This window comes from Macaca fascicularis, chromosome 13 (assembly GCF_037993035.2).
Source record: "Macaca fascicularis isolate 582-1 chromosome 13, T2T-MFA8v1.1".
Classification (NCBI taxonomy): domain Eukaryota; kingdom Metazoa; phylum Chordata; class Mammalia; order Primates; family Cercopithecidae; genus Macaca; species Macaca fascicularis.
The window spans coordinates 34,820-178,998 of record NC_088387.1 but is presented as its reverse complement, the minus strand read 5'-3'; the positions used below and the strand labels follow the sequence as shown (position 1 = coordinate 178,998).

At 48.6% G+C, this 144,179-nt stretch overlaps 1 protein-coding gene and 3 long non-coding RNA genes across 4 annotated transcripts; all 4 read right to left on the bottom strand.

Annotated features, from left to right (window-relative positions):
* Positions 1-29,642: 29,642 nt before the first annotated feature.
* LOC123571594 (uncharacterized) lies at positions 29,643-38,541 on the bottom strand. The gene is made up of 5 exons (XR_010580261.2): positions 36,370-38,541; positions 36,226-36,281; positions 35,903-36,050; positions 33,803-33,857; positions 29,643-33,591 (listed from the first exon to the last, which is right to left on the bottom strand). It is a non-coding gene; the product is annotated as an uncharacterized lncRNA (long non-coding RNA).
* A 969-nt stretch (positions 38,542-39,510) lies between these two features.
* On the bottom strand, positions 39,511-73,930 carry LOC141408287 (uncharacterized). The gene is made up of 2 exons (XR_012421830.1): positions 73,687-73,930; positions 39,511-39,905 (listed from the first exon to the last, which is right to left on the bottom strand). It is a non-coding gene; the product is annotated as an uncharacterized lncRNA (long non-coding RNA).
* A 10,879-nt stretch (positions 73,931-84,809) lies between these two features.
* Positions 84,810-127,745, bottom strand: LOC135966929 (uncharacterized). The gene is made up of 5 exons (XM_074012523.1): positions 127,669-127,745; positions 127,224-127,387; positions 126,814-126,896; positions 126,442-126,730; positions 84,810-85,219 (listed from the first exon to the last, which is right to left on the bottom strand). The coding sequence occupies exons 1-5, from the start codon at positions 127,743-127,745 to the stop codon at positions 84,867-84,869; spliced, it is 966 nt and encodes a 321-aa protein (XP_073868624.1). The 3' UTR covers positions 84,810-84,866.
* Positions 127,746-128,996: 1,251 nt separating this feature from the next.
* Positions 128,997-133,094, bottom strand: LOC141408289 (uncharacterized). Its single transcript, XR_012421832.1, has 2 exons — positions 132,961-133,094; positions 128,997-130,443 (listed from the first exon to the last, which is right to left on the bottom strand). It is a non-coding gene; the product is annotated as an uncharacterized lncRNA (long non-coding RNA).
* Between the last annotated feature and the right edge of the window lie 11,085 nt (positions 133,095-144,179).

The window sequence follows — 144,179 nt, the reverse complement described above, 5'->3', positions numbered from 1 at the left end:
CTTAAAAGTAGGGCCTGATCCAGTATGACTGGTGTTCTTTTAAGATAATTTAGACACAGTCCTTAGTGCTCCATGCACATAAGAGAAACCTGTGAAGACACAGAGAAGACGCCATCTACACAGCATGGGGTGAGGCCCCAGAGAATCCAACCTTGCCCGCACCTTGATCCCAGGCTTCCAGTCTCCAGGAAAAAGGAAATAAGATGCTATTGTCTAAGTCGCACGGTCTGTGGTGTCCGTTATGGTACCCAGCAGACTGACAGAATGGGTCTCAGTCAGCTCCTTACGTTGGATTCATGTTGAGCTTTGCTTGTACGGTGAGGAAGGGTCCAGTCCATCCTTTTCCATGTGGATACCCAAGTTGTCCCGGCACCACTGAGTTGTGAAAGGCAAAAAGTAAAGCATCCCTTACCGTCCTTTCTCCATCAACAGATTAGAAGATACACTGAAGAATCGTGGACAATTTTGTCGGTTTAAGCCAGTGGTTTTCAAACTTTTGGGTCTCAGGAACCCTTTGCACTTTATTAAAGAGCACAAAAAAGCTTTCTCATCAAGCCGGGGGTGGTGGCTGCTCATGCCTGTAATCCCAGCACTTTGGGAGGCAGAGGCAGGTGGATCACTTGAGGTCAGGAGTTCGAGACCGGCCTGGCCAACATGGTGAAACACCGTCTCTACTAAAAATACAAAAATTAGCCTGGCATGGTGCCGAACACCTGTAGTACCAGCTACTATGGAGGCTGAGGCAGGAGAATCGTTTGAACTCAGGAGGCAGAGGTTGAAGTGAGCTGAGGTCACACCACCGCACTCCGGCCTGCGTGGCAGAGCAAGACTCCGTCTCAAAAAAAAAAAAAAAAAAAGTAACAATTTAGTTTATTTTACAAGGATAAAGTCATTACATCTTAACACAGTCTTAAAGAAGAAACCATTTTCCAAAATAAGCAGCAGCGTGGCAACAGTTTGTGGTGCTGTGAAAACACCTAACATCTCTGCACCTCAGACAGCAGGATTCTCATGCCTGCATCTGCGTTCACTGGGCTGCAGAACCGTGACTGAAGTTTATGAAGAAAGTCCAACCCCATACTGATATACAATTAGGAAGCGGTATTTTCACTGTGTTTTCAGATCACTTTAGTTATTCTCTGCTGCCAAATGTAACAAGTGGCACTTCCGTACAGGCTGTCTGCAACACGGTCTGTGCTCTGCTCGTTGGACCTTTCTGCCCCAATTCCTTCTAAGTCGACTGGTCCGTCTTGCACTTGAATGGCTTTTACCAACACACGATTTTGTAATCACACATTGGTTAGATAACAGTGATTCAGAGTTATGAGCAGCTTCCACATTTCGTTATATGTAAAAAACAAAACAAAACCAAACCAAACGAAAGCAAACCGCATCAATATCATTAATCACATGAGAAAGTGGTAGACACAAGATTTTTATATTTTAATATTCGCTGGAAAGCTCAAATGTCTATCATTGGGAATAACGTAAGGTACTTTCCTTGAGATGAAAGTCATTCTGTTCATTTTTCAGGCCACACCTGCAAATACCTCCATCTGAAGTGGCATCTTTTGTAAGTCATTCTTTATATAAAGGCGGCCGTTAGTGGAAGAAGTGGTTCTGCAGGTTCATAGTTCAGAGGCACCAGTGCTCTCCCAAGAGATAACCATAAAATCCGCAGAAGACGCACCTGTGCACACTTCCTGTTTCTCACTCAGAACATTCCAGAAGGAACCCTGAATCCCAATGCCACAGCGGGACTGAAGTTTGCTCTCACCCACACAATACACCCAGGGAGATCCCCCAGCCCCCACCCCGAGGCCCCAGCCTTGGTCCTCTGTCTGGTCTAGGAGGGCTCCTGCAGCTCCAGCCTAACAGGGAACAGAAGGCACCCACATGTGAGAAAGCCCTCCCAAGGCCTGGCGAGCACTTCTGTTTATGTGCCAGTCAAGTGCGTTTGACAATTCTACAGCCAGCTGTATGGCAGGCAGCGAGGTATCCAGCAAATCCTCAGGGCTCACGTTACTGAGGAAGGAAGGTGGACAGCGAGGTACCCAGCAAGTACTCAAGGCTCACGTTATGGAGGAGAAAGCCAGGCAGATAGTGAGGTACCCAGCAGGGTTCACGTTACCGAATAGGAAAGGAGGGTGGAGACAAGCGGGCTGGAACAGTCTGTCATAACCTTTAGCATTTACAAGGCTCGCTGAAGATTATCTGATTTGATCTTAACAGCTCACAAGATAGGCAGAGGCATGACTGTCTTCACTTCATAAGAAGAGATCCCGAGAACTGATGATGACCACGTGCTCTTCCCATAGGCTCCCAGAAATCATCCTCAGATCATCTCTCAGTTGTATACATGTGGTAATAGCTCAGTCACGTCCCCTCTCTGCAGGGGAATTTTACTGCCGCCCTGCTGTTCCTTCGCACCCCTGCCCTCTCCTGCATTTCAGCCATGCCCACCATCCATGGGGAGTCTGCACCACCCCACCCCCGCTGCTGCTGATGGCTTGGGTCACGCTTACCTTTCATTTCCACCTACAGGGACCTGTTCTTCCTTCAAATGCAGCTCAAACTCACTCATTGTGTGAAGCCTTTCTGTCATGTGTAAAATCAGTGTGTGGAATGCTTCATTTAGGAGGTGCTTATGTTGCCTCATTGGCTGTGAGCAGGGCCCAATTCTGAGCAAACCAGGTGGTCCCCTCTCCCCATCTCTGCTCCAGTGCACTTAAAACAAGGATTCCTAGAAGCACCTTTTTTGTCCAATTCACGCATGAGTCTGCCCCACACCCTGCAGAAAAGCCCTGGTGGTCGGCGGTCAGGGCTCGGGACCTCGAGGTGGGTAAGGAGAGCTTAGTGCCCTCTCTGGACTTGTCGCTCAGAGACCCGCGGATGGAAGGGAAGAAACTTGCATCCTGTGAAACATCCAGGCCCTGAGACCCACTCAGGAGTGGAAAACGGGGAAGGAGCCTTGAACAGACCCACAGGAGGGTAGACAGCAGGAGTCACAGAGGCTACCAGGGAGAGAGGGAGGCAGGCAGTGAGGCCAGAGGTGATGTGGCCGGGAGGGAGTTGATGTGACCAGAGGTGACGTGGTGGGGGGATGACACGGCGTGGTGGGGGGATGACACGGCGTGGTGGGGGGAGGAAATGTGGCCAGGGGCAACGTGGCCAGAGAAGGAGACACGGCTGGAAGGAAGTGACAAGAGGGGTCTCCAGGCCTCAGACTGTGCCTCAATTATGGATGACATTTCAATTAAGATGTTGTATCTAACTTTAACGAAAAGTAGCAATTTAGAACCATTGTGTACATTTAAAGCACGGTACAAATAGAGCCCGTTTTCCAAACCAAAGAACAGTGCATTGAAGGAAAAAGTAATAGCTCACCGAAAACAAAACAAAACAAAACAAACAAAAAAACTAATTAAAGAAAAAATTCATTGAAGATCAGAAATAAAGAGATCCTACAGCTCTTCTAGTCCAATCTCCACCCTAACGTGAATGGGGGGAAAAAGGAAGTAGATTCTAGTCAGTCAGAATTAAAGGCAAAACCGATCCACTTTACTTTCTACTTGACAGAAAACAAGAAGCTCATCAAGGAATCCCTACAAACAATAGCTTTAGTAGTTCCCAAAATGCAAAATTCACCTACAAATTAAACCAACTGCTAAGTGTGTATAGAGTAATTTCTTTCATTATTGCCTTCCTCATCCCCAGGGGCTTTTTTAGACCTTGTTTCCCCCTAATTGCCTCCAACACCCAGGAAATTTAAACCCCACAAGTAAACCGTGTCTCGATTCATTCACAGCGTCCTTTGGAGCAGGCAGTCCCTTGCTCTAAGACGTTCTTGTCACCTAAGCACCAAGCACAGCCTGAGAACGCACAACACGCACTCACACAAACTCAGACAGACAACAGGTGAGATATGGCACGTGAGGAGGAAGACAAGATAAATGAGCTTCACCGTCACCCCAGATCCGACAAGAAGTGACACACGCAGCCTGTTCGGGTACAGGTGATTCCTAGAAAACAGCCAAGGGCAGAATTTGGAGAAGCAGCACCGCAGGCCAGGAAGGTCTGGGGGCTTTAGAAGGGAGGGGCTCGCCGACCATGTGCTGGGGGATTCAGAAGGGAGGGGTGCCCCGACCAGGTACTGGGGCTTCAGAGAGGGTTGGTGCCCCGATCACTTCCGGGGGGGTTCAGAGGGGAGGGGTACCCTGACCACGTGCTGGGACTTCAGACGAGAAGGCGCCCCGACCGGTTCCTGGGGATGGCAGGACAAGCCCAGGGTTCCGTCGTCACTTTTCACTCCCTACTCCCGAATCTCGCCCTGAAGTTGCAGCCAGTCCAGGTATTCATTTACCCATAAAATTAAGTATCTGTGAGTAACACAAGTCACTAATCCACACAGATCTGAGTCCACAAATACCTCCCAGAGACGCCACCATCCCTTCTGGTAGAAGAGCAGCCCAGCGGCCCACGCTGCTAGGAAGGGAGACTGTCTCCAGCCTGACGCTGCAGAGTCCTCAACACAAAGTCTACCTTCTGGAACCATGCCGTCTCCTATAGAAGCAACTAGGGGCATGTAGGGTTTTTTAAAATCTTTTTTTTTTCTTAAGACAGAGTCTCCCTCTGTCACCCAGGCTGGAGTGCAGTGGCTCGATCTCGGCTTGCTGTAACCTCTGCCTCTCGAGTTCAAGTGATTCTTCTGCCTCGGCCTCCCGAGTAGCTGGGATTACAGGCGCCTGTCACCACGCCCAACTAATTTTTTATATATTTAAGTACAGATGGGATTTCACCTTGTTGGTCAGGCTGGTCTTGAACACCTGACTTCACATGATCCACCCTCCTCGACCTCCCAAACTGCTGGGAACACACGCATGAGCCACGGTGCCCGGCCCGTATAGCTATTTAAATTTGACTAAAATTAAATAAAATTAGAAGTTCTCATTTGCACTTCAAGCATTCAGTTACCCCCAGGCAGCCACTGACCAGTGGCTGGTAGAGATGTCACACTCCACACTGCAGAAGGATCTAGGGACGAAATGGCTCTAAGATCATCTCGACATCTTTATGTTGAAGCTACTGAAGTTTTAGTCTGATTATTATAGACATCAGCATTTTCCCACTTTAAAATGTCAGAGCTATTGCAATGATCAGCTCTGTGGCTTCCCAGCAGCTCTTCTCTTCCTGGACAGAGAACTGTAGAGCATCTGCACTCTGCCTCCACACTAAGGGATAGTAGAAGCCTCCGTATAAAATCAGGGGGAGAAAAAAAAATGAATCCCTAGTCCGCCTCTCCCCCTATGATTTTGTGAAACTCCTCTTAATATGCAGAATAACTGCCAGAGTTGCAATAAAGAAGCATCCCTTCACCAGGAAGCAGCAGGGAAGCAAGAGGAGGGAGATGCGAAGACCCTCCGTTCCCTCTGGGACCCCAGGCCCAGCCAGGACTGAGAAGGGCCGCACAGCCCGGCAGACCCGCACACCTGATGCGAACCATACACACGGCTTCCCTGGGCCTCGGTCCCCTGCTCTGCCCTCACTGGCCACTGTGGCTCTGGGTAGAGGCAGCTTCCTGAGCCCCAACACCCACAGCCAGTCCCCTCCTTGCAAGTCTCAGCTGTGCTTTGACTGCCTCCCTGATGCTTCTCATCATCATCTGCGTACCGTGTCCCCTCTACCCCACAGTCCTTGCTACCGCCCACCCCACCAGGGAGCCTAGCACACAGCAGGTGCCCGAGACGCCCCAACGGGCGGGCATGCCAGGGTAGGGCTTGGAGTTCCAAGGGCCATGTCCCGCATACCACAAGTGCCGCGGAGGCTGTGGAAGGGGTCCAGGTTTCAGCCCTGCACTCAGCTTCTCCTGGCCCCCGAGGCCAAGAACCTAGCAAGGGAGCGCAGCGGGAAGCTGGGTCCCAAACCCACTTCCTGCTCCTCAAGAAGAAGGGGGCCTCGGGGCACAACCCCACGAGCACCTTTCCTCCTGCCAGGCTGCCTGTCACAGCACCAACACCTTCACCGCAGGGAAACCCACCTCTGTGAGGAGAAAACCAAGTACCACAGGAGCCACGTCCCCCGCAGCGTCTGCTGAGCCCAATAGCGACAGCAGCAGCCGGGTCCCCACTCAGCACACACCGACTCGGAACCCGCCACGCACACCACAACACCGACCATCTTGAAGCTCAGCTTCGACTCATCAGGTCTCTCTTCCATGAAAGCTAGGCATGTCTATCTTCCCTGGGCTCACAGAAAGAAGAGTGACTCAGCCCCGAGTGTGAACAGAGTCAAGCTCCCACTAGCTGTACAGACAACCTCCCTTGCCCTGTCCTGGGGAGGAGCCAAGCGCAAATAGCCATCTTTTGCCCACATAGGTACGGAATTCAGTCAGTTCTCTCAATGGAGTTGTGACAGGTCAACTCCAGGCTCCTCAGTGCTCTGGAGTTCACCTCGGGCCACTGCACCTTTGAAACGTGGCTGTGGACTCCTCTAGGGTGCACAGTGTCACGGCCATTTCATTCAGATACTGCAGACCCCTGCCGTGGAGTCAGTACGCAGGACACCCCTGCCGGCATCCTCCGAGATGCTGCTGCAGCTGCTGTGATCTGAGAACAGCCATGCACAGGCATCAAAGGGAGGGCTTCTCAAATCTTTTCCAGGAGCAGTGGCTACAGCTTTGGAAGACGTTGCACTGAATCCTGGGTGATCGTGGCTTGGTCTGCAATCTAAACCTAGTTGCTGGGGAGACACACTCTGTTGTAATTGACAGAGGCTGTTGGTGGCAGCTCTACCAAGACCAAGAATGGCAACTAATCTGAGATTTACTATCCATACTTTCTATTTGATGTTTAAAAGGAAAGCATCGTGAAGTTCCAGTAGCAAGGAATTTTCTATAATCTATCACACATCAAGATATAGCAGAAATGTAGCTAAAATGTTCATAGGGTCTATGCAGAGGAAGAGACGGGTCTATTTCAGGAAAAGTGCTTGCTGGCTTTTAAGAAACATAGTGAAATCCCTGCCAAGTAAAAGATTGTTTATACTTTTGCTTTGGAAACGGAGGGAAAGTTCTTTCTTATTATTTGAATACATTAACTGTATTTAAGTGTTCTGGTAGATTAAGTATTAAACATTCAAAAGGAAGTAATTCTGTTCAGTCTATTTCATTCTTTAAATGAAGCTTTCAAAAACCGACAAATACCTGGCCGGGTGTGGTGGCTCATGCCTGTAATCCCAGCACTTTGGCAGGCCGAGGCGGGTGGATCACAAGGTCAGGAGATTGAGACCATCCTGGCTAAAACGGTGAAGCCTCGTCTCTACTAAAAACGCAAAAACCTAGCCTGGTGTGGTGGCAGACACCTGTGGTCCCAGCTACTCGAGAGGGTGAGGCAGGAGAATGGCGTGACCTGGGAGGCGGAGCTTGCACTGAGCCGAGATCACACCACTGTACTCCAGCCTGGGCAACAGAGCAAGACTCCGTCTCGAAAAAGAAAACAAAAAGTGGCAAACACCCCATTGTCTGCCCTGGCTGCGGCCATCTCCACGGAGTGGACAGAGCTTGGGAAAAGCTCACTGTGGAGGCCCAGAAGGCCGGGCCTGGCCTTTGCTCAGCAGATGAGCAAGAGGGTCAGCCACCCTAGGGAAGAAGCCCATATTTGCTATGTTACTGATGATATCCACATAAATTTCTATTTTGCCTCTCACACAGAACTGGGATCTATGTTTGAGCAAGCAGCTCATGCCAACAGTCCCTCCATGCCATCATTTCCCTGACCTCCCACAGAAGAGCCAGGCCAGGCAGCGTCCCCACACGGGGACTGGGTCCCAGGAAGATCCTGGTCCTACCCCTCTTCTCTCTCGTCCCTGCAGCACCCTGGCTTGCTGTGGAAGCCCAGCAGTGCTGGCTAAACCCACGTTCACCTGGGGCATTCAGGAGAAGCCTCTGTGCAGAAATCAATTGGGAAGTAGGATTGTGTGTGCTGGCAGGTCACTCGAATGGATTTGCAGAACTCAGTTTTCAACACAGGTGCGCCACCAAGTCCCTGAAGACCTTTGTGGGCCTAGAGCCACAGAGCCATTTGAGGCACTCTCACAATCTCTAACAACCCTGCACAGAGGCCCTGTTTATCCAAAGGACCATAAAATTTTCCATGTAAACAAAGTTTGACATAATGAATTAAAAGTGAAGTCACCACTTCTATTTTCCATTAATCCATTCATTCAAACAAGTATCTCTTGAGCGTGTTCATCAAATACTGTGGAATTAGGATTTAGTCCATGCCTTCAAGAAATATACAGCACAGAAGAAAAGGTATAGCTTGTAACTAACAGTGGTGAATAAGCAAGAAATACACATCGCAGAAGGAAAAGTATAGCTTATAACTGCAACAGTGGTGAACAGGCAAGAAATAAACATCATAGAAGGAAAGGTAGAGCTTGTAACTAACGTCATAGAAGGAAAGGTGTAGCTTATAACTAACAGTGGCGAACAGGACAGAATCTCATAGGCTCGTCAGGAGCCACCGAGGAGGAAGCCATGATTCGCATCCACCTGCAGTAGATAAATGTTTCCCGGATAAAGTAACTTTTCTACAGTGATATCTGCTCCTTATTGTTTAATCCTCCTCGATAGGGTATTAAATTACCACTTTATGTGCTGCTTATATAAAATACATCATTGTCAGGGGAGGTTATAAAATAATACTTCACACAAGCTTGGGCTGTGAATGGTGCGAGGCAATGGGACGATGTGTTCCTGTGTTCTCGAGACGCAGAAGGGGCAAGACCGTGCTTCCCTTCTCCTCCCCACCGCCCTGTTCCCAGATGAGGGGCGGAGGCAAGGCCGCCGGGCAGTCCTTGAGCTGGCTCCAGGGCCACGACACCACGCCCAGACTCTCTGCGCCCCATGCAGAAAACACAGACTGTGGGGCAATCACCAATTTACCTAGCAGTGGGGAGAGTCCTTCATCAAAAGCCTGTGCTTCCAGGAGCCAGGACAAAGCATGAGCCCCTAGGAAAACAGTTCCGGGTGCTCCTGAAACCTGGGCAGAGTCACAGTCTGGCAGGAAGCACCAGTGATGCAGGTGTGCCCAAGACTGGGAGGATGGCCAGATGCCTGGAGACCAGACCGGCCTGCAGGAGATGACCACCTCTCTCTGGTTCATTAGAGACAGACAGTCTGGGCTTCACTTTTGTATGTGGAGTCTCACAGTACAGAAATGTCACAAAGGGATTAGACTTCGTATACCCCATTTTTTTAAATTTAAAAAACACAATTATTTCAACTAATTCTAAATCCAGCAAAGAAAAATAAGTATATAAATGCATGCCTCCAAAATGTAAACCACAATCTCTTTACCCATAGGAGACCCAAAATTTAGTGTACTTTTTCTTCAGTATGATCTCATTTTTTTTTAAGCCATTACTGAGGTGTCTCCTCACTGCCCCATGAGGAGGTTCATGGGCTCTTCAGGGCTCTTTGCTGTTTCATCATTTTTTAGATTTAAGGGCAGGATCATTTTCCCACACTTGCTTGCTTCCCTGATCACCAATTTTTCACAAGGACATCATTGTGCCTCAGAAAACCTAGTAACTGAACTTCATTAAAAGTGAAAACGATAGTGACATGTTGGCTGCTATGACAGCATCCTCAGTCACCGAATCTCCCTGTGGGACCCGACACACCCCCAATCTCCTTGGAACCCCAGCATGCAGGTATCGCTGCGGCTGACAGGACTGACCCACCCTGGGGGAGGCATCAAAGCAAAGGGAAGAGAAGGCAGGTGACTCATTTAGGAAACTCAGGTGATCCTCTCGAGTCACGTTTCTCAGGGTGTCAGGGTACCAGCTACATGTAGGGAACCTCCTTGGCCTGGCAGGTGGCAGACTCCTGGGACCCTCCTCAGACATGTTAATCAGAGAATCTAAAGACGGGCAAACTCTGAAAAGTATCTGTAAAGGAAGGACTTAGCTCTGCTGTGAGCCCACTACACGTGGGGTCACGCAGGATGCTGCTTCCGGCGTCCAGTCTCCATTTCACCCTCCTGGGAGGAACACCCGTCAAGTCACAGAGCACGGTCTTCAGCGAACACCTTCCTGCGCGACCTCCACTGTCGTCCAGCCCTGCAGGAGTAGTCGCCGAGTAGGGGAGACAAGTCTTTGCTCCTGACCCGGCCACCTTGACGCTGGGCATAAGACCAGCACTGCTACGTCTCTGGGGAAAGGAGCGGCCCTGGGCAGGAATGCACTTGGCAGCCCCAGGGAGGGACCAGGTGTGGAGGACCAGGCCTCTGCCCGCAGACACGTCAGCACAGCATCCTGGAGCAGAACCTCCAGCCCAGCTGAGCCTACAGATGGCTGCAGCCCTGGACAGCATCTTCACAGTGACCCGGGGGACTGGGCCAGAGCCGCTCAGCAAGGCTGCCCTGAATTTGCAACCTGAAGAAGCTGTACAGTCATACGTGTACTTTGCCTTAAGCCCCTAGTTTTGTGGTCACTTGTCACACAGCAACAGACAGTGGATGTGCACGGACTCCCAGGCCACGATGGCCTCTGCCGGCCTCACCCGGGCTGTCTCATCTGTTCCCGTGACATCACGTTTCTCAGAGCCAAAGGCTGCCAGGATCCCCTCTTTTCTTCACGACGTCGTTACAAGCTCACGATACAAACTGAAAAAAAACAATCTGTAAAACACAACGTATGACGCAATACAAGGGGAATGCCCAGGCACACACACACGCGAAACAGGCACAAGTGTGAAACAGGCACATGCACATACAGGTGTACATGCGTGAAACAGGTGCACGCGTGAAGGTGTACACTCGTCAAACAGGTGTACATACACACGTGAAAGCACCCGACATGAAGGGCTGTCTTTGGGAGCCTAGTTTTTAGACATCTCCCTCACCCTTTTACATCTGCACGATCACAAACACAGCACACCACACTACTGAGGGGAAGCCCCAGCTTCTCATGGGGGCACATGAGGCTTTTTATTTATGCCACAGGTTGCATCACTACATTCTAGAACTGCAAGACCCCCCACTGCCAGGACTGAGTCAGGTCCACCCTGTGCTCCAAGGACCAGGCCGCCTGCCAGCCCACACGGACCTGCCCCTCGGATGGTGCGGCTGCTTCTAAAACAGAGGCTCAGGCCCACCCAGAGACTTGCAGTACCTGTTATTAAATCAAGACTTGGCTGTGGGTAAACGTGAAGATTTTTATTAAACATGACTCTGCAACATTCAAAGGACCATAACTGAATGCTCCTTTCGCAGCCACGGCGTGTCCAGACGCTCATAGAGAAGGCCAGGGCGTGGGAACCCACGGAACCCTGACAAGGCAGACTTGGAGCTGTGTGGCGCAGTTAGCACCCTTTTTATGCTGATACTTGCCTTTCATATTCAGATTAAAATAAAAAATACGCAAAAGTAGTTCACATTCTATTTCAATTCTCTATTTTTGTAGTAACTGGGCCCCTTTCCCTCTGCTTTCCCAGCCCAGTGATAAATAGGCCCAGCTGGGATTTGTCAAAGTCTGGACCTCTGTTGTAGAGTAAGTGAGGGGGGTAGGGAGGGGAGCAGGAGTGGAAAGGAGGAGTGGGGGATAGGGAGGGACAGAGGGAAGGAGAGAGAGAAACCGCCGAAGGCTGGAGGTAGGAGGGTTGCTCCCTGGCAGCCTCAGGCTCCCCGTTCCAAGGTAACTGAGCTGGCATCACGCATGCCATCATATGACTTGGCTGACACACGCCAGAATTACAACAAAATGCTTCAGAAGACTAAGCACCAGCACCTTCAGATTAGGGTAGAGTCCCGGTTTCACGCTTGCCTTGTGTGACATTCTATAAATTGTAAAGATAACGCATTTTCTTACCAGCCATGCTGTTCCCCAAATACTAACTATAATAAAGACCAGACAGCATCTGAGTACTGAGCGTGTGTCAAGCCCCGTGAGGAAGGCATCATTTACTTTGCTAGAGAAAGAAACAGGCTCTGAGAGAAACTTCCTGAGGCCAGGCAGCTGTCTCCAAACCCACCCCGCGCCTCCTGACCCTGAACGTGGAGGACCCAAGTCATTTACGTGAATAATTTACCTACATGCATGTCAGATTGAGATTCAGCCCCCAGATCTAATCATCTCTATGCAGGAATGTGTCAGGAAGCTATACAATTCTATGAGTTCGAGCTGGGGGAACAAAGGCAGGCACCCTCGACACACATGTGGTGCGGAGGTACGCGCCCAGCACAGGGGCGGACAGGAGCAGGTCCAGCCCTGCCCAGTCACACGCCCACCCTGCCATGCCAGTGCAGGGGCCGCCACCGCGTCTCGGGGAAAAGCAGCTTCTCCTGCACAGGAATCTACCCTTCAAAGTGTGTTGCTGAGAAGGTTTGGACCAACATCTCAGAAATCAGACACCGTGTAACACGCTTATCTATACAGGCTGCCTATGTCAGGGAATCACCAATAATTCCCATCTCGCCATCAATTATTTCTGGTAAATACTGGTTATTCTAAGTTAACTGAGGCAACACAAGAACAATATAATAGAAATGTCAGAGTCAATCAGCTCCACCTGCTGAAGAGCTGGGACTAATGATGAAACCTAAGGAATCCTGGAGAACGCAGCAGGACCCCAGACGCTGCGGACCACCCCAGCCTCCTTCCACAGGAGAGTTAGTCGTGGGGCAAAGGAACAGCTTTCAAGGAATCTCAGAGGTTCTCAAGGTCTTGAAAGTTGAACGGGAATTAAATATTTGCATCTGAGTCACACGAGCACATTAAAAGTAAAATTTCCTCTTTCCACTAGAATTATGAGCTTGCGGCGGCGACACTGGCTGTATCTCATGCTCGTGAGATATTTGGGGGCAGCCGTGCGTCTCTGGTGAATCATTTATAATCATGAAAGAAGTGCTTGGGCCCTCGATCCAGGACCACAGACCCCACCAACAAGGGTCTAAACAGGACAAGCCTCGGCCTGGAAAGGCTGGTGTCCGTGGGGGCTGGGAGGAGCACCAGGAAAACTCAGGGGCAAGCCCCACGCAAGCTCGGCATGTCCTAACCCACGCAGTCGGCATCAGCCACAGGGATCTTTTGTTCTTTTTTGTTCAGGAAGGAACATATTAAAAAGCCCGGGGCCCAGGGCCTGGACTCCTCAAAGCTCTCCACAGAGCCGGGTTAATTGGCACCTTCCCTCATGTTCAAGTCAACTATATATGGCTGCTGAGGGCATCTCAGAGCAGGTGCAACACTGAGCTTTCTTGCTGTCTGGGGAAGGCAGGAATTCCAGGCCTCTGCCTTAATACCTCCCCAGAGGCTCTGGCCCAGGTGAGCTCAACTTCTCCCAGGTAAGGAGCACAGACCAGCTTCCCCCATGCCCCTCAGGTCACACAGGAGCGGTGCAGGCCCTTGCAACTTGGCACGAGCCCTCACAACCCACCCTAGAGGCAGCAGCCCAGCCCTGTGGCCCCGGCCTGGCAGGAGGCAGCTGCTGGGGCCCCTGCTCAGGGTTCAGCACAGCGAGGTCCAGCCACAGCAGGGGAGACATCCACGACGCGGCCATTCATCTTTAACCTAAAACAGACACAGGAATGCGGCAAAGGGTTCCTTCCCCTGACAAACCCATCCTTCCTATTCTCATCTCTCCCTCCTGCCCCAGTACTGCACCCAAGGCCATCCAGCACTGTGCCCAAGGCCTGACTCCCAGTTCACAGGGAATCCAAGACAATTATGATTTTGAGAAACTGGGAGCTACATAGAAAATGAGTCGGTAAAGCCATTGTCCACTGATCCTCCACTCCACACAGCGGAGAACCGTCCTCAGGATAAAACCCACGGGGCGGGGAAGACGCGATCAAGGCGGGCAGGACCGCGGAGCCACAAAGCAGGTGGTTCGGAGAACAAGGCCACGTGAACACAAAGCTAAAGTGCTCCACAGCTGGAAGACAAAACACAGGAGACAGAAACGCTGACCGTTTAAAAGAAAAAGAAAAAAGCCTCACTCTTAAGAGTCCATCAAGATTTAAGTTCTCAAGTCACAATGTATCAGCACAGACTTCTCATAATGCCTGAAACTTGGCGCAGTAAACACGTGAATCAGTTCTCCCAAGTCCATCGTTTTCTTTGATGAGCCTCTTGAGTCTCAGGCTGGTTTCAAAGTAAGCCCTTTTCTGTTTGTTGATGATTTAATAATTAACATACGTGAAAACACATTGACTTCCAACTTAATCTGCTAACAAAATATTAATTACCACACTGGCTGTCATCCACAGAAAAAAACACAGTCACCTTCCGGTTGTAAAAACATTAGAATTCGAAGCCACTTTGGCCATCTGAACAGCCCCTGATTTTGACAAGGGCATTCCAAAGCTAATCTGAAAAACTAGTCCAGGCCATGATCGCTGGGGGGTCGGACTTGCCTCATCACCCTACCTCCCTTCTGGAATTAGACAGAACTTAGACGTTTAGTCTGATGGGAAACATTTACAATCTATTCTCTCCGAAGCTACCTGGAGGATTTCCTCCACATGACAAAGACTTGGTCTCCACAACCCCTTATCTGACAACTCTCTTAACCAACTGTCAATCAGGAAATTTTCAAATCTACCTATGACCTGGACACCCCTGCTTCCAGTTGTCCCACCTTTCCAGACCAAACCCATGTACATCTTACATTTATTTGATCGATTGTCTCATGTCTCCCTAAAAGCTATAAAACCAGGCTGGGCTCTGACCACCTCGGGAATACGTTCGTAGGATCTCCTGAGGGCAGTATCAAGGGCCATGGTAACTCATTTGGCTCAGAATAAATCTCCAAATGCTTCACAGAGTTTGACTCTTTACTGACATGGTACCTTTCATGGGTATTCATCTGGGGGACTCACAATCAACCAGAGGCAGCAGTTGCCCACTGTGCAAAAGTCTCTGCAGGACTGAGCCTCTGGCACGGGGACTCCAACCCCTGAAGCAGCAGCTCTCCCACGTCCCACGGCCTGATAGACCTGCACCTCCCGGGCTTCTCATTTCAGAGTCTCAGCAACAAATCTACCAAACGTCATCAACATCACAGAATATTCCTCGGGGCTTTTGGCTGTTGTTTCTCCCCAAGTTTACTCTAGAACCAGAATGGCAACACTCGGAACAGGATGGTTCTCAGTCACCGACCCTCCTGGTAAATACACTGTCTCCAAGGCCCTTTCCCGCCAGTCACAGCTTCCTTCATGTCAGGCTCGAAGGCCACCTCCCCAAGAAGGAAACCTCTTCAATCCAGCAACCACAGCTCCTGTTCCCATCTAGAGCTTGTCTCCCAGGAAGGGAAGACTCCTCATTCCAGAGACAGCAGGTGCCACAAACTCAGGGTTGTAGCCACTGTGAAGGCAAACACTCATGAAATTAATAGACTTTTTCCTCCTTGGATACTGACGTTTCCTCTTCTGGAGGTCAGCCAAGGCCATCTGCACGAGTCACGAGCGTGATGGCTCCAGCCCCTCCTTCGGTGTCAGCAGTGTGGCTCCGCTCTGAGACCCCCTGCACCAGCCGGTCCATGCACCTGTTCCCACGACTGCTGTCAGCAGACTACAGTGATTCTAAAATAATCAGCAAACTGAGGTTCCGAAGGATGCATTTTAAAGAAAAATGTGTAAGTTTTACTGCATGAAATCAGCTACATCTTTTGCTACTCCAGAGGCTTTTTGTTTTGCTTTCCTCAAGGTTCTCTACAATGATCCTGACAGTCAAGGTTCCCAGTTACAGGCAGAGGGTTGGGCAGGCCGCGTCTGCTGTGTAACACATACAGAGGATCCACATCATAGGATTTTCCCTGTTCACCAACATCATCAGGACAAACTTTAAGCAATAATAATCTCCCTGTCTGGAAAACTGAGCTCACTTGAGAACTAATGCAACAAATGTGTTTGACAAAGTTGCAGGTGGACATTTTAGTGAATAAATCACTATTTCAAGGAGGATAAAGGCTCACTATTCAAAGGCATGTTTTTGTCAAGTTTTGTAATTTCAGCTTCATGCATTTACATCATGAAGTGAGGCTTGTACCTGATACATTACAGAATCTCGACAAAATAGACAAAATTCCAATTCTGTACATTCTCTCTCATTCTTTTCCATATGCATACAGATGGTGGTAATTTAAGTTGGCATTCCAACAGGATTTCTAAATTAAACTGTCTTCTACTTTAAACACTACGTGTTAAACATTACACATTCCATTGTTCAACATTTATAGCAGGGTCTGTATGGCCCGTTTTAAAGATTTCTTCCTCACTAAAAGCAAGCGTTTAAACAATAAATGATCTACTCTAAAATATTCTAGAGACAGAGATACATTTGGAGAGTGGACACACTTAACACAGAAATCCGCAACATCAAACAGGCACAACCGGCAGTGAGGGTGGAAGGGGCGCTATGTGAGTGCCCCTAAAAACACACACAAGCCTGGCTGCTTAAAAGGAATGAATATAGCTCAACACTCCCATGTGAACATTGATGTGTCTACTGCCTTACAGAATCCTCCTAGCTGAGCTGCAGGAATCTTCTTTGGAACCTTTTCTCACCTACACTGCCTACAGGTGCCCACTGGGCTCCCTGGGCAGTATCGTGTCTTTGTTTAGAATATCACAGTATTAGGAGATCTGTTAAATCCCAAGTCAGAGCCTTATCATAACTCAGACACCATCCCTCAGGGCTTGTGGGCCAACTTCGGCTAATGCAGGCTGCTCCACAGTGCCCTGCAGATGGGCTTGGTGCATCCACACGATTTTAAGATTTGGGGCTGCCGTTTTCTGCAGTCACAGATGCGGACTTACATATTCATGACTGAAGGCAGCACGCATTTTTATGTTCCTTCTGTAATGGTAATAATCATGGCAACATTTCCTCGATCCTTAGAAAAGCCTCCTAACAGCAGTTGCATTCCACCCCCTTCCTTAAAATTAATAGAATTTACCAAACTAGGTGAAATCAGTGTTCATGAGAAAGTGAGAAATCAGTGTTCACACAATGGCATAGTAGCTGGGCATAGAGTGTACGTCAACATCCCAAACTAAGCACCCATCACAGTTATTCCCAACTCGCAGGAAAGCTAGAAAATTTAGAAGGCTTAAAACATAATTATAAATGAAAATAACAAGAAACCAAAGTTTCTGAGGAGCATTTGTTAGCCAAACAAGGAAAGCCATTAACCAGTGCTGATTACATTGCATTTGATTACAGCAGCCAAAGACGTATCAAGAGGAAGAGACTTTTAAACATTAGTCTTTCAGTAAGAATGGTTGCTTAACAAGTTCAGACTACTGGGCTACACCAATCATCAATTAAAAAGCAAGGCAAACGAGTGAGAGTCATTTTCCTTAATCCTTAACGTGTCGAAAATTACCACATTGGTCAAGCTGGTCTCCAACTCCTGACCTCAGGTGATCCACCCACCCCGGCCTCCCAAAGGGCTGGGATTACAGGCATGAGCCACCATGCCTGGCTGAGAACTGTTTGACAGTGGCTGAGGGGAGGCTCCTGTCCCTTCCTGGGACATCCACATCCCACCTAGTTTCCCATACCGACTGTGACACTCGAAGCATCACAGCCAGGGCAGCTGCATCCCCACAGTTCTCTGCACTAACACCACAGCTGCGCGCGCAGCCATAGCCCTGGAGCTGCCACTCAGCCTTATCGTGCTGGCACAAGCACAGCAGAAACTAACACGACCCCAAGAGGGAGGAGTGGGGACCCAGGGGAGTGAACCAGGAGGGAGGAAAGTGGCCCAGGGGAGTAGGGAGGAGTGGGGGCCCTGGGGAGTGAACTATGAGGGAGGAGTGGGGGCTCAGGGGAGTGAAGAAGGAGGGAGGCATGGGGGCCCAGGACAGTGAACCAACAGGGAGGCGTGGGGGCCCAGGGCAGTGAACCAGGAGAGAGGCGTGGGGACACAGGAGAGTGAACCAGGAGGGAGGAGGGTGGAGTTCGGCCCAGCGAGTGAAACAGAAGGCAGGAGTTCGGCCCAGGGAGTGAACCAGGAGGGAGGAGTGTGATCCAGGGATTGAACCAGGAGGGAGGAGTGTGGTCCAGGGAGTGAACCAGGAGGGAGGAGTGTGGTCCAAGGAGTGAACCAGGAGGGACGTGTGTGGTCCAGGGGAGTGAGCCAGGGAGGAGGAGGGAGGAATGTGGTCCGGGGAATGAACCAGGAGGGAGGAGTGCAGTCCATGGGAGTAGGGAAGAGTCTGGTCCAGGGGAGTCAACAAGGAGCCTTTGGGGGTAGCAAGTTCACACACCACAAATACCTCCCAATCCATCCGCGTGCAGGGAGGGGCCGGAAACCACGCAGGAGCTACAGCGTTTTCTCCTCACAGAAGAGGAGTAAGGATATCGAATCATGCATGAAATCAGAGCTAAAGTTCTACCACGGTGGGGAGACGCTTCACAGACCCAAATGGGTGCAAAACAAAACCAATCATACAAGATCAGTGGATGGAACGGGATCAGAAATTTAAGCCTGTAACAAGCTTTCAGAAAAAACTTCACTTGATCTGCAAGATGACTGCAGCTCTGCTTGATCATTTCTGCAAATGTCTAACTCGCGATGAGCCATCTCAGAGCCCTTCAAGAGGAGTAACAAAATCAAAACGCCAAGGCATCCTCCGTATTTTAGATAGCCTGCAACAGTATGGAAATGAGCAGCGGTGCCAGAGCTTTCAAGTTTGTTTGAAGTAAATTCCAGCATGAGGGCAGCATCTTTCTGGCTGAAGCAATGAGGTAGGCTCCTGCTCACCGCATGGGAGACCAGCTTTCAGCTAAGCTGCTGGCAAGGGTCTGCAAACCACGATCCCCGACCGAGCCTTGGCCAGCGAACCAGAAGTGATTTTTACACTTTGACGTTTTCACAAAAGAAATATATGCAGAGACTTCTGTGGCCCTCAAAGCATAACACGTTGCCTACTCTGCCCTTTACAGGAGCTTCTAGCTTTGCTGTCAGTTACAAAGTGTTTCCATAAAATAATGTCACTGATTCTCAAGCATGCCAGCAAAAGTCACACTTCTCAACAACCCTCAATGGAGATGCACCATCCTGTGTTTCACACAGATTTTAGATTTTTAAAAGCCAAAATAAGGGAGGTAATTCAGCTAAGTATTATAGTAACACAATTTGAGATACTTAAGGATGTGTGACAACAGAATACTTGGCATTCCTGTGAGGCAATAAACTAGCTCAAACACAAAATAACAAATCAAAGCATGTTTTGGCCTCTCAAAGTGATCAGTGAAATTGGAAATAACATTCAGTTAAATGACACTTAAAAAAAAAAAAAAGCACAAACAAAACAAATACTACTACACCATCACTCCTTAAATTTATTTAACTACTGCTGCCAAATAAAATGGAGAGACTTCTTACTGCAGGGTAATAATTGGCCATTGTCATCATGAAATAGACCGCTGTGCAGGCTCAGGCCCTCCAGCCCACAAAGGCAGGGGGAGGGAGGAGAAACGATGGCCAGAAACAAAGGGACAGGGCAAGCATGACCTAGTCAGCAATTGTACCCTCCCACCTTTCTTCTGGACTTACAATTTTGGAGCCATCTGGGTTTACCTTCCTATGTCCATAAGTCAGCAAGTTCTCGAAGCCAGAAATCTACAATGCTTCTGGCAGCCAAGTCCTCTCGGCCTTCCCCCCATGTTTTAGGGCCTCATCAGCTCACCCCTGGATAGTATCAATGGCCTCGGAGCTCCAGTCAACCTTGCACTCCACAGACTCAAGTATGCCAAGAGCCACTCCAGGCTGCCACTGCCATGACCAAAGGCTTTCAGAGACAGTCGCCAGCACTGCACAAATCCATGTGGCTTCACCAGGCGCAAAGCGGCTCCAGCATTCCATCCAGCCTGTCGCTGCTACCATAGCTGTGAGTCTAGGATGTGTCAGGAAGGGAAGGAAGACACCATGTACATCATCTCATTTAAGCTTCAGTGTCACAAGGTGGATTTTGTCGTGCCCGTTTTATGGATCAGGAAAGTTTTAAGGAGGGCAAGCACAGGGCCCTGCTGACACAAGAGCAAGACCCGCAGAGGCCTGGGCATGACCCCCGTCCCACGCTCCCTGGGTCCTGATATCCACTCCTCCCCCGTGGGAGCCTGATCCTGGGTCTGCCTGAATTGCTACCATTCCTAAGACACGACTCACGTCTGTCCACCTCCTCCTTTATCTGTTTCCCGCAGCCCAGAGGCGTGTGTGCTCTTCCATCCAGACAGACATCACACTTCAGCACCTGCATCTGACATCACTTCAGCCAAAAGCTTCTCTCAAACCTCCCCCACACCTGCCGGTCACACAGGTCTGCACCCATCACCTTTCTCACACGAATTCTCACATATTCCTGTGTAGCACCATCCAACTGATGATAGTCTGGGAGGAGGAAGCTTTGTAGATAAGTCCACGTTCTACTTTGCTCCCGGCCCTCCGTCTTGCGTCTTGCATGAGGCAACCGATTAACAGCAATTTCATTTCAGCACAACATTTCCATTTGAAGAAACGCAGAGCATAGGGCTCTGGTCATAATTAAAAGCTTGTTTCATTTGTCATTTGAAATTCCATGTACTGCTGCAACAGCAGCACCCCCTCCTCGCCAGGCTCTGCCCTAAGGACATCTTTCCTGGCAGTGAGAGCCCCGCAGGTTTCCCAGCGCCTCGGGCTGCGGCTTCCACGCTGGGCCGGCACTGACAGGACCGGAATGGTGCCCCCAACAACTACAGGATTGGAAGCTGGTCGACTGCTCTGTAGAATGGAGACATGTTAGTAATCCCCGACATTTCCACTGACAGGCTGCTCAGGTAAACTGGGAAAAATCCACAAACTAGAAAGAATCCATGGGGAGGAGCACTTCTGTCTCCAACCTGGCAGCAAACGGTGGCTGTGCAGACGATCTCTTCAGGAAAACTATCGACTGTATCTCAGGTCAACAACAGCCCCGCTGAGGGCCAAAAAATCAGCTCCCCCTGGCCCTCACTTCCTAAGGGTCAACCCTCCCAGGCCACCTCTCCTGGAAGATCAGCTCTGACGCACCCACGACGGTCAGGAACCGGCTCTGGGACACATTTCCCAGGCTCCTGCCCACCGCCCTCTCTCTTCTTCCTCCTCCATCTCCCTCTTCACTCCCATCCGCCCTCCCCCTTTCGCTTCCCTTCTCTCCTTTCCTCTCCCTCCCTCATTTCCTTTCAGCCCTCACCTTCCTCACTGCACTTCCCTATGCAACTCAGCGGACGCATTCTCAGGTCAGTAGAGTTTTCTTTCACTCTGTTTCTATTGCAATGATCATTCTTAATGAACAGAAACCTGTTTCGGACCATGTGGATGCCACCTCCTGACCAGCTGCTGCCCCGCGGCTCCGTGTCCACTCAGTGACCTCACGGCGCAGGTGCCCAGCAGTATGGCTGTGACCAGGGGTAGCAACATGGGACATGACAGAGGTATCCCAGCCAAGAGGCCCTGCAAAGCCTCCCCAGCAAACCGGAGCAAGGCCCAGGGCGGTAGGGAGAGCGCCGTGCTCACGATGTAGGCAGTTCAGCTTCCGCAAACTGTCCATCGACTGCAACTTACTTTGTTTCCATGGTTACAGAAGAACCATAAGCATTCTGAAATATGTTCTTGGTTTCATGTTTGCGAAATCTAAGCAACATTTTAAGAAAAATCACTGAATTCTGCCCGAGGCTCTAGGGGTGTTTTCCTCTCTGAAAGGAGCCCCCTTCCAGGACTTGGGATTGAGTGACAGCCTTCAAAATCACGGTTATCCTGGTGGTAACAGGGAACTTCTCAGCCCGCCGGGAGCTGGGGCCCTCGACAGCCCCCACGGTTCCAGACGCCAGTGTTCTAAGAATCACACATGTGCAGATAGCAAAGCTTGCTGCACACACGCCAGGTGCTAACAAGCCCCAAACGTCTCACTCATACTTGCTAACCACATCGCTTCTCTCAGCCTCCACGGCGTTTCACACTCTGCCTTTATATAGAGATGAACCATGCGTCCTGAGCGCTACAAAGATTCAACTCCTTCCGGGCAGAGGGGTGCATCTTTCCATCACGGGGTCCTCACTCCAGCTGGCACAGGATTTGCAGAGTGGGCGAGTCTAATGTTGATGACACTTTCTCAATATTCCCTTCACACCCCTCCAAAAACAAGAGTGCTGCCAGCTTCTTACCGACGTTGTAATGAGCAAAATATTTTTCTCTTATTTCTCACTTTTTAACGTTATACTAGTGAAGAATGTGACTCTGCATGTACACTGTAAGCACCCACACCGTGAACATTCTGCCCTCCTGTGACTGTATTCACAGGTCACAAGGACAAAACTTCTCCATAGTAGCCAGAATATATATATATATTTTAACATGACTTCCACTCATCTGAAAGTCACAGATGTGGCTTTTCCTTCATAAAAAGATCCAAATGATACACAAGCCAGGTTTAATAAACACATTGGTCCAGGTGGGAAAATGACCCCTCAGTCTCCCTCCCCTCAAAGACCAGGGCAGCCAGGAAACTGCGCTCTACAGTAAATGACAACCGGCAGGATTCCCTAAATAAGCAGCCGGAAGATTCCCATCTCACAGAGAGCGCCTTTCAAGACTCAAGATGTCCCCGCTCCCTGAATGTCTTACAAAGAACAGACTACCCAGCTGAGGACTGAGGCAGTAAAGAAACATGTTTTCGGCCGGGTGCGGCGGCTCACGCTTGCAATCCCAGCACTTTGGGAGGACAAGGCAGGTGGATCACAAGGTCAGGAGATCGAGACCATTCTGGCTAACACGGTGAAACCCCCTTCTCTACCAAAAATAAAAAAATTCGCCAGGCATGGTAGCGGGCACCTGTAGTCCTACGTTCTCAGGAGGCTGAGGCAGGAGAATGGCGTGAAGCTGGGAGGTGGAGTTTGCTGTGAGCCGAGATCGTGCCACTGCACTCCAGCCTGGGCGACAGAGCAAGACTCTGTCTCAAAAAATTAAAATAAATAAAATTTAAAATGTTTTCAGCAAATAGCATCATCGACCCACAAATGAGGTACCGTTTTCATTCTAGGAGGGAAACACTACAAAGTACGTACATTTTAGCCCCGTAAGTGAATTCTTTGGGCGTTCCTGTGTCCGCTATCAAATGCAACACATCACCCCAAAAGGCAAAGTTCTATAAGTCACATCCAAAGAGGGGAAAAATCATTCTAAGTTTTAGCAATCCAGTCAGAACCTGATCCAGACAAGCCTACTTGTTCCAGACTCTAAGCAGCAATATATTGCTACAATGTAATGAAAACAAAGGGATGATTAAGAAAATTTCAATGCTAATAAAAGACAAAAACGTAATTGGATTTATTCTACTCTAGACAGAGCAGCCGGGCAGTTCACCCATACGTTATGAACGTTGCTGTTTATCAGCCAGGGTCCAAACTCTGTCAACAAGGCTTGACAGTAAGGGCGTGATCTCCACTCACTGCAAGGTCCACCTCCCAGGCTCAAGCGATTCTCTTCAGCCTCTGGAGTAGCCAGGACTACAGGTGTGCAGTCATCACGCCCAACTAATTTGTGTGTTTTCAGTAGACACGGGATTTCACCAGGTTGCCCAGGCCGGTTCCCTGGGTCTCAAGCTCCCAGGCTCAAGCAATCCACCCGCCTCGGCCTCCCAAAGGGCTGGGATTACAGACGTGAGCCATCACGCCCGGCCCTTTTTTGTTTTTTCTTTTCTTTTTAAGTGACTAATGTGCTTCACAGTCTTGTAGGCATTTAAAAAAAAAAAAAAAAAAAAGAACAAGCAAATTCTGTAAGGGAAAGAAACCATTAACACTTTTTACACACTTCTCAAAACTCAAAACTGAAATGCTAAGAATAAATGTATTTTATTCACAGAAGCAGCATTCTTAAAGTTCTATAAAAGTGATACCATGGACACCACCACATCACAGATGAGCGTGGCAGGACTGCTCAGGTTCAGAACACATTCTCAACAGTCCTCTTGCCCCTTTCCTCAATGGGAACACTTTATTCTGTCTTTTATTCAAATTAAGTATCTTGCGAGGGAGTTGAAGAAAACTGCATAGCAGATTTTAAAACTTCAATGCTTTTCTCAATGTTCGCCACATTCTAATGCATTTTACTGACTACACGGCCAATAAGCCTAAAGCTTTTTGCATCGGTAAAGACAATGCTCCTTGTAGCAATAGGCTTTTTCTTTTCTATACAAAGATCTATAACTTAAGCTAGTAAAATGGGCATTTCACAAAGATTTTGCACAATTCCTAGCACAGATTTTAGCAAAATAAAACCATTATCTTTCCGAAATTAAATAAGCAAGCATAGGAAACTGCACAGTTAAAATAACCATTCCATTATTTTATATAAACACAAATGAGAGAGTAGAGTATGCTTTGAAAAACAGTATTTCCATATGCCAACGATGAAGCAGAAGACAGTTCCTCAGCCTCATATGACATTTGACAACCGAAGTACTCTGGCCCAAGCCCAGCCCGGTTAAATGAAAATGAAGTAAACGTGTGAGTGACCATGGTGGGGCACTCTGATAGCCACAGTCCAGGAAAGAACAGCTAACATCTTTCTTCTTCATGGGAAAACCGAAACATACTCGAGAGACCTTGATTCTTTAAAACACAGTCTGCCCCAGTACTAACCTTAAGCTCCCAACGATCAAGATTGCTATAACCACAGAGGTGTTTTTCCAGGCCCTCGAAAATCACGGACATGGTACATACACAACGTTTTCAAACACTCAATGCAGCCAATTTGTTAAATGTGCTGTGATACCGGAGGTCTTGTGCAGGACCAGAAGCGTCGTAGCCTGGTTACCTGTCCTGGTGTTCAATGCTTTGCATGTGCAAAACCTGCTGTTACAATTTACTGGGCTAAATGTGATTCCGTTCATCACAGAAGAGAGCTATGACATTTACTTAATTCCACGCACAAATTCTCAGGTTCACGTTCCACGAGTGACTGCTCTGTCCACGAGACAGCTGAGGGAAGACCCAGGAAAGGCCTGGGAGATGCCAGGTGCTCACAAACTGGTATCCGTCTGCTGGTTCTGGCTTAAAGGAAAACAGACATAGAAGAAACTAAAAGGGCTTACTACACCTAATATCACAATGTTCTCAACTTTACCTTAGCCAAAAATAAAAGCGGAAAAGTAAAACTACTCCAGGGCATGATTCCAGGGCTAATCTGAAACATGAAATATTTAGAAGACAAAGCTCATTGTGAGTGCAAGTAATATACACATAAAACCCTGGTTTCACAAAACCCAGTCTTTGCGATTGCTTTAATAAAAAGTAAAATTCTCAAGAGGATAGCATACATTAACTGATTTTCAAATGAAGGGACTGGTAAACTTCAGGGCATATGATTTCTGCCACACACGAGGGGAGCAGTGAGAGAGAAGAGCTAGGATCAAGTGTGCTGAAGCTGTCCTAGGACTGAAATTCAGTTTCTGCCAAAACAAAAACACAGGAGGCTGTCAACTTCGATAGCAAGCTCTGCTTGAGAGCGTCAAGATGCTAAAGTTGCAAAGGAGCTTCTCCCTGTATGGGCACGTGTGATCCTTGCGAAAACATAGCTCAGCATTATCAAAAATCAGGAAAGAACACAAGCCTTCCAGACATGAAATTCAAGAGCAGAAGGGAGCACAGTGCAAGCTTGCTCGGCAGAACTGTTCCCGGACAACAGCACAGACGACGTCACAGGGAGGGCAGGGCAAGCAACAGCAGCTTCCGTCTCGCCGCAAGCAGGGCCTGAGCCAGGGGAGCAGTCTCCTCCAACCTGACAAGGAGGCGCGAGGAGCCACAGAGAAGTCAATTCAGGGCCCTTTTCAGAAAGGGGCAACAATGAGAAAATCTGGTCTCACCCACCCCCCACCTGCCACGGTAACAGCTAAACTCGCACGTGCGTCTGTCACGTTCCCCAACCCCTCTTGCAGGTGCTCTTCCTGCACCCGGGTGCCTGTCTCCGTGCTGCTCCTGAGGCCACACCTGTTGTCATCCACTAGTGACCGGGAATTCACCTTTGTCCGGGAGAAGCAAAGGCAGAGTTCACACACTCCTGTACAGGTTTGCTGGCCGAGAATCTAACTGCACTGTCCGATTCCAGATGTGCTGGTACCAAGGAGAACGTTCGATGCCCGGCATTTATAAACGGTTATCAGTGGGTTCTCCTGGGACTCCCAGACGGCCGCATAAGGGACGGAGCTGTTGCCCTGCTACCCCGAGCCAAAGCAAGGCTGAGAGGCACACACCACAGGCCACATCACACTCGAGCACCGACTCTTGACCGTTGCTCGTTCGTGTGTTAAGAGTTCAGGGAGCCGGGCGCGGTGGCTCAAGCCTGTAATCCCAGCACTTTGGGAGGCCGAGACGGGTGGATCACGAGGTCAGGAGATCGAGACCATCCTGGCTAACACAGGTGAAACCCCGTCTCTACTAAAAAATACAAAAAACTAGCCGGGTGAGTTGGCGGGCGCCTGTAGTCCCAGCTACTCGGGAGACTGAGGCAGGAGAATCGCGTAAACCCGGGAGGCGGAGCTTGCAGTGAGCTGAGATCCGGCCACTGCACTCCAGCCTGGGCGACACAGCGAGACTCCGTCTCAAAAAAAAAAAAAAAAAAAAAAAAGACTTCAGGGTACAGGCGACAGGCCTGATCTCAGCCATGGGAAAACAGTGACTGCCCACAAGTCCCGTATCTAAGCCCCGACTTGCCCATCCATCCTTCCTTCAGGAAAAATGCCCACCTCACAGTGCTGCCATGAACGCTAAGTCAGCACGTACATACACAACCAAATTCATTGCAATTGTGCTTTCTACAACAAGTTAATACAACCAGGCGCTATCATTGAGACTGAATAACCAATATTAGAACAGAAGATCAGGCCAGGGATGGTGGCTCAGACCTGTAATCCTATCACTTTGGGAAGCTGAGGTGGGTGGATCACTTGAGGTCAGGAGTTGCAGACCAGCTTGGTCAACATGACAAAACCCCATCTCTACTAAAAATAAATTATCCAGACATGGTGGCACACACCCTGTAACCCCAGCTACTAGGGAGGCTGAGGCATAAGAATCACTTGAACCTGGGAAGTAGAGATTGCAGTGAACGGACATCGTACTACTGTGCTCCACACTTCCAGCCTGGGCGACAGACCAAGATTCTAGTAAAAAAATAAAAGGTCAAGATGAAAACTGATTGCCAAGGTCCATGTTCCATATACTTCAAACATAAAGTTCATTAGCTGGTACTTGATCAAGTTGTTGATTTCTTCATTACAATCTTGTATATCCTTCTAACACGGCTCAAAATGTTTACATTTGAGCACACCTCGAGTATAACAAAAAATAAAGTGCCTATATTTCATAAATGAGCAAGTTCCAGTAAGACTGCATCCTGCTCTAGTTAATCCTTTGACAATGTAAAACTGAACCATCCTGACACAGCACTGACACATGGTGCAAGAAAAATGACCTCCAATTAAATCGCTAGATTTAGAGAACACATAAATATAGTTTATCACTAATTCACCAGCGATTAACAAGATTTTAAAGGAAGAAAAAGTATCGGGACTGTAACTAGGAATAAAGGCAAAAATAAACTAGAGAAATTAGTCACGTTTAAATCAATACCCTTTCTGTGGGGCCGTAATAAAGTATACACAACAGGTGTGCAAGCTGTCATGCTAAACTGTCACCAAGCTCTCTATGAAGGTAGTAAGAGCGTCCCAAGTCACAGAGCCTCATATTCCTATTTAAATGCTACACAGCCAACACCACACTCGGCACGCAGTGAGAACTCTGAAAGCTCTGAGGAACGCATGATGGGATGAAGGGCCCCAGTCCTGCCATCACCCTGCTGCTTATTAAAAATATAAAACAAAGCCCTGCCTTCAAGGTGCTCAGATCTAACTAGTACAAAGTTTTGCTTTTGACAAGTTAACTACGAATGATGAAGACACTCAACAGCTGTGCGAAATGTAAGGCAACCTAATAAGAGGAACTTGGCTGAGACTAAACCCAGAGATGGTTTTTTAACCACAGAAGAGGAAAGAACTGAAGAACCTTACAGAAAGTTGACAGCAATTTCTGTTTCTCTATGGTACAACCTGGAATTTACCTTTGAGACAGACTGTCCTTCTGTTCTGAAAAATCAGATTATTCTTGCAATCCTCCATCAGGACTGAAATTCCCAAAGGCATGGAAAACCAAGTACTAATTTTAAAACCCCCCCAAAAAACTACCCATGATCTTAGATGTGAGATTTAATATTCTCAAATTCCAAATTTGGAAATATTTTGTACAAAGTCCTTATTTTCCCTGTTTACTTGAAAGCTCTCTATTCTTTTGTCCTAAACATCTTCTTTCTCATCCTTCCAAACAGTATCTGAAGATGAACTTACATATCGTTTTCAATGTTAACAAAGAAGATACTACATTTGTCATGAACTGTTTATATTCACAACTCTAGGAGAGATTTTGCTACATCGTGAGGAATAACACGAGGCAGTAAATACGCCACGAATAAAGAACAGTAGAAAGTGGACACATTTCCTGATGAGTGCCGATTTCTCATTGAGCTGCTGACAAAGTTATAATACAGAAAGCTAGACAGCTGCTATGTTAGTTCTACCTCACTTAAGTGACCGAGTCATTGTTGTTTCGGTTCCCTTTCTCGTCTGGGGATGAGACACACCTCACAGAGCTGTTTATGATTTCAGGAACACACACATCAATGAAGTGACTGTTCATAAATCGTTGCAAAGGATATAGCAACCTGCCAAATTTCAACTAGGTTGCAACAAACAACTGTTTTCATCCTACACTCTCCGGTGCCAGCGAGATGGTGTGTTCTTGGATCCCTGCGGGAGCCCTATTCCTGGTGCCATAGAGCACACACACATTTACATCCACATAGTGTACGTATATGGTACACTGTAACACGTGTACCTGCATAGAGCGTACACACATCCGAATACGTAGAGTGTACATAAGTGCACTACATGCGTACAGAGTGCACACACATCCAGATCCATGTGGTGTACATGCATAGAGTGTACACACATCCAAATATAGTGTACAAACAAGTTCACTACGTGTGTAAAAGCATAGAGCATACACACATCCATATAGCAAATGTACATAAGCTAACACATATGCGCATGCATAGCACGTACACCCATCTATATGCAGTGTACACAGGTATACTATACCTGTATGTACATGCATATGGCATACACATGCACATCCGTACGTACATAGGTATGCTATTTGCTATATGTATACACGTGCGTATAGCATACACTCTTAACCAAATGTACGTAGGTGCACTACAGCATGCATACACATGTGCAGTGTACACATATGCACATGTATACAATGTACATCAGTACACTAACGTATAAAGCGTATACACATATGCAATAGTGTACATACATATGCAGCATATGTATTAGTGTGTACATATCCAGAAGTTTATTCAGTGTGCATAGTGTACATGCATGCTTGTGTGCACATATGTATATATACTCTGCAGAAATAATGTGCACATACCCACATGATGTACGTACACAGGCATGTATATGGCATTAAATACATGCATGTATGTACACATGCAGAACAGATAGGTGTCCAAGTGCGCATATAACCATAGTGACCATAGATACACATACACGTGTACATGCATGCCTACAGCATGCACGTATGTAGGACACAAATGTAGTGTACATACCTATACATTGTAAATACATGCACAGTGGAAATACACGTAGTATGCGTACACCACATACACACATGTACATTTATAGAGTACACATATACCGAGACCCAGAACGGGTCATGAGTATTAATACTGCGGAAACGCTTCCAGTTCTACCTAAGTGAATTTTTTTTCAAACTATAATAGAACTCATACAAAAAGGGTTTTAAGGAAATGAATAAAGCTAGTGACAAAAATCAGTGGGAAGGGCACAACCACTTTCCCTCAGAGTTCTGGGCCTGACTGTGGAAGTTCAGAGGTTTCCTAATGCAGTACAAGTCAGAACTGACTCACGATAAAGCGCTCCTTAAAAATTAAAAATGTGTCCTCATGTTTTGGCCTTTGAGACAAAGCCTCTTAGTTAATTGAGTTCTGACTGAATTTTACTCACAGTACTCTGGCAGATTCTTCATTTTCTGGTGAGACAGACGAATGTCCCAGGGTGAGGGCAATGCCAGCCCTTTCAGGGTCAGCTTTTCGAGGAGCGATGTCTGGCAGAACACAATCCAATACCATAGTAGGATCCCCCACCCAGCCACTTAGACACTTTCGGGGACTTACTCTGCTTGTTTCCCTTTCTTGAATTCAGCTGGGGGGGGGGAAACCCAAAAAAATCAAAACCAAAAACAAACAGCCCATGTGTTTGTGTGTCTGAAAAGTGAATACATCCACATCCAACTTTCTAAATGAGACACGGCAGGTATGATGGTCACTGAACACTGGCCACTGTTGACAAAATACAAAGTCTTCTGCAAACATGAACGAGTTTCTAGGAATACAAAAGTCAAGGGAATTTACTTCACATATTAAAGCTGTCAAGGGTGCTCACCAAAAATGTACTTAGAGGTTTTCCTTTTAAGTTATTTTTTAAGATTTTTAAGTTGCAATACTTAAAAAGCCTCTGGGAAAAGAAAGGATACAGGTATCTGGAAGATTTATACTAAATGATTTTCATGTCTTTTTGATAAAGTTAAATAAGGTCAGCCTTGAAGTAATGGTTTCCACTACTCTGAGGCTGTGGATGGAATCCACAACACCAGACAATTGAATAAACAGCAAGGCTGCACACACAGGACACAGGCAGTGAGCCAGCCTGACTAGTTGTCAGCTTCTGGGTCAGTTCTACCCAGTTCTGGCCAGGCCCCACTGGAGATGAAAACCTGCCCTTTAGAAGCCCTTCAAAGCCCACCTTTCAAAATCTAACCCTCTTCAACTGAGGCCCAAGTCCAAAAATCTACTGACATCTTAGCACCTGTTAGGCCAGCTGTCGCCTAGCCTTTTTGGCACCAGGGATGGGTTTCATGGAAGACAATTTTTCTGGGGGGTGGTTTTGAATTGCAACTGTTCCACCACAGGTCAGGCATCGGATCCTCATAAGGAGCACCTCCGAGATCCCTCACATGCAGTTTACGATAGGGTCCCAGCGCCTAGGAGAACACACAGGTTATGAGAGTGTCCCAGCGCCTAGGAGAACACACAGCTTAAGATAGGGTCCCAGAACCCAGGAGAACATGCGGCTTACGAGAGGGTCCCCGCGCCTAGGAGAACAGGTATTAAATGAGTTGGCAAAGCCAAAATCCACCGGATCTACTCCTCCAAAACAAACATACACCACTGCCCAATATTGATGTGAGCCAAAAACATGGAAGTCCTGAGGGCCCACACTGACCACAGCCAGATGCCACTTCTGAAAGAACCAAGCACGTGCCTAAAGATCACCCGTGATGACCCAGGAGAGCAGCTTTGAGCAGAGACAAAGGTGAAGGAGAGGCACATGGGCCAGGGTGCTGGGTGTGCCCGTCTTTGTGACCTCACTGAGATTGCTGACCTCTGGCCCTTGGTGTCCGTCCTATGGAGGAGGTAGGCCCCCAAATCCCTGCCTCCCTTCAGCACTGACTGAGGCGGTCCTGAAGTCTCCCCAGGGCTGAGACTGCTTCTAATTCCTGTTAGCTGCACACCCACATAAAAAACAAAAAACAAAATATCAAGTATGCAGACAGGAAAAGAAAAATATGTGAATCTTCCCTTATTCAACAGGCATTTAAAGAGTAACTGGAAAATTGTGATAGTCTTTAAACAACCACCAGCTATCACGTCGTGTTGAAATGTTTTAGCTAATCAGGAACCTGTGTGTTCAGGAAATCAGTTGACAGGTCCCAAATAACCTCGGAGCTTATGACCTGACCCCCACTCACGCGCATCACCTCTCCAGAGGAACGTGTCCTGGACACCTTTCAAATGGTGAGGAAGAGGAAGAAAGGTAGCTTTCCCTCAACCCCACAAAACAAGCTCGACCCCGAGGAGCCCGGAGAACAGCAACGTTTGTTTAGATGCTTTCCCACTGACCTTGTCAGAGCAAACGTTCCCATCCCACACCGCCCGGTGTTTAACTCTCCCTGGGATACCAGCAGCCGCCAACCCTCAACAAGCTGGAAACAGAGGCCAAGCTGACAGGAGGCCTCTCTCCATTCCCTACTGAATTCGCTCAGGACACGGATGTTCCCAAACACATACGGCCCCGAGTATTCCACACTTGGAGAACATTCAAACAACAGACGCTGCGAAGACGTTCCCCTCAAGAGAAACTCAGTTTCTAACTTCCCTTAGGGAAAAATATGAGACCCAGAACTTTCCAGAAAATCAAGTGTGGGAGGAAGCCACTCACCTCTGGCACTTCTTAAACCTGCCTTCCCGCGGGTGCTCAGGGATGTCCCCGCGCCAGCCCCGTCCACCCAGGACGGCAGCAGGTCTCAGGCAGCCAGCACCTGGGCAGCTGGCAAAGCAACCCCAGGGTGAAAACGCCATCCCAGGCACCACTTCCCGGAGCCCCTCAGCAAGAAAAACAGAGGTGGGACAGAACCGAGGGCTGATTCGAGGCTGGGGAGCCACAGACCCGCACAGCTCAATCATCGGACATTCTCTTCTGTGGACAGAGCCCAGGGAGAGGCCAGCACAGAGACCCTCGTGCCGGCTCCACGGGCCAGCGTCCTCCAGGGCTGCAAGTTTGTGATCACAGCTTCAGAATTTGGTTCCAGAATCTTCCGGAATCAAACAGGCACCAAACTGTAAAGCTGCCAGGACAGCAGGGCCCAGGAGCAGGCTCAGGGGAGGACCACGTAGAAACCCCACACACAGCATACACGTGTGCATGTTTACTCCACACATGCCACCCCTTCACCCAATACTATGCACGCAAACGCATGTATGCACTCCATACACACCCTCAAATACACTCACTAAATATGATGCGCGTACACACTCCACACACACTGACAAATACATGCAACACACATGAACATGCTCACTGCAGCCACACCTGCTAAATACACTCACCACACACGCACAAACGTGACACACCTGCACACTCATTCCAGACATCACACCCCTCACCAAGTACACAGGTACACACACCCCCAAGTCGAGAACTTGCAGACTCCACAAGCTTTGGTTTCCCCCACTGTTTCTCTCATCACATGAGATCCACACACAGGTGTCATTTACTGACATCTAACACCCGGGGAGGCCCTTAGACAGAACTGCAGTCACAATTCGGCTTCATTCAGGCATTCTTCACCAGATTCCTGAAGCCACCTTCTGTCCCCCCACGGGGAGGGAGGCCGAGACCGGAGACGTCACTGGGCTTACAGATCCCCAGGCTGGCAACCCAACGAAATGAGGAGGGCTTGGCCACGGCCCTGGAGGGAGATGGGTACTGGGCTCAGGTATGCGGAACATGAGTCCTCATTTCCATACCGTGTCACCTACGACTGCGTCAGGTGAAAGCCAGTGGTTTGGCATTCCTGGGATAGACAGTCCTGGAATTACAAGCAAAACTTTTTATTCCTCCCCTCTGAACACATGAGGTCCATGGTCCCCCCACATCTAACACTGGGAATCCGAATCGGTGACTCCTTGTCCACCTGAGGACCACCCAAGAGGATCCACACACCTGCTACAACAGCAGCACCGCACCTGGTCTGCAGGGGAGCAAAACAAATCCCCCCTTTATGAATAAAACTGGATTACCCCGACACTGGCAGCCTGCAGTGTGTATATCGTCCAGCCCCCACATCTGCGCCACCTGCAAGAGGAAAACAAGCCCTTAGTCCAGGGCTCTCAGGACAGCCTGTGAGGAGGATGCTGGCACCCTTCTCATCTCCCAGTGGAGAGGAGAGAAGGCCAGGGTCAGGACTGGTGTATCAGGAGGGTTGGGGTTCAAACCCCATCTGCCTCACAAAGCAGCCCTTCCCGTTCAAGTGACTTCTATCATCAGCCTTAAAATGTACCACAGTTACCAGCAATTCTGAGTGCTGTTCCTTGGGACGTCATAAGCAAACATTTTGTTAGAAAGATTTTGCCAAATCTGCTTTCAAAATCCTATGCTATGAAATGACTAATGAAAATTTGAGCTATGAAATAAAGCACATAGTTAAATGAATCCCAAAATGACTATCACGAAGGAAGCTTTAACTTGAAGTGAAAAATATCCTCTAAATGACATCAGCCAGAATTATGTTCAATCATTACTGATCCCATAACGCTTCAGGAATTACACAGCATCATCTCAGATATGAGCTTAAAACCATTAGCTGAATGCACATTTCAGCACAACCAAAGTTCTGCTATAATAAGCAGCACAGGTGTCTCTGGAGAGGATTTTAATTGGGACTACAAACGATGTGCACGATCGTGGTAAGAGGTTTCATGCTGGCTGTTCTCCAAGGTGCGACACAGAGAAACACCACTAACCTCAAAGACACCTGCTGCTTTGTAATGAGATGAGAGATGATGTGGACAGACTACTGTAAATATTTGAAAAGGAAAAACAATGCAAGGAAAGAATCGTATCAGTTTCCCTTTACATTCTTAGAAAAAAACGATTTTTCTTTTGGGATAATTTAAAAACAAAATGACATTTCTGGATTTTTTTTTTTTTTTTTTTTTACTTTTCTTTCTGAGACTGGGTCTCGGCTCTGTTGCCAAGATTGGAGTAGAGTGGAGCAATAGCAGCTCACTGTAGCCTTAAGTGATCTTCCCACCTCAGCCTCCAGAGTAGCAGGCACCACAGGCACGCACCACCACACTCAGCTAACTTTTCTGTTATACAGAGGGGGTCTTGCTATGTTGTCCAGGCTGGTCTTGAACCCCTTGGCCTCAAGTGATCCTCCTGCCTTGACCTCCCAAAGATGTAGCCTAAGCGACCATGTCTTATCGGAAAATAGACATTAGAGCAAATGCATTTGTGTAAGATTTTCTACCTCTTTTCACTGGGGAAAAAGGTAACTTGCCTCCAAGGGTCGGAGACAAAGCTGTTACTGCAGACAAGAGCACTGTGCATCCCGGGAACCGCTACACCACGAGGCATGGCCGTGCACCCTGCATGCAGGAGTAACACACGAGGCTAGCACAGGCCGATGCTGGCCCTCTCCAGAAGTAGGCCTATCCTTCCTCCTCTCCTCAGCCCCCTCTCCCTTCAGGCCTCAGTGGCTGCTGACAGGGGAGAGGCCACAACTAGAGGAGGCTCTCAACTCCACCAGGGACAGGAGCCCCGGACGCTGGGGACTCTACTGCTGCCCTCTGCGCCCACCTCCTTCTGGTCCAGCCTTCTCAGGAGCCAGGCGTGGCCACTTTGACCCTCTTTCCCTTCTGTGGCTCCTACAAAAACCAGTTCAGCGAGCCCAGGCTGCCTCACACTCCAGGGACACCCGGCACAGGCCCCCTCCATGACCTTATCCAAGCTCCTGGGGCCAGAAGGGTCTTGCAATATTTCACTTTCCAGTTGAGCATCCCCAGCCTGAAATCCAAAGTGCTCCGAAGAGCATTTCCTTCGAGTGTCATGAGGAAGCTCGGAATGTTTCAGGTTTCGGAGCATTTTGGAGTAGGGACTCTCAGCCTTAATTTGAACCTCTTCAAGGAAGCCACATACTGAAGCCCCCGATGTCCACCCTACACAATCCCAGCACACCATCTGAAGTCCTCAGCAACAGATTTTCTTTCTTCAAAAATAACCGGAAGTCACAAACTCACACGCAATCACAGAAGGGGGTTGTGGACACCCACACAGATGATTAAATTTAACTGTCACATTTTCACCTGAGTAATTTAAAGTCATTCCTCAAAACACACCTGTTTTACTGATTGCATTTTAAGGTGAACACACACAAATCATTTCAGGGAAACAAACGTCACTTTGGGCTGCGTGTGGTTTCTTGACTCCCGTGAATAACTCAGCGTTCACCCTCACTTCTGGATAAGGGAGACGATGCAAAGAAAACTGTTAAAACAAAGACATGAAAACAAGTTTAAGAAGGGTTTGAAAGGTTCCTCCTGTCCCCCTGGAGGGGAGACGAGGACACTTGGAAAGTTCACGGGGGACAGGAGCACAGCCTCCTCGGTGTGCCATGGACGCCGCCTCGCCAAGGGGAGAGGATGATGCCTGGAAGACTCACAGGGGTGGGAGCACAGCCTCCTCAGTGCTTTCTACACTCAGCAGCTTCAGAAATTCCTGCAGAAGCAGAACACATCATGAGAACTGAGACTGGAACACCCCAAAGAAAGGGGACGAGGGGTCAAAAAAAGCATTCGATCATTACCAAGGAGGGCGGGCATGAAGCCGCTTCAAAGACCGTGTGAGAAGTCACTCATAGGCGTTTCAGAAAATAAGGGTAGCGCGAGATTGCTGGATCAGCTCAAACAGGCTGCCGTCCCTCAGGCCATGAAGTCCCTGAGATGAGCCTCTCACTGAGCAGAAGTCCACTCGCATCTCTGCCAGAGAAAGTACTACAAGCTGACACAAAGCCTCATGAAACCTGGGCTTCAGCCGGTCGACAATAGTGAGTCTGACATGGTACATCCCTCCACATGGTTAAAGACCCCAGGGGTTCATCGGACAACCTCAAAGGGCTGTGTCTGTCCGGCCCCTTTTCCAAGTTCTGGATGATTTTTCCTAATGTACTATAAGCAGCATGTTCCAGTAGAGACGTCATTAACTGACTCTGGGTCCTCTTAATTTTGAAATTACAAACACACTTGGCCAGGCACGGTGGCTCATGCCTGTGATCTCAGTACTTTGGGAGGCTGAGGCAGCTGGACTGCTTAAGTCCAGGAGTTCGAGTCTAGCCTGGGCAACATTGCAAAACTCCATCTCTACAAAAATTACAAAAATAAGTCAGGCATGGGGACACGTGGAATATGTGCCTGTGGGTCCTGGCTACTCAGGAGACTGAGGCAGGAGGATCGCTTGAGCCTGGGAGGTTGAGGCTGTAGTAAGCTGTGCTCACACTACTGCCTGGGCAACAAAAAGGTTTTTTTTTTTTTTTTTTTTTTTTTTTTTTTGCCTGTCTCAAAAAAACCAGAGAATAAGAATTATATACCTGACTAGCCCAAAATAAAAGAGGCCTTGTGGAATGACCTGAAACACAGCTGCAAATTCTGGCAGGGCCTCCCCTGGCTTGATTTGTGGTGAGTGCAGGACCGCTCTGAAGGATAGGACCCCAGGCACCTTCCGAGACTAGACCTTACAGTACAACTTCCCTTCGCTGGACGGAACACTGGCCTTGGAGCCTGGGACACCCTGGGGCAGTGCCACCATCCCGAGGCCGCCATGGCACAAGCAGGCCCTACTATCATGAAGCCTGGGACACCCTGGGGCAGTGCCACCAACCCGAGGCCACTGTGACACAAGGGGGCCCTGGTGCCACTGAGAGGCTGCACAGCAGGTCCAAGCCCAGGCCAGGAGTGAAGAGGCTCCACATCCTTTCGATCCCTCCAGCTGAGTCCACAGATGTCTTCGAGCAGAAATGCATCACCCTCAATGTCCACGGGTAAGCTTTTGGACACAGAATCTGGAATAAAAGATGGTTCTGGGCTGGTTGGTTGCCGGCTCGGATCTCTCCTCTTTCCACACAAAACCTGGCTCACACCAAACAGCATCTAAGTCCTGGAAGATCTGCTAAACACAAGTGCAGTTACAAAGCGGAGAAACTGGAGGGGGCTGGGCTGTGCTCCAGTGGCACCAGCGTTTCTCAGGAAGACCCCGGGCATTACAGGGTCCAGGGCAAGGGCTTCCTGGGATCCAGGACATGGAACAAGAACCCATTTCCCGGTCCTGTTGAATATGAATCGTCTAAGGGCCGATTCCCTCGGAGGACTGAGCACCGCCCCACAACACCTTGGTATGGGTATGTTATTACATACGTTGGTATGGGTATGTTATTACATACGTTGGTATGGGTATGTTATTACCCATACCAAGGTAATAACAAGCCCGTTACCAGCAGGAGGCTGGTGATGAAGACCTGAGGACCAGATGAGCACGAGGGATCCTGACAGATCATCCCTGGCACCGAGCAAGGGGCGGACAGTACCCACTGTTCCTGATGCATCAGCCCTGGCACTGAGCGAGGGATGGCAGCACGGCCTGTGTCCCTGCAGATGCAGAGGGATGTGAGGGCGGCGCAGGCTGGGCTTGGAGGCTAACTCAACCACCTGCGCTTGCACTTCCGTTCCTCATGGCAGGGAGGTGAGGCACAGGCAGCATTAGGGCTCACCTTGGCCCCGGGCTGCACTTTTTTCTGCTTATGAGTCGTGCTCGCTTTACATGGACAGACATAGCTATAATAATGGTTCCCTGATTATTTCGCTGCCTACATAAAGGGCTTTCAGAATTCACTTCCATCCTTAGGAAAGGCGGCCAACACCAGGCTGTCTCCCTTAAGATGCCACGTCTCATATGGGGAAAAAAAAATCAAGAGAAATCAAATAAAGGCCATAAAATACATCAGTTTTAATACTAAAATTTAATAGTACGCTTTAAATTGAAGATGAGTTAAGTCACATTTCCAAACCTCTGAAAGCACGGTTACTGGGAGGGAATGGTTTGCAACACACAAACGCAGCTTTGTAGAAGTGCCCAGGCTGGATGAAGGCTCAAACGTCAGTGCGAGGAGAAAGTCTGAACAAACTCTCTCCTGCCCTGCTGCTGTCCTCTTCCAAAACACACTGTTTATCTGTCAGTTTAGAACAAGGCCTAGGGAGGTGGGAGGCAGGCCTGGGAGGGTCACCTAGCATCCAAGTTCCTCACTCACACAACCGCACCAGGCTGAGCTGAGCAGTACACACAAACACAACTAATTCTCCCCAAAAAGACGGAAGGCAGCACACTGCCACGCCAGGCACCCTGCAGACGAGAAGATTGAGGGGAGCCAGAGGTACCATTAATCTTGCTTGCATGGTGGAGGGAGAGGAATAATGCCACTCACTTGAGTGTTGCACAATTCTTTCTAGCACTGAGTGACAGAAAACAAAAATTATAGATGCTTCCTCAGATAAATGTTTCTGAAGAACTGAACATAAATTACGTTCAGGAAATAGCATTATGAATGCCTCAAGTGCTTCTGTTTTCAATAATCCCAGAGTAATTCTATAAACCCGGGAATCAGTCTCACCCAACTCCAGGATCACGGCCCAGGTGACGTGGGCACACATATCCTGAAGCTCTAATGCTCAACTAAAGTGGCGCGAGTGAAAATGATCCTGGGTATAATTTACACGGACACAGGAAGGTGGCTGAGCCCCAAACCCCTAAACCAGGAAGACCAGTGTCCTTCAGGGGCCTCACCTCTGTCCTTTCGCAGCCTCTGGGAACCACCACTCTGCTCTCTACTGACACAAACGCCCCTCCCAAGGTACAACACCAGGAAGATCATCATTCAAAACTGAGGAACGTGGCAGAACAAAGCTGTCAGGAGATTTTAATCACCAACACCACTTGTTACATGACCCAAAGATGATTAAAATCCCAGGCCCTTCAAGACTGAATGCTATCTATACTTAAATGCATTTCATCACCATATTGGGGGGTTATTCCTTTGTTTTGCTGCAAATATATCCAACTGTTGTAAAAGGAAAAGGCAATTTGTTAAGGAAGCTTCTTGGAGTGTCTCAACAGGCCTCGAGGTAGCATAAAAGGCAGGACTTCCTGGCAGAAACGCTCAGCTCTGAGGTCAGGTGGAGTTCTTGAGCACCAACCAAGGCAAAATAAGGTCGAAGACCACACCACACTTTCCTCAATCACATCTTCATTCCACCTTTCCTTCTATTTCTCACGACTTCACTGGGAGAAATTGTGCTGAAAGAAAATGGAAACACAGACATACATAGGAGACCCTACAGATGCTGAGAATGGGTGCAGCCATCACAGTCCGAATGTCCTTTCAGGGCCATCTGACCTGGCTGGGATCCAAGTATCCAAGTGCAGGATTGTATGTCAGACCCGTGAAGCCAGGATTACAGCCACTGAATGGCAGTTTTGCATCCCACGGAAACCGGCCTTGCTAGGGGCTTCCTCGGGGACCACCGACCTCACGCCACCACCCGTCAACTACTTCACCTAACCTACATCATGGCAGAGGCCTCTCCAGGCAGACCAGCCCTGCCCAAGTCCTGCTTCATGGCAAACCCTCCAGACAAACGTCCTTGGCCTCCTCCAGGAGGCTGTGCTCGGATGGTGCCCTCATTTACTTCTGTGGCTCTGAGACATTTAACTAGAGCCCAACACATTTCTTCCTGTTCACATAGTATTGAGTTAACAGATTTTTATGGTAAACTTTCACTGGGAAAAATACCATTTCAGGAGCCCCAGTGACCACAATGAAAATGTTTTTACCTTCCCTTACGTGACATCGGCAACGCCAGGTCCAGGAAACGATCTGGATCTCAGATAATGGCATATCCACTCATAGTAAGTCTTGATCTTGTTTCACAAGCTATCAAATGCTGCCCTGAAGCAAAAAATCCCCACAACGTGGCAGGGAGGGGCGACCAGCGTGAGTTCTAAGGCCAGACCACCCGGGTCTGCTGACAGCGTGGTGAGGGGCAAACAGTGCAGGGTCTAAGGCCAGACCGCCCGGGTCCCGCTGACAGTGTGGCTTCAGGAGTTTCCTAAACCCTCTGCTCTCCAAGTTTCATGTCAGAAAAATGCAGTGATAACCGTGTCCACCTTGGTTAAATATATATATATACACACACACACACACATATATACACACATACACACACACACACACGCACATATATATACTCCAAAACTACAGCCCTATAAAGGTCATTAATCCTAGTTATCCTCAAGGCATTGAGCGATCAATAATGAGCCATCCCCCTGCTGCTGACCTGCCTCAGCCCCACCCTCTGGAAACCCCGCATCCACACCAGCCACACAGGATGAGGCCGAGGAAGGAGCAGGACTGTGTCTTGGGAACTTAAACTCTGGAAGCTGAGTTAAATCAGTGCCGCTCAAATCTTGTCACCAACTGTCTTGTTAAATTGGGAGATTCCATCTCTGGGGATCTTGAAGGAACCTGAGGCTCTACATTGAGTGAGGTGAGCACTCGTGCTGCAATGAGCCGGCAGGGAAAGCAACCGAATCTGGGGTCGTAGCTGCCTGAGGCTTGGGTCCCACCGGGAAAGTGGCACCAGGGCCCTCAGGACAATGGCGGAGGTCCCAGGAGGGAAGTCCTGGCACAGAGACTCATGGACCCAAAGATTGCTCCAGGGCCAAGAGGAGCTGCTGCGCTGACAGCCATGAGGCAGGCAGCCTTCGAGCTCCTCCAGCTGCCATCCTGCAGGCAGGGAGGACAGTGCCCAGACCACCCCGGGGCTCCCCCAGCCTGCCAGGCTGGTACTCTTACTCTGACAAGAGTCCCCATGTTCCAAGCTAGGTTGAAACAGTGCCTCAGGCCTCGGGGCACATGCACCCCCGTGCAGGGCGACTCCTACCCAACACCTGGGGATGGCTATTCCCACACATCCCCAACTCACAGCAAAACTTAAAAATGAAAGTCGGAAGACACAGCCAGGAAACCAATGCTCAAGAAGCAACTCCAGGGTGACTCTTCCTAGAGCTATTGCTACTGAACATCTTTAAAAACATTTCCAGGGTGACTTCCTAGAGCAATTGCTGTTGAAAATCTTTAAAATTCTTCATTTCAAAATTAGCTTTTATTACACTGTCTTCCCTATTCTACCAAGACTCTAGAAAACAAAGCCATTACAATTTCCAATTCTATCTTATAGCAAGTTAGAAATACACATGCTTCCTCAAAGGATTCCACGTGTTTCCTTGGCAATATCCTTTCCATGCCCCATGCTACTGCCCCCAACAGGGAAGGCTTTTCCAACCCAACCCAACCGCTCTGAGACAGGCCCCTAAAGAATCGTCTACAAACTCTTGAGACAGGCTTGCCCTGACAAATCATCTGCAAACTCCATCTTCCATTAAAAACAGTACCGAAAATGAGCATATTACCACTTTTTAAAAATTACTGTAAAGTGGACAGTGTTCAGTTCTGTGAATTTCGGCACAAATATTCCCATAATCGTCATCACACAAGCAGAACAGTCCAACAGCCCCAAACCCACTCACGGGGCCTCATAAGCATACCCTCCCATTCTCAGCAACCACCCTCTCCGTGTCCTCCCATCCCCCGGGTCTGTCTTTTGCGAGTGTTGTCGCAAAACACTGGCAAAATCACGATTTCCTGGGCATCGTGCTTGGAGGTGCACCTGGGGTGTCCTGTGATCAAGAGCCAGGCCTCGGGGCTGCTGGGTATTTATTATTCCACATATGGCTGTGGCACATTGTAACCTGTTTTGGGCAACTATAGACAGCGCTATTAACATCTGGGCACAGTTTTTCTTAAACATCAGATTCTGTTTCTCTAGGGTAAATACCCAGGATTGGGGTTACCATGCCCCACGTTTGTGTGAGTTCAGTTTTGTAAGAAATCGCCAAGCTGTCTGCACCGTGCTGAACCCCAGCATCGCACAGGAGTCCCGACTGCCTGTCCTCACCAGCACCTGGGGCTGTCGGAAGACCTTAGTCAGGCGCTCCAGCAGGGGTGTGAACAAATTCACTGAGGCTTCGGTGCACATCTCAGTGCAACCAGTCACACTGAAGGTCATTTCAGATGCTTTCGGGCCATCCCCTAGTCCTTCTCAGCAAAGCATCTGTTCAGGTCTCTTCCGCCTTTAAGTCAGGTGGTTTGTTCTCTGTCATGAGCCATGGGAGTCCTGTGCATTCTGGATACGAGTCCTTTGCCGGCTGCATGGTTCATAGACATCTTCTCCCCATCTATCGAAAATGTGTCTCTTCAATTCCCTAGGGGTGTCTTTTATATTAGAAGTTTAATTTTGATGAGTCTTACCTACTTGTTTTCTTCCTTGATTATGGATCATGGTATGGCTAAGAGCTCTCACCCTAGGTCTCCACAATTTCCCTTTCTTCTGCAGGTTTTGTAGTTTGGTATTTTACATTCAGGGCTATGGTGCACCTTAATTTTCATACAGAAATTTCTCCCTGTTTTCACACTTTTGCATACGGCTGTCCCATAATTCCAGCACCATTTGTTGTCAAGACTCAAATTCCACTGAACTGCTTTTGTGTCTTTGGATCCGTTCTGGACTCCACTCTGTCAGCTGACCCGTGTGTGTGCATCCTCAGCATAATTTATGACTTTAGTGGCTGTCTCTGTGAAAAAAAGTAACTCTGTCTGGAAGCAAAAACCACATTAGAAATGCTCTAAATAAGATTCTTCCTGTTGTCAGGAGAGCAAAGCCACTGCCCTAAGCAGAGGTGAGGCCTCAATAGCTCCCAGGCACAACCTTAACACACAATGGGGAAGGGAATTCATTTCAAGGGCCACAACATGAGACCAGCATAGCCATGAAAACTGCAATAATTTCAAAACAGAATGAAATTCATGAAGAACTGCTGAGAAGCGTGTGATAAGTTACATAAATCACTGTTCCTTAAATTCTGATGGTTGACTAGAACAGAAATAGCTTCACGGTACAGTTCAAACAGGAGAAAGGTAGGTAGGGGTGGTTTCCACACCACACAGGACCTGCAGGAAAGGGACACTCTTCCTCTAAACGGGAGATCCCGGGAGTGATGTGATAAACCATGCTGAGAGTCACAGAACTGTGCAAGCCGGAGTCGTGGCCTTTGCCCCACCACGGAGCCTCTGTCCATGAACGACAAGGCTCAAATGTCAGGCCGGGGCAACCGAGGCAGTTATCAGGGGACAAGAAAACGAGCGCACGGTGGAGGCAAAAGTCTGAAATCGCGCGGCAACTTCGAGTCAAGTGGGACAAACTGACTCAAAATACAGGTTCCAAAAACCACCACAGAGAGCTGCTCCTCGGCTCTGGAAAGGCTAAGTGACTAATGCCCACACTGAGCATCTGCTCCCAGAGACGACCCTGGTGACCTAAGGCCCAGCTGCTCCGAACCCGCGCCGAACCTCAGTGAGGAACTTTGTTGGTATCTTACAGCACATTGACATGTTCCCTTAAAATCTGGTATTTCATCAACAATGCAGGCTCATCAACAATACATGACTCATACACATTTCGATTAAACAAGATAATTTACACCCTGACTATGCCAGGTAAGAGGTTTACTACAATCTTTAAACAGAGCCAGAGGCTACAGTCTGCTCCTACACAACACCATGTCTCTACAAGTTCGATTGGTTTTTACTTTCCATGTCTTCACTTGCCTAGTGCTAGAAAGCAGATTAAAAACAGAAGGAACCCAGAAACACTATTGAATGAGACTGAAATATCTTGCAGTCATCATCGAGATGAGATGCTTATTAAACAGAAATGTTCTCCCCTGTAGAAAGCAGCACACATCAACACGCACTGATAACTGTCGCCAGCATTCCAGATCATCTTCCCTTCCATGGCCACAGTGCAGGGCAATAGACCACGCACACCTGCAGACCTACGGAAAGCGGGGTGACACGGCCGATTCTTGTAGCGAGCAGGCCAGGGTGCACTCAAACTGCGTCTCTTTCCAGAGGTCTGCCATGGAAAGTTACACATTTATTCCACGAGTTAATGGCACTGCACCGAACATTTCTGTAAGATTCTCTAAGCAAGCTTTTCCTTCTGCCTAAAATGTCCTGACACAAACTGAAAAAGCTCTTGGAGCTGCCAAAAACTTCAGTATCCCCTTAACTATTGTCATGCACATCCATATGAAGAAACCACCAAACAGGCTTTGTGAGCGCAACATGGCTGTTCATTTCACCAGGGTGCAGGCGGGCTAAGTCCAAAGAGTCAGCGAAGAGAGGTAAGTGTTGGGCCGTTTTATAGGATTTGGATAGGTAAAGGAATATTACAGTCAAATGGGGGTTGTTCTCTGGCGGGCAGGAGTGGGGGTCACAAGGTGCTCAGTGGGGGAGCTTTTTGAGCCAGGATGAGCCTGGAAAAAGAATTTCACACACACACACAAAAATCATCGCTTAAGGCAAGGACTGGCCATTTTCACTTATTTCTGGTAGAATGTTATCAGTTAAGTCCAGGCAGGGCATTTGCACTTTTGTGATTCTTCAGTTACTTAAGGCCATCTGGGCGTATATACGTTCAAGTCACAGGGGATGCGATGGCTTGGCTTGGGCTCAGACGCCTGACAACTATAGTCTTTACTTTTAAGGTGTGGGGTAAGACCATATAATCCCCAACTAGGCTCCTGATGCTGTTTGTGGCATCCAGCAACAGCACGTTCCATTCCTGGATTACATTTGACTCAAGAGTCCACAGTGAGAACGATTTCTGGTGAATGAAACACCAGGCAGGAGGGTGATTCCGCTGGGCAGCTCTTCACACACAACCCAGGAGCTGAGGGGAGAGGAAGAGGCCCACGGGCGTCCACCGTGCTCATGCCCCCTTCGACTGCCCCCCACTCCTAGAGACCCGGACCGAAGGGAAATCTGACCTGAAAATGGGCAAAACCTCACTTTGGCAGGGGGACAGGGACTCGGGGCCACAACTTGACCTCAGAGCAACACAAGTGCAGACACAGCACCCCACGACACCCTCCCCACCCAAATTCAAGGAGGAAAACCAATGCCCCGCCCCCTTGTAGAAACCCCCAGCTGCTGGAGCAGACGCCTGACGGCGTGTGCAACCTCTCCCGTCCCACGTTCTGGGCTCAACACCTGTGCCTCAGCCCTGGCACTGCTCGCCACACCCACAGGTGTACCAGGAGGGGCAGGTCCTAAGGTCTCCACTGCACCAAAGCCTGCAAGGCAAAGGGGCAGCTCCCTCCAGCAGGAGTCCAGAAGCACACACTGCACCAGCGTCACAGCGTGAGAATTCTCCCCTCGGTCTCCGAGTCTCCAGTCTGTTGCCCGCCAGGTGTTCTGCCAAAGGCGAGGCCCAAGCTGGGCGGCACATTTGGTTCTCACTATTTCCTTTATCAAATCAATACTGCAAACGTATCCAATTCATCCTGTCACTAAAAATGAAATAATCCGCCATCTCCATCACAGATGATGCAATCAGGTTTTCATTACTGGGTTTTTGTTTTGTTTTGTTTTTTGTGTTTTTCTATTTTGAGATGGAGTTTCTGCTCTGTCACCCAGGGTGGAGTGCAGTGGTGCGATCTCGGCTCACTGCAACCTCTGCCTCCCGGGTACAAGTGATTCTCCTGCCTCAGCCTCCCAAGTAGCTGGGATTACAGGTGCCTGCCACCATGCCCGGCTAATTTTCATCTTTTCAGTACAGACGGGGTTTCACCATGTTGACCAGGCTGGTCTGGAACTCCTAACCTCAGGGGATCCACCTGCCTCCTCCTCTCAAAGTGCTGGAATTACAGGCATAAGCCACCACTCCCGACCATTACTGGTGTAATTTCTAAGCCACTCTCTCACACCCACTCCCCTTTTTTTTTTTTTTTAAAGAACCAGCTTTATGCCTATATGTTTTCCAAGAGAACCAGTTTCCCATTTGAAGTACAAATAAGACACCATGTTTAAAAACCAAAAATGTCCACTTGCACAGAAGTCTCCAAATACCCAGTCGATTTGAGCCTTGAGAATAAGATCAAGCTGTTGGCTGAATACAACTTCCCTTTCCATCTGTCTGCCTGTGAGTTAGACACAAGGACGAAGCCACGACCTAGGGACATAAAGGCAGGAACCACCAAGGTAGCCGAGACTCCAAATAAAAGCTGGAAGGACCAACACAAATGCACCACACCCTGCACGCACTCCTCTCCTTCCTTTTCAGAATTTCCAGAGGATGAAACAGGGACCTTCTCAGACATCCCACGGTGCAGGCGGCCAGAGGGGAAGGCGGTGGTAACCTGAATGAGGCGACCGGGAAATCACATTCCACAAACAGAAATTCTCCATGTGCTTTACATCCTCTGTCTCTGAAGAACTATGCCAGTCTAACAGTGGATAGAAAACCGCATTCAAGTGTCATTTCCCATTTCAAGCAAAGATAACAGTGGTGGGGCATGAGGGAAAAACATAGCCATGTGTTCTGGGCTATTAAATAAGGTTTTTTCTGTTATAAACGTATAATTTTACATTCTCAGATTTCTGTATAATTGATATGCTTCCTAATTAGCAGACATAGCAATAAAAAGTGAATTCCAAGTGTAAGATCGGAGGAACCGTTCACATGGCTTCAGGTTCTGCTACTGTGTTTCAACTTAAGAAAATGGTTCTGTGTGTTGGTAACAAGGCCTGAGAGTCTGTGTGAGAGTCTGTGTGGCTGTAATCAGGGTTCGTGTTGGTTCCCTAGCAGAGGATGTTACACTGTTACATTATCTTCTACAAAAAAATCCTGAAAAAATGAAGGCTGAATAGACATACACACCCTCCCAAAACAATCCAAATGTCCACCGATATGAAAAACAGATGAATTACGGCTTCCATCGTGGAATATTCTTCAGCAATGAAAACCAACTATAGCCACAGGTGCCAACTAGGATAAAGAAAACCTTTTAAACACGCTTAAAGTGAACTGACTAGGCAGAATTCCTCGATTACAGGCATCTGCTCCAGAAGGGTACTGTTCTGAATCCTCTGATGTAGAATGATAGTTAGCAACCCTGTTTCGGGGCACATCTAGAAAAAAAGCAAAATAATGACTACACAATTTAAAATTCTTTGTAAATTATAACTATTACTATGAAAATTCTAAAAATGTGAAAATCTTCCCAGCTGTTATTGGACAAGATTCAAAATAAATACCCTGGCATTGCTTGCCACACCCACAGGTATGCCAAAATAAATGAAAATATAGCCCAAGTAAGTAGAATCGAAACCTGAAGATGTACGAGCCGTCCCTGCCTCGCTATCTATACATCGTGTAGAAATTTAAGAGCAGGTAGTGACACTGCAATGCAAGGCTCAAACCAACTGGGTATTTGGAAACTTCTATGCAAATTGGCATTTTTGATTTTTAAACACGGTGTTATTTGTACTTCAAACAGGTAACTTTTTGATTCCCTTGGAAAAAATATAGCCATAAACCTGGTCTTAAAAATAAAAAAAAATACGGGAGTGGGTATGAGAGAGAGTAGCTTAGAAATTTTAAAAGTATCAGCAGGGAGCAGTGGCTCATGCCTGTAATCCCAGCACTTTCAGAGACAGGCCCAAGGGGCCTTTGAGGACACCGGTCTCCTCTGCTGCCTGCCTGCTGGACTGACCCCCCATGACATTCACTGGGTTTCCACCCCTGTCTCATTTAACATCCCAAGGGTGGTCTTCATCCTCGTCTGGGGCTCAGCTCTGCCCCAATTTCCTAAATCTCTGCCTTCAGAGCCTGAAAACACCCACGCCCAGGGTCACCCTAAGTCCACGTTTACCCCAGAGAGTCCCAATTTTATGTTTTCCCAGCATCGCCTTAGTGATAATTTATCCTGTAAATTCCAACTGCCTTCACACCTCGCCCTTGCTGTCTCCCAGCAGACCCCACTCAGATGCACATGCCCCAGACCCCACACACAGGTCTGTACATGCTGCCCTGCTCTGCCCATGTGGGGACCACCTCTCTTTCTTGAGGAATCAGCTGGCGATCATCTCCTTGTGGAGGGCTGCCCTGACTTCCAACTCTCTCCAGCAAAGGCAGAAGCCGTCCTCGGTACTTCCCCAAAACTCAGGCCAAGTATGAAGATGGCGCAGATGCTAGCTGTGCCTGGGATGCCATGGGCAGGGTCCCCAGATGCTCTGCACATGGCCCGGGGCAACGCCTGAACATAGCAAGTGCTGAAGAAACAAACCTGACGTGCGCTGACCTCTGATAGGGCCTCCTTCACCATCCACATCTGTCTTCCCTCTGGACAGTAAAATCGACAAGACACAGAGGGCTTGTCTCACTCATCTTCAAACTCCCAGGGTCACCCTGGTAGGTAAAGGGGACTCAAATGTCTTCTGAAGGAAGCAGCTGGTTAGCTGCCGAGTTAAAGGGCCTCTGAAATTCAGAGCTCTGCATAGGAGTCCAGCACACTTTATTATGAATGACTCCAACCACGGCAGAAGTGGCCGTGGAACCAGTGCTAACCAATTCAGGGTTTGTTCACTGTTTCTCAGTTCATTATCACAACGCATTCTCACAGAGCAGCGGCGCACAGATCCTCAGACGTCTACACAGAGTGAGACGATGGCGCCAAGTCACGTCAACGTCCTGTTGCAGACTGGGAGACACCGGTCAGACACGGACCCAGGCAGAGCACAGACCTCGCGTTAAATCGGCTCCGTGTAAACAGTACTCCCTGCCAGGCCCTTTCCTATCTGCACAGCTTCTACAAATTCAACTCTCGCACCTGACACCTAAGAATACTGCACACCCCCATGTGAATCCCCTGCTCACCTCCCAAAATGACCCGGCATGGCCGAGTACAAAACCTTTCAACATAAGGGAACTGGAGGGCATGTGGGGCTTTCTCGAGTCCCTGCTGCCTCCTGATGGGAAGACCCAATGCTTCACACCCCTAGTGAAGGGCGGGTCTCTTCAGCCCCCAGACTTTGACCTGGAGCTTAAATCAGTATTAACTAATTTCATTTTCCAAGACCAACTTCAAAGGCCTGCAAAGCCAGAGAAGGGAGAGGAGATGGAACACGTCCTCCCCTCAGACCTGCCGCAAGCACGAACTTCTCAGATGCGTCCCAAGGTGCACAGCGTGTCTGATGCCTGTTTCACATCCACCGACCTGCAGGTCTTCTATGTGGCATCAGCCTCCTGGGCACTGGGAACAAGAGGTATAATGGCAAGTCCCCTATGCAGCAAAGGTGAGGCAAAGGGACCCAACGCAATGGAACTGACCTTTTTCTGACAGTCTCAAAACAGAAGGAAAATACTGTACAGTCAACTCCCCATCACGCAGGTTTATTTACCTGTGACTCAGAGGCCATGACAGAGAACTTCAGGTTCTTACCGATTCCTATTTTCCCCATCCAGGAAGCCTTTGTTTTTAATATCGTACGAACTTGCCATTTTGTAGGCCAAAACCAGCAAATATTGGCAGTTTCCTATGGTTCAACTGAATAAAATATGATCATGGCCTTTTGTGAAACCATGAAGAAAAGGTGGATATCTCAATATGTGTTTCCAGACTGGCTTTGTTCCTGAAGCGGTAACTCTGTTCACACAGGATTTTAGACACTGAAGAATAAACATCAATATCCCACCAAGAAAACCAAAGGAATGAAATAATTTTGCATCCACCTTGGAACCTTTTTAGGACAAGGCAGGACACAAACTTCTAAAAAGCTGCAATTGTCCCTCTGTATACACAGGGACATAGATTCCAGAACATGCCCGAGTTTACCCAAATCTACGTATCCACAGGACCCCACGGCCACCCTATGGAAGCACATGTAGGAAACGTCGGCCCTCCACAAAGCCAGGTTTTTTCAGTAAGGGTTTGGTTGGAAAAAAAATTAACATAAGTGATCCTTCGAAGCTCAAAACCCACGTTGTTCAGGGTCAGCTGCATTTATTACTTGTGTCATATCTGAGGCCTGAAAGCCATCATTCTCGATACCTTAATGTGACGGTTAACAAACTAACTGTTCTGATTAGAAAGAGGAAAAAGCTTATTTTTAAGCTGACAATGAGGGTTGAGGCGGCTACGGTGAACGGAGAACAGACCTAAGCATGCACCAAGGCTGGGGTGACTGCCTGTGCTCAGACCCACCAGGGCCTGTTCTTCCACCTCCCTCTGCTGAAAGGGATAACCTCCTTCTCCCCCACGACTAAAGGGCCTTTTTTAAATACTCACACGAGAAGTGCTATGAAAAGCTGAAAGGTCACAGATAACATATTTAAAAATAAACATTAACATAAGCATTTAACAAGCCCATTATGATTTAAAGGAAAAAAAACGGTATTAAGTTCCTGGGTGCAGGGGCTCATGGCCGTAATCCCAGCACTTTGGGTGGCCGAGGTGGGTGCATCACCTGAGATCAAGAGTTTAAGACCAGCCTGGCCAACATGGTGAAACCCTGTCTCTAATGAAAATACGAAAATTAGCCAGGCATGGTGGCAGACGCCTGTAACCCCAGTTACTTGGGAGGCTGAGGGAAGAGAATCACTTGAACCCGGGAGGGAGAGTTTGCAATGAGCCAAGATCATGCCATTGCACTTCAGCCTGGGCGTTGAGTATGAAACTCCGTCCCAAAAAGAAAAAAAAAGTATAAAGTTTTCCTTTCAATGAACCTATCGTTCAGCCACCGAGGTATCCTATAGCTACTTATTCAGCCATGAGATACACCACAGGAGACATAGGCGAACAGGACACAGTTCTTCCCTGAAAGAAGGCTGCACCCTCAACAGAAGGGAGGCACACACTCCAAATGGAATCGGCATAGGGAACAGATGCTGCTGCAGGTGGAACTGGCTGCACAGAGCTCCCGCTCAAGTGTCTGAGAAATAAGGAGCGGTTGGTGGCATCACCTTCCGTACCTGAGCTGGGCGGTGGGGAGCCTGTCACCACCACCACCACCACCACCACCACCCGGGACAAAGGCCCCCAGAACCACACAACGAACTTACAAACTCACCGAGGCGATGACCGAGCAACGTGCGTGGAGTGATGCGAACACGCAGACGTCAGGGCCACGCGCGGCATTGGTTTTATGCATCGACTTGAGCGTGCCCGGGGTGCCCAGATGGCTGGTTCTGCATTATTTCTGTGTGAGATGCATGTTTGCCTCTGGACTGAGTGGAGACCCATCCTCGCCGGTGTGGGGGGCACCACCCTATCCACCCAGGGCCCGAGTAAAACAGCAAGGCGGGGAAAACTGGGTTCACTCCACCTGTCTGGCTGATGGGCCAGTGACATCCGTCTTCTGCAGCCCGTGCTCCTGGGTTTCAGCTCCTCAGACCCGGGTGGAATCTGCACCCTCCCCTTCTCAAGTCTTCAAGCCACACCATCCCAGGACTCTAGCTTGCAGGCTGTGGGTCCTGTGGCTTCCTGGACTCTGTAGCCCCTGCAGCAAGCCTCGCCCTGGAGACACACGCACACCCGGCTGGCTGTCTCTGTGGAGATCCCTGACTAAAAGCCACCCCTGAAAGTGGTCTTCAGAGTTTCTTTCTAGCCCTAAGATCCCAGCGCCCCTCCTACAATTCTAGGTGGAAAGGTGAACGGAGACCAATGGACAGAGGTGCGTGCGACGACACGCCAGGCAACGGCACTGGGCAGGAGGGTACTAATGCTCACTAAGCAAAGAATGTTGCTTGCCACAAAAATGAGGACAGTAAAGACTTCTTCAAACAGAAATGAGTTTGTTTCATGATTTGCTCTTAATACATAAGAAATCATAAAAGTAGGCCTATTAACAATTACATAAGTCTTTAGAGCCCCTTGAACTACTTCTGTCCCTTTGTGTTTTTATACAAAATAAGCCTAAGGTTAAAGAGAATAACGTCACTGGCCACACTGGGGCCACATGAGGACACAGCTTATACCCCTGAGGTCCCTGGGTGCCCCGAGTCCTTCCCTTGCTATTTATGGAAATATGGGAGAAACCAGGAGGTCTGAGCGTGGACCTGGCCATGCTCCCGGAGGCCGAGGAAAGCACCCATCTGTCCAGTCTTCCCTCCACCCCGCGGTTCCCTCCTACCCAGACTCTTGGCCTGACGCGACTCATGCACTCAGCAGCGCCATCATTAAACGTTTAGCTTCGCATCACGGGGGCCTCCTCTGGCCTCCTCTGACCACTGCTGAACCTGCAGTCAGCACTAGTCTGCAGGACACGCGTGGACAAAGTTGATGGATCACGGCTTCCAATGAGGAAGGTGCAGGCAAGGAGTCGGAGAGCCGGGGATGGAGCAGCCCTCACCCAGGGAGGCGAAGGCCAGCAGCGGCCACCACCGAGGACCTCCCTTCCCACTCTGAGGGCAGCTGACCCAGGGAGGTGAAGGACGACACCGGCCACCACTGAGGGCCTCAAGGGCTCTCCCCACCCTGAAGGCGGCTGCGATCACATTTTCCCATCGCACCAAGAGACCCCTGTATTGAGCACAAACCTTTCCAACCTTTGAATCAATAAGGAATCACAAGAGACATTCCCTCAATCCAAATGGCCAGCCCACAAAACAGACACGCAATCATACACATTTCCTGTGGGAAAATCAGTCAGTCCCTGGGGCCTCGCGCCAGGGGTAGGGGAGCATCATGGGGAGATGCCCCAGCCCCAGTCTGGCTCTTCTCTCTACAGCTCCTTTTCCCTTCTCTTCCCACCGCCCCTTCCCACCCCCTCCTAGCCTCAGAGGCTCCTTCCTCAAATTCTTTCCCCTTGATGAAGTCATTCATGCCCAAAATACAAGGCAAAGTCATGGGGGCTCAAGAGAAAATCCATACCGTGGCTCGCGTTTTAGATTCTCATAAGTTTGAGAATAACCAAGCAAGAATCTTTGGCATGTGAATGTGGTCTGAAGGCATCTGAGCACAATGCCTGGCACTTGCCCGGAGTGGATCATGGGTGTCTCGGACATCTTCGCAACTCTACACCAATTATTTTGAAACACACCAGCAGAATAGAACCATGTGAATAGCTGCTTCTCAGTTAAAAGTAGGAAAAGACTCCAAAAACTGCCCTCAAGGAACATCCTTCCCATGAGGAGTTTTCTGCATCGGGCCCTTCAGGCACAGGCAAGGCCCCCGGGCGCAACTCCCTCATCCCTGCGTCATAAAGCAGCAAAGACGATGGGGAATAAAGCAAGTGAAGGAGTCAGTCCCGCACAAAACGGGCTCCAGAAGCCACAGCCACTCTCCCAGTGTGGGAGCCAAGTTCAGAGACCTGGAAACACCAGCATTCCCAGGGAGGAGGGCAGAACAATGCCATTTCCCCCTAGTTTAGGGAGACACCACCCCACGTCCTCTGGCCTTAATAGAAGAGAGACTTCACATAAATGATTTCAATGACTCCACCACACACAGAAAGTGGGCTAAGGGCTAACACACCCATATAAATGCCTGGCAAAAACACATTAAATGAACACACAGATAAGCAAGGTTCTCCTGTTATCCACCAAATATTCAGAAACAAATCCAGTAAGCAATCTCTTTGCAATCAAAAGACCAATTCAGAGGTGCAGATTAAAAATAAACATACAACTGAACCCTTAATATACCAAGAACCAAATTCCATGGAAGTGTTATCACATCACCACCTCCCAGCTGAAGGAAGCAGCACTGGCCACTGACCAGCTGTTCACTCGTGGATCAGTGAACGAAAGGCAGTGCTGTCCAGGACAACGATGAGATGTTAACCTGAAAAGGGCAAAATTGCAGAGGCTGGAGGGACCTTCCAGGTAACCCGGCCCCCTCGGTGGACAGAGGACCCCCGTGGGGCCACAGAGCCCAGAGCTCCAGTGTGTTCGGGGCAAGCACTCAACTGCAACCCTGATGATGTCCGAACGCCTTCTGCCCTTCTGTGTCTCTGCCCCACTAACAGGGAATCCGTGAATGCTAAGGAAATGTAACGCATTTTACAATACATGTAGATTTTTAGCAAATTAAAGATAAACAGTGACAAACTTTGAGAATTAACCAAAATATAGTTCAGTGAATGCCCAAACTCAAAGCTAGTCTCCAAGAGGTGATAAGCTGTGTGTGGTGGTTAACGCCTGTAAATCCCAGCAGTTGGGGAGGCTGACGCAGGAGAATCACTTGAGCCTAGAACGTTGGGGTTGCAGTGAGCTGTCATTGTACTACTGCACCCAGCCTGAGAAACAGAGTGAGACTGTCAAAAACAAACAAACAAAAACAAATTAAAGGAGTTCAAATGAATTCGCCCATACCCTTTAAATTTTCAGTTGGGTACACGGGGTGATCTAGTTCCTTTTTCCCTTGCAATACATGAATAATCTAATAATTAAATATAATCTAACAATTACATGGGAAAATTTAATTATTTTCCCATTTCATTATTCCCTATCTCAGGGAAAAAGTTAAAAGTATTCCCTATTTCAGGGAAAAAGCTAAAAATCATTTTAAACCTTCCTTCCACAAAACAGTATACTCAGTCATCTCTATCTGCTTGATCATGTGGAATTCAGCTTCACATGTCTACAATACGGTTTTTGTTAAACAGCGTTTATGTAGACAGGCAAGAGAAAAACACTTGGTCTATGTAGAAGCAGCAGAAGACACATTTTAACAGAAAAGGGAGAAGATACCACCGTGTGAATCTGGAAATTCTGTCGTCGTCTTGTCCACACACACAGAAAACACCCAAGCACGTGCCTAGTGTCCAAAAGAAGCATAGAAAGGACAGGGATCCCTCCAGTTGTTTAATGACCAGCCCCACTTGTCACCGCCACATAACAAAATCCGCACGACAACTTCAGCACGTTTCATTCATGATTCCACGGAAATCAGGCTGAAGAACATACAGATGTTTTGCCCACATTTAAAAATCCAAGTGTGGGACTCATAGAAATAAAACACATTATGGGTTCACTTAACTTTTCCAAATTTTTACTTGGAGAAACCTATAAAGTTCTTGTCAGTTACATCCTTAAGTTTTTCCATAATTTTTCAATGCAAAGGTTGAGCAAGACTTGTAAAGAGGTACACACATACGGCCCGGCGTGGTGGCTCACACCTATAATCTCAGCACTTTGGGAGGCCGAGGTGGGCAGATCACGAGGTCAGGAAACCGAGACCATCCTGGCTAACACGGTGAAACCCCGTCTCTACTAAAAATACAAACAATTAGTCAGGCGTGGTGGCGGGTGCCTGTAGTCCCAGCTACTCGGGAGGCTGAGGCTGGAGAATGGCATGAACCCGGGAGGCGGAGCTTGCAGTGAGATCGCACCACGCACTCCAGCCTGGGTGACAGAGGGGAACTGTCTCAAAAACAACAAAGGAGGTACACACATACATGGCACGTTCTTCTCTCAAAGAGACGGGCCCTTTTTTAAGATTCCAGAAGTAAATGTGGTTGTCACCCTGCTTTTGAGAGGATGGGCTGTGTTTTAAGCATGAACACACTTTCCTCCATGCACCAAGGATGCACCATGGGGGCAGTGCTGCCGCCGCCTCCCCAGTCTCTGCTCAGGGTGGGACTATACACCGTTAACAGGCCAGGTGCTCAGAAGGAGGCTTCCAGGACTCGCTGTAGGCATTCATTAGCAGGGCAGGCAGTGCCTCGTGCTGGTGGGCATCCAGCAGTAAAGGGGTCTTGCACTTCACTCCCTGGACCCAGCCCCAGACAGAGGGGAAAGAGACACCTGTATCGTAACTCATGTGTATTTATAGATACACAGAGACTCTGAAGTACAAGGTGCAGAACTAGAAGGAATCATGGAAATAAGAGGGAAGACATTTGGTTACGACTGGCAGAGCCACCTCAAGCCTCAGCACTTCCTGCCGGAGCCCTCACTGACCAGACTCCTCCAGGGTCACTGCCACTGCCTTGCCCAGCTCATGACAGGGCAGACAGTGACAGAACCTCAGAACAACCTCCCACTCCTTCCTCACCAGCCCAGGGGATGAGCTGTTCATGAGTGTCCCAAAGCCTGAATGTGGGAACACAGAGGTGACTGAGCAGAAAGGCGGACAGCCACAATGGCCGCGGGTGTGCAGATATTGCGGGGCACCCCAGCAGCCCTTTCCGTCTTAAAGAGGACTGCCACGGGTGTGCGGATGCTCCCGTGTGACCCAGCCGTCCTTTCCACCTTATAGGGGAATGGCCACTGGTGTGCGGATATTCCCGGGTGCCCCAGAGCCCTTTTCACCTTAAGGAGATTTTCACAGTCTCATATCAGTCTCCAAACTATTCAGTGAGGTTGGAGGAGTATCACTGTGGACCAACACCGATTGGCACCAAGTAAGGGCAATTTTATAACCATGTCTCAACCATGAAACAATCAGGTCTTTGGCCATCTGGTCTAAGCTTTTTCTGTAACAAAGTTGGATAATTAAGTTGAACTTTGGTTTTCCAAAGCTTGTTACAGAAACCACATCTTCCTAGGTGTGGCTCTGTGGTGTCACGTGCACACATCAGTAGCCAGGCTTGCCAAGACTCACGGCACGTTACATGTTCACCTGAGAAGGCTGCTCAATCACTGAGGGCTCTGGCGTGCTCTGAAATGAATTTGCCACTTCAGCCTACACTCTACTCCCTTGTTTGGTTAAAGAAACCCAAAAAGCAGAATTTGTTTTGGCCAATAGCCTGCTGACCCAACTGCAGAGGTTTTAATTAGAGTACTTTCATTGCATCATAGAAAGCAAAGTCGTATAGATCAACTCATTATTACCACTCCAAAGGTTTAGTAAATCTCCAGATACTCAGGCAAACATTTTAAGAAGCTACATTAAGGTTTACGATACTCAAAATTTAAAACTACATCCATGCTTCAAAAAACCACCATTCCCATTTTAGATGGCCAAATGCATATGAGAAAGAAAGAAACATGCTGAGCACATTTTCTGGGTAATCTTATGGAGAAACTGCCACTTTAAAAATGGCTCTAGTTCCTGGCTCCAGATGGGTGTGGTGGGTTGCCTCACTCAATTTCAACTCCACCTGAAGCTGGGACACTAGAAATCCATTCCCAGACTCCAGGGCACCAGAATTCCCACTTCTGGAAACAGCCTGGAATGCAGACCTGTAGCAGAGAATTGTTTCCTGCCCACCCTAACCATCCTCTGTGGAAGGCAACAGTCAGATACAAGTCCACCCCCCTAGGCACAACTGCACCACGAAGAACCATTTCAAGGTGGGAGGTGATTGATCAGTGGGAACAGGCAGTTTAGCTAATCACTTATAAGGCAGAGAAGGGGGGTTTGAAGGCCTGTGTCTGGCCTTGTCCTCGGTAAATGGTCATCCGCCAGTCAGCCTAAGCCACATGGGAAGGGGCTTCTTGCAGTAAAAGTGGGGGCGCCGTTGTGGGGAGGGGGAATGTCTTAACCACCACTGTTTTACAGGATCACAGGGCTCAGGAAATGTTCAGTATTATCACACACCAAGGTTTTTACAGTCTGAAGAAAACTACAGTCCTAAGGTATCAGTTCTCAAAGCCTTAAGTTCCTCCTGCTAAGATTCCTAGAGGGTCTCGACTTCTTGCACTGAACCCCAACTTGCACAGGCACCTGCGTCTTCCTCCTGCAGCACATGCAGATGAGAAGGCTGTGGCTCTGCTGCAGTAATGATGCCATGCAGCCCTAACACCACAGCAGAGCAATGGCTTTGGCCTGAATGTCCCCAAAACCTCATGCTGAAACCATCTCCGATGGGATACATTAAGAGGTGGGGCCTTTGGGAGGTCCTGCTCTCAGGACTGGGGTTGGTGTCCTTGTTGGGAGGCCTGGAGGAGCCCTCCTGCTCCTCCACCATGTGAGTCCCGATGAGACGCCTGCTGCCACGCATGACCCCGTGAGATGCTGCCGTCTGTAAGCCACAGGCCCTGGGACATCAGATGTGCAGGTGCCTTGACCTTGGACTGCCTTGACCTTGGACTTTCCAGCTTCCAGAGCTGTAAGCAATAAATGTCTCTTTACAAATCACCCAATCGACAGCAGCCGGACAGAGACACAGTAATGTTACAACTTGAGTGACTTTCTCAGTGGGCCAGAGGCCTCCCCATGAGCCACCACCGTAAAGCAAGAACTCCCTGGAGGATGGAAAGGGGTTCACAAGGAATTCTACCCAGCACCAGGGTGTCTGTCCTTTCTTGCAGGAAGACAGCTGAGCCATGGCAGGAAACTACAGGGTGGGTGGGGCTGGACAGTAATGTGTCACCTGCTCATCTAAGCCTCAGTCTCCTGCCTCTCATCACGACAGTGGGAGTAACAACCCCCTCACCTGAGCTGTTGAGCGAGGTAAGAGTGCTGGGTGATTAAAAATTGTTGGTTCCACAGAAATTAGGCAAAGAATCCATCCCATGTCTTATAAAACCAAACCAGCCCAGGAATTCCACATCACTACTCATTTGCATGGGAAAATGCTGGATTCTCCTAAGTTCTGGCATGTCATTTGTATTAATAAAGTTTGCAGAGTTTTCACATACTAAGTATATAAAACAGGAAAATAAATCATGCAATTTGGAGGCTGAAGCAGGAGAATCACTTGAGCACAGGCGGCGGAGGTTGCAGTGAGCCTAGGCCTCGCCACTGTACTCCAGACTGGGAGACAGAACGAGACTCCATCTCAAAAAAAAAAAAAAAAAAAAAAAAGACTTTGCTGCTTCATACCAGTAAAGTGGGCAGATTCTACACGCCAACTCTTATTCCAAGGTCGCCTAACACTGACTCAGGAACTCTGGCCCTGATGTGCTTGGAGTTTTAATCCTAACAGTGTTAAAGACCACTCCCCCAGGAGCTCTGAACAAGTACTCCAGGTATACGCTGAACAAGACCACACACTCTGACCGAAATCTAACTTCCCAGACCCAAACTACAGAACCACAGAAGACACTGCTTCTGTCCAACTTTGTGTTCTGCCATCGTTTGTGTCCATTATTTCCTACAAACCATCTCATTAGAATTTAGGGCACACAAAACGCCAATACAACGGGGTTACTTTTCAAAGGTTTGGAGGTGAAGAACAGATACAATACATTAACTTCCTATTGCTGCTGCAACAAATTACCACAAATGCAAACCTCCTCTCAGCCCTGGAAGTCAGGAGTCCCAGGGCTGAAGTCAAGGGGTCAGTAGCTTGTATTCCTGCCTGGAGTCTCCCAATTCATAGAGGCCACCATGGAGCTTGGCTCACAGCCCCATACACCTCCTACCACTGCCCCGGCCTCAGCCCTGCATCCCTCCGGCCCCATGCCCCACCCTTGCCCTCAGCCCCACAGCCCTCTGGCCTCTATCTCATCCTCAGGTCTCCTCCTCTGAGATGGACGACTGGACCCTAGACGGAGGGATGAACATTCTGAACAGAATCAACGTAACTCAACATTTGAGTCGGAGAGGCCAAGCAATAAGACGTTCAAAAAAGCAACCAGAAAGTATGTACTGTGCCGGTAGTTCACAGCTGAGCGTGGCGTCATGAGTACGAGTGTGCGGCCACGCATACCAGGCCCAAGTTTAAGATCAAATATAAGGAGCTTTCCACTGTAGTATTTAACTAGATCTTATTACAAAATAGCCTCCTGATTGCAGTTTTTATCCAAAAAGTTCTCTGTAATTAAGGAAATTAATTTTCCCCTAAAAGACATTTCTCTATTTATCATCCCATATAAACTAAATGGGCATATTAAAGAAAAAAGACAAATGTTTGATTTAGGGGGTTTGCCTACGACTTGGATAAGCATGATTTTCTTCTCTGGCCAAGCAGGGAGCAGCTGGACCAGACTGGAGGGAAGGAAGAACAAATTTCCACTCTGACCTCAGTTGGGCACCAGAGTCTTCCCTGTCAGAATGTGGGTGTGGTGCTTCCCACACACCAGCCTCTGACGAAACTCAGCCCAAGGGTGTGGGAAAAGGCTGTCTACTTCTGAAAAATCTACAAAGTGCAGACACATCAAAAGCTTCAGAAGACTGTAAAGGGCCAAGGAGACCACTACACCCTTGGAGTTTACAGAAAATGGTCAGCATCACACGTGCCTGAGGTCCAGGGTCAGCTCCCGGCTGCCGCGACGCCGTGAACGCAGCCCTGGCTTCCCCTCTGATGCAGAGAGCTGGTCACTCTGCCGGCAGCACTCAGAGCTCAGAACATTCTAGAGGAAAGCAACGTGTTCCTTTTAAAATGGGGAACCGGGGCAGCACAACTGAAGCTCTACGACTGTCTCAACTACTGGGTTTCGGGGTAGCATTAGGAAATCGTGAGAATCCAAATCTCAATTTCATACAGATTCCAGATTCACTGCAGGTTCCAGAATTTCCTGAGACATTCTTCCAATTTATCACTCAGGATTCCCTTGCCAAAGCTAATAAAGTCTACATTCCTTACGGAAAACCCACCATAAGCACCACCACAAATAAGATCAACTGACTGACGCCCGCCCTTCGCACCAAACATAGAAACTGTTACTCACACAAGACTGTGCTGGAGGCAGCTCTCAGCTGAAGCCGAATCCGTGAGACTTCATTATCCCCCATTTTGGATCGAGTGTGAAGACTGTCAGCAAACCAGGGCCCCAGTGTAAAGCAGAGAACAGATCCTCTGATGCCTGCCTGAACATTTCCTTCCCACCTCTGTCTTGGATATTGAACACCCTCAGAGCTACTGAGTCACCCACATTTGCAGGTCATTTATCCAGCCACCAGGATAACACAATTATGCGATAAAAATGCCTTCTCAGGGCTTTGTCATACTCAACAAAGAAGCTCAGAAGGCTAGGTAAGCGCAAGAAAGGGGGAAGCGTCCTCCAAACAGACAAAAACCAAGGAAAACCGTGCAGAGACTCGAGAGAGAGCAGAAACACAGCCCGCTGTAGCCTTTCAGGTCCTGCTGGCCGCAGCCCTGCGTTACGTGGCACCATTTCCACAGATGCATCCTGCTGGGCCCACTTGAAAGGTCCCGCTTGCGAGACACTCACCCCCACTTCCAGCTCCTGCAAGACCCGCTGCAGCCCCACTCCATCCTGGGGGCCGACTGTGCAAGTCTTCTCGGCAGAGACCCCTCAGAGCCTACTCAGTGTCTGAGACTGGGAAGCACCAAGGATCCAGAAAGGCACAATCCCGTTCTCCTCGTGCTGCTTTCTGGGTTCCAAGTTGTCTAACGAGTCCTGCATAAACCCCGGGCTGGGGAGCCAGCCAGGGCCCAGCAGCACCCAGCTCATGCGCTCCACTCACCCCACAGAGGACCACGGAGGCCCCAGCACGCTCTGTCCGCGGGGCAAGACACCAGAAACAGCCACAGTTCAGGGTTCTGCCACCCGCCCCGCTGCCGTCATTACCTCCTGGGATCTGAATTCTCATTGGTTGCAAAGGTGATCCCACAGCTCCGCTGCCTTAATTACCTGCTGGGATCTGAAATTGTATTGGTTGGAAAGGGGATCTCATTGCTCAAGCACTCCCTGCTGCCTCCTTGCAAACAACATAAAAAATCCAAAACCCCTTGTAAAGAACGTTTACTATAACCTCAAAACAAGACACATCCCGAGACCAAGGAAGATACACACGCACATCTGACACCCGGTGGACGTCAGTGACCGACGCCACGGCTTCCGTGTGGCGTGTGAAGCAGGAGGCCTGTCACGGTGACTCAGGCTGGTATCTGAATGGGGGTCTTCCAAGCAACTAGGCAACCAGGACGCACACCCCAAAACCCAAGTCCCCGCACTCATGTACCTCGCAGAAATGCTGCGTGGCCATCGACGCCAGTTGTGAACCAAGACCGATCTGTGTCCTGTGGCCCTCACAACGTCCGTACATGCCTGGGCCCAGCAGAGGCCCGCACGGCACCCTGCTCGCCTCCAGTGGGGCTCTCTCCTGCCAAAGGGGATGGCCCTGAAGTCCGTTGAGATTTCCAAAGCTCTACAAAGTCGTGCTTCCTCCTGCTTGTTCAGAAGGCCTAAAGCCCTGAAGACACCAGTGAGAATTGACCTAGCCTCTTAAGGCAGCTCAAATACCTAAACACAGGAACGCTGGACCTCTCTGCCCTCGAGAGCAGCCGATAACACACTGGGCTAAGCAGAAGGTACAGATGTCACATCCAGAAGCCAGTGGCGCTCAAGATTGCATTCCAGGAGCCGCCCATGTGAGTCCCTCCAAGGCTTCCAAGTCCCACTTGATTGTTTTCATCGTATCTCTATAACATCAGAGACATTATATCCCACGGTATCTATGAGATCGTCTCCACTTTTATGAGCACATATGCTCCCTGACTTACCATGGGATGAAACTGTTCCAATAAACCCAGCGTAAGCTGAAAATATCCTAAATAGAAAGTGCATTTGACATCATAGTTTCAACTTACAACGGGTTCATCCAGAGGCAGCCCATCTTGGGCCAAACAATGCACTGAGTGTGACTAGTTCACACCATCACAAGGTTGAAAAAAAAAATCAGATATGTAACAATTGGGAGCCAGGGACCCTCTGTATTGGGGCTCCTGTCTTCAGAGACAACAGAAACCTCTTCTTAGACAAGAATCACAATTTATAATCCTCAAAATGTTAAACTTAGTTTAACAATCTAGACGTTCAAACAAAGCCAAAGTAGGCCCACAAGGCCGTTTGTGCCCTTCACTAAGACGCACGACTCTATAATAACCCTCACCACAGCCCCTCAGGGTGGGTCCCAGAGGCAGTTGAGGCTTGTGGCTACGGACACTAACGAAACCAAAATCAGAGTACGCAGGTGCAGTCAAGTCATATGACTTCTCCACTAGCATGTGCACAAATGTTCATCAGCAAATCTCATCTTCGCTTTACCTCCCTCCCATGACCTAAAAAGGAGTCCACTACACACACCCATACACACACACACCACTTCAAAAACATAATTAGTACTTGCATTCAATTCTGGGCATTCGGAATAGACCTAATGGGTGATTAAATCTTTCCTCCAACCCATTGCTTAGTCTTCTTAGAGGATGAAGGATTTTGCATAACACAAGTCAACATATAAAAGATCTGCTATAGAAACAGACTTTCAAGTGGTCCTCATTAGAGTGATTCAACTAATATACAAAGGACCCAACACACAGTGTATATTAGAAGAATGATTAATTTGTTCCCCTAAAAATCCTAATATCTACACAGAAAAAATACCCAATACACATTTTATCATTCTTTACCAGTATAGTCATACAAAGGAGTATCACAAAAGCAAAAGAACACATTTGGTTTGACTCACAGTTCTAAGTTTAATATAAAATTGCTAAAACCACCAAGACAAACATGACTATGAAATATTTAACGATCTTCACCTAAATTCAAGTCACCATTCAACCACCAATACCTCTGCTCTCCTTACGGGAACTTTCCAAAAGTAAATTCTGGAATTAACAGGACAAAATTTTCTGGTGACAGAAATTAGGAAGAAATTGGTTGAAGGCCGTTCCTTGGCTGTCAAACTTTTTCTCAATAATATTTTGTAAAATAAAAGCGTCAAACAGATCTTTACATTAACTTACAATCTATCAAGCAATACTGGAGCAAGCTTTAAATATTAGCCACATTCTGTCAGGGCTGACTAACATTAAATCAGTATCAGTCTCATGTCTTGTAGGATCCACAGCTCATCTTCTTAAAACCACTTAAGATTTCATAATTAACTCAATTAAACAATGTAAGTCATCTCCTTGATCTTTGACATGAAGGGGTAATTTTCCCCCAAAATAGTACCTCTTTCCTTGACATGATTTAATCTGTGGTTAGAGTATTTAACAGGATTTCTTTCCTTCTTAGAAAATAAAATATACACCTTTCCAATATGAAAAACTCTAACTGATAATGCCATAGCTTACCCAGGTCAAAAGCATTTTTTTTTTAAGTTAAAAAAAGAACCTAACTGCATCTTTGGACCTTATGTGAGGTAGTGTCCAGGGCCACTGGGACCCCTACTTGGCCAGTGTAGCTGGGTACCAATTAAAGACAGAAACCCAAGCATTCACTCAAAGCCCCTTCCCAGCTGTTCATCCTAGTGGAAGAAGCCATGAGTACAAACGAATGCGGCATTCTACGGAGGGCTTTGGGGATAGGCTGCTTGAGAACATCAAAGTGGCTCACGTCCCCCGAGTATAAAGCCAGTGACTGCTCTCAGCTTCCATCCACAGTAGCCAAGGTCTGGAATCACCTGAGTGCCCGTCAACAGGGGATGAAGGGAACGTGGCCCGAACACACACAGGAGCAATACTCCACCACACAGCGGAGAGCCCTGTCATCCGCGGCAGCATGGATGGAGTTGGAGGACATTACGTTAAGCAAACGAGTCAAGCAAGGAAACGGCTCATGTTCTCACTCATAAGCAGGAGCTGAGAGCAGATCTCATGGAGGCCAAAAGTAGGTGGTCAACAGGGCCCAGCAGAGCCCACTCATAAGCAGGATGGGCAGAGGCTGGTAATGTGCACAAACACACAGCCTAATGGGAACACGAGACCTACTATTGATAAATCAGCAGGGGGATGGCAGTGGGTCATCTACTGTGTATTTCAAAACAGCTAGGAGAGAATAACTTAACATAACCAGCACAAGGAAAAGAAACTATTTAAAGTGAAAGACATCCCAAGTACACAGATTTCATCAATATAGGGGTGAATCAAGGTATCACATGCACTCTGAAAATATGTACGTATATTATGTATCAACAGAAACAAAAACCAATGACAGAACCATTTGCGAAGCACGTGCAGGAGAAGAATGGGAAGCCTGACATGGTGTGGCTGTGTGTCCCCACCCAAATCTCATGCTGAACTCTAACCCTATGTTGGAGGTGAGCCCTGGTGGGAGGTGATTGACTCATGGGGGTGGTTTCTAATGGTTTAGCACAATCCCCCAAGTGCTGTCCTCATGATCGTTCTCCTGAGATCTGGTTGTTTGGAAGTGCATGGCACCTTCCCCTTCACTCTCTCTCCCCTTCCAGCCATGTGAAGACATGCCGGCCTCCCCTTCACCTTCCACTCTGATTGTCAGTTTCCCCAGATGTAGAAGCCTGTACAACCCACAGAACTGTATGCCGATTAAACATTTTTTTTCCTTATTACCCAGCCTCAGATAGTTCTTTATAGCAGTGGAACAACAGTACAGTCCTCAGGACCAGCAATGTTTTCCTTCTACCCAGCGGCCAACAAGGTCCTACACCGTAGCTGGTTTTCCAAAGCTTTGCCAGAATGCTGAAGCTGTTTTGGGGATACTAACTTTCCCCATCTCTGGCAAACCAGATGGGGCATCCTATTTGCCTCTTACCACCTTTCTCAGAGAAACCCCACCTCTGAAACAGCCTCCACCAGGGGCCTCCTTCAGCAGCAACAAAGCTGAGTGTTCCTTGCACTTCCCTTCTTCTGAACAAGTCAACATCTTAAGCTTGTTTTTCCATCTTCCCAGCTCATTGAAAAAAATATCTTATGCTTTCTATTTTCCTGACACACACACATGGAAGAGAAGTGCCGTGAGGGCAGGGGCTCTTGTTTTCCCGGATCTGAGCCTGGCCCTCAAACACTAGCCGAATACTAACACGATATCCAGAGGCAGAAATGCAAATATCCATATGACTTCAAATACCCTAAGGACCTAACAGGCCGAGTGGCCCATGTAACTATGGTGTGCTGGGCCATTCAACTGGTGTCCAAATCCCTGTCCAAGTGAGCTCTTTAATTTCGAGACTTTTCAGACAGCTGTTTTGTTGTTGTTGTTCTGTTTTGTTTTTATTAAAGGGATATGTTACAATTATAATCAAGAATATCCCAGGCCGAGTGTGGTGGCTCGTGCCTGTAATCCCAGCACTTTGGGAGGCCAAGGTGAGCGAATCACCTGAGGTCAGGAGTTCAAGACCAGCCTGGCCAACATGTTGAAACCCCGTCTCTACTAATACAAAAATGAACCAGCCATGGTGGCAGGCACTTATAATCCCAGCTACTCAGGAGGCTGAGGCAGGAGAATGGCGTGAACCAAGAGGTGAGGCTGCAGTGAGCCAAGATCGTGCCACTGCATTCCAGCCTGGGCAACACAGCAAGACTGTCTCAAAAAAATAAAAATAAACCAATACTCCCAGTTAGTTCTTCACCAATGTCAGATACCTCAGTTTAAAGAAAAATATGAAAGCATGTTTTCATATTTCAGTGTTGAATTTAACCATATCTTTTAAGAAGATATGAAGATAGAACTTCCTCAAGGATTGGGGGAGAGAAAAGCAGTTAAGAAAATCTTAAAACCTCAGGAGAAAAACAAGTATGGGTTAAGACCTCAAGGCAAAACTTTTTCTTTGCACTTTGATTTCAAAAGAACAGAGATGCCCAAATTATGAACTCTCCCATCTGCATTTTATATTCGTCTGTGTCCTTTGAAAGGCTGGAGATGGGATCCCAGGTTCCAAAGTGCCTGGCCGTGGCTCACATCAGGCGGCATCTTTCACAGCCGTTTACTCCCCTGACTCTGCCTAGAGAGCTCTGTGGCCCAATTTACAAAAAAAAAAAAAAAAAAAAAAAAAAAAAGTCCTAATTTACTCACGTTCATCACTTTGAGCAGAGTCTCAAGAAATGAGACAAATATTGAGACTCCACAGAAGCAAGTACTCTCTTCCAAAAAGTCAAGTGTCAGGTTCCCATGAGCCAGGCAGCTTGCTTACAGAAAGCACTGGCTGACTTGCTGGTTGAATGTTAAATGCATTTAAAATGTTAAGTGATCAAACGCCCCTCCTAGTGGGTGTGCGCGTTGAGCTGGCTGCAGTAGTGATGCAGACCACGTTCTTTCCTTTGGTTTTGCTTCAAGCAGAGCACCCCACACCCAGGAAGAGGCCGAAGGACGGCATCGAGGTCTAGGACAGATTTAAGGAGAGCTGCAGGCTGACTGCCTCATCTGCAAATAGTCTCTCATTTCAGAGAAAATCACTGAACAGAGTTCATAACACGTGAATTTTTAAAATTCATATTTCTAATTTCATCCCATTAGAACTTTTGAACCTCCACCTCCCACCTAGAGAACGTCAGCTCAAGCCGATCACAGCGCAGTGCGATTTTCTATAAATAATGTGCACGCCTGCATCTGAGCTGAGATGTGAATGTCTGGAATGTGCCTGCCAGGCCCAGGAGGAACTGCAGCAAGTGTGGGGACACAAGCCGCTAAGGAATCTGATTTGGAGGGAACTGGAGGCAACTAAAACTAGGTCCACTGGTTTTTCTTGGTAAGGTTTGACCAGGCAAACTGTTATCACTGTTGCTAATTTATGGTAATTGGCATGGGGACTTAACAGTAAGTAATTAGAGCAATTACAGAATTTGCTACTCAATTACAATGGCACAGATTCCTGAGAATGGAAGAACTGTTGCCCAGGAATAGAGTTCAAGAGGTCCTCCCCATGCTCCGAGGAACATGGCATTTCCACGCACCCCTGCTTTGGTCCCTGGCCACCACCATCCTGATCTCGGCCATCTGATGGCATCAGTCCCCAAAGCTGGAAACACCTGACACCTCTTGTCACCCTCCCATCTGCCCTGCCTTCCTCCAGTCCGGGATATTCAGGGATGCCCACATACAGGACCAGGAAACCAGGGTTATCCCAAACCAGTGCCTGCATTCGAAGTCCTCCACGGCAGCACAATCACCAATGGCCAATACTCCCAGAACCTTCCACCTCAAAACGGGAGCACATCTGGATTCAAGCTGACAATGCTGCATTCTCTTTGCCATGTACACATGGAGGCATGTCAGGTTCCACCTAAAGGTATCAGGTTCCACGCTGCTCAGGAGCCCAAACCTAGTCACTCTGCATGATCTCAATTCACCATCCACAGAGAAGCCTGCAGTTTTCCTCTGGTGCACGGTGTGGATGGTGGATGGTGGATGCATTTCCCCTGAAGACTCGGAAACAGAAGCCTGGCCAAGGAGGCCAGTCACCCCAGCCCCTGCAAGGCCCGGACGTGACCCTCTGCTGTCTGCACACAGTACCCAAGTCTAGCAGTGCTGGCTCTGTGGTGGGATCCATCTGGGCCTGCAGAGGACCCGGGGCACAGGAACCGTGCAGCCTGGCTGCAGCCGGAGGCCTAAGGGATCCCCACGAGGCTCTCCAGCCTAGGTGCCCTCACCACAGGCAGAGCCATGCAAGAGAGTTGCCTGCTGAACTGGAAACGCCCCAATCTGCTCAGCCAACACAGAAAGACAACAGCCACCTACAGCTGCTGAGCCCCAAAACGTGGCCACTGGGCCTGAAGGGTTGAATCTGGAATTTAATCTGTGAAGTTCTTTTCAAATGTGTTTAGCTATGTAATCAAATCTTTATTCTAATTCAATTTAAAGGAGCCTCTGGCTATGAGCTCCCTTGTCGGGCTTCACAGCTCCAGGGAGTAAGAATGGGAGAGAGAGAGGCCCAGAGCCTCTCTGCATTCTCCACGTTAATTCAACAAGTCATCATAAGGAAAGGCACTCCAGCAGGAGAGGTGTACACGGGAAGAACTGGGTTGGCCCTGACAAGCATGACCCCCATGGCATCACAGCTGCCTCAGGCAACAGGCAAAAGACAATGATGCCCACCTGGACAGGCCACCGGATGTGATGATGCACCCCCAAGCCCTAGTCCCACAGTAGCCAGAGACCACCCGCTGCTCATCCCGGGTGAAACAGGCAGAGCTACCGGAGCCCTCAAAAGCAGGAAGAATTAAGGAAGCGATTCCCACGACACACGTGACACTCCTTGGAGACAGACACAGGCTTCGCTGTGAAAGTGCAGAGGACGGTGGAGTCCCTAGGCAGGCTGCTTCTTCCAACGATCAGGAAGAAACCAGATCCATTTCCTTGTAGGAGAATCATTTGTACCGTGATTAGACAGAAGACAGAAGGTGGCTGATGTTATCAAATCATCAAGCACCTCACGGCTGCTTCTCCAAGGAAGGCCTGGAAACTTGCAGCCACCCGCGTAGGGGCCGCAGTGTTTACAATGGAGATACGGGTGACCGAGGTCTGGCTTCCTCAGGGAAGCTACATTTGAACTTTCACCACTGAGGAATCGGTCATTTACAGTCACTCACCCTCAATGCAGAAGAGGGCTCAAGACACTGCACCAGACTTCAACACTCAGGGTTGGGGTTAGGGTCAGGGTCAAATTCACAAGTTTTACAAGATGTATTTCCTTGGGATGCCAGAAGAGATGCAGCTTCACACCCCTGACCTCCATGGTTTCCTTAGCCCCTTCACCAGTGGATCTCACCAACAGATGACACATCCACGCCTCATCCATGGCAGCACAGAAAACCACTTGGAAGACAGCCACTCCCACCAAGCTTCCTGACTTTGGTGTTTAAAATCTGCATCATTTAAAATCTGCATCTCATACGTGAGATTACACTCCTCCGAACAACGACATTGCCACTGTCATTTCACCCAAAAGGGCTTTAGGAAGTGACACGCGGTCCAGACGCCAGAGGTCGCCGGCCGCCTTACTCTAGCCTAATTCCTTTGTGCCTGTATGGAGGCTTCACAGATACAGCCCATTAATGACTGTATGAGAAGCTCAGGGCATAGACGAACTCAGTGCTGAATTTTTTCCATTTATCACCCTTTGTTTTGTCCAGAAGACAGCTGAGAAAGGCGGGGGCAGATCATCTCCTCGAGTGTAATGACTCTAGCCACTTCTCTTCACCCCAGGTCACCACTCAGTCAACACCCTTTTGAGAAACCAAAGCAATTCTGTTCCCTTCACTCCGAGTTCCAAGCACTAAATTCCTCCGTTTTATCAATTAGATTATCAAGCAGCCGTTTGTAATCTGGACTGCAATCTGATACGAAATTTAAAGCTAATTTAAGTTGCGGTAATAGCTCCTATTCACATTGTAGATAAGGCATGAAGGAAAACTTTAATCTGTTCATAGGACCAACTTTGTAAACAAACCAATTATTCAAGCAATGATTGTCTTCAGTTAGATGCAAATTACTTTGCTCATAAAAGATTTTCCAGTAGGAATTTTTAAATCCATGGTCTGTCTTTTCTGAGCCTGTCTCTGCACCTTCCCCTGAGTGCACAGCAGGACTTCTCAGGGCATCCCATCAGCAGACCCACTGAAGAGAATAAGCCCGCAGCCCCCAGCCCAGGAATCAAGTCCGAGCCCCAGCAGCCCCTCGTCCAGCCGGGGCTTCCTCACCAGCACAGCACCCAGAGGTCTTCCAGGTTTAATGCCACGTGTGCGTGGAAAGTAGAGTGCTGGAAGGAACACAATAGACATTCAACAATGCAAATTCCCCCCTGGAACAGCCCAGCAATCCTCTGTACCTTCCCCCAAAGTACCCATGCTAGGCAGGCGTAGAGTCCGATGGGGGTGCCTAGGAATCGGCATTTAACACTATTCTGATGAATAAAAGTTTGAGAGGTCGGTCAGCGAGAGGCTGTCGTGGCCTCCACTCATTTGCAGGCTCTGAAGAGACACAGATTCAGGTAACAGGCCAGACAGGACAGGACAAGGATGGGGAGGTGGAGGGCAAATTCCATGGACCACCATCCGCCCCGCCATCCCCACTGAGACTCCGTGATTTAAAGAGAGGCAAAGCCAGGGAGAAAAGATGCCCGCACCACACGAGCGACTGAGATTTCACCTAAAGCACGCAGCATGTGGCTGAGGGCCAAGGTTGGGCAAGCCAGGAGCACAGAACGGGGTTCACTGGCCCAGAGCTGTCTCCCACACCCACACCCCGTGCAGACCTCCCAAGCACTGCCTGTGTCTCCTGCCTGGTTTAGTTCCTCCCCGCCTTCTACTGTGTTGGTTTCTCAGCCGCCACCCACCACCACACAACCCTCTCTACAAGCTTGGTGGACTGAAAAGAGAGGGGGCGGGTAAGATCTGGGCTCTGGGGCCAACGTCCTGCCTGAGACATTAGTTCCAACCCACCTAGCTGTGATGTGAGCCCCCGAGATTTCTCAAATGTGAGATGGGAAGCTAACTGAACCCACTCACCAGGACGGCTGTGCAGACTGAGATTACATATAGCCACACCTCGGCATCCACCACACGTGGGACCCCAGTCGTGTTGCCCCTGATGGGAATCCCTCTATCTATGCCCCTTCTGCTACCAGAGCCAACTCCCAGCAGTAGCTGTGGAGGGTGCATCCTCTATTCCCACTCCACTCCCCTCCCATCGCTCCACGCCGTGACCTGCCACGCAGCGGCCACCAGCAAATCCGGCCCCACTGGATAACCGACCACCAGCCCCCCCTCACTTTGGGGCGTCTTCCACTTGCAGTTCCGAAGCAGGCCGAGAAACCGCCCTCAAGGGCAGTCACCTGTTCCTTAGTGCATGTAATGACCTGCCACGCAGGACCACCAGCAAACCCAGCTCCACCATCCAGGCCCCTGTGGATTAACCGAACCCCCACCCCCCACCTTGGAGCGTCTTCCACTTGCGGTTCTGAAGGGGGCCGAGAAACCGCTCTCAAGGGCACTCACCTGTTTCTTATTGCATGTAATGACCTGCCAAGCAGGGCCACCAGCAAACCCAGCTTCACCGTCCAGGTTCTGGTGGGTAACTGCCCCCGTCCCCCGCTTCCTCCTGGGGTGTCTGGGAGGCTCAGAAACTGCCCTCCACGGGCACTCACCTGTTCCTTATTGCACTAATACCTCATTTACAGAAATCCACTTTGACTTTCCAGCACTGCAGTTGTGACAATTTAGCAATCCTGCTTGCAAGCTACAAGAGCTTGAGGTCACGTCCACCTCACCAGTATCCCAGAGACCCAGCACTATCCCACTGTGTTTAAAATTCCAAAATACTCCTTCAAAATGCTACTGGCATTTGCTTTGCACATAAAATGCTAACAACCTTCAAGTGAAACAAATATCTTCAACAGTTTGGTACAACGACATGTGAGTTACACATCTGCCAAGTTGTAAAGCCTCATGCATTTATAACATTTTATGTACGGTCAAATGGTTCATTAATATAAATTATGAGAATCTCTAAGAAACAGGTTTTTTCTGGCATTAGATGACCAAAGGAAAACTGGGTTCTGGCTGGCTTGCGGGCCTGTAGAGACAGACATATCTGCTGACACAACCAAGGTCCTTCCCACTGATGTGGCCTCATCCCAGGCCCCTCACCCGGATGCCTGCAGACCCCTGGAGGAGCAAGCTGACCTGTCCACATTTCTCAAATGCACAGCTGTTGCTCACACTGCAGATAGAGTTCAAGGCACGAGCAGGCCACCACGCTAAAAATACCACGCAGCGTCCACGCCAGGTGACGGTGGTTTTCTCTCCTTCCCAAAGCCCCAGGTATGAGTTTACAGCCATGATTACCACATGGATTTTTGGACCCTCAAGACATACTTTGTTTCCTTTTATGCAACAAAGTTAAAAGACTATCACTCAGATATAGGCTCTGAAACTGTGGAATAATTATTTGGGAACAGAGCCTCTGCCAGATCAGGATTAGCACTTGGGAAAACACCCCGTGACCTCGGTCCAAACCCATCCAGACCAGAAGCCTCCCACACTGTAATTTCTGTGGATTTCTGTAAACGAGGTATTACTGCAATAAGGAATAGATGAGTGCCCTTGGAGGGCAGTTTCTGAGCCTCCCAACCACACGGCCACGTTCAGGCTGAAGCCGCACCACCTCCAGAAACACTGTCCCTCGCCGAGGTGTGCCTGGCTTCTCCCTTTTTCCAAAACTTAACAAAACCTGAAAAAGACAGGTCTGTGTAGAAAAACACAAACTACTTGCGATTCCTCTTCCCAGTTCAGGCTGTAGGAAGGTCGTCTCGGCCCTCACCGTGTTCTGACTGTGGCTTGGTTCCCATAAGAAATAAAGTCAGAATTCTAGTCCCTGTCTCCTGGGCAGTGCGGCAGGCATACATACCTTCAGTTATATGAGGAAAGGCGTGGCGAGCCCCCTTCCTTCAGTAAAACTGCACAGTTCCCAGAACCATGATGCCATCCCCCTCACACCACTGTGAACACCTGGACAGAGCACATTTCAATGCGTGCACATTTGTGGGCTAGTTTTCTATTTCTCCACTAAATCACCCCAAATTTAGCGCCCTAAACACTGACTTATTTTCTCACATTTCTGGAAGCTGGATTCCGAAACAGGTCCCACCAGCTAACGTCGAAGTGTCGGCAAGGCTGGCTCTGGGGAAGCGACCGTCTCCTTGCCTCCCGCAGCCTCTAGAGGCTTCCGCATCCCCTGGTCCATATGGCACCCACTGTCTTCAGGACCCACAGTGGCTCTGGCGGCCCCTCAACTGGAAGACGCAGAAATGTCAGGAGCCCGGGATCCAGTGCTAGGGCCAAGCCTCCCCACCCTCCCAGCTCCTCACACACTCCCGTGTGAGCTAATATAGATTCCACTTTAACTAGTGTCACCTGTGTAAGGGGTAAGTGCCCAGCTGTGAACTGCTTAACCTCGCCCACACAAACCCCGAGAATAAACTCACAGGCCATGGACCACTCCACAAGCAATAAGTGACCACGTGCTCAGGGACCTCCATGCCCCAGCAGAGCCCTCCAGTACCTCCTTGTGAGCTCAGAATGGCGGCAGGGGTCTGCAGCGCCACAGGGCCCTGGATAAAAAAGACAGCTCCCATGTCGGGAGGCACCGCCCGCGGTTGGGTTCCCAGTACTTTAATAGCCCAGGTGGACCAGCCGCGCCGCATGCAACCCCATCACCAGAATAACGGCTGCACGTGGCGAGTGCACAGGTGGCCACCACTCAGCCCAGCTGGCCGCGCTAAGCACATCACCACCGTGACGCCCAATCAGACTCAACTGCTGGAACAGTCCCGGCATCGGCCCCCAACAACATTCTGGATCACAATTCAGAGTAGTGATTGCGATCAGGGCCACACGTGGCTGAATGTTTTTACAGGAGGACGCCACAGCTGGACTGACGCCACAGCTGGATCTGGCTGGACTGAGAGCATTTCCCACTGGACATTCTTACAACACCATTTTATTTGCGCTTTATTAAACTTCTATGGCTTTTTTCTGCTTATCTACTTTATGGGAGTGTTTCTTGTTCTTATGACTGCGGTGATACTTAAAGCTACAACTATCAATGTGTAAATTAGTTTGGAAGTCGCCTTATCATTAAACATTTCACAAGCAAGCAGTCAGAGGCACCTAACCCGGAGGCCTCTTTTCTTCTCTGAGCCAAACCTACCTTGGACTCAAAGAAAACGGCACATGGAGAGGGGCTGGATCTCCAGCGCCCATTCCTAGGGAGCCTCCTGGGGAGCAGATATGGAGGGAGAAGCCCTGGGTTATGGCACTGTCGTACTAAAGAAAAGTCTATTTGGGTAATGTAAGCACCAGACTTAAGAGATTAAGCAAACCATGAAAAGAAACCACTAACCACAGCTTCTCCAAAACAGAACTAAACTCCCTTTAGTTTGAATTGGAAAAGCAGAAGTGATGATCAGGATATTAAAAAAAAAAAAAAAAAAATGACACAGTATCTGAACACAGGAGAATAATCAAGGGCCACTGTCTCTTCCTGTGTCAGTGGGAGCCTCTCATTTAAGCTGGATTTAGAAGGTTGCTACTTTGGACTGAAAGGTATCCCCAACTCTAGTTTGTAAGCAAGTGGAGCAGAATGCTTCAATTATTTCAAGGTTTAGCGGTAAAGCTCTGCAACTCTCACAACCATTTTAATTGGTGTGAATTTTAAAGTGACTCAATCTGTTGGCTGGAGTATCTAAAGGCTTAACCACCGGGTCACGTTGGAAAATTTTTCCAATTGCTTTTGTTTTTCCTACTGAAGATGCATTTGAACGTTCTTGTAGTTTGCAGTTGGCTGGTTCTGATGTTTGGTCCTGAGGAGGCCCAAGTATCCGTAGAGGAAGAATCTGAAACCTCAAGCCACTCGAGTGCTGTCTGGGCAGATGGAGACCCCAACCCGAGGGCCACTGACGGGCTCAGCATGGGCGTAGGGCCGCCCGACGCAACGGGCCACGTATTTGCCGGTTACAAAACAACATAAGCACACACCCCCACGTGTGCATACACGCTCTGAACACATCTGTCCTTGTCAACACCAGCACACACCCCCAGGTGTGCACACACGCTCTGTACACGCTCACGTCTGTCCATGCCAACAACAGCACACACCCCGAGGTGTGCACACACGCTCTGTACACATCTGTCCCTGCCAATGCCAGCACACATCCCCAAGGTGTGCACACACATTCCATACGCGCTCACATCTGTCCCTGCCAACGCCGGCATACACCGCCAAGGTGTGCACACACGCTCTGTACACACTCACATCCCTCCCTGCCAATATGAGCACACATTCCCGGGGTTCACACAGGCTCTGCACATACTCATGTCTGTCCCTGCAGCCTGAGTCAAACAGTCACAGAGAGGCAGAAGAGGAGGAAGAAGGATGCGATGGGCACTAAGGTCCTGGGCCGGTTCCCCTCCCGACCTCGGGAGAGACCCCTCATGTGATCCTGCCATCACTCACCCTTCCGCCTCCATCCTCCATCCTCCCACAGGGATCAGGAGGATGCCCACTGCACACAGCTGTGATGAGCATGAACAGAAGATGGCAGGAGCTCACGCCAAGGTGCTGAGCACTGGGCCTACGGAGTGCTTCTTTCTGCTGTGGCTGACATCATCAAACAAGAGACTGACACAGCTTCTGCAGAGAATGTCACTTGCTGAGAAACTGAAACGTGTGACCTAGGAGCCTGTGAAGGTCTAAGAACAAACCAACAAACCAAACGGTTTTGTTTGTTTTTCAAACACCATAGCCTGTTTTTTCTTTTTTTTCATGCTCTACCTTGGGTATCATTTAGTTTAATTTCAAAGTAAGACCAATAATTACACAAAGTCACAGGACTGAGCATGGAGCATTGTTTCACTTCATGTCCTCCAGCCTTTAGGACACATTAAGGAGAGACATGATTCCAGGATTCCCATTAGAAAGGCTGCCCTGAGACACCTGCTGGGGCAGCCAAATTGCAGCTGTTGATGCTGCCCCCAAGCAGCTTGGATGAAGCAGAAGATTCCGGAGGTCTCCTCTCTTCTGCCCCTTGTCCAGGAGAGAAGGTGGGGGGAGAAAAGTGAGAGAAGATAGGAAGAAGGAGGGGGGAAGGAGGGAGAGAGGAGGGGAGAGGGAGGGAGAGAGGAGGGGGGAGGGAAGGATAGGGGGAGGGAGGGAGGAGGGGCATGTTCCATCCACCAAGGCAGCTACACTGCAGAGAGAATGGAGGGTGTGTTGTCTCTCAGGACAGCAAGTTCAAGCTGTTTATAATTGTTAGCGTAAACAGTGACCAGCTGAGGACAGGGCTGTCATTGGAGTTGACGTTTTATTTTCATAGTTGATATTGGGGACCTGGACCTAAAGCATCGTGCCTTGCCCTTTTGCCAGATGGGCCTATGCTTCTCTATACCTGAGTCTATTTGACTAAATACCCGATATTGACTAGGAATTATGACGTGTAGGATACCCCTTACCACAGTAACGTCAAACTCATGTTCTAAATGCAATTTGTTCAGGGACTGGCTTCTAACTCTGGGTGGGAATGTTAAGCTCAGTCCAGTTCAATTCAGTAAGCATTTATCAAGAAACTCCTAGACCAAGAGCTCTGTTAGACACTGGGTATGGGGTGATGGGGATACGAAGATGTGGAATTAGAACTCGAGAATCTCAATTGCTTCCATTTAATTCCCTAATGCAATTACTGAGCTTCAACCTGATGGCTGTAATGTCTAAATTCACTTTTTCTTTATTTCAGTTCTACATAACAAAGCATAAATAATCACAGAGGAGTGATTCTGTGTTGGACTATTCAGTGGACAGAGAAGAGCATTCTGACCGGCGTGAGACACTGTTTCCGTTCCCAGGGAGCCCGTGAGGTGGCTGCACGGAGAACACGCGTGAAGATTCAGGAGCACGAGCATCAGGTGATGGGAGGGGCACGGAGGCAGCACCGGAAAGATGCCTGCCGAGGGGCCGCTGCAGCCAGGCTGGCCGGGAAGGTCACGGGAGTGGGCGCAGGCATCTCCCTCCAGCCGCACTTGGTTTTCATGAGGACGCGTGCAGGGAAGGGGATGACACCGAAATGCTGTGGCGCTGAGGGGAGGAGGGGAGGGACACAGGGCCGACGGCTGGCCCTCACCACTTCCGTCCATGCCCCTATGAACGCTGCCAAAATCAGCCCCAACGGGGAGAAATGAGTTGGCTGAAAGAGGTGGACAGACTTGGCTTCCATGGAATTCACAGATTCCAGTCATTAAAAATCCCTTCTGAGTTTTCATCTGGAAAACTTTGCAAATGTACTTAGGGACAAGAGGCAGAGGATGGGCTCAAACCGCAGCCCTTCTCCTTCTCTCTTCATCCACGACCCTCCCTGGGGCCCTGAGTGCAAGAACCCAGAGCTGCACAGCCCAAGGGCGCAGCCCCTGACCAGAGGAGGGAGCCGCACGGCAGGGCCTCCAGCACGCGGATGGCAGGATCTGTGCTATGTCAGTCCCAGGGCCCCAAGCAGAGAAGGCCTGGGGCTCCCAGCTGAAGTTTTGCTGTCTACTCTCTCACCAAAGTCGAGAAGGATTGAGTGGGACTACTAACGCCACACCTGGCGGCTCCTCGGTGGCTGCCGATGTGGTTCTCAGGCTGCGGGTGAGACCCTCTAGGGAAGCCAAGACAGTGGCGAGAATCACAGCCACGAGTGCTCCAGTTGCCCCCAAACTCAAGCATAGCCTGAGGAAGGCAGCGCCCGCTCAGATCCCCGTGCAGGCTTGTGTGGCACACTGGTGAGGCACACAGCACCAGAACATGGCACTTTAAGTGGCTTTGTGGGGTGTAGGAACACAAAGTGTGGTCTGGAGTGGCTCAGAAGTCACTCCCACCAGCCTGCGGGACCCGGATGGCCCTTTTGGACGTGGCTGTAGTCTCTCCAGGGCGGGCTCCAAAGTTCCAAGGATGAGGTGAGCATCGGTCTTGCTCTGAGGAAGGCCCCTGACAAGTATCCTGAACATGCAGGTACACAGCTGGCTGACTCATTGAAGGGACCTGCTGAGCTACGAGCCAGGGACGGCTAGAGAGAACTCAACTAACACACGAACCCTGCCCAGGCGCCCACCTGGGGCACCCACGAGAAAACTACGGAAGCTGTGAAGACGGAGGTGTGCACGGGGCTGGGAGAATCCTGGGAGGAGCCGCACTGGGGACCAGGAGGGACGGAGGGCTGGGCCCCACAAACAATCGAGAGAGGCGCTCGGTGCCCTGTAGACCCCTCTGCACCCACAGCTGCAGGCCTGGCTGGCAACACGACCTTGTCTGCAGGGGCCCAGGAGCACGTGTGTTTGGCAGGAGCTGCCCTCCTGGAGCCGCACTACGGGTACCGTCATTTTAGAGGCAGGTACCTGATATCAACGATGACAATCAACCATGCCAACCTGAATTACAGCCATGTCCTCAGCGGGTCACTCTTTATGCTGACAATCACAAAGAGCTTGAACTCGCTGTCCCAAGAGGCAACAAGCCCTTCATTATCACGGCAGCAAGCCTCTGTGCAGCCCTCCACCCACGCCGTTTCCTGTCGGGGCAACATGAAGTCCCATGACGGTGACTCAGAGCCAGCCCAGTAGTTTCAGTGCAGGAAAAATCACAAAAACTCAAACACATCCTAAACGTGGGCAGTTGGTAGGAGCCAATTCCTAAATTCAGCCTGTTCGGAGGCTTTCTGGGCTAGCACAGCTCTGATCACAGGCTTGAGCTTTCTGCTCCCAGTAAAGGGCGGCGAGGAAGCCAGGCTCTGCCATTCTGCAGGCTCCCCTACGTGGAGCCTGCCCTGTGGCCTCGGTGGCCTGTGCCAGACAGCTTGACCGTCACCCTCAGTGAACACTCGGCACAGCGCAGCAGGCTTGGGGAAGAACAGAAAGTGACCTCTAAGCCCGCAGAAGATGCTAAGCCACGCATGACCTCACGTGTACTGCGTGTCAATCGCCACCGAAGCAGGAACAAGCTCTTAATAGTTCCAGTAAATGCAAAGGCCGCCCTGGAAAACTGCGTGAACCTTTCTGACTACTCACAGGTAGGTAGCTACTGCCTGAGACACAAAGGTAAAGAATTAACCTGAAACTGCATATTATAAAACTTATTTTTAAATGATGGCGCTTAATTGAAAAGACTCCCAAAGAATACTGTATTAGAAAGTGACAGAGTGAAACCGTGAGGCTGACCACAGGAGTCCCTGGAAATTTCACCAAATGTTGTGTCAAAACTGGGAAACAGAAGAACTGCACCTAATGAAACATTCGATTAATCACTCGAGTCCTCCCCACATACGAAGCTATGTAAAAAGTGTTCCCAGAAGGTAAAGTGAGCAGGAGGGCTGTGAACACACAAAGAGAGAGCCACTTCGTCCACGGACCACAACAAAAGAAACGCTAATGAGTGCTGACGACACGCTGGAGTCCAGGGCTCTGGGTGCAGCTGGGACGGGGACACTCAGGGTCCTACTGTCCAGATGGGAAACCAGGGTGGAAACACCAGGGAGCCTGTCCCAGGGTGCAGAGCTAGTGAACAGTGGTTCATACTGCGACAATCCCAGCTGCCAGGCTCTGGGGCTCCTCGGGACAGAATCCTGTTGACTTCACTCTGGGGTGCTAGAGGCAGCAGCATCCCCTAAAGGCACCTGGAGAAGTGGTGTTACCCTCCATCCCCTGTCCCCGGCGTTACCCACCATGCCCCTGTCTCCGGCGTTACGCTCCGTCCCCCTGTCCCTGGTGTTACCCTACGTCCTCTGTCCCCAGTGTTGCTCACCATCCTTCTCACCTCCAGGCCCCTCTCCCTGTCCTCCCTCATTTTCCTGTTCAGCCAGAGCACATCACATGTCTCTTCCCTTTTCAAGAGGCTCAGCTGCACCCAGAGGCATTCCAGCCTATTCGGGATGGGGCACACACCCTGGGGAAATGCCAGCACAGGGCCGGAAGGGCCTGAGACCCTCTCACTGTCGCCCAGGAAGGATGGAACAGCCCACAGTCACACTGATTGTCAGGCAGGATGAAAACTTCTGTGTCCGAAATGTTCTTTTCACTGGAACGGTTCGGACCATTCGTGAATGAATCAGTTAAATACCAGCAAGTGCCATTCCCACTTATTCTCTGGCTACAGTTTTCCACCCACCAGCAACCACACTCCTAGGAATTATCCCTAACGCAGAATCAGCGCCTTGTGCCTTTAGGAAAACCTCTTTCTCTCCAGCTTTGTCCTCCTTCCACAAAAGGTGCCTCTGACTGCCTCAATCGCCGTACCAGGATTTCACTCAGCTACAGAGGAAAATCTGCTTGGGGGTCAGAGGTGGGTGGTCCCTGCATGGGCAGCAGGTCTGTGACATCCTCCGAGGAGCCTGGCCCAGGCCTGCCTCACACGCCAGGACTCTGCCTTCTGGCTCTCGGGCCCCCGAAGCTGCTTTCCCTCCAGGTGTCATGCCCCGGGCAAGAAGGCCGGACAAGGGCCCAGGGCTGCTGTGGGTCGGGAAAGCCTCCTGAAACCTCCCACTCCAGGAACCCCATCAGCATCCCAGCATCTGGACCTGTGTCACCAGCCGCTCCGCCGTGCAAGAGAATTGGATTTTCAGCTGGGTGTGCTGCTTCCCTAAACAAAGCAGGGTGTTGTTACTCAGGAAAAAGGAGAAAATTGGCATCTTCTTGGCAACCCCGCGACATCCAGCCACCGGTTCTCACCACCCCAGAGATGTCCATCCAGGGCAGATAGTGTCTTCAACCAAGCGCCACTGACCCAGAAGTACAGTAATTAGTACACTTTCACCAGAATCACCCACTCCTTCACCTTTATACCCAAGAAAAACATGTTTGCCAGGCAAATTAGATGTCCAGGAGGTGTAAGGAAACTCCAAGCCTGCTTTAAGCCTCAGACTTTTGAGACCGTTGAGGGCTGTGCGCACAAGAGCAAGGCTGCACCCGAAAGCTCTGCTCCTGCCGGACATCATGGACAGACCACATGGCTTAGCCACATGGACCCTTCCAGGACTTCACGAGAGGGACCTCCGTGGTACATGCAATGATGTGCACTTCGTTCAGCCTCGAACAGACCACGCCCTCATTACAGGGTCGGTGGTCCATCTCCTGCCTCAGCCCCCCACCTCACCGAGGGTCTGTGTCTGCATCTGAAATAACTTTGCTGTTTTACCTGGGTACCAAAATGCGGCATCGCGATGTTTAAAGGTCTTTAAATATCAACACTCCGGGTGCAGTCCTTGTCACTTTAATGCAGTCACTCGATGCAGGCCTCACTCACAACTCTGAGGTAGCTCATACCTTCCCTACCTAACCAAGGAAGAAACGAAGGCATGGAAGGTGCAGCTCCTAAGGAGCAGATTAGGATTCAAACCAGTGATCTTCGTCACATGCTGACCTACCTCTCAGGGTGAGATAATGTTGAAAATTAACCAGGTAGAACAGCGTTCCATAAATCAGCTGGAAATGGTCCTTGTGGATGGGCCTGTGGTTACTCCCTGAAGAACAAGACCATTAGCCCAAAAATCCGCCTGTGTCACACTCAAATGTTTACATATACAATTATTTTTAAAATAACCCAATCAAGCATCTTCACAGTCATTTAGAGCCATAAAGATTGTCTGCTTCGCTGACAATCAACCCAAGACCTCTGTTGGCAAAGGGCACGGTGCCAGGTCCAGAGAAGGTGGGACAGAGACACAAGCAGGAACCTCTCCATCCCTGGGAGCCTCGCTCTGATGGGTCCGTGAGGACACGGTACAGACCACGTGGCACAGGCAGACGGCAGGCCAGGAGAAGGGGCTGCATTGCCGGGAGGCAGTGCTTTGAGCTCTAATGGATGGAACACTGCTAACCAGTGAAGGTGGAGAGAGGGCACCCGTCTGAGAGCATGTAGAGGCAGCAAAGCACAGCCAGCCTCGGGGAACCAGAAGCCACAGGGGCATCAGGTTGGGTGCTGCTGTCTGCCGGCCACCGGCTGGGGGACTGTACTGGGCCTGGAGGGACATCCCTGACACTCCCCACCAGATGCCAGGGGCACCCACAGCCCCAGGTGAGAACCACGGATCCCATGGCGAATGAGGCCAGCCTGTGAAAAGTGGGGCTGGGACAGCTCTGTACAGCTTAATAGGAAAGTTGGGTTCTATTTTGTGGGGTTTTGGTCACGCCGATGGCTAGTCACGGCTGTCCGTCAGGAAGTGATTTGAGGACAGACTAGAGAAGGGGCTGCCAAGACCAGCAGAGCATTCACTGCCTGGGTCCAAGGAAAAGGAAATAAAGGCTGGCGATGTCACAGTGGGGGGGAGCACAGAGCGAAGGAACTGGTGGAGACACAGGGCTGGCCCCGCACAGGGCTTTGAGCAGCTACCCGGGGGTTGTCCTATTAATTCTCCTCATGGCCCCAAGAGGCGGCTGTGAGGATCCATCTCCTGAGGACAGAACTGCTCCAGAGCCACACAGCGAGGATCCACAGAACCAAGATCCGGGCCAGCTCCAAAGCGGGTGAACTTGACCCCTCAGCCATGGTCCTAAGACAGGGATCGGAGCCCCCTGGACACACAGACACAGGAACTGCAGGAAGGGGAAACGGATGCCCCGGACCAGTGGCGGGACCCAGGGTTTCAGCCCTCCAGGGCCACTGGGACCAGCCACTGCACAGGTGGACACATGATGCTTTAACTCGCGCTGGGGGAAGGAGCCCTCACTCTCAGGGTGGAGACCGCAGCTCGATCGGGCCGGCCTCCCTGCTGGGCACAGCCTGAGCCACACAGGATGCTGAGGTGCCCCAACGTTGGGGTGCTCAGAGCCACTCAGCTGAGATCGTGGTGCTTTCTGTAACCACCCTCGTTTCTTCACGGTATAGATCTGGACTCCATCCTTTGCAATGTGTGAGGTTCTAGGAAGAGGCTGGCCAGCTGGGGAAGTGTCCTGGGCTCTGTCCCAGTGATGACGAACTTGGCTCCCCACAAGGGCGGCCTGTTCACCACAGTGACCCCCGGGGACCACGCCTGCACCCACCTTGCTGAAGATAATTCACTTCTCATCCGTGAAAGAATAAAGCTAGACTAACTCAATTTCACACTCACTTCCAACTTTAACAACTTGTGTTAGGAAATCAAAGACAAGGACTCTGACCACGTCACAAACCCAGGAAGCAAAATCCGAGACTAACGGAATGATGCCACCTTCGCAGTTCCGAGCTTTACTAGTTGTTTTTCTTTTCTGGCCTGTTTTTCTCTTTTGGTTTAAATAATTAAAGACCCTCGTTGACAAGAAAAAAAATTCTCTATGAAACTAAAAAAAGTGGTTCTAATTAAACATTTAAACATTCTTCCATATGCTTTATAAACAGTTGAAAGTACAGCTCTACTTAGTGTTAAGTACTTTAACCAAATGAAAGGTTAATTATACAGACTGGCAATTATAATAAATAAGGCTACATATTCATGGTATCATGAATAATTAATAAGAACCATTTGATTTCATTCAGACCAGGGATTCTGTGCTAATAGGCTCTCAGCTGTCTTGAAATAATGGTGAAATTTTAAAATTACTTTTGTACTTAAACATGTCCCCAAAGTGAAGCACAGCGGCTAACATCCATCATGGTGCCCTGCAGAGCGACCCACCCTACTATGGCCGACACCCTGATTCCCGAGGGCTGCATCCCGGGGCTGTACTAGTGCAGAGAATGTTCAGGAAACAGACCAGGTGGCAGGAGGGGGTCTTGTCCTCAAGGAACCTCATGAGTCTTGCTAGGGGGACAAACAGCGAGAGAATAAAACCAGCAGCCACGGAATCCCGACAGCGATGCTCAGGCCTCGCCATGCATACCCCCTGGCTGGCACCTCCCTGAGACCCGTCTGGCACAGGCAGTGGCAGGTTCCGGCCCTTGGAGCGCAGGGATGGCAGCGCAGGGCCATCAAAGCGGGTGGCATGCCGACAGCGGCTTCTCCGCAAGAGCTCCTGGCTCTCGGGGAGCTGAGGGCTCCTCAATGGGAATTTCTGGCTGAGCTCCAGGGGAAAGCGGGTGGGAGGACCGTCTCCTCTGCCCCCATCTCCTCTGCCCCAACCCTGGAAGAGGGTCAGATATCAATGCTAACTCTTGTGCTGACTCAATTAAATCAAACAATTCAGAAAACAAACTTGCTTTAAGTATTAATTTCCTAAAAAGAACTAACATGAATTCAAATAATTCACATAATTAAAATGATTTTAATTGTTAATTTAATTAAAACATCTCCGTTTTCACAGCATCATGTACCCTGGTACTTTCTCCTTATTGCATTTCCCATCTTCCAGGGCAGGTTTCCTTCCACCCAGGGCAGCAGCGACTCTGGTGTCTCGGGTATTCCCAGGCTTCCGTCAGCCCCTGGGGGGCTTACAGTTCTGCAGCGGTCTCCATCCTCATTAATCTGCATAAGAACATCCGTCCGCAGGGATGTCCTGTGGCCCCGTGGCCACATCTGACGTGCAGCTAAACGCTGGGCGTGTCGCCTGGTGACAGCAGATGACACAACTGTGGGCAAGGTAGCACCTCTGGGCGCCGACACTCTCGATGAGTTTTTTACAAGACCATTCTTTAATGGGTGAACCCTGAAAGGAAACACTAAAGATTGTTTTTAACTATTTTTATATCGAGACAAATCTTTGTCAAACGTTCACTCAATGCTAAATGTCACTTCTCCAGCCAACCCCTTTAAGAATACCTAAAACTTAAGACTGGAATGACGCTTTCAAACACATACTCTACTCATGCATTCCCGGGAGCAGAGAGCAGCTTAATGTTTTCACGCTACACAGGCATGAAGTTTGGCGAAGGCATTTTAATATTTTTACCTGAATATTTTAATAAAATCAAAAGATCATTTTCACTCTAATACTCTACTTAGAATCTAATTTTCCATTAAATAAACAGTCAATGTTCAGTAACCCACATGCTGATAAACTTTTGAAAACTTTAGAAAGTATTAAGTATAATCAAAGATTACTTTTAATTTTCGAGCTGGTAAGAGCCTGTGTCAGGGAACAGAGTTGAGATTGAAGAGATAAAAGCACGATGATTTTCTTAAAGAAAAGCGAAATTCGTAAAAGAGACCAGGTGATTATATAAAGAAACACAGAATCCGTTTTCAGAAATGGCAAACATTGACCACAGAACACCAGTGTTGCCCGTGATGAGAGAAACAGTTAAAAGGAAGAATTCACGGTGGCCCAGCATAGATCAGGTGTGGGAGGACAGAGACGTGATGAAATGATCCTCCTTCTAACTTCCCAGAAAGGCACAAATGGCCAGCACTGTAACTGAAGACCACGCAGGCACCAGTGTGAACTCAGACTCCATGGCCAGCACCGTAACTGGAGACCACATGGGCAATGGTGTGAACTCAGACCCCACGGCCCGCACCGTAACTGGAGACCACACGGGCACCAGTGTGAACTTAGACCCGACGGCACGTGCCTGGGCTGCTCCAGCCACCACCAGAACCTGTTCTGCAGCTGAACTGGAAGCTGATTCTGGAAGGAACTGAGGAGCATGAGGACGAGATCCTTCTACCTCAACAGGGATCAATTTTTTAATGATTTCTTTCTTTTAGAAAACTGTTAATAAAATACTTTGTTCTAAAATGACCAGGATTTCAGCAGCCTCTACATTCCTTCATGTCAATCAAAGCTTAGGCACGTGGGTTACTTCACTGTTCGCGACACCCTTTTGAAATAAAACCCGGGGCCGCCTGTGTACCCAAGAGCCTGGGCACTGAACATTCAGACAAAACGTCCAGGGCGAGAATGTTCACGTCCCAGCGGTGCGGTAGAGTGGATGGGGGGAGTTCGAGCCACAGGTGGCCACGCCTCCCCTGCCTCCGGCCAGTGCCCACTGCTCACGCACTCCTTCCTCGGCCCATCCTGAGCCACGGGGCCCTCGCGTAACCAAGGCCACTGCGGTACCTCCAGGAACAAACTGGTTACAGGTGGACTGCTCTCTACGCAACGTACAAAGATTGTTTTTAAAACTGCTCGTCTCTGGAACTTATCCCAGTAACAGGCTAGATTAAGAAAACTGACTAAAAACAGTAGGAAGAAAAACTCACTCTACCCGTTGAGGCAAGAGAAATGCACACAGCCTCTGAAATAACTGCAGAGGAGTTTTCCTGGGTTAGGTACGCGGTGGGGTGACCCTACCCCATAGCGGGGCGATGGCACATGGTGGGAACCAAGGAACATCTCCGAGTAAATGTAGGAAAATGCACTCAACTCCCAAACAGAGAGAGAAACTGCCTTTTTCCTTAAAAGCTTCTCTCTTTTATTCTCAGAAAGACTCTCTTTGGTGTCTTGACTGCTGAAGGGACAAGCCTGTCATCCCCAGAAAGCAGCCCTGGACAGTCTCCAGATCCTATGGCCCTCAGGCCCACCTTGCCTACTGATGATCCCACATTACGAAACCTAATAATCAGAAAAAGCCTCCCAGTCCGCAGCTCACAAGTGACATTTTATTCAGGGAAATGCTAATAAAAACCTGGGGCTCTGTGTAAACGCTGTCCCCTAGGTACTGAGGCTCCACACAGATGGCACACAGGGAGACAGGCCTCACCCCTTCCTGGTGTCCCATGTCTCTCCTCACATTTTATTAGCTGAGTTTTGTGACGGTTTGTTACTTTTAACCTGACTGTCCAAGGCAGCTGCACTAAACTAATTGTCCAGGGCAGATCCACTCATAATGACCATCAGCTCAGAGTTGGAAGTAGCACTGGAGAATGAGGTGGTGTCAGGGCACTATGCTTCCCTGCCCTCTTTTCCAGGGATGCCAAGTAAGTTTCTGCCATGGCTGATGATGTCAGCACTACACTAACATTACTTCAACGGCAGGCCACCAATTAATACTTAATGAACAATGCCCTTAAGAGCAAAACCCCATCTCTGCCAAAAATACAAAAAATTAGCTGGACGTGGTGGTGAGCGCCTATAATCTCAGCTACTGGGGGACTGAGGCAGGAGAATTGTTTGAACCCAGGAGGCAGAGTTTGCAGTGAGCCGAGATTGCACCATTGCACTCCAGCCTGGGCAACAAGAGTGAGACTCCATCTCAAAAAAAAAAAAAAAAGAAAAAAGAAAAGAAAAGAAAGAAAGAAAGAAAGAAAGAAACGATTCTCATGACCCTGTCAACATCTTCAGTTTTTCCCAAGGATAGTGTAAAATTATCACACAAAACGTAAACCCAATTAGATCAACGTTCTCTCCTCACCAATCCATACCTAAATCCATATTTCAAAATGGTCCTCAATTTTTCACAATTTAAGAAGACTGAGAGGAATAACCATGAACAAGCAAGGTTTACACAGACGTCAGTCTTCCCAACTCTCGCTCAGGAGCTCACCCCAAACTCCTCCTGTGGAATCAGCCCGGATAACAGTTCCTGGTGGCCGCACAAGAACAGAGGGTCCCACGAACCCATGACAGACCCCACCATTCAGCCCCAGGCAGAGGAGGGAGGTGGACGGTCACGAAAGACAGAAAAGCAGGGAACTGTGATTCTTCTGAGTTAATGCAGGTGATTGGGCCAAAAAACAAGGCACATCCACCTGTGAATGGGGTGAGCTCCCAGCTGGCTGTGCAGAGGCTGTAGATATGAAGGAACTCACTTCCCTGCACACTGAAGTGCATGAGCATCTCCACATCGACCGCACCTGGGCTCTGCTCGCCCCTCACAAACTAAGATGACAGTGGCTGCTTCTGGACAGAATGTCAAGGACAGATGGACAGACATCCTGGACAGACACTGTACAGAGACCAGGGGCTGGGAAGGGGGAAGCGGCACAGCCTTGGGGCCAGCAGGGGCGAGGCCAGGAAGCCTCGGTGAAGGCCTGCATCTCCTCATCCAACAGAAGCAGGAGGGGCCACCCAGTGAGGGCTGCAGCTGCGGTGAAGTGGCCAGTGGGACATAGCAGGAGGCCGTGGCCAGCCTTACCCCCAGCCCAGGAGGAGGGGCCCAGCTGCGGGCACTGCCCCGGGAGCCAGAATCCTGAGCCCCCAGGGAAGGTGGGAAATTGCCCCTGGGCACTGGGTGCTCAGGCTGGAGGTGGTGAGACCTCGAGGCCCTGCAGTCGGGGAGGTGAGGGCAGAGATGGCCAAACTGCAGCTCAGTGAAGGGCTTTGTCAGGAAAGGCCCTCAGAGGCTGCCTCACCAGCCAGGGGGAGGTTACTTCCAGCCCAGAGGCTCAACAGGGCCCTCGGTGGTGATGCTTAACCTTGTCCTCTGACAGAGGACCATCGAGACAGAGTCACTCAAACCTCTGCCAAGCTCTGCACCCAAATGAAGCTGTTACCACAGACGCTGAGGCAGGTAGTGCTCATCTCAACTCTGTACAAGTGGTTTATTTAGCCAGTTCTCCAAATTCTTAATGACAAACCACACTAAACGTGTGTTTTCAGTATCACCTATGCTCATAGCTATGTATAAAATAACTACCACAAGGAAAACTAGGTGGTGAACCCAGGAGGAGGAAATCCCCACGACGAGTCGAGAGAACACCAACGGACCGTTGGCTCTTCCCGGCTGAACCCAAGAGCACTTGGCTGGGCTCACTTCCGTTCTAATTTCCAGATTTATTTTTACTTTCCCACATTTTCATTATGAAAATGTTCAAACATATTTAAAAAGTGGAAGAACAGTACAACGAGTGGTCAAGTTTTCTCCACGTGGAGCTCCAACAACTGCTAACATTTCGTTAGATTTGCTTTCTCACTCTCTCTGTAGATCAGACAGAGAGACAGATTTGTTTCTTCTCTGGAGCCACTTGAAGGTGAGAGGCTCCTGCTGCCTCACCGAGTCCTCAGGCACACGTTCCCTAGGAATAAAGGCCCCTCTGCAGCCGCAGTACCATCATCAGCAGACAAGAATGATTTCAGAGCATCGTTGTCCAGGTTATGTTCAGGTAGCACAATCGTTCCGAAAACGTCTTTTCTATCCGGGCCACACACTGTGCTGAGTGACTCTCCTTCCCCGTCTTAGTCAGGGACAGCCTCGCACCCCTTTTATCTGTGATCTTCACTTTTCGAGAAGATCATTGCATTGTCCTGCAGAATATCCCCTACCCCAGAGGCATCTGTTTCTAGGGCCATCATGAAATTCCCTACTATGCACCTCCATTCCCTGTAAACAGGAAGTTTCAGTCTCGAGGCGCGATCACCTTCTGTCAAATGCTTCTCGGCAGCTTCCGGGTGAGGCTGCTGCTTCACGAGGGGCGCGAGCTCCTACTCCTGGTCACTGACGGCACGGCCGCGACCAGCACCACACCCCGAATCAGAAACGTCTGGAGGGGCCGCGGGCAGCCGAGACACCTGGAGGTGCGAACGGCACAGGCGTGGGGCAAGAACAAGGTCAAATCATAACGGAACGTCTGATTCCAGACACTTCCACCTGGGTAAGATGGTGACATCTCCCTAGCAAGTATCTGAAGCCAGAAAGCATGACAGAAAATTCACGACCTGCCTTCGTTCACCCAGGCTGCTCTAACAACACACCACAGGCTGGGCAGGGGCTGGCAAATGACACAAGTTCATTTCTCACAGCTCTCAGTCTCAGTCTCAGGCTGGGAAGTCCATAGTCAAGGCCTGACAGGTTTGCCTGGTGAGGGCTTCCTGGTTCATAGACGGCGCTTCTCACTGGGTCCGCACACCATGGAAGGAGCGAGGGAGCTCTCTGTAGTCCCTTTTCTGAGGGCACAAATCCCATTTATGAGACCCTCACGACCTCCTCACCGCCCAAAGCTCCCCCTCCTAGCACTATCTCCTCGCGGGTGAGGATTCCAACTTGTGAATCTTGGGGAGACACAAACATTACAAAAGCCCATCATTTAATTTTTTTTAAAGGCATTTTTGCTTCTGCAAAGTCTCAAGATAAAATCAAAAGAAAGAGGTCTGAGTCAATCCACACAGTTCTCCCAAAAAGGGAAGTGATCAATTGCCACCACTTTTTATCCGAGACCTGCTGGGTGCCCCGGTCTGCATGACTGATTCTAAAACGCCATCCTCTCCTCTGCCACTCAGAGGTCAGAGTCAGTCCAGAGCTTAACACCAAGGCAGAGCTGACTGAATGACACCAGCTAATCCAGTAAGACAAGCCAAGACTCCTGCCCAAGGCCTAATCCTTCCCCCAGGGAAACATGGAAGGGCCAGACACCTGGCAGCCCTTCCTTCCTGCTCTAAAGCCCCAGAGACACAGCGCCGGCCAGGTGTGTGCCTGGGGCAATGCACAGTAACGTCAGCTGGGCACCGAGTCTGAGAACATGTTATCAAGTAAAAATGAAAACAAGACTGCTGAGAAAAGTTCATGCTTAATCACCTCTGGGCTAAATTCTAAATACAATGTTATTTCAGAGCTAGGTGGAAGTAATTCCTTAAAAATATATATGAACAGTGACTAGCAACCAGGGTGATAAGTACTCAATATGTGTTTGATGAATAGATGAATTTTTAAAATTTATGAAAAGAGCACGCTCTATTTAGGAGAATTCTATTTAATTGGATGTCCTAACTAGACAGTGGTTCCTTCGTGCTGACAGCAGAGTTTGTTTCAGTTAACTCAAAAAATGGTAAGTCACTCTAACAGAAAACCAAAAGGCTTTACAGAGAGTCAAATTATGGTGCCAATTCAACCGTGCATGGCAATTTCACCTTAATATTTAAATTCTCGAAGCACCATACTCAGAAAACAAGACATAACATACATAAATGCATCGACTAAAGCACCATCATCTAGAATTTGACAAAGTTTGACTGTGAGTTTCAAGAAAAGGGCTGATGAGGCCAAGAAGTTCCTTCCCCTCTCCCCTTACCTCCCATTTTGGTGACCAACTTAACGCAGAGAAATTCCTGTTTCAGGTTTGCACACATTGGAACAATCCTGGTATCTATTCCCCCAAGACACCAACAGGCTGAAGTCTGCAGGGTGCACATATTGAAAAATCACAGGAGCACTAGAGTGGCGGAAAGAGGTGCCCGTGAAGACGTCATCCTTTCTAAGACAGGGTCTGATTCCGCCTCCGGGCCCTTTTGCAAAAAGCCATTGGTACAAATTCATAGCCACCAGGAGGAAACACGCAAAAGACCCCACTGCCCTCCTGGCTTCCCAGAAGGCCTCAGAAGGATGAGACATGGAGCCTGCGTGCAATCCTGGACCCTCCTCCCTGCATTCAGTTTGACATGTGTCACTTGTTTGACTGACGGAGGTCCCACAATGGGCACAAGGAGACCCGTCAGGTCAAGAGGGTGCTGCCCGGCTCATGGTCCACACATGCGGACCTGTCAGGTCAGGATGCCCGGCTCATGGCCCACACGTGGGGATGCGTCAGGTCGGGAGGGTGCTGCCCGGCTCACGGTCCACACATGGGCATGCGTCAGGTCAGGAGGGTGCTGCGCAGCTCTCAGTATCAGCCACCTATGCACATTCTCCACTGAAGCCACTGCATGAAACCACTGCATGAAGCCACGCTGGAAGCACTTTCTGGCAGGTTTAGGAGGCTCGTGTCCAAGGTCATTAAACACATGGCAAGCTCGCCTTGGAGGCATTTTACTTTGCTTATGACAATGAAGCATTCTCATTGCACTGAATAGAGCACGCTTTCTTGTTCAGTGCCTCGTTGAAATAGGCATTTTGTACCTGTCTTACAGATTACATCAAGGCCCTAATACATTTAGACCCTTGTCTCAGGTACACACAAAGCAGCGGCATCTCTAGAACATGTTTTGGACCACGGGAGGAAACCAAATCGCAGCATTATCCATTGATGTTGCTTAAAGTGTATTTCCAAATGTGTCTCCCGAGCCCGGCCTGTGTTCACGGCTTCCGCTGACCACACGCCATCTGCTGGGCACTCTGTGCACTTTCTCTCACACCCGCCACGTCTGTGGTCCTGTGCCTATCCCGCCACACGTCCCCACGTGGCTAAATCTCCCACACTCACCACGCCTGTGGGCCTGTGCCTATCCCTCCAGGCGTCCGCACCTACCACGTGGCTAACGCACACTTCCTACAGGCGGCAAGTGCCTGAACATCCCCACGGCTGGAGGGGCTTTGGGTAGGTTCTACAGAACCCACAGACAGGCATGGCCACCCCGCCCACGGCCACCAGAGGCTTTGCTTTGTCTCTAGAGGTGCCCTTCGATGAGGCGACATGGCAGATGACCCAGTGTTAGGTAATTAAGACTCAGGAAATCACGGCCGTCTTACCTTTAGAACTCACCTCTCTCCCCAGCACTATATCGCGAAGGGTGGGTCGCCAGAGTTGGGGAAGAGATGCCCAAGGCTCCCTCCTGCCCTGACAAGCTGGGACACTGCTCCCCTCTGTTGGTTTCTCACCGCACCTCAATAAACTGAGCTCACAGCAAGAGGCAGGCATGGGCTGAGTAGAAACACACAGCAGACCCCGGGTGGGCAGGACAGAGGACGAGGGTGCTCGCGGAGACGAGGGTGTGCCCCAGGAAGAACGTGCACGCGGGGTAGAGGGTGCGCGCGGGGAAGAGGGTGCACAGGCCCCGAGAACCTGGTGGCAGCAAGGCCGGTCAAGGCTGAACTCCAACAGAGGCAGCAGCAACGGTGTTGGGCAAGTCACAGAGAAAGCACCACCCAGAGGGGCTGCATGAACCAGCAGCGACCCCAACCCAACGTGCTCATCGGACTGGGCACACGCACACGCTGTGGACACGTGTGAATATGTTCCACTTAACGTGATGTTACATAATAATCAACAATGTTAAACCCACGACTTCATTACATGGCATCTGGCACATTGAGACTTTTTATTCTGTCTCTCTTCCTATACAAAGAAGTGGAAAATAGGTCCAAGATCATTCACAACAAATTATTGCTAATTGAAACAAAAAAAAAAATTCCTACCCTCACCTTGGAGGATCTCAAGGCAACACCTCTTTCTTTGAGGTCATGGTTGGGACCCTCTCCGGACCCCTAGATGGGTCTGAAACTGCAAGGAATCCCCAAATGGGCAGTTTTGGGGCCAGCACAGATGCCAGCCACACATCCAGGCAGGTCTTGGCAGGTTGCTCCGTGACTTCGGCTGGGTCACTAACCTTTTCTTGCACTCAGAACCTGCCAGGAACGAGGGCACTGGCCCGCACGTCTCTGCTCCCAAGGATACATCCCCTATGTTCCGCTGCACTCTGGGTTCCATGCCTTAGATCCCAGGCACCTTAAAGTTGACGTTTCCCCACCAGCCCTCATGAAGTTGATACTCAGATAACGTCCTTCCTCTCCCACCTGGTCAGTACCCGGGGAGAAAGGAACCCGGGTCTCAGATTGATTTTCTGCCAGTCCATCGAAAAAACAACTGGCCAGCAGCACTGGTGCACAGCACTGCCAGGTTACCCGTGACGAAAACAAAGCAAAACGAGATATACTCAAGTCAGCTGCGGCAAGTGCTTCTACATCCCTGCTCCAACAAGGAAAGACAGGAGGCCAGGAGTGTGGCTCACGCCTCTTGTCCTTCCTTGTTGGGTCAGGGGTACAGAAGCATTTTGGGAGACTGAGGCAGGACAAATGCTTGAATTTGAGACCACCCTGGGCAACATAGCAAGACTCGTCTCTACAAAAAAAAAAAAAAAAAAAAAAAAAAATAGCCAGGTATGGTATCGTGCCTGTAGTCCCAGATACTCAGGGGGCTGAGGTGAGACGATCACCTGAGTCCAGGAGGCAGAGGTTGCAGGGAGCCAAGATTGCACCACTGCACTCCAGCCTGGGCATCAGGGTGAGACCCTGTATCAAAATAAAGAAAAAACAAAAAAAAGATAAGAAATACAGGAGACCACTAATAATTCCAAATAGTGCCTGCTAATTTGAAATCTTTTCCAGATATGGTGAAGGAAATCATTTTTCTTCCTACGCCCATTCTAAGGAAACGTTTCTATTTTTCTGCTATACAATGTGGTAACCTGCCATTTCAGATCCTGGCCTCTTTAAGCAGGACTTGCTGGAGTGCCAACAAAGCAGCGCTCTGAAACCTCAGCATCCTCAGCATCACCCTGGAGGGCAGGTGAAGGATGCTGGGCCTCCATCTCCAAAAGTCACACTGGGGTGGGGCAGATCTGGGGTGAGGCAGGGTTTGCATTTCTAGTCTAGGGCCACACCACCCTAAACACGCCCATCTCATCTAACACATACCAGAGGGAGAAGCCACGTAGGGCAAGTCACAGAGCAAGCGTCCAGGCACCAGGTCACCAGTTGTCTATTTAAATGCAAACCCGTCAAACAGCTTAAGTCAAACAGGTTCACCCTCCTAACACATTGGCCAACACAGCTAGTGATAAATATCACTGCTGTTAGACCTTCTGCTCACTGATGACCAGAGCAATGGCCTGAAACATCAAAGCTGAAGGGTGTGTGCCACGGTCAGGGCTCTGAACACCCCCATCCCAGGCCATCTCACACGGGTGCCTTCACTGGCACCGGGGTCTCACAGACCAGCTCCACGCTCACACTTACTGGGACGCAACCACCCTTTCAGCCTTTCATGCATCTGTACCCTACAGCAGTGTTCAAGGGAGGCTAATTTAAGTAAGAAATGTAATACGGACATCTGTGAACTCTTCCTCCATATCCACTGAGTGGCCGTCCAGAAACAGAAATATTAAAAAGAAAAAGAAGATTTAAGAGTCAAACACAGGGCCGGGTGCAGTGGCCCATGCCTGTAATCTCAGCACTTTGGGAGGCCAAGGCGGGTGGATCACATGGGGCCAACAGTTTAAGACCAGCCGACCAACATGGCAAAATCCTGTCTCTACTAAAAATACAAAAATCAGCCAGGCATGGTGGCACATGCCTGTAATCCCAGCTACTAGGGGGGCTGAGGCAAGAGAATTGCTCGAACTGAAAGGCAGAGGTTGCAGTGAGTGGAGGTTGCAGTGAGCCTAGATCATGACACTGCACTTCAATCTGGATGACAGAGCAAGACTCCGTCTCAAAAAAACAAAAACAGGCCAGGCACGGTGGCTCACGCCTGCAATCCCAGCACTTCAGGAGGCCAAGGCGGGTGGATCACAATGTCAGGAGATCGAGACCATCCTGGTTAACACTGTGAAACCTCGTCTCTACTAAAAATACAAAAAATTTAGCAGGGCGTGGTGTGGGCACCTGTAGTCCCAGCTACTCGGGAGGCTGAGGCAGGAGAATGGTGTGAACACGGGAGGTGGAGCTTTCAGTGAGCCTGGATCGCGCCACTGCACTCCAGCCTGAGTGACAGAGAGAGACTCCATCTCAAAAAAAATAACAACAACAACAACAACAAAAACAAAAACACAGAAACTCGTGGAACAAGCCCTTGCCCCACTCCATGTCAGCTGTGCTGTGCCACCCAGGAGCATGCCAAGCTCAAAGAGTCATCCACCTGCCTTGCGTAAACGATGTCAAAACTCAAATCACAGAGACTGAGATTCCCTAGCCCTCGCCATGTGCATGTCACTCACAAGCAGGCATGAGGACCCCCGCAATTCACAGGGAATCCCTCTGGCCATCTGATGACCATCCATTCATAAATAAAAAGCATTAACTCCAGCGGGGTTGCAGAGGTGTATACATCAATACTTGTTAGTGTTCACAAATGTTCCACTTGCGGATAGAGTGACGTTACAGAATTGGGAAGAACTTCACAGACATACGAGGGGTGCATTTAAGGAAAAAGTGTAAGGAAAAGGTGAGAAAATGGAATATGCTAACCTCTGTCTTTTCATCACCCTCTAAATCTTATGATTCCAGTTCTGTTCATTCTGCAGTGAAAAATAACAAGTGATTCACACTCAGACACAAGGTGGCTTAGGAAACTATGGCTGTTTTACAAAGATGAAACAATTTCGAAGATCAGGATTCCATGAACGTACTTACTTAAAGAGAGAAGAGACTGGGAGTTACACACCAACTTACCAAGGCTGTCCCGAAGTCCAGGAGCCCCTTAGGAGAACAGAGAATGTGCAGTCTCCACAGACCAATGCAGGTGGCTGGGCCCAAGAGTGGGGACGGGTAGGCTGCAGGAGGCTTGAAGAGGGAGCTGTACCACCAGCCTCTCGCAGAAATTCCTAATTAAACCCTGACAGCAACTCTGTTTAGTGAATTGTCTCCTGGTAACTAAGAAGAGTGAAGCTGTTGAAAGCCTACAGCCAACCCTCTGGATAACAGTTGAGATGTATTTTAGAGAAGGAAATGATCCTGTCACAATCCCAGTCCTGCCCACAGCTGCAAGCACGTCCTGGGAGTGCGGCTTCTTGCTCTGTCAGCACCAGAGCCCACTGTAGTGCCACACGGGTTCTGCCCGACCTTCCCACTTCAGGGAGTCTGGGCAGGTGCAGCTGAAACACCCAGGGGGCAACCCCCACCCTCACTTCTCAAAAGTACATGCAGAGGCAGACAGAATGAAACACGGCCCCCAAACCTCAGACGTACGGTTCAGCGGCACGGCCCACCATAGAGCCACATGGGATTTGCCCGACGCCCCCAATTCACAGAGTCTGGGCAGGTCCAGCTGAAACAGCACCTGGGGGGCAACCTCCAACCCCACTTCTCAAAAGTACATGCAGAGGCAGACAGAATAAAACACGGCCCTCGAGCCCCAGACATAAAGTTTGGCACGGGCATCTGTGAAACAAGAACAAAAGTCGCATGGGAAAGTGAGCACAAAAATGAAAAAAAATAACAGAATTACAGTGAAGATGGATGAGATGGGGAGGATTGCGAGGAAGTTGAGAAAGGGACTGAGGACCTGAAGGGGGACATAAGGGCTGGACATTCCCGACAAGGTAACAAACACACCTCTGGATGAGGTTGGACATCATCTTCATTATGGAAATAAAGGGGAAAAGCCTGAAAACATCAGTTTCCTACCAAGAAGCAAAAATCAAACTGGCTTCAGATTTCTCCTCTACAACACTGGGTTCCAAAAGATGAGGATGTGGCATCCGTGGGGTCTTGAGGGAGAGCTGGCACAAACGTCCCAGACCTGCCGTCTCCAGAAGCAGCTGAAACAGCCTCAGATCCAGCAAACTCTTGTCTTGAAAAATCTATCAGAGTACACCCCCTTATCAAAGGGACGCGTGGCTGCAGGGGTTGTGGTGTAAGGCAATTTAGAAATCTTACTCCGTGCAGACCCTAAACTTGGGAGGCTGCTGGTCACACCCTGGGAGGACCTCAGCCAGCGGGAAGCCCTGTGCCTCCTCTCTGCTCCATCTCTAATGCCAAGAAACATTTTATGCATAATATTACGTTATTTCCAATTTGTTAAATTGTATCTATTAAGTCCATAAAGAGACCAAGAAAATGTATAAAAACATTGATGACTTCACGGTGGTATTATAATTAATTTTTAAACAAAACATGTTGTCTAAATTTTCCAGACTGAAAAAATACTCTTTTTAGCAAGAAAGGTGCTTTTAAAGTCACCATAAACAATTATATATCCATCCTACGAACGTGGTCTTAAAACAAAAAGTGAAGAGCAAAAACAGCAGAAGGAAGTGCATGAATATGTTGATAACGTTTATCTCTGAATGGGGGCGCTGTTTTGCCTTCCATTTCCCTATGCTTGAAGTGTCACCTCTGTAATGTAATAATAGAGCAAACACCATAGTTGAGGAAACACTGCTGCCCACTAGGACATAAACCAAGTCTCCTCCACAATGCTGCGACCCCAACCTCTGATTTTATCTTTTAAATCAGCTAGGTTCTCTCCCCTAAAAAGAAGCATATTGTATCATTACTCTTTAAAGTTAGGTGACTTAACAGGCATACAGACTTAAACACCTTCTGGAAAGGTGATGTGTCAAGTTTAACTAAGATTTCTTTTGTTCTGAAAAGAGCAGGGGCACGTTCCCAGGTGAGGGGACTCCAGGAAACACTGGCTGTGTCCGATGGGCCCTCACCTGGAGAAACAAGCGCTCGACGCCTCCACCCTCCACCCGGACTCAGCAGGAAAGGGATGCAGAGCTGAAGACAGACTCATCTATAAAAACCCCAACGGCTGTTTCCAGGAGCTACTCACTGTCCCGTGCCGCTGCACCCTGCTCCCCTGTGCAGGTACCGGAGCTGCTGTCCAGGCTTCCCCAGGCTCTCCACGCCTCCTTCCACCCCACGTCAACCTGCACCACCCAACTACCCACCGTCTCTTACTGACCACCGGCCTCAATTCCCGCATAGCCTGGAAACTGCAAAGCTGCCTGGCAGCAAGAGGGGACGGGCAGCGAACGCACCAGCCAGGTGGCACCTGCTCCCACCAGACTGCAGGGTCACAGCCCCTGCCTCATGGAGCCGTTGTTATGCACAACTACACTGGGAAATCAATGCAGCTTTAGCTTTCCTTTGGTGCTAAATTAACTTTATAACACTTGGTTATAACATACATTAATTTTTACAGCAATTACTAAAATAACAACTCATAATGCATTCATTTACCATATTCAGAAAAGCAACTGAAAAACCAAACACACAGCAGAATTTTATAGGACTGTAGTAGTTTTTGTTAGGTTGTCAAATTATTTTAAGCTCAAAATTAAAGTAATTAAATCTGTGACTCTCAACTGGGGGAGGTGGGCACACACAGAGAGGGGAAGTTAAAATCCTTTTTTTCTTCCAAACCTCACACAGACCCACTCGGCTGGTCATTCCCATTGCTGGAATTATGTCCTGTTCCTTAGGTTAAAAACAACTGCCTTCATGCCTATTAAAAATAATGTTTCTTCCTTTCCTGAGTGATTGTGAAATGAGCCATGGTGGCAAGGTAGGCACGAACCGAGGGAAACTGAGTCCATGCCCACATTTGATGGTGGGCAAGAACAGAAGGAAATTGGGTCCATACCCACATTTGATGGTGGGTGAGAACAGAAGGTAACTAGGTCCACATCTATATTTGATGGTGGGCAAGAACAGAGGGAAACTGAATCCGTGTCCACATTTGATGGTGGGCAAGAACAGAGGGAAAGTGTGTCCAAGTCCACATTTGATGGTTAGCAAGAACAGGGGGAAGCTGGGTCCACGTCCACATTTGATGGTGGGAAAGAACGGGGGAAACTGGCAGATATTCAGTGCCACATTTAAAATGATCATGGCGGCCAGGCACAGTGGCTCATTTGTGTAATGTAAGCACTTTGGGAGGCCAAGGTTGGCAGATCCCTTGAGGTCAGGAGTTCAAGACCAGCCTGGCCAACACGGTGAGACCCCTGTCTCTACTAAAAATACAAAAATTAGCTGGGCATGGTGGCAGGCACATGTAATCCCAGCTACTTGGGAGGCTGAGACACAAGATTCTCTTGAACCCTGGAAGCAGAGGTTACAGTGAGCTGAGATTATGCCACTGCAATCCAGCCTGGGTGACAGAGCAAGATTCTGTCTCAAAAATAAAAATAATAAATAATAACAAAAGAAAAAATATATATGCATTCCTAGTCCCTTGGAGCTGCAGCAACAAAGCTGGTGATATATTTTGGGTGTTTCTAATCAATGTTTTCCATGAGCTACACTGCAAGTCTCAACCTTGACCCTGCTACAGTAATCATCTATTACAAATTAAAACAAGAGCCATAACTCTGTCTCCTACTAAAATATTCTAACTGAGACATGTTAACAGAATACATTTCTTTGGGTGAGAAAGTATCCACCAGGGTGGGGAACAGACGGCCCACCGATTGTGCTGTGGCCCTAACCACCAAGGACTCATGAATCATCCACAGCAAGGCTGGTGACTCAAAAAGAACACTAAATTGCTCTTTGACATCAATTCTTAAACCTTGAGAAACCAAAGTTCTCTTTGTAACAGACTTTAAAAAGGATGAAGTCAGAAGTAGCTCAGCAGAGATGCACCAACTCTTACCTGGGAGAGACACTCCTTGCTAATCACGTCTGGATTAACGGATGTGCTAAAAGCATCTCTTCCAACAGAGACACAAACTGAAAACAGGAATGCCATGAACACCTTCCCCAGATAACCCAGTCCTCACCCATCCACCCCTCAGGAGGTCCCCAGACAAGTCCAATAAGGAAATGACCCCACAGCAGATTCAGGTGCAGGCAGTGAGGGTAGTGGCGTCAGGGAATTCCGCCGTAAACCTTGGCAGCACGCAGGGAGGTGTACCCAGCTGGACAGGTGAAGTCAGAAGTGCAGGATGATCTGGCCATTCCAAATAAGCAGGGCATAACAATTTTGTTAAAATGAAACCCAGCCTTTGAAAAGGCCCGGACTTCCCACAATGTGTGGTATTTATAGTGTGGAGGGCACTGTAGAGAAGTTATCAGAGGGTTCACGACGGCAAGATCCACGGAGGCTCTGCCATGTGCCAGGCATGAGACAACAATTCACACAAAACACCTCATTTCACCCTACACAGAGTCCACAGACTGCTCCACAGTCTCCCAGGTAAGAGTTGGTGCATCTCTGCTGAGCTACTTCTGACTTCATCCTTTCTCAACTGCTTCATGTTTCACCCTACACAGAGTCCACAGACTGCTCCACATTTCACCCTACACAGAGTCCACAGACTGCTCCACATTTCACCCTACACAGAGTACAGAGACTGCTTCACAGAATACTACCAAAGGGGACCATCAAATGATCCCCAAGAAGTAATGAGCGCCTTAAAAGTAAGAAAGCCAACCTCCTCCCCCTCTATTAACTTCCTCTCCTCATTTCCGCAGAACCAAAGAAATATGAAGGGCCAGTGACGCCCCACTGAAGAACGCTCTCCTGGTGGTTACACTCTGTACATAGGGAGAACAACACTGCTCCGTGCTGCATGAGGCTACTATTCTATACTACACTAGTACGATCTGTTTGTTCTATTCTATACTATTCCATTCTCTATGATAGAATACTACAGCTTCACTCCATACTATAAAACGCTGTACTATCTGTTCTATTCTGTTCTATTTTCTTCTATACAGAAAGGAGTTAGCCAGCTTGCTTTAGGCAGACAGTAAGGGAAGGGTCCCAGAGAGCCTCCAGCCCATGTTTTGTGCAGATAGGGGGACTTGCACGGGGGGGCCCTCCTAAACATGCTCACAGCAGACTAAAGGTCCCCATGCACACGAGGGAATGGGGTGGAACCACCAGATATTTGCTCCTTAGACAGCGAGACCAGCCCCATCAGCTTCTATATAAAAGCCCTTGTAGTCAACTGGGAAGGGGGCGACCAGCAATCTGCTCTCAGGACCCCTCTTTTCGCTGAGAGCTTAACTTTTAGCTTAACGAGTTCCACTGCACTCACTCTTCGATGTCCCCGTGCCTGTTTCTTCCTGGTCATTAGACAAGAACCTGGACCCAGCTGAGCTAAAGAGCAAAACTCCTGCATCAGTGCTACAGAACACTATCCTCTCTGTTCTGTGCCATGCGACTCTACTATTCCACACCACACTACGTAATATTAATACTATGCTGTGTGTTCTAATCTAGATTGTATTATGCTATGCAATACTACGTCATTAGTTCAACTGTATACTCTACAATACTATCCCACTTGTTCTATTCTAGACCATGTAATACGATTTTTCCTATTGTATACTATACTACATAATGTTACACTGTTTCTTCTGTTCTATGCTACCCTATATAACATTATGCTATTTGTTCTATTCTGCGCTACTCTATATAATTATATTCTGTTTGTTCCATTCTATACAACACCTTGCATCATTTTACCATGTTCTACGATACAAGAGTAGAGTCAGTTATACTTTCATAATCTTTTCCAAGCTCTTACCCAGTAAGAAATGTGATGTTTTACTATGCCTCACATAAATGCACATTTCATGATAATCAATGCCACTTCCTATGGTTGTAGAATTCTGTCTCTATGATTCTACTGATACGGCTTCTTTGGGCTTTTCTTTAAGTCCTTTGCAGTGTCTGGTTTCCTAGTGAAAAGATGACTAAGGTCCCGATAAGATCCTACAAAACCAGCATTCACACAGGCTCACCTGTGTGCACTCTGCTGGACTCCGTGTTGAAGGAGTGACAGGAAGACAGACGGCTGTCGGTGGATGGAAGGCAACAAGCACAGAGTAGATTCCAGAACTGAGACATGTACCAAGGCTCTGGCACAGCTGAGGGTCGATCCCAATTCTAGCCTCTCACAGAAAGGCAGAGGGGACTTAGCACAAAGAGCACGGAACTTTGCTTTAATAAAGCAAATGCTTACCATCCACTGTGAGGAGCTCAAGGAGAAATGGCAGTAGGCTCTACTAATGATACTGCTTTAAAAAATGGAAGGGAGAGGGTACATTTTCACATGGGCCATGTGGAAAGTTGGCTGGACCTGCCGCTGGACCTGACACTGGACCTGCTGCTGGACCTGCCCCTGGACCTGTCGCTGGACCTGCCGCTGAACCTGTTCCTGGACCTGATGCTGGACCTGCCGCTGGACCTGATGCTGGACCTGACGCTGGACCTGCCCCTGGACCTGCCACTCGGTCTGCTACTGGACTGCTAACAAATGCTGCAGATTTTTATGTAGAAAAAAGTACAATGCGTCTGAGAGCAGCTGTCCCAGCTCTGGATGAAGCCGGCAGAAAAAGGAAGCAGCAGAGACGCTGGTATCATTCAGTGGGCAGAGTCAATGACCCTCCTCTAAGTCCAGCAAAGCTCAACCTGCATGTCTGCAACTAGAAATACCAATCATAAGCCAGACCTCCTGGCAAATACCATTGACCTGCTGTAATTCTGTGTGGTGTATTATGTCCCATGTACAGGAAATCTTTCACAAAGCCTTTAACCAGGAAGTACTAACATGACTTTTAATGCAATATAACAGCTTTGCACCCATTTAACATATATTTAACCCCAGTGGTATATTTAAATATATATTTTATAGAACATCAGGCATGTTTACCTAATGGCTCGAACTTTCACAATGTCTCTCTCCCTGAGAGGACAGCGGAGGATCCCATGCACTGTCTCCAGGAACATGCCCCTCCCAGAGAGGATTCACAAATCAAATGTGCACATGCATGCATGCACAGACACATATCACACACACACACACACACATGGACACGCACACCTATATGCAATACATACATTCACACATGCACACACGTTCACATAATCACATAATACCACCACATAACAGACGCGTACACATACACACAACACTCAAACACACGCACACAAACATACAACACTCAAACACACACGCACAAGCATACACACAACACTCAAACACACATGCATATACATACACATTCTGACACACATACATACGTAAGTGTGTAGACATAACATGCACAAATATACATGTATAACTATATACACATGAGCATCCATGCATGCCTACTTGCACATATGTGCAGTCGTGCCTAAACACGTAACACATGCACACACATACATGCAACACAAATACACATGCACACATATACACATGCATGCACATGTACATTACACACAAAGGCACACATACATGCACAACACATATACATGCAATACACACTTTCATACACATAAATGCAAACACACATACATATATACATCCCTCAAAGACCCCATTATTCAATTCTAAACAAAGTGGTTTATCCCCCAAATGTACCTTCCCGTAATTAATAAGCTCTACTGCACATTTCTTGTTTCAAATAATGAGGTCTCACACACAGCACACACACATTTATACTCCAATACGTGTGAACATATAAATAGAAATAGGCACACGGGCACGAAGACCCTCTTCTGTAAAGGTATTCTCAAACTTGAACTGAACGAATTCTGCTAATTATAGTCAGAGTCAGCAAAGATATATATTTGACCTCGGAATGAATATACTCGTTCTTTTCGTTACCCCTGGCAACAGCAAGAATGTAAAACAGTTGTGCGATATCATGTCACTTATTCAATCCCACTTCCTGGGATCTGACCCACTTGGAATAGCGTTTCTGTCTGAGTGATTTCCTTCTGACTAAAATCATGAGACGATTCCTTCTCTTCCTGCTTTCTCTTTCCCAGGCCTTTTCACTGCCCTTTCATCATCTCAGAAATAAATCATACTTGTCAAAATGGAACGCAAAGAAACAGCCTTAGGAGAGAATCCCACAATGGAATGGACCCAAGAGAGGAAAAAATATTCTTTTTGAAAATGTACAAAAGGAAAAGTCAAGAGGCCTGGGTTCCCTCTCATGACAGAAACAGACGTCAGCATAGCAGGTCGCTCAGCACAGTTCAGCTCTGTGTATGAAACAGAGATTCTAGTCCTTGTCCCTGTTTCAAGCTCTGTGTATGAAATAGATTCTAGCCCTTGTCCCTGTTTCATGATGTTGCAGTGAAGGTAACAAAACAGACAAAGGGCACAGGCTGCAGAAAAGGATTTTAAAAGGATGACTTTTAAAATGTGAGCCTGCTTTTCAAGGGCACAATGAGGACATTTTCAAGTATATTAAAGCTGATTTATAAGAGATAGGTATAAAGACTCTACAAGGTCGTTAGACTTTAGACTTACAAAGAAAACAAATCACATTCTCCTAGCATCACCAGTCAGGTGTTCCACAAATACTAAGAATAGCCACTGCAACGGGGTCCACTATGAGGGGTCAAAACATAACCCATGAAGCATGGCCGAGAGCTCCTATAACCTGATTTCTAGGAATCTAATTTTAAACATCCTCACAGCTAGCACATCACAAAAATACAGAGCTCCAAATGCTGTAACACAAGTGCTAACGACACCTAGCCAAAAATATACGAGGCATTTCAGGCAAAAATCCCAGAATCAGAAGAACACAAGTTTTCTAAGTTCTTCAAAAGCCGGTGCTGGTTGAGGCTCCTCTGCAGACTTCAACAAAAGACACGCTAGAATTAGCCATTGACGGTAACCCTGAGTCAACACGCACAGTGTTCGGAAAAGCACAAGGCCTGCTCCGGCTTGAGACCCCTGGGAACTTTCTCTGGACCGCACCGAGTGGACGACTTTGAGAACTCAAAATAACCAACAACCAGTCCATGAACAGAGAAAGAAGACTGCAGCCTCCCTGGGGACCTGGCTCCATGCCTGCCCCCTTTCTTCCGGATACCTTTGCCCTTCCTGGCTCCCTCCTCCACCTGGAGATGCTCTGGGTTCAGGCCCCTCTCCAGTTGTGTCTCGGTCCACAGCTGGCTACCTGTGTGAAGCACCAGGCCTTGAAGGACCATCTCCACCTGCTTCCTGCACTTCCCACCCACTTCCACCATGACACCCAGGCTCTGGCTGCTCTCAGGGATCAGGGCCGCCAGGCTCCCCCACAGGCTCCAACTGGAGTCCTGCCCCCTGGTTTTCAGCAACACTTGGGACTTTCTCCTGGAAACTCTCGGCTCTGGGCTTTAGTGAACTGCGCCATCCAGCTCTTCTCTGGATTCTAAGCAGGGCCTTCTCTGGGTCTTCCAACCCTTCCTCCATTTCCAAATGTGGGCTTTCCTTTGGCCTCCTCTCTCCAGACATGCACGCCTCACACTCTGGCTACTTGACCTGCACTTCTACCTAAGAGGCTCCCAAATGCTCCCTGCTCCAGATTTTCCCCAAGCCTCCTCCTGTATTTCCAAACTTGCAGCTTGCAGTGGTGTCTCTAAGTATCTCTGAGTCAGGTCCACACTTGCTTCTCCTGATTTCCGGCAAAGCGCAACGGCGACCTCGGGGTGCAGACTCGCAGCTTCATCCGCCTTCCTGTACTCCCTCTTCCCCTCCTGACCGAGGCACCGAATTGCTCAGCTCACTGGCTGCCTTCTCTCCTCCTCCGGCCACGGCGAGTGCCCTGCATGAGCCTGCCCTGTCACCCCCCGGCTCCACGGCATGCCGCACATCAGAGACACGATTCTCTCCGAAACCCTCAGTGGTTCCCTAGTATCCCACAGGTAAGGACTTCCACATTCTGGCCCCAATCTAACTTTCTGGCCTCAGATATGCACATGCATATTTTATCTGTGCAAAGAGAGTACAGGCCTCACACCCGCTCTCATTCCTGGGCTCCTAGTTCCTCTTAAAGGTGCTGTATGAGGTACCTATGCACTTTCCAAACACTAACTGAATATGCGCTTGGAGAACACTTACTTGATAATTTTGTGGCATTGCCGGATAACGTGGACAAAGTGAGAACTACGCAGGTGTGTGGACGCTGCCTTGCCCAGACCTCACTTACCCAGACACTCCCAGATGCTCAAGGTGACCAGCCCTATTGGCGCACAGGCAGGCGCAGGCTGCACCCCCACAGCTGGGCCCCGCGAGCTGAACTATAATTACGAAGCAGTTGTTTGCTCCTAAATCTGTTTATGCTGGTGCATTTGTTACACATTACTGAAACCAACAAAGTATGACTCCAAAGAGAGAATAATTGTATGAAAACTAAGTTGGATGCCTTTCAAAGACTTAATATAGGGGAATTTTTTTTTTCATTTTAATCTTTTTAAAATTGCTATCAAATTAGGTATGGGCAAAAAATATATACAATGTTTGAGGAAATAATTTTTAACGGTTTCATATCTAACATACCTTGCTTCTCTTGTGTTGCCTATTCTCTTCTAGAAGAATAAAAACTGTGGCAGGCCTGCGATGGCTGTGGTTGAGGAAAGAGGCCACAGCCACAGCCAGCAGAACCATGCTCAGCAGCAGCCTAGCCCCGCGTGGAAGAGGCGTGAACACTCTCGGGAGAGGTGGATGTGAACTAACGGTTCCCAGCTCTGACCTCTTTATCTGAATGCGGTGATTGGTTTTATCTGAATGTCAGACAAAAGGGTGTCTACGTCCAGGAAAGACTCTAAACACTCTGGACGCTGCTGCGGCAGATGGTGACCGTGACCCAGTGATACCACTCTCCAGTGGGCAGCCAACCGAGTCTCCTAACCGTAAAGGACATTCATAGCAACACTACGAAAAAGAAACACTACTGTTCTGACCCAGAAAAGTGAAATGTAAAACATAAAATACACAGGTTCTAACTAAGAGGCAGACAGACCGGGCACGGTGGCTCACGCCTGTAATCCCAACCCCTTGGAAGGCCAAGGCGGGTGGATCACTTGAGGTCACGAGTTTGAGACCAGCCTGGTCAACATGGTGAAACCCCATCTCTACTAAAAATGCAAAAATTACCCGGATGTGGTGGCGGGCACCTGTAATCCCAGCTACTTAGGAGGCTGAAGCAGGAGAATTGCTTAAACCTGGGAGGTGGAGGTTGCAGTGAGCCGAGATCACGCCACCGCACTCTAGCCTGGGCAACTCCTTCTCAAATAAAATAAAAGAACATAAAATAAAATAAAATAAAATAAAATAAAATAAAAGGCAGAGAAACAAAGGAGATTTCCTCTGATCTTAAAAACAGAAGTATTTGTTTCACAGCGTGGATAATTGAAGATCTGCATAGAAATCACCTAGGGTCCCGCCCTCCCTCACAACAGACTGGGATAGAGGGAAGGAGGGCAGGAGGTGGGCCCCTTGTCCACGAGAGCCTCCTCCCACCACATCCCCTTCCTCAGGAGGGCGGCCTGCCCAGTGCAGGCTCCCTTCTCCCCAGGTAAGACCCTGGCGTCTCTACAGGAACACCCACCTCCCTTCCCTGCAATCCACTCCAGCTGCTCACGGCCAGTCAGGGGGGGCGCTCTTCAGAGAGGAGCAAACGGTTTGGAGGACAGCCTGAACTCCAACGTCCCAGGTGTGGCTTGCCAGGAAGCACAGAGGAAGGATGCAGGTCCCCAGAAGGAGGAGGCGCAGGAGGACGATGAGAGAGAAGAGAGAGAGACAAGAGAGGCAGACTGCCCAGCCGGGGGCTGAGCACAGGATCTGGCTGAGGCCCCCTGGGGAGGGGCAGAGGCAAACAGGCTGCTGCTTCTAGGCTGCTCGGGAAGATACAAGCTTGAAGGGGCTGCAAGGCAGGACTCACTGAGGAGCAGTCATGTGGATGCCACGCCTCTCACATGGCACACACTGACAACATGCAACTCACATGCAACACAACACAACACGCATGTACAATGGGCTTATACAACACTGACAACACACACTGCACACAAACACACACAACCTATACAACACATACCCAATACATGTGACTCACAACACAATGTGCATTTATAACACACTCATACGACACATAACCAATACATGCAACTCACAACACAACATGTGCGTACAACACACTCATACACACATACAGCACACGTAACTTACATACAACACAACACGCACGTACAATGCACTCATACAGCACACACAACACACAACTCACATACAACACGCACATGCAACACACTCATACAACACACAACACTCATACAACACACAACACACGTAACTCACAACACAACATGCACACACAACACTCATACAACATACATACAATACATGCAACTCACAACATACACACACAACACACTCATACAGCTCACGTACAACACATGCAACTCACGTTCAACACAACATGCACGTACAACACACACAACACACGCAACTCAACACAACATTCACGTACAACACACTCATGCAACACAACACTCATACAACGTACACACAATACATGCAACTCATAACACAACATACACATACAATACACTCATACAACACATACAACACATGCAACTCACGCATAACACAGCATGCACGTACAACACACTCATACAACATATAACACATACAACATGCACACAACACACGCAACTCAACACAAATACATGTACAATTCACTCACAACACACAACACTCATACAACACACAACACATGCAACCCATAAACACATGTACAACACACTCATACAACACACAACACTCATACATCACACACAATACATGCAACTCATATACGACATACACATACACACATACAACACACAACACTCATACAACATACAAAGCATGCAACTCACAAATACACGCACAACACACTCATACAACACACAACACTCAAACGTACAATAAGTGCAACTCAACACAATATGCACATACAACACACATACAACCCATGCAACTCACATACAACACAACACACTCATACAACACATTCATACAACACACACTATACAGATTCTAAGTATGAAATAGAAAACAGCACACTCACAGTTTCTAAATTTGATGAAAACTTTTTTCAAGAAAGTCGTCCAACATCCAAACTGGTACCATGTCCTCATTTTCAGTTGCTGTTCAGATTCAAGCATTTTTATCATCTACTCTATGAATTATAATAATACAGCATAAACCCATTTTTCATTTTACACCCACTTTGCTGTGGGGTGCTCCAAAACAGGGGCCAGGAGCCTCAGAGTCGTCCCTCGGAACAAAACACAACCGACACTCAGAGGCCAGGAAGGGAACTCGGGGGGTGACACACACTCTCTCATCTGCAGAGCTCTGCTTCAAATACTTTACACGTAACCAGGCTGGAACGGGTTGGTGAGGGTACAGACATGGCAAACTGAGAAGAAACTGGCAGGTGGAGAAAGATCAGTCAAAATCCAAGGAAAAATGCTGAACATTTTCCACAAATAGTTCACACAACAGATGATACTCAGGCTACTGAAAGTTTATTGAGAGGGGTCTTGCTCCAAAGAAAAAGTTCTCTCCCAAAGTTATCAAAGATTCACAGCAGGCACCTGCCCCCAACACACCATCTTCCGAGGGCCTAGGAGTCAAAAAGAAGGTAAGACAGTAGTAAGGGTACAGGGAGAGGAGAGCGGGAGGGGACCGAGAACTCGGAACCAAGAGATGGGCGGACACTGAATGCCTGACTCCAAGGTTATCACCCCAGAAAACAAGTCTGTTTAAGTCCGTAGTAACAGTGTTAGTACTTTCACTGAACCTGCACTCAACACTGGAGAACCTCCCTGTGTTATAAAGACGATCTGAAAAATAACATTAATTCACAATGTAGAGTGATGATTCAGCCACAGAAAATAAAACTGACATAATCCACTACAAGTCACACTATGTCTGTCTTTAAGACTGGTTTATGATGCAGAAAAGAGGCAGTTTGAGATCTAAAATACTTAAACTGGCAAACACCTTGTTTCCCTGAATTCTCACAACCGTGGCACCAGCTAGAGTAAGAGAGAGTGGTTTTCAGAGCTTCCAGAACAGCAGAACAGATCAATCATAAATATGCAAAAGTGATCTGAAAACAGAATTAATTAATATTCCACGTTTTGGCTTAAACTAGTCATGTGATTTCCAATAAGTGGGAAACATTCACACCGATTTTTATAAGAAAGTTCAATGTGAACACATAGTACAGAACATTGCCTTTGTTTTGGAATTTATTTATTTAATATGATAATTTCATTTGTATTTAGTTATTCTTGATGTTGAATGCTCATCTTTATTAATGATGAGCTACCCATTTTCTGACTGAGGAAACAGAAAGTTGTCACTGCCTAACAGCAATACTCAAAACAGCCTGTATGAAAGGAAAAGGTATATCTGTGTGCACACAGATGCATACACATGCATACACGTACCTATACATGTACACACGCGTGTACATATGTGCATACACATACACACATACACATGTGTGCATGAGCACACATGCATGCACACATATACACATACATGCATACACACGCATATGCACATACACGTACACTCATATACACACGTACACATGCACACACATACATGCATATACACGTGCACATGGACACGTGGACACGCACATACACACGCATACACACATGCACACACATGCATGCGTACATGCATACGTAAGTATCATCTCAGGTACGTGGATTCAAAATTCTGATGCAAACAAGAATAATTACAAAACAAGGTAGGGTGTCAACAAGTGAGAATTGAGATGAAAGTTCTGATATGTTCCAGAGACGATACGGGAGGTCGTCACATCACATAAATATCTTACCCATTTTAAACGTGACAATTCCTGCCAACATCGGCCTGGATTAAGATGATTTCATTGACATAAGGAACAGAAAATATAGTATTTATTCTAATGAGATTCTGTAATCATTACATTATTTTCACAATTATAAGTAATCACTAAATAACTTCCTCCCAAGGGTCTAAAAATAAAAATAAGATAACAAAAGAAAGTCACAGTCCTGAGAGCTTTATCATGCAAATCACAACTGTGAAAATCAAGCATGTTTTTGAGACTATGCCCTCCTCAAATATCCTTCCTGGAATTTTGTACCAGTAATGGCTGGTAATTAATTGTTATACCAGCTGGAAAGTATATCATTGGGGGTACGTGAAGTAAACATGTAAAGAGAAATGAACACACACACTTGAACCCAGGCCTCATTTCACAACTGTTTCCTACTTTCGATTTGCTTAGTTTACCTCATGAGGTACCTCGAGGAGAGAAAGCAGAGCTGGGATCTGCCCCGAGGCTGCTTCGGGAAGAGCTGGGTGGGCACCAAGACCCTCAGACCGAGGGCTGAGCTGCGTGGCTATGACCCCATCACTGCAGCTCCCCAAGCGTGTGTCCCTGTGTGTCACGCAAACCCCTGCCACACAGGTGACACACGCCACACGCCTGACACAGGCTCAGCACACAGGGAGCGATCAGTAAGTGGTGACTAGAGAGAAGTGACGGCCTTCAGCGTGGATGGAGAAAACAGGCCACAGACTCACAGAGGAAACGCCACAGATCCACAGACGGAGAAAACACCACAGACGCACGGACGGAGGAAACACCACAGACGCATGGAGGGAAGAAAAGTGCCACAGACGCACGGAGGGAGGAAAAGTGCCACAGACGCAGGGACAAAAGAAACGCCACTGACGCACGGATGGAAGAAACGCCACAGACGCATGGACGGAGAAAACGTGCCACAGAGGCACTCACGGAGAAAACAGTCCACAGATGCACGAACAGAGGAAACGCCACAGACGCACGGACGGAGGAAACAGGGCAGAGACGCCTATACACCAGTGTGGAACGTCGGACAGGAACGTCCCGGCCATGCACTGTCCACTCCCCCTAGAGACTTCCCACCCCAGAGCACTCAGGATGGCTGTGGAGCGCCTGCCACGCACCCCAGAGGCGAAGCTGGGGAGCCAGAGATGAGCAGGTTCACGTCCATCAAATGCAGCTGCAATCCCTGTAATAACTGGAGGTCACTATTAAACAGAAGGGCACTTCACTTGGAATAAAAGCACTCTGCATAAAAGAACTAAAGATTGGCTGGAGACAGCTTAGAAACCGTCACCATTATTCTTGTTAGTGACAGCGAAGCTTCAAGAGTGGTCACTTTTCCTGTAGAAATCCCACAGAGGTGATTCCTGGAACTCATTTAGAATATTTCTTTCCCAGAAACCACACAACCAAGAACTTAATAGTGCCGTCTCTTGACCAGAAAGATTCAGATTTCTGATGAAACTAAACCCTGTCCAGCCTCCTGATTCTAGAAGATGCTGTACAGAAAAGCTAACTCAAAGGGGTCTCATTTCTTTTGTCATCCACGACACATAAAAAATTTTTTTAAATATACAAAAAATGTAGGAATCGTACAGTGAATACCCATGTGTCTACCCCCTGGATCACAGACTAGATTTAAATGTAAAGTTCTAAAGGTTCCCAGCTAAGGAAATGTGCAGTGTAAGCCTCTACCTGGTTAGAACCAAGGGGAATGGAATGAGCTTTCCCCAGCCTTGCTGCTCAGCTGGGAGGGGCTGCCACAGCTCAGCCACCCCACCCCAGAGCACCCAGGATGGCTGTGGAGTTCCTGCCACCCACCCCAGAGGTGAGGCTGGATCCCCATTCGCGGTGTTAAGAATGAGCCAGCCTTTAGAGGCCATGTGGTCTATACTTGAATAGAAAATGTTCCAGGAAACTAAAGATTCCAATGCGTGCACTGAATTCCTAACCATTTGAAACCCAGGCTCCTCATCTATACACGAAGAACAACGCTCTCTCCTGGGAAAGCATTTCAGAAGGACGAAAAAGGATCCACATGAGAGCAGCTGAAAACTACAAGGCATCATGCAATTATAAGCCTTTTTCTATATCTTTGTTTCAAGGAATGTCAGCATTCTAAATATTGCAGTTCATCCCACATCACCTTTCAGGAGCAAATCATAACGATCAAAAGTATCAGCAGAATCACTACCAGCTCAGTCGCCATGTGCTTCTTCTTCCTGCATGACAATTCCTGCAGAACGATGGGACCATCCAAGAATGGCTCCCTGCCATCATGTGCCCATTCTCCTTCCCCAGGGGGCTATTCCTGTACTCACGGGGCATGGGAAACCTGTATAACGCCACCAGAAAGTCCTTGTTTGACTTACACACTTCCCAGAAGGGCTGATTTTATCCAGAATCCTAACTGTGTCAAACACTAAACCTAAGAAATCATCAAGAAACCAAGGAAATGTAAGGCCATGTCCTGCCCCGGGTGCATGGCTACTAGGGGAGAAATAGAAAATGAGACATGAAAGGAAACTTTTAAGATATTCAGACCATCACTGGATGATTCCAGGAACCCATTACAGATCATTGCTGTTCCTAATAACAGGAAAGAAATTCTAAAATCCCAACAGGCATGGTGAGTCCCTCACTTGCATGAAGTCAAAATAATAATCCATCACTCTCTTCAAAAGGACAAAAGAAAAACTCTACTTCCTCTTCATATTAATTTGTGTACAAGCGACTTAAGTGAGAAAATCTTAATGTCTGGACTGTGATATCAATAGCAAAATAATCCCAAGATTCCCAATTAAAAGATAGAGACGGCCTGAATGAATTTAAAACAAGAAAAACCGACTATATGCTGCCTACAAAAAACACAGTTCAGCTGCAAAGACACACATAGACTAAATGTGAAGGGATGGAAAAACACATTCCACATTAATGGAAATCAAAAGTAAGCAAGAGTAGCCATATTTATTTCAGATCAATCACAATTTAAGTCAAAAACTGTAAAAAGGAGAAAAAAAGGTAATTATATAATAAAGAGATCAAAATAGCAAAAGGATATAACAATTACGAGTATATGTGCACCCAACAACAAAGCACTCAGATATATAAAGCAAATATTAGTAGATCTAAATGGAGAGAGAGGTCGGGCGCGGTGCCTCACGCCCATAATCCCAGCATTTTGGGAGGGATGTGGAGGCAGGTGGATCACCTGAGGTCAGGAGTTTAAGACCAGCCTGGCCAATATGGTGAAACCCTGTCTCTACTAATACAAAAAATTAGCCCAGCATGGTGGCACATGCCTGTAATCCCAGCTACTTGGGAGGCTGAGGCAGGAGAATCACTTGAACTCAGGAGGTGGAGGTTGCAATGAGTTGAGATTGCACCTCTGCCCTCCAGCCTAGGCAACAAGAGCAAAACTCTGTCTCAAATAAATTTATATATACATATATATGTATAGAGAGAGACAGGGAGACACCAACACAACAATAGTAGGAGCTTCAAAATCCCACTGTCAGTACTGGAGGTCATCTAGACAAAAAATAACAACAAAACATCAAATTTAAAGTCCAGTGTAGACCAAATGGACCTAACAGACATTTACAGAACATTTCATCCAACAGATACAAAATGCACATTCTTCTCAGCACATGGAATATTCTCTAGAATCCACCACATGTTAGGCTACAAAAGAATTCTCAATACATTTTTTCTAAAATTGAAATAACATCTAGGATATTCTCAGACTCTAACAGAATAAAGCTATAAATCAACAACAAGGAACAGACACTTCTCAAAAGAAGACATTTATGCAGCCAATAGAGACATGAAAAAATGCTCATAATATAGAATGAGACCACCACTTCTCCTGTTGTCTTTCCCAGCTTTTCCCCGTCTCCCCTTTTCCCTAGTTTATAAGACAGGAGAAGGGGGAGAAAACAAAAAGTTAGAAAGAAACAGAAGGAAGATAAATAGCTAGAGGACCTTGGCACCACCACCTGGCCCTGGTGGTTAAAATAATAATAATAATATTAACCCCTGACCAAAACTACTAGTGTTATCTGTAAATTCCAGACATTGTTTGAGAAAGCAGTGTAAAACGTTTTGTTCTGTTAGCTGATACATGTAGCCTCCCATCATGTTTTGTCTGAGGCTAGTCCTGCTACAATAATCACTCGCCATCAGAGAAATGCAAATCAAAACCACAATGAGATACCATCTCACACCAGTTAGAATGGTGATCATTAAAAAGTCAGGAAACAACAGGTGCTGGAGAGGATGTGGAGAAATAGGAACACTTTTACACTGTTGGTGGGACGGTAAACTAGTTCAACCATTGTGGAAGACAGTGTGGTCATTCCTCAAGGATCTAGTACTAGAAATACCATTTGACCCAGCCATCCCAATACTGGGTATATACCCAAAGGATTATAAATCATGCTGCTATAAAGACACATGCACACGTATGTTTATTGCGGCACTATTCACAACAGCAAAGACTTGGAACTAACCCAAATGTCCATCAATGACAGACTGGATTAAGAAAATGTGGCACATATACACCATGGTATACTATGCAGCCATAAAAAAGGATGAGTTCATGTCCTTTGTAGGGACATGGATGCAGCTGGAAACCATCATTCTCAGCAAACTATCGCAAGGACAGAAAACTAAACACCGCATGTTCTCACTCATAGGTGGGAAATGAACAGTGAGATCACTTGGACACAGGAAAGGAAACATCACACACTGGGGCCTGTTGTGGGGAGGGGGGAGGAGGGAGGGGGGAGGGATAACATTAGGAGATATACCTAATGTAAATGATGAGTTAATGCGTGCAGCATACCAACTTGGCACGCGAATACATATGTAATAAACCCGCACATTGTGAACATGTACCCTAGAACACAAAGTTTAATTTTAAAAAAAATCAACAACGAGGAGAACTTTCAAAACTGTATGAATACATAGAAATTAAACAATATGCCCTTGAATAGCCAATGGGTCAATGAAGAAATGAAGAAGGAAATTTAAAAATTTCTGGAAATAAATGAAAACAGAAACACAACATATCAAAGTTTATGGTATACAGCAAAAGCAGTATTAAGAGGAAAGTTTATAACAATAAACTCCTACATTTAAAAAACAGATTTAAAATAAACAACCTAACAACGAACTGCAATGAGCTAGAAGAGCAAGAACAAATCAAATCCAAAAGTGGTAGAAGAAAAGACATAACAAAGATCAAAGAGGAACTAAATAAACTTGAAACTAACAAATATAAAAATGAAGAAAAAAATGTTGGTTTTTTGAAAAGATAAATAAAATAGACAAACCATTAGCTACACTAAGCAAACAAAAAGAAATCCGAAAGAAATAAAATTAGAAACAGAAAAGGAGAATGACAGTTGATACCACAGAAATACAAGGGATCATTACAGACTATTTTGAACAACTATATGTCAACAGATTGGAAAACCTAGAAGAAATGGATAAATTCCCGGACACGTACAACCTACCAAGATGGAACCAAGAAGAAACGGAAATCCTAAAACAGACCAATAATGAGTAACATGTATGACTAAGTAATAATAAAAAGTCTCCCAACAAAGAAAAGCCCAGAACTAGGTGACTTCGCAGCTGAATTCTACACATTTTTGTTTCAATTCTTCTCAAACTATTCCAAAAGTATTGAAGAGGAGGGAATCCTGCCAAGTTCATTCTTCAAGACCAGCATTACCCTGATACCAAAATAAGACAAGGACACAATAAAAAGAGAAAACTATAGGTCAATATCCCTGATGAACACAGATGCAAAAATCCTCAACAAAATACTAACAAACTGAATCCAACAGCAAATCAAAAAGATTATACACCATGATCAAGTGGGATTTATCCCAGGATGCAAGGATTGCTGAACAAACACAAATCAATAATCATGCTACATCACATCAACAGAATTAAGGACAAAAACCATAATATCATTTCGATAGATACAGAAAAAGCATTTGATAAAATTCAACGCTGCTTCATGATAGAAAGTCTCAACAAAAGAGGCACTGAAGGAAAAATACCTCAACACAATAAAGGCCATATGTGACAAACCCACAGCTAACATAATGGGGAATGGGGAAACACTAAGAGCTTTTTCTCTGAGATCTGTAACAAGACAAGGACGCCCACTTGTGCCACGCCTATTCAACACAGCACTGAACGTCCTAGTCAAGAGCAGTCAGGCAAGAGAAAGAAATCAAGGGCACCCAAAGTAGAAAGGAGGCACTCTAATTGTCTGTTTTCAGACAATGTGCTCTTATATATTAAAAAAAAAAAAAAAAAAAAGACTCCAGCAAAAATCTCTTTGAACTGATAAACAAATTCAGTAAAGTTACAGAATACAAAATCAACATATAAAAATCAGTAGCATTTCTATAGACCAACAATGAGCCAGTGAAAAAAGAAATCAAGAAAGCAATCCCATTTAACTACAAAAATATAAAATAAAAATAAAAATACCTCAGAAGAAATCTAACCAAGAAGGTTAAAGATCTCTATGAGGAAAACGATATTCTACCCTCGGAAGGTAGAACAGTGGCTTCTAGAGACAGGAAAGGGCGGCGGGAAGGCAGAAAGGGAGAGGTTATCTAATGGATACAAAATTACATCTAGATAGTAAAAATAAGGGTTAGTGTGCTATAGCCTTGTAGGGTGACTATAGTTTACAATTTATTGTATATTTTCAAGCAGCTAGAAGAGAGGATTTTAAATATTCCCAGCATTAAGAAATGACAAATGTTTGAGATGATGGACATGCTAATTACCCTGAGTTGCTAATTACACACGAAAAACATGTATTGAAATATCATACTGTATCCCATGGATATGTACTATAATGTGTCCATTAAAAATAATAATTGTTAAAAACCCAAGGGTCATTTCTCATGTGTCCTATGTCAGTGTTGTGGTCCATTGGTGGAGACCCAGCCATTTGCAAGTAAGACTATAGTCACTTGAGCTGAAAGCAAATGAATCGTCACAAAAATTACCACTGGCACCGAGTCTTCTTTCCAGAATTTCCTGCCCACAGCACTGCCACAGTCACTGTGGGCAGGAAAGACACACTAGCACCCAAGTTTCAACCCCAGTACAGTTGATGCTTTTATTTCTCTGGTTTGGAATAGGTGTGTGTTCATAATTTACGTTTACTCCAACTGTCCCCTTGCTTAAATAGCTTCTTAAGGATAACTTCCTCTTACTAAATCCCAACAGCTTCTGAGCATCCGTTATATTCTCCAAAGTAAATAAAAAGAGAAAACGTGTTGAAAGCCTGATAATGTTCACTTAAGAATCCAGCATGATGTACAGCTTGAAATGACTACTCCACCTTGTTCCTTTACATGACTTTTAAAGTAGCCCCAGTTATTATACATAATTGAGGTCATAATTTCTGCAATACCATTAGGTCCACGAACGGTAGGGCCAGAGGACTTCAAAGTCTGTCTCCGATTTTTTTTTTTAAAAAAGGGAAAGCTCATGAGAGTAGGTAATGAAAATAAATATTCACACAACTCGGAACAGGGGATGGTGAAACATAAAACTCCAGCCTGGCACAGGTGTCCAGCCAGTGAGGGTGGGGACACAGACTCATAGGGTCCCCACAATCCCTCAAAAATGCCACAGACAGGTGGGTGGCCTGAGACAGAGCCAGGCTCCGAATTCCGGGAGCTGTCTGGCTCATGTGCACCTCATGTGGTCCACACTGCACGAGGATGCCCAACGTCACCAGTCCCGGTGCAGAACACAAGAATGCCCCATGGCATGAGCCCCCGCTGCACAGCATAGCCCGAAGGTGCCAGCTCAGACTCCTACACACGCTGGTCACCAAGGCACTGCCCTCCAGGAAGGAGGACCCCAGAGGTCGTGGCAGGGTGAGGTTCTGCTCTTCATCATCCGCGAGCAGAGGGGAAAGTCCCAGCAGACATTTGGGGAGCCTCTACACGTGGTTCTGGGACTCTGAGTGGAGGTTCAAAGATGTCCCCAGGTACGCCAGACTCAAACCTAAAAAAGACCCATTCTTCCAGATATGCCCAGACTGGAACCTATATAGGCCATCCTTCCTAGCTTTTCTCTGGAAAACCAGGCTTAAAAGAGTATCGACTAAAAGGGGCCACCAGGAAGACAGAAGTCCTATCTTTAAAAAAAGATTTTTTTTTTTTTTTTTTTTTTAAAAAGAGGCACTGAGGCTCTGACCCATCTGAGCACAGAGTACATGCTCGGCAGCCTCTGTCAGAGCAGAGCAAGTACACACATGCTCTCCATGCCCTGTGCTCCCAGCACCCGTGCTCCCCGCACCCATGCTTCACACGCCCGTGCTCCCCGCACCCGTCCTCTCCACGCCCATGCTCCCTACACCTATCTGTGCTCCCCATGCCTATGCTCCCTGCAGCCGTGCTCCCCGCACTGTGCTCCCTGCGCCCATGTCTGCTCCTCGAGCTCTCTTCCACTGGTTTCCTCTGTACATCCCTCTTGATAGTCACTGTCACTGTCACCTCGAATCACCTGGCTAAATGGAGGTAAAGAAAAAGTCTAGAGTAGCACATTGGAGGACAGAGTGGAAGTGGCTATTTACCAAGCAGGGCTATGAGATGAGCGCATCTGATCCCCATTAATCCTGACGGTCAGTTGATTAGCCCTGTTCAACAGCTGGGGACACTGAGGTGTGGAAGGACGGGCTTGCTTACCCCAGACGATGCTGACAGTGTGGGCCCAGCCCAGTCCCACAGCCACCAGGAGGAGGCTCCTCACTGGGCAGGCGCGGATGTGCAGCCCAGAGAACGCTTGGGACCCTGGCACAGACTCCTCAGGAAGGAAACAGAGAAAGGCCCACAGAGACTCAAGCAGCACAGAAGAAGGTCACCCACAAGTTAAAAATAGATGTTTGTGCTTTACCGTCCCAGAGTGCTAAAAATCCAACCCACTCACACGCACAGCCTGACGTGAGCCTGGCCTCCTGCAGCACTGGGCTAAGCGAGAGACGTACCTGCCTCTCTCCCGACAATAGCAAACTTGGCAGCTATTCTTCAATGTACTTGACACGCTTCTGTGAGGATTAAGCGACACTCTGTCGACACTGGCTAAGGTTAATCCTGACACAGCCAACCATCTAGATCTGCAGTGAACAAACAACTTACTTTGGATGATTCTGCCACTAACAAAGACCCTGAATCTCCCACCAAAGCTTAGTGACACGACTTACCTTTCTGTTTTCATTTCAGGTACACTGGCCCACATGATCTAATTTACCTGCTGATAATGCCTTGGAAAGACCACCAGGGGGCCCCACACCATTTTCAGCTTTAGAGGGATGTGAATTTCCCTTTGATGAGAAAGGTGATGGGGAAATAAAACAAGGATCCAAAACAGATGCCTGTGTGTTTCCTGGGAGTGATAAAGTCAGGAACTGCCTCTGTGTGTCAGGCGAGGGAATAACAGAGACAATGGCACCAACTCCTGAGACAGAAGACCTGATGCATGGTGCAGCCACCGCCTGTGGCCAAGGAAATTCCAGGGAATGTAGACCCCAGTTGTATGGTACAGCCACCATGTGCGACCACAGAAATTCCAGGAATGCAGACCCTCAGTCACATGGTACAGCCACTATCTGCAGCCACAGAAATTCCAGAGAACGCAGACCCTCAGACACATGGTACAGCCACTATCTATGGCCATGGAAATTCCAAGGAATGCAGACCCTCAGTCACATGGTACAGCCACCATATATGGCCACGGAAATTCCGAGGAATGCATACCCCAGTCGCATGGTGCAGCCACAGCCTGCAGCCACAGAAATTCTGGAGAACGCAGACCCCAGTCGCATGGTACAGCCACTACCTATGGCCATGGAAATTCCAGAGAACAGAGACCCTCATTCCCATGGTACAGCCACCACCTATGGCCACGGAAATTCAGGGGAACGCAGACCCTCAGTTACATGGTACAGCTACCACCTGTGGTCACAGAAATCCTGGGGAACACAGACTCCAGTCGCATGGTGCAGCTACCACCTGTGGTCACAGAAATCCTGGGGAACACAGACTCCAGTCGCATGGTGCAGCCACCACCTGCAGTCACGGAAATTCCAGGGAATGCAGACCCCAGTCACATGGTACAGCCACCATCTATGGCCACGGAAATTCCAGGGAACATAGACACCAGTCGCATGGTGCGGCCACCACCTGTGGCCATGGAAATTCTGGGGAATGCAGGCCCCAGTCTCTAAAGTATGAACTTCACTGCAGTGAATGTGGAAGAGTTTCTCTCTGTGCAGAGCTCAGTATCCAGAAGGGGAGATGGCCCCAGGAATGCCTTCCTCCTCTTCAGAGCTCAGGGCCTAGGGCTGACACCCTTGGGAGGGGTCCTTGTTCAGCAATTGTGCCTGTGGAGGGTCCCCCAACACTCACCGTGCACCTCCTAGGAGCGGAGGCTACAAAAGGGAGCCAGAGACCAAGCTCTGCTCAGACAACAGTGAGCTGATGGCCTTCCACTCTAAGTTCAACAGGGACCCAGGGACCAAGCTCTGCTCAGACAACAGTGAGTTGATGGCCTTCCACTCTAAGTTCAACAGGGACCCAGGGACCAAGCTCTGCTCAGACAATAGTGAGCAGATGGCCTTCCACTCTAAGTTCAACAGGGACCCAGGGACAAAGTTCTGCTGAGACAACAGTGAACTGATGGCCTTCCACTCTAAGTTCCAACTGCATGGAATGTGTATTCCATGAATGCTTGTTAAATGAATGATTCATATAAGGTCATCTGTGCTGACCTTTGCTGGTCTGCTGAATGTGAGCTTCAGAGCATAGGCCTCATTCCTGGAGCAGCCAGCTCTTCCCAGAGCGACGGCCGCTGCAGGGCAAAGCCCAGAGCTTGTCCTGCAGCAACACACTCAGGACCCTGCGCTGGGCACGCTGGGGGCCTCTCCAGCAGAAGATCCCCAGCCCGGACCGTGCAATACCAGTGAACCCCAGGGGAGTCCCAAGTGCTCAAAATCATGTAAATGTCCATTGTGATTTAACATATCAATTTTAGAAGAAAGGGCATATTGCCACCTCTCTCCTCAAACTAGGGACTATAAATCGATCCATCACCCTAACTGAGACTCTGCCTTAAATTCTGCTAAAACTACCATCCAAACACTCAAATTTACATTAGCGTTAAGGGAAAAAAAAAACTAAACCAAACACCTGTAAGAAACGGTCAAGTAACCTGTGATACATCAACCCAAAGATTAAACATGAAAACAATGAAGTAGCAAGATATTAAAAGAATATAAACTCTATGTACATCATGGTCCAAGGTTCTAAAATTACACAGAAACAAAGACTGGAATGGAAGGGGGATACGTTTACAGACACATTTTTTATTTTTTAATTTTTAATATTGCTTCTCTAATGTATGATTTGACTAACCAGATAATTCAGCAAAAAATAAAAAAATAAATTGTGCCTATAGATAAATATGTAAAGAATCCTTTTCTTTGATGCCAATGGAATTAGTTTGGGTCTGACCCACAGTCTTCAATCTTTTAATTAAGACACAAAAATCATCTTTCAAGCTGTTAGGAAAAAAAGAAGAAAAAGATTGAAAACCAGGAGCCCAGAAAAAAAGGACTCGCTATGTATCACAGCGTCTCTCCACGCCTCTCCACCAAGGACAGTGCTCCCTCTTTCCCCATTTTCATACCTACTGCACAAAACACTTAGTAAAGAACTATCTCAATTCATGAGTCACACAGCACAAAGGGCCAGTGTCTCTGCCAAACATACCCTGCAGCCCCAAAACGAAGAGGCAACTGGTTCCTTCCTTCCTCAGTGAAGGAAGAATGAGAGGCTGCTGGTTGTCATTTTAAACCTCACACCTCAATGTCTTAGCACTTTCCTGCTTTGTTGGTTTCCAGGGCTTATTAAAATTAACCACCCCCCACCCCCCCCGCGGATATTGAAGAAAGAAAGCAGGAAGGTTGTGCAGGCTTCCAAGAGGCAGAGCCCTGCTTCCGCAGCCACCTCTGTCTTTCTACCCACAGCAGCCGGGTTTACCAATTAGTCTCCCTTAAAGAGCAGTTTATGCTCATCGCGAACAAATGGATGCAATTGCTTCTTTTGAGATGCAGCAAGTTTTGGGCCCTCAGCAAAAAGAAAAAGAAAAAGAAAAAGAGAAAGAAAAGAAAGAAAAGAAAGAAAGAAAGAAAGAAAGAAAGAAAGAAAGAAAGAAAGAAAGAAAGAAAGAAAGAGCCGGGCGCGGTGGCTCAAGCCTGTAATCCCAGCACTTTGGGAGGCCGAGATGGGCGGATCACGAGGTCAGGAGATCGAGACCATCCTGGCTAACACGGTGAAACCCCGTCTCTACTAAAAAATACAAAAAATTAGCCGGGCGAGGTGGCGGGCGCCTGTAGTCCCAGCTACTCTGGAGGCTGAGGCCGGAGAATGGCGTGAACCCGGGAGGCGGAGCTTGCAGTGAGCTGAGATCCGGCCACTGCACTCCAGCCTGGGCTACAGAGTGAGACTCCGTCTCAAAAAAAAAAAAAGAAAGAAAGAAAGAAAGAAAGAAAGAAAGAAAGAAAGAAAGAAAGAAAGAAAGAAAGAAAGAAAGAAAGAAAGAAAGAAAGAAAGAAAGAAAGAAAGAAAGAAAGAGAGAAAGAGAGAGAAAGAAAGAGAGGGAAATAAAGAAAGAAAGAAAAAAGAAAAGAAAAGAAAAGAAAAAAGAAAGAAAGAAAGAAAGAAAGAGAGAAAGAGAGAGAAAGAAAGAAAGAAAAAAGAAAAGAAAAGAAAGAAAGAAAGAGAGAGAGAAAGAGAGAGAAAGAGAGAAAGAAAGAGAAAGAAAGAAAAAAGAAAAGAAAAGAAAAGAAAGAAAGAAAGAAAGAAAGAAAGAAAGAAAGAAAGAAAGAAAGAAAGAAAGAAAGAAAGAAAGAAAGAAACAGGGCACTGGCACAACAGTCATAACCTCTGCGTGGCACACACACAGAAGGAAAGTTAAAGCCCTGGAGGCGGAGGCGTTCGGAAAGGGAAGGTGGAAGTAGGAAGGACGCCCACGGGATAGAGTGGTCAGAAACAGACCACCTCACCAAAGGGCGCCTTAGACGTTCCAGAGGACAAAATGCTCCTCTTTCCAGGGTAAACACCCATTTGCCAAACTCAGCCAGTGACGGTAAGCAGGAGTTTGCTTTTTTTTTAAGGCGTCTGAGTAACGATGACAAGAGCAAGAAATGAGCTTAATAATGGGACTGACAGGGCCCTGGGCTGGTGACTCTGCTGATGTGCACAGCATCAAAACCCAGGTTCCTCAATGCGCTCCCTCTGCAGTTCAGGACAGCACTACAACTCACCCCATCAATCACTGCTTAAAAAATCAGTTCTAAAAAAAGACGACCCATTTGAAAGCAGCCGGAGGAGGAAGACAGAGAGTGTCTCACAGAATCCAACCGCTTGTAGCCTCGGAACCATAACAAGAATATGAAACTAGCGGGTCCAGTGTGAGGCAGAACAGAGACGCCGTCACGGCTCTCAGGAGGCTGAGCAGGAAGCGCATGGCTCAGGCCCTGCAACGCCCTAAGGGCGCCTGGAGCAGCCCACAGGCCTGTGTCCTTCGTGTGGGTTCACCTTCCTAGTTTCCTGGGTAAATTCAATGTACAGCATTTATTCGCCAAGAAAAGAACATTCAAATCAAACTACTGTCATAACTCTGAAGGGCTCTTAACACTCCAGTCCACACGTTCAAAAGCCCACAAATATCAGTGCTGCCACTGTGCAGGTAACAATGTTTTGGATGCATCATGCACGTAACCAGTAACGACGTTTTCATGTTTTCCGTAGCCATCTCATTCAGGATACTAAAATGATCTGTGACGACTTGATACTTAGTTATCTGTGATTTTCAGATAGATTTAACAAGGCTACCTGGCCAAGAAGGCCTCACCCTCCTGAACCTGGGCACCGGTGCCCCTACGTGCACCTGGGGCCTGGGGAGCGCAGTCTCCACCACCTCTCGCTCTTCAATGTTAAATGTCCTCCCGGAGCGCCTGCGTCGTGGGCCCAGGCTCGGCCCCTCCTGGAGAGCCCTTTCCACATTACAGGACAGGGGAAGCACAGAGCCCGCGCTGCAGCGCCACTGACGTCCCGGAGTCCCCGATTCCTGCTCCTTCCCGTCCGCGGAGGCTGGCGGGGAGGGCCTGGGACCCATTTTAGTTTTCGGTTTTGTCACGAGCCGGAAGGCGACAGCACATGCGAGCGCAGGAAACCCTTTTTTAAAATCTTCCAACGGAAACGCGAGGGGCTGCCTGACTGCCTCGGAGACGCTAGGCGGGAACCCAGAGCACCCCTGCCGTTTCCCGCATTGCAGCAGCCGGGACCCCGCCCACGCCGCGGGGGGCCCGAGGCGACAGGAGGCCCGCCGGGATCCGGCCCTTTCTTCCTCGACAAGCTGGGGGGTGGCGTGGGGCGGAGTTGGGGGGCGGGGGCAACTTAAGAAGTGATCGCGCTGTACCCAGGATTCGGAGGGGAAGCCCGGCCCCATCCTACAGCTCAGAGGCAGAACGACCCCGGAAGGTGCTCCAGGCGACCCCCTCTACCAGGCTCAATTTAAAACATAAACCGGAGAGGGTGGAAAGCTCACTATTTTCCGAATGGAGGTTCCTATCGCCATGTTCCTTCCTCCTCCGCCCCACCCGGCATGGACCCCGGGGCTGCCTTGCCGGCTCCCGCCGCCCCGCAGGTACCCCTGCCGCTCCCGGGCACGGGCTTCTCCCCAGTTCTTCCCATCGCTTCCCCGCTCTTCTCCCCAGTTCTTCCCATCGCTTCCCCACCTTTCCCCGGGTCCTCCCATCGCTTCCCCCTCTTCTGCCCGGTTCCCCCATCCCCTTCGCCCTGTTCTCCCCTTCTCCCTCTTCTCCCCTTCTCCGTCCGTCCCTCCCTCGCCGCCCGGAGGGGGGCGCGCACCTTGAGCATGTCCCCCGCTGGTCAGCACGCCGATGGCCTTGCCGGCCCCGGAGAGCTGCTCCAGGAACTTCCGCAAGGAGCCCTTGGGGGCCCGGGAGTCTTCCGCGTCCAAGACGAGGAGGCCGAGGGCAGCCGCTAGTCCGGGTGCGCAGCAGGCAATGGAGACCCTGCCCGCGTGCGCCCGACTCGGAAACGCTGCCCCGCCCGCGCCCCCGCCCGGCCCTAGCGTCAAAGGGCCTTGACGGGCGGGGCCCAAGCGCACAGGAGGGGCTGCGGGGGTGGGGCGCGGCTAGGGGCAGGGGCAGGGGCAGGGAAAGGGGCAGAGAAAGGGGCAGGGGCTGGCCGGGGCCGGGTGTGAGCAGGAGGACCTACGCGGGGGTCGTCGTAGGTGGCTGCCGCGCTAGCGGTGGGTGAGGTCGCGGAGGCGGGGGTAACACCACAAGTGGGCGGAGTCCCTGGGGGTGGGGCCGCGTTGCCGGTGTGCTACCCTTGCGGGTGGGTTGGAGGACTCTGGTTGGGGCCTTTAGAGATGCCCGGAGCGCCACAGGTGGGGGCAGGGGCAGCGACCGGGGGAGGGGAGACCGCAAGGGGGCGGGGTCACATCGTTCGCTGGGCGGGCCAAGGCAGGGCGGAATAGAACGCCGGGAGCATCTCCCGGGGCGGGGAGGGGGGGGGGCAAGGGAGACCGTGAGTGGGCGCGAACGCCGGGGCCGGTGGAAACCCCGCACTTGCGGGGAGCGCCGATGGCGGGGTGGGGTGGAATTGGGGCGCGGAGACCCCACCTGGACGCGGAGGCTCGCGGCAGGCCCGGTAGATCCGGCTGTTGTCAGCGCCGAGCCCGGCCGCGCGCACAGCTTCTTGGTGGCGGCAGGATTCCTCCTGGGGCTGCGCTAGGAGCCTCTGCGCGCGGCTTCCTCGATCCCCGCCCCCACGTTTTCTCTGCAGCCTGAGGTCGGGAAGGACGCTCGGAGAGTGGATCCTCCAGGTGGTGGGAAAAGCTGAGCGCGGCGAGCTTAGCTATGACGAAGCAGCGATTTCCCGGGTCCACGGGGTCTGTGGCGCTCCCGGGCCCCCAGCTCGTCCCGTGGGGAGAAGAATCCTTGGGGTGGGGAAGAGTATCGGGGCGCTACACTCAGAGACGCATGGGCGCGCGAAAGTCAGAGTGGGATAGGAGGAGGCGCAACGGGACTGACCTGGCGGGGAGGCGGGACGACACTTCCTCCCTACGGACAGGCGCGCTGCTGTACGCTGTGCCGACCTCGGCTGACTTCACCGGCCAACTCCACGTGCTGAAATACGCACATTCAAAGCGCTGTGCCAGTTGCCCATCCACAGCTTAACAGCCTGGTGCCAGTTACCTGCGATGGGACAGGGAGCAGCCCCTACAAAAGCACGGGCTTATGGGATCCCGGTTCCTTCAGTGCTCACCCCACGAAGAAGGGCTCCCAAACGGCCCCACTCGAGGGCTTTCCGGAGGATGGTCCTGCGCAGTGGGTGTTTGTTGAACAGATAGGAAACAACAAAAGAGACTAAGAAGAGGTTTGTTCTATGAACCCGGGAAAGTGAAGCAATCGCAAAGGAGAGTCTCACCAAAGGGCAATCCTGGGGAAAAGATGGAGAGGCATGGATTTTTCTTGGATGTGTGCCTCATCCTGGGGCTCATCCCGCTGAGCATCAAATATTCATTGCAAAAGAGGAAAAAAAATATATGCTGCAGACAATGCTGGATGGTCTAATCTCTCCCTTGGCCAGAATTAACGGCGAAATTCCTAACCCCTCGTGGTCCTCAGAATCACCTGTCCTATGCACACCCCCATTAAACCACTGAAGTCCAGTTTCTGGGAGCTCAGCCAGGAAATGTGTAGTTTTAAACAAACCACCTAGGTTATCCTGATGAATGCAAAGTCAGAGAGCGCTGCTCTCATGCAGTGAACCTGAGCATTATTCTATTAATTAAAAGGGAGAGGCGAATCCTGGCTGTCTTAAGGTGGCAGTTGAGTGGCCTTTGCCTTCTGGCGGGCAGAAGAGCAGACCGAGGCTCTAAGCACCTGCACCCACAGTTGGGCTCAGGATCTGTGCTGGAGAATAGAAGGGCTAATTTAATTATTCATGCCTTTTTAGAGCACGTTACATGTGGAGAAGGTGGGCCACACTGAATTTTATTTTAGCCAAATACCCGTTATCTCCTTATACAATTGATATTTTTATATTGAACATTAGGGGATTGGTCATTTGTCATCAAATTGTCTGTAATACAGAAAATGATAGATACAACCTAACAGTTCAAACATGATGAGTTAAATAAATGATGGTAAAAATATGCGCTGCAATAATATTTAGTTGCTGTTACCGCTACAAAGATATGTGTCTACTGACATGGAAATATGTTCAGGACATACAAATAAGTGAAAAGGCAGGCCTAGACGCAGTGCGAGCCTGTGTGTGAGTGCGTGCGTGCGTGTGTGTGTGTGTGTGTGTGTGTGTGAGTCTGCATACATCTGTAAATGTTTCTGAGCATTTTATTTCCTTTCTTTTGCTTAGTATAGGCAATGCCATTTTTCTCTGCGATGAACAGGTATTGTTTAGGGAATAGAAATAGCTAATGAAAAACAATAAAATTTAGAGTGTCAAGACCCCCAAGGTTACGGATTATGTTCAAAAGTTTGTCTGTGTATAAGGGCTGGGGTCAGGGTGGTCACTGACGGTCCTCACACATCTGTTCTTATGAGTTTGGCCCCTTGCTCAGTCAGTCAGGGAATTAACATATATTAATATATACCTGTAGCAAAGATGGAAAAGAATAGCTATGGCTTTTTTTTTTTTTTTTTTTTGAAAGTCATGTATTTCAATGTTGCTACAACTAGAGGTTTTTTTTTTTTTTTTTTTTTTTAACTTTGGCCTTAGCAATGAATCTTCTAATTCAAGAGGAAGATATTACATGCCGTGCTGACCGTACAGCTTCCACCCAGTAGGACCTGAGGTGTGTGCTTGTTCTTTATTGTCCCTTGACAGATTACTCCAAAGGCCCACACCAGCACACACTTATACCCCAGGAATGATTACTCCTTGGGCCAGGAGTTCAGGCAGGCTTCACTGGGCCCTCTGCCCCAGGGGCTCTCCAGGGCTGCAGCAGGTGTCTGCCTAGGGCTGCTGTGTCTTCTGAAGGCTCAGGCTCATCAGGGGAGGAGCTGCTTCCATGCTCACTTCTGTGTTGCTGGCAGGATTCTGTTGCTTGCAGGCTGTTGGACTGAAGGCCCCAGTCTCTCTGTGGCATCAGCTTCAGGTTGCCCTCTGCCCTGGGCGGGTGACTGGCTTTGCCAGAACTAGCACCTACCAAGAGCCAGGGGGAGAGTTCCAGTGGACAGAACCTCAGCTCCTCCCAATCCAATCTCAGGAGAGACCACCATCTCTTTTGCCTGGTTCTATTCATCAGAAGTGAGCCGCTGAGTCCAGCCCTCTTCTAGGGTCTGGCTGTGAACACTAGAGACAGCGGCCAAGGGGAGCCACTTGGGAGGGTGGTGCTGCCTGGGACCTGCCTAGGACAAGGTGAAGGAGAACATGCATAGGGACAGCTGCCCTTCCCACTTCCCCTCAGTGGTGAGCGCAGGAGTTGCCGATGTGCCCTAAAGGAGTTCTGGCATCCCAGGAGGGAAGCAGCTCCCAGCCATGAGGACACCATGACCCAGTGCCCCAGCATGTGGGGCTGCACATCCCAGGGCTACCTGAGCTGCAGCCTCTTCCCCTTCTCTGCTGTCTCGGCCTGTGCATGGAGTGGGCATCTCAAATCTGCAGGGGCCAAACTGAGCTCAGGCCTCTGCACCCCCCACACAACCCCCCATCGCTCAGTCTTCCTTACCTCAGCTCCTGGTGACTCCATCCTCCCAGGGGCTCAGGCTGAAGCCTTGCAGTGCTCTTCCACCCTGGCATCTAAGTCCCTCAGGAAAGTCCCCATTGGCTCTTCATTGCATCTGGAGCCACTAGGGCCAGGCCACCACCTTTGACCTGGACCGGAACAGGCTCCCTCCTCATCCCCTGCTCTGCCCCAACCTCCACCCCACCTCCATGTCTCGGGTGTCCTCAGCTTCAAAGTCAGGGTGCACCTATCAGGATGTAATTCAGGCATCTTCTCTGCTGACTCGGAGTCACAGACCCCACACAAGCCACACTGGCCTGTCCTCTGGTCCCTTCAGATCCTGGTGCTGCCCAGAGGCCCATGCAGGCACCCGACAACCTCAGGCCTAGCCTGCTCTTTCCTCAACCCAGGCCCTCCTCTCCCTACCGACTCTGCCCACTTTCCACAGGTCTGTCCTGCAAGGTCTCCTGCACGGTGAGGCCTCCCCAGATCACCCTCTTAGAAATTTTGGGCTCCATGCACACTCCTGTTCCCTCCCTGCTGCTCTTAAAACATCCTCGTCAGTGTCACACATGGGGCATTTCACCTATCTGCTGGGCTTCTCGAAAGGTCCCCTGGCTGAACTCTGAATGCCGTGGATTCAGAGATCTTTGACTCTTCCCTGCTGCAGTCCCAGGGCAACAGCAGAGCCCAGGACAGAGTGAACCTGTCATGGGTGCTGCTGAATGAATGAATGAAGGAGGGAGGGAGGGAGTGAGTGAGTGAGTGAGTGAAGGAGTAAATGAGTGAGTAAATGAGTGAATGGGTGAGTGAGTGTCAGTCAGTGAATGAGTGAGTGAGTGGATGAGGGAAGGAGAAATGAGTGAGTGAGTGGGTAAATGACTGAATGAGTGACCGTGAGTGAGTGAATGAATTGCCAAGGGAGTCAATGAGTGAATGAGTGAGTGAGTGAATGGGTGAGTGAATAAGTGAGTAAGTGAATGAATGAGCGTCTTAGTGAATGAGTGAGTGAATAAGCAAGTGAATAAGTGAGTGAATGAGTGAGTGACCGAGGGAATAAATGAGTGATGAGTGAGTGAGTGAGTGAATGAATGAGTGACTTAGTGAATGGGTGAGTGGGTGAATGAGTGAGTGAACAGATGAGTGGGTGAGTGAGTGAATGGGTGAGGGAAAGAGTGAGTGAATGAGTCAGTGAGCGAACAAGTGAATGAGGGAGTGAAGAATTGAGTGAGTGAATGAACGAGTGAGTGAATGAGTCAATAAATGAGTGAGTGTGTGAGTAAAGGATGAGTGAATGAGTGAGTGAAGAGGTGAATGAGTGAGTGAATGAGTGAATGATTTGAGTGAGTGAATGATTGAGTGAATGAATGAGGAAATGAGTGAGTGAGTGAATAAGTGAGTGAATGAGTGAGTGAATGAGTGAATGGGTGAGTGAGTGAAAGGGTGAGTTAGGGAATGACTGAGTGAGTGAATGGGTGAGTGAATGAGTGAGTGCGTGAGTGAATGGGTCAGTGAATGAGTGAGTGAATGAGTAAATGAATGAGCAAGTGAGTAAAAGGGTGAGTGAATGAGTGAGTGAGCGAGTGAAGGAGTGAATGAGTGAATGAGTGAGTGAGTGAATGAGTTAACGAGTGAATGAATGAGTGAGTGAATGAGTGAGTGGGTCGCTCAGAGGAGATGAGGACAGGAGTTGCCCTCTGACTGCTACAGTAGACAGGAGCTGAAGGAGTCTGAAGGGTGGGATGTGCTCACTCGGTACATACACCCTGCTCCACACATCCCCAGAGAAACCTAGTCTCACCAGAGTGGTCGCTTGAGAATTATTAGTAACAACCTTTTTCCCAATATTTCATATATGCAGGATGATTTCTTACTTTCCTTGAAAATGCCAATCGTTTTTTGGACTTGGAATTCTCCACTGCTGGTCCACGCCACTGTATTCTCCCATAGGGGTATCCCCCGAGTTGGAGAAAGAGTCATTCCCAGGAATGGATAAAAGCCAGAAGGGCATCATCAGGTGGGGCACCTTCTCCTATCATCCTCCCCTTCCTGTCTGGGTTACCCTGAGTGACTTGGTTTGGAGGTCTACAAAATGCGGACATATCAAATTTAGATAAAAGCCTAAGCAGTTTAAGAGGTTGCAGTGCTAGCAGGAAGGTCTTTGGCTCCCGGCACCCTCCTCCTGTCCAGTCTCTGCTGGACCCAGGACTCTGACTCCACCTTCGGCCTTGGGGGTTTCCTCCCTTCCTTCCCAGCCACTGAGCCGGCTTGGGCTAATCTGCAACCGCAGAGGTGCAGCCCTCCTCCTTTCCTCCTGCCTCTTCCTCTCTTCTCACTTTCCTTCTGCTTCTTTCAGGACTTTGGAAAGTCCAAGAATAAGCAAAACTGTAGACCAGAAAACGCTGCCTTGAGCCCATTCCCCTCCCAGCAGCTTCCCTTCAGACTCCTTGATCTTGAAAACTTATTTTGCTTCGTATCTAGATGCTAAACTTTATATAGAAAACAGGTGGGGTTGGTTTCTTGGCCGGGTACAGTGACTCACACCTATAACCCCAGTGCTTTAGAGGCCAAGGGGGAACGATTGCTTGAGGTCACATGTTTGAGACTAGCCTGGGCAACACAGGGAGACCTCGTCTCTACAAAAATTCAAAAAAAAAAAAAATTACCTGGAGCGATGGCACATCTGTAGTCCCAGGTACTTGGGAGGTCGAGGCAGGAGGATCACTTGAACTCAGGAGTTTGAGATAACAGTGAGCTATGATTATATCACTGCACTCCAGCTTGAGTAAGAGAGTGAGACACTATCTCCTAAAAAAATAAAAATAAAAAGTGCTGGAGTCCAAGCCCACAGCCAATTGCGACATGTAGATCTTTCATTTTTACAATCCGCCTCTCTTGTCTAAGTGCCAAATGACACTTTCATTGTGTGCAACTACTTCCACTTTTGACTGGCTTCTCTTTCCTTATGTATTAAGAATCAGGTTGCATAGAGTTCTGAGAAAATAAACTAATAAATCAGCTGCGTGCCATGGCTCATGTCTATAATCTCAGCACTTTAGGAGGCTGACACAAGGATTGCTTGAGACCAGGAGTTTGAGACCCGCTTTGGCCACATAACGAGATCCTGTCTCTACAAAAAATAAAAAAATAAAAATAAAACGTTAGCAGGACATGGTGGCACACCTGCAGTCCCAGCTACTCAGGTGGTGGAGGCCTGAGGATTGGCTCGAGCCTGGGAGGTTGAGACTGCAGTGAGCCGTGATCATACCACTACACTTTGGCCTGAGTGACACAGTGAGACTCTATTTCTAAATAATATAATATAATATAATATAATATAATATAATATAAAAACAGATGGAAGCTTCCCAAGACTTTGATGCAGAAACAGGTCGCCCTGAACCAATTAAAATTCATGTCCAAAAACCGGAGAGAAATGAAAGAAAGAAGTTGGATTATTTCTGTAAAGTATGAGGCCACTACAAGTTTTACTTTCTCTAGGACGTTTTCTCAGTGGTGTCAACTGAAGTCCACTTCACAGAATGACTTCATCTCCTGAGCACGTTGGAGAACGATGATTAAAGAGACTTCCTGGCACTCCCGATATTTTTAGTGTCACATGGAAGCAGCAAGAGTCATATGTGTGAAATAGGTGGTATTAAAGCGGAAGACACTGGTTTGTTCTTTCATGAACATCATCGGAACATTTCTCTAACGACTAGCGTTATGTCAGAAAATGGGGAGAGAGAGATGGTTGTTTATTGGCAAATAAGTTACATAAATTTCCCAGTTAGAAAAACAATCATGATTTTAGCCTTGTCAGATGAAGTCAGATATGCCCTATGCTTCAGTTATGGAATGCTACCTCTGTATATTGATTGACCAGTATCTTCCACAGACCTGTGATCTGTCGCTGTGTATAAGCTTGAATTCATAACTACCAGTCCTTGAAGCTCCCTTGCTTCCTGCGCTGAACTGAAGTGGCTCCCAACTGAGGCATTCAAGGGAAAACTCACTGAAATATTTGAAACCACCGCCATGAACAAGAATGCTCTTCCTGTATGCTAGGATGTACACCCAGAGCGTTATCTCATTAGTTGTATATGCCAGCATCCCGCAGGATCTTTTACCTTTTTTGGGTGTCAACTTCGAGATTCTGATGTAAGCTGCAGACCTCTTCCTCTTCCAGGCGGGCTGGAGGAGAAGGCTGGGCTGGAGAGGAAGGCTGGGCTGGAGGAAAAGAGTGGGCAGGAGGGAAGGGTGGGCTGGAGGGGAAGGGTGGGCTGGAGGAAAATGGTGGGCAGGAGGGGAGAGAGGGAACCTGTGGTCTTCCTCAGGTTGCAAGAGAAAGAGAGCAGATGGGGAAGGATCAGTTACGTCTTCATCTCACATGCGGTAAATCAGTCCTCTACATAAGCCTTTATATAAGATAAGGTGAACATAGACCAGCTTCCTGTGGAGATGTAGCTATCTGTAACTATCTGCTTAGGAACAAAAGGAAAGGCAGTTTCTTGCATGATTCAGCTTCCAACTTAATGATTTTTTTCCGTTTTGGCTGTGAGTTGGGGTCCCAAGGCTTTATTTTTCCCTGTACACTATATTGTATGTGAAAATTGTTGTTTGGGACCTAAAGTTGTTTACTTACTCCACCTGCATCCGTTAGCTCCATTTCCATTTGGAGTGGCTTCTGGAAGGCTGGAATTGAAATCCACCAGTGCCCATTTCAAGGTATTCCCAACATTGCCTGGGAAAAAGGAGCCCGGATACGCTTCCCTGTGGATGCAGGTCAGTCATCATAACGCACAGAAACAGCGTTGACCTCAGCCTGGAGCCATCGTCCTGAAAGGGGATTCTTCTCAGCTCGGGCCCGAGACTGATCCCTGAGAAGCGGCCGCTCCATCCCTGAACCCTTCCTGCTTATGTCTCCTTACTTCCTAGTGATCACGACATTCAGGCTCAGAATGCCGCAGGCCTATCCCACTGGAAGCTGCCGAGGTGCCTCCTGCCACTCAGGACGCCCGGCACAGCAGCAGGATCAAGGGACCAGCAGGGAAGAGGCTGCAGTGATTTGGGGGAACAGCCCGAAAATCACCTGGAGCCTGGTGGCAGGTGGTCCCACCTCCTCCCCAATATTAGGTCCCAGAGAAAATGACAATATGAGCAGCTCACGTCACCATTATTAGCAGAGTCTTTTTATTCTTTCCTTAATTTTTTGCCATTAAATGGAGTTCTATAGGCCCATTTTCTTTTTTCTTTTTTTTTTTTTTTTTTTAGACAGAGTCTTGTTCTGTTGCCCAGGCTGGAGTGCAGTGAAGCGATATCGGCTCACTACAAGCTCGGCCTCCCGGGTTCACGCCATTCTCCTGCCTCAGCCTCCCGAGTAGCTGGGACTACAGGGCCCCATCACCATGTATGGCTAATTTTTTGTATTTTTAGTAGAGACGGTGTTTCACTGTGTTAGCCAGGATGGTCTCGATCTCCTGACCTCGTGATCCACCTGCCTCAGACTCCCAAAGTGCTGGGATTACAGGCATGAGCCACCCCGCCAGGCCTATAGGCCCATTTTATGCTTTTAATGCCACCAATACATGAAATTCCAGAGCTGCTTCTGTGAAACATACTTTCATTTTCATTATTTTATTATTCATTACATTAATTCTAGTATTTTATTCTCTTTGTTTTTTTAAGAAGAACTTCAGCGAGAGAGGGGCTATCCCTGCTGCCTTGTGGCTGCAGAAGGAGAGAGAAGGAGCCTCTCCTAAAAAGGGTTTCATGAAAGCCCTGAGGCGAGATACTCACTTCAGAGGGTTCAGGACAAGGACACTCACTTTGTTCTGTGCGGTGTGGAGACACGGGTGAGCGTTCCTCAGTGACACCAACTGGTTCCCTCTTGTCCTCAGCTGCCAGTGCCCTGGGACGTGTCATTTGGACAAAACCATTTTCCATGTCCTGCCATCCATTCCACGGAGGCAGGAGAAAAGGGTCTGGAGGCAGGAACATAAGGCCGATTCACCTTGACTTCCGAGAACGAAATCAAATGGAAACTCTTGCGGTATGACAAGAAATATCCTCTCCATTTACACAGGGCTTACACCGAGTACATGACTTTGTAATTTTACTTCATCCTCTTCATTTACGTAGGGTACACACCAAGTAACCAATGGAAACCTCGAGAGGGGATTTAAGCCCTAGAAACTTCAGTAACGGGCCCCCTGTGCTCAGGCGCTCTCACCCTGTGGAGCGTGCTTTCATTTTCCGTAAATGTCTGCTTTGCTGCTTCATTCTTTCCTTGCTCCATTTTTGCATTGCGTCCAATTCTTGGTTCAAGGCACCAACAACCTGGACACTTTCAACCAGTAACATTATCTTAATATCTTGTTTTAAAACTGAATTCTGTTTTTCATCTGTTCACCTAGTTTTTAGAAAATAACAATGAAATACCAATTGGAGCTTACCACAGCTTAATAGGAGGGTCACTATGAGCTATACAACAGGTTTGATGTTTAAAAGTTTGCAACAATTTTTATTGCTCTTTCATTTACAAACTACAGTAAACATTTAGTTTTTTATGTTTAATTATGAAATATATGACACCTAAGAGTCTATAAAATTTGGCTGGGCATGGTGGCTCATGTCTGTAAGCCCAGCACTTTCGGAGGCTGAGGCGGGTGGATCATTTGAGGTCAGGTGTTTAAGACCAGCCTGGCCAATGTGGTGAAACCCGTCTCTACTAAAAAAATACAAAAAGTTAGCTGAGCATCATGGCAGGCACCTGTGATCCCAGCTACTCGGGAGGCTGAGGTGGGAGAGTTGTTTGAACCCAGGAGATAGAAGTTGCAGCGAGCCGAGATCGTGCCATTACACTCTAGCCTGGGCTACATGAGCAAAACTCCGCCTCAAAAGCAAACAAACAAACAAACAAAACTGAATGCATAATCTGATAGATTAATAATTGCGCTGTTGTCATCATGCATTAGCATCGAGTGTCTTGAAAGGCTACAATGCGCCCTTCTTTCATCACCTGGGTCTCCCTTCTTCACCCAGACATAGGACTAATGTGTTAATGTTTGTCTTGCTTTTCATAAGTTATATCATTTCTCTGTATATTATTCAGCCATGTCATATGTTATAGTTTGTGAACTGTATGTGGAATAGCAGTGTATTTTTCAGTAATTTCCTTTGTTCACTGTAATTTTTCATTGCTGATGCTTCTAACGGCAGTTCATTTTCACAGCTGTATCATATTCCACAATGTGACTATGCCAGCTTTTTTCCTTGATAGAGATGTATTTGGGTGGCTTTCAAGTGTTTTCTATGTCTACAATCACTGCCTAAATATTCTTGCCCCGTATGTGTCTCTTGGAGAAGGCAGTGCAAAGGCATTTCTGGGGCAGACATGCCTGAGAAGGCAAGTGTGAGGCCACAGAGGGGCGTGTCTAGCTTTTTATGAAATACAGTCTCTTAACGGGAGCAACAGCAGTGGATACTTTGCCAGCAGTTGATCTTTTCCACATTTTGGATTTTTGTGACTCTGCTCAATTTGTTTCTTGAATTATTGGATGTATCCACAGTACTTTGTTTACTTATGTTTTGTAACTTTTTGCACGGGGACTTATCTTTCTTGGAATTTTAAGTGGGGAGATATTTTGAGGACAGGGTTGCATTGTTTCAGCAAAGATGTTCACTCACATGGGGTAGAGGTGAAGTTAGCAGCCGCCTGGTGCCACGTCGATTTGACCCATGCTCTCGAGGTCTTCCAGCATGAACTCCTGGAGGACTGTTTCTCATCGGTTCTCAGGGTCAGTGGTTTTCCCTCCACCCAGCACCAATGCAGGGACAGCTGCTCTCCTTGCTGCTCCTGCTCTGAGGTGGGCTTTTATTTTAAGTCTAAGATGTCAGATTTCTGACCTCATTTTGGAGAGACATCCGGTTTTGTTTCTGATGCCCCATCCTCTGTGCAACTGTCTAAACAGAAAAATAAATTCCACTTTGGTTCCCGCCAATTCCTTATCGACTGCTGTGGATTCCATCCTTCAATGCCAGCCCAGTAATGCACTTACAAAGATGCATTTTTGTAGGTTTTACCCAACATCTCAGTTGTTTTCGTTGGGAAAGCTATTTAGTGTCCCTTATGTTGAAAGTTGGAAGCGCCTGGCAGCACTATAGGTGAGAGAGCTGCTCTTCCCCCTTTTCATCATCTTCACGCTGGGTCCAGGCCTTCTTCACTCTGTGATTAAGATGCCACAATGGGCCGGGCATGGTGGCTCATGCCTGTAATCTTAGCACTTTAGGAGGCCAAGGTGGGTGAATCACCCGAGGCCAGGGGTTCAAGACCAACCTTGCCAACATGGTGAAACTCCGTCTCTACTAAGAGTACCAAAAATTAGCCCGGCATGGTGGTGGGTGCCTGTAATCCCAGCTACTCTGGAAGCTGAGGCAGGAGAATCGCTTGAACCAAGGAGGTGGAGGTTGCAGTGAGCTGAGATCACGCCATTGCACTCCAGCCTGGGCAACAGAGTGAGACTCCATCTCAAAATAAATAAATAAATAAACAAAAAAATAAATAGCTGCTATGGCCTCTGAGCTGCTTGCTCTGCCTCTGGCATCCATTCTCATGCCCCACATTAGCAGAGATGCACTCACACCCAGTGGGAAGGCAGGGCGACTGAAGGACTGTTATTATTAACAAGAAAGATAAAATAATTCTGAGGATAATGTATAATTCTGTTTCCTAGAAATATAAAAATGCTCTGATAAATTATTAGAATTAACAAAATTCAGTTTAGCACTCATGTTCCAAATGATCACCAACTTTAATATGCCAACAGTAGCAAGACTAAATAATAAGAGGGAGTGAGGGGGTTCACTCACAAGGGCCAGGCCTCTGCAGAGAGGGCAAGAAGGTCGACTCACTCTGCAGCTTCCTGGCCCATCATCGTTTTCCATGGTGAGAGGCTTATGGGGCCTGGCCCTCCCTCTCCTGCCTGGGGACTCCAGCTTATTCTCAGGGCTGGGCAAGGAATAAGCCCCATTTAGCTCATTTCCTCACTTGACCTTCTTCTGGACTGAAACGCATTTGCTTTCCGAGTGCTCATCAGGGAGCCGCACATAGAAGCCCTTGTTTTCTCCCCACTGCTGACTGATTCTGGGTTCGAAGATGCCCCCATTCCCCTGACTCCTTGGACACTGCATCTTTGGCTTTCACTCCAAGATTTTGACCTCAGTTAAGGGTTCAGAAACTCTCTTTTTAAACTTTATTCTCAGATTGGTTTTCTAAAAGTCAGGCCAAAAAAAAAAAAAAAAAAAAAAGACACGTAAAGTGGGCAAGTCAAGTGTGAGTGTAAAGTTCCGCGGATGAAGCCGAGCATACACGAACCTCTGTGAGGGCGGCGTCTGTGCTCAGGAGTCATGTTCATCCCAGAGCTTCCCAGGACACAGACCTAAACAAAAGAAAAAAAAGGAGGATAACAGAAGTAAATGCTAAGATTCAACATAAAATCCCATTTTTTTGGTGAATGCCTTTTCCCCTTAATTTCTAGGCATTTGGCATCATGGAAATAGAACAGCAGCATCTTCTACCTGCATGGCCGAGCTTTTTCAGGTGGGCAGAATAAACCAGGACAGTATACAGATCAGAGGGCAGGTTGGCAGGTGTGGATGGCCACAGAGGATGTGGGATGATCCTAAGGGGCCTTTCTACCATGATGTGTATGGGATGCAGGGAGGAGACAGAGAAGCACGCAGGGAGACAGGGGGCGGGGGAGAGTGGGAGAGAGAGAGAGAGAGAAAGGGGGAGATAGAGAGGGAGAAAGGGAGGGAGGGAGAGACAGAGAGAGGGAGAGAGAGAGAAAGGGATGGATAGAGGGATGGAGGGAAGGACATAGAGAGGGAGAAAGAGAGAGAGGGAGAGAGAGAGGGAGAGAGGACCAATTCACCACTTTTGTCCAAAAAACCAGGCCAAATGTCTGGAGCCCAAGCATACCTTCTCTAAAGGGTTTTGGAGCATATTGTTTTTAATTCCCTTATTCCTGCAGCTCTTCTAGAATATGACCATCTTCTGACTGTTCTATTCTTTTCTTTCTTTTTTTCTTTTATTAAATACACTCCTATAATTTGAGCTTGTTTTCCTATCTTGTAAGCTATATCCTGGCAACATTCCAAGAATGAGTCTCATTTTATTGTTTTATTTATTTATTTAAACATTTTTCTTCTTCTTTAAGAATGATTCTAGAAGTGGAATTTCTTGCCCATGGATGCAATTGTGAGGACATTTGTAAAGCTCTTGTCCAATGCCAGTCCGGAAGACTGGTCCCAAGAAGGCTCCTTGAGCAAGAGGGGGTCTGCTGCACAGCTCCCGGTAGGCACCTGTGCCACTGATCTGGGTTGGCAGGATGCCAAGCACCACAGGTAGCCTCACAGCCTGGGACGTGGGTGTCCTAGAACAGCCCTGAGGTCCTATTTTGCCCCTCCTGCCATTGTTCCTTCTTCCCTGATGTCATTCTGCTTCTAGGAGGACTTCCTTTAGGTTCCTGTGACCTGGCCTTCTGTTTGATTCATACTGAGCTGTCTTAGTTCATTCAGGCTGCTATGACAAAGTGCCATAGACTGGGACGTTTATTTTAATTATTTATTATTTATTTATTTATTTATTTATTTATTTATTTATTTATTTTGAAATGGAGCCTTGCTCTGTTGCTCAGGCTGGAGAGCATGGTGCGATCTCGGTTCACTGCAAGCTCCACCTCCCGAGTTCAAGTGATTTTCCTGCCTCAGCCTCCTGAGTAGCTGGGACTACAGGTGCCCACCACCATACCTGGCATTTTCTTTTTTTTTTTTTGTATTTTTAGTAGAGATTTGGTTTCATCATGTTGGCCAGGATGGTCTCGATTTTTTGACCTCTTGATCCACTTGGCTTAGCCTTCCAAAGTGCCGTGATTACAGGCGTGAGCCACTGTGCCTGACCTAGACTGAGTGATTTATGAACAACGGATACTAATTTCTCACAGTCTGGAGGCTGAGAGTCCAAGGTCAATGGAGAGGCAGACTTAGTGTCTGGCGAGGGCTGCTTTCTGCTTCATCAAAGGAACCATCTCACACCACCCTCCCACGGTTCAGGAGCAAGTCAGCTTTCCATGGTCCCTTTTACTAATCTCATTCTGGCTCCCAGAAGCCAGGGGGGCGGGCCAGGGGTGGCTGCCAAGGGCTCGAACGCAGGGGGTGCCTCACCCGCCGGTGATGGGGCTCCCAGAAGTAAGGGGGGCGGGCCGGAAGTGGCGGCGGAGAGCCCGATCGGGGGGCGTGCCTGCAACCCCAGCGATGGGGCTCCCAGAAGCCACGGCGGCGAGCCGGGGGTGGCGGCTGGGAGCTCGATCGCGGGGGGTGCCTGCACCCCTGGCGATGGGACTCCCAGAAGCCAGGGGGGGCCGGACGGGTTGGGAGCGGGGAACATCATCTGGATATTTGGAAGAGTATCACAAGGGGTTGTACAGTGTCTGTGATACGGAGAGTAATATCAGTCTCTCGGTGTTGGAATATTGAGAAGGATGAAACAGGGTGGATGTCCACCATGTGCCACATTGCGAGTAATATCAGTCTGTCCCCTCCATGGACATTAGGAACAATATCCCAGACTGGGTGTATGCCTCCAGCTGTACAGAGTGCAATATCATCCTTTCCCTTCCAGGATAGTAATAACAATATCACCGGGCGGGAGCACACAACCTGCGTATCATTATCATCCTCTCCCCTTCGTATACTAGGAACAATATCTCAGAAGAGCTGTACCCTCTGTACTATATTGGGATTAATAGCAGGCATCTCCCACGATCGGGCATGCAGTCGACACCCCTGGCCTGCCCCCCGGGCTCCTGGGAGCACCATCGCCGGGGGTGCAGGCACCCCCCGCGATCGGGCTCCCAGCTGCAACCCCCGGCCCGCCCCACTGGCTTCTGGGAGCCCCATCGCCGGGGGTGCAGGCACCCCCCGTGATCGGGCTCCCCACCGCCACCCCCGGCCCGCCCCCCTGGCTTCTGGGAGCCCCATCGCCGGGGGTGCAGGCACCCCGCGCGATCGGGCTCCCAGCCGCCACCCCCGGCCCGCCCCCCTGGCTTCTGGGAGCCTTGTGGACCCCTAGCCTCTTTCTCATATTCTGAGTAATATCATCTCCCCATCGGAAAATTTTCAACTCCTTCTCAGACGATTGTACACCCCCAGTGTGCACACCCTCAGAGGGAGTAACCCCCTCTGTATTAGGAGTCACATCAGCCTCTTCCTCCCTGAATATTCAGAACAGTATCCCACCGTTGTTTCTACTTCCAGTGAAACTGATTGTCACATCCTCCTCTCCCAAGCAGAACTTGGAAACTCTGTCACGGGGGGTGTACACCGTTGTGATATCGAAATTAACATCGTCCTCTCCCGGGTTTACATCAGGAGCAAGTCTATTAATCATTAATATTAATAATTATATTAATATTAATAATAATTATTGATATTAATGATCACAATAAAGAGAGTAAAAATGAATACTGGTTTAAAAGGTTAACCATTTGTAATCATAATTATTAGTAATATCACTATTAATAATAATATTATGATATTAGCAATTAATGTGACTTAAATCAATACCCAGTGATGCTGGGAATACAATAATGATTAGTATTAGGAACTAATAATATTATTTGATGACATTAATATTAATAATTAATTGAAAGCAGGCCTAATCATGTATTGAAAATCATTATCCATAATTAATAATGGTATCTTATGAATTTTTAGTATCATTGATAATTATTAAAATCGATCATTGATGATTAATAATCATATTATTATTCCTCATTCCACAGGAAGTGTAAACCTACTTGTGATGCTGTTCTTAATAACCAGGGTCGGAAAGCAGGACTTTAGTTTTAATATCGCAGCAGGTGTACACTCACCACGTGACACTGATCCTAATATGAACGGGGGTAAAGTATCACATGACTCCAATTATAGCAATGGATGGATAGCTACGCGGTAATATTGCTCCTAATATTCCCGGAAGAAGCCTTTGCTATTAGTCCGAATATGGCACTGAGGGGACAGTTTTTCTGAGATATAGTTCCTAGTATACGGAGTTGGAGAGGATGATAATAATTCACAGGCTGTGTGCTCCCGCCCAGTGATATTGTAATTACTATCCTGGGAGGGAGAGGATGATATTGCACTCTGTACAGCAGGAGGCGTACACCCAGTCTGGGATATTGTTCCTAATATCCATGGAGGGGACAGGCTGATATTACTCGCAATGTGGCACAGGGTGGACATTCACCCAGTTTCATCCTTCTCGTTATTCCAAGGCCGAGACAGATATTAATCTCAGTATCACAGACACTGGACAACCCCTTGTGATACTCTTCCAAATATCCAGATCAGGTTGCCAGGAGCCACCCCCGGACGGCACCCCTGGCTTCTGGGAGTCCCATCGCGGGGGGGTCAGGCACCCCCCGCGATCGGGCTCCCAGCCGCCACCCCCGGCCCGCCCCCCTGGCTTCTGGGAGCCCCATCGCCGGGGGTGCAGGCACCCCCCGCGATCGGGCTCCCAGCCGCCACCCCCGGCCCGCCCCCCTGGCTTCTGGGAGCCCCATCGCCGGGGGTGCAGGCACCCCCCGCGATCGGGCTCCCAGCCGCCACCCCCGGCCCGCCCCCCCTGGCTTCTGGGAGCCCCATCGCCGGGGGTGCAGGCACCCCCCGCGATCGGGCTCCCAGCCGCCACCCCCGGCCCGCCCCCCTGGCTTCTGGGAGCCCCATCGCCGGGGGTGCAGGCACCCCCCGCGATCGGGCTCCCAGCCGCCACCCCCGGCCCGCCCCCCTGGCTTCTGGGAGCCCCATCGCCGGGGGTGCAGGC

Bases quoted from the DNA above. Each gene is read 5' to 3' on its own strand.
- LOC135966929 (XM_074012523.1), bottom strand. From the start codon at position 127,745: ATGTGCGTATTTCAGCACGTGGAGTTGGCCGGTGAAGTCAGCCGAGGT. The intron at 127,388-127,668 runs GTAGGGAGGAAG...TCCCGACCTCAG, and splicing joins GTACAGCAGCGCGCCTGTCC to GCTGCAGAGAAAACGTGGGG. The intron at 85,220-126,441 runs GTGCGCGCCCCC...AACAATCTTTAG, and splicing joins CAGCGGGGGACATGCTCAAG to TGTTTCCTTTCAGGGTTCAC.